The sequence below is a fragment of the Phyllobates terribilis genome, unplaced genomic scaffold (genome assembly GCF_046119375.1).
Source record: "Phyllobates terribilis strain yellow unplaced genomic scaffold, ASM4611937v1 Scaffold_3__8_contigs__length_932513732, whole genome shotgun sequence".
In the NCBI taxonomy this organism is placed as follows: Eukaryota; Metazoa; Chordata; class Amphibia; order Anura; family Dendrobatidae; genus Phyllobates; species Phyllobates terribilis.
In genome coordinates, this window is record NW_027362763.1 from 707,429,171 (window position 1) to 707,573,349 (window position 144,179).

Genomic DNA, 144,179 nt, shown 5'->3' on the forward strand with positions numbered 1-144,179 from the left:
TTGGATGTTTAGATCCCACTCCCATTCTTGGGCACCTTTAAGCCTTCTTCACAGCAAACGAACCTCTCTCTTTGAAGTTGTTGATGAAACAATAAATGATTTATTTAGTTGCAATTCTTTAAACGGCAATGTCCTTGTCTGTAAAGCCCTTCCGATTCAAAGCAATGATAACGGCTCTTGGAGGTAGCCGTGGTTAACAGAATAAGACAATGATTTCAAGCACAAGCCCACTTTGAAAGCACCCAATCTGCTCTTATAATTCGCTCACCATGACAGAGTGATATCAGCTGCCTTGTCCTGGTTAAAACTTTCTCGAGAGCTTACGAGAAGATCATGGAAATGGTGTAAGCAGGTCATTTTGTATCAGGGACGAAATTCAGTAGATTGTGATTAGGTTAATTTTCATAGCAAGGAATGATTTTGCAATTCTTCATAAAAACTGAAGCAGCAAACTTTGTGAACACAAATGGGTCAGTCTCAAAACTTTTGGACACGATTGTACATCACAGGTTAGCCAGTTTAGGTCTCTTTGTAACTCCTGGATTTTATCTATACCTGTGGCTCTAGAGGCGGGGGATGTCATTTCATTTGGTGTGGCCTCCCGCGGCCCTGTTTTGGCCACCTGTCCTTTAATTTTTCAGATGCATGCTCGAGCATACAAGGGCAGGATTACGTTTGGTGCAGGCAACAGCACTAAATAGAAGCACCTCCAGCCATCACATTAGGGAGAGCTAATTAAATGTTTGACCAAATATAGAATAATCATTGTTAAGATGGTAATTTTGTATGGCCCACAAATGTTATAATTATCTAAATGGCCCTTGACACAAAAAGGATTCCCCAGCCCTGCCCTAGAGGATAAGCTACAGGATTGCAAGTTTTAAACATTGTTGTTGCCTGATTGACTTTTGCAGCTGAAGACCCACAGCGACATGACAAATTCTGCAGCTGTAATAGATTACATACATTATATTCAGCTAATTGTTCAGGAAAATTAAGAGACATATATTCATTAATCATGGCTGCCAGCTTACAAGGAACTTGAGCAGCTTTTGTATATTAAAAAAAAATGTATTCTTAATTGTAAGGTTTCTAACAAACTTGTTACATACAGATGATCAAAAGTCAGATTTTGCTCTTAATTTAATTTCTACTGCTCCCCTGCGTATGCCAGATTTTTGTTTAAAATCCGCCATATGGTTCCAGAGATTGATGGTCTTTACAAGGGGGTGTGGCTCACAGGATCCTTTGGGGCGTGGCTGACAGGGTAATTATGCAGAGTAGCTGTCACGGGTGTGTCAGAGGTGACAGACAGTCGCCCTGAAGTGGGTTGCAGGAGATCTCCACGTTTGGCATTGCAGACAGCTGCTTAGATAGGAGGCTGTCTTTAGGACTGAGCGACTACCTCTCTCTTGCTAATTTACTCTCTGGCCTGGGTGTATATATACCTGGTGTGTCTGAGAGGGAGTAGCCGGTTATATTAATTTCTACTTGTGAAGCTTAACAGGAGCAGTACCTCATCCTCTCTGGAGCTTGAGGTCGTGTGCACATTTGGAGTTCATCTAAAGCTAAGCCATTTCACCTGTTTTGTCCACCCTTGTTGTCTTTAGAGTATTAGTGGAGGCTGACTAATGCTCATCTCCTTCCATCCCTAGCTGTAGCCTTACGCCAGGGAAAGTAGGGCAAGGCACGAGATCGGCGATAGCTGAGGAGGCAATATAAAGACGTTAGTTGAGACAGGGTGACACTAGACCAGACTAGGAGGTCTCCACTTCCCCCTTTCCCTAGTGTCTGGGCTCCTTCTCCCTTTTCCCTCTGTGTTACACTTACTCCTGCAGTGACATTATAACCAGCCGAGCACGTTTAGGAAAGAAAAAAATAAATAAAAAATTTACTGACATTTTTTTTTCTTTATGTATTTTTGGGCGTGCACCTTTTTTTCCTTTCTCCCTTGGTATGGGATCAGTTGCAGAGCTCGCAGAGCAGTTCCGCTGTCTGTCTCTGGAGGTGAATGACCTCCGCTGTGAGGTTCAGCAGCAGCATCAGCGGTTACATGCCACCAATATAGGGGTCTCTGCAAGTAGGCCTGTCCAGCCTGAACCCAAGGTTGCCCTCCCGGACAGGTTTTCAGGAGGTAGGGACAGTTTTTTTGTATTTAAGGAGGCATGCAAATTGTATTTCAAACTTCGTCCCTACTCCTCCGGTAATGAGGAGCAACGGGTTGGTATTGTGATATCTCTATTGCAGGGAGATCCTCAGTCGTGGGCGTTTTCATTACCACAGGACTCGGTTTGTCTCCAATCTGTGGAGGTTTTTTTTGAGCTCTGGCCCTCATCTATGATGACCCTGACCGAGTCACCTTGGCTGAGTCTAAGCTACGTCGCCTTCAGCAGGGGATTCGGTCAGTGGAAACATACAGTTCGGAATTCCGTTGATGGGCAACGGATTCCAAATGGAATCACTCAGCCCTTAAAAGTCAATTTTGTGAGGGTCTTACTGAAAGGTTGAAAGATGCCTTGGCTGTATATGAAACCCCTCAGTCCTTGGAGGCAGCCATGTCTTTGGCCATACGTCTGGATAGGCGCCTACGGGATAGACACCTTCTCCGGGGCCTTCTGGTCGGGGTTGTGTACCTTTGCCAGGGGAGCGGTCTGGGGGTGAACCAGTACTGGGGGAGATGGAGGAACCTATGTAGTTAGGGGGTGTCTCTACATCATACATCTCCCCGGAGATCCGCAAGAAAAATGTCGTATGTTTTTTTTGTGGGAAAAAGGGACACTTTGTTGGGACCTGTCCTTCAATTCCTAAACAAAGGAGACTCAATTAACTCTCGGTAGTCTGGAGTTGGATAAACAAGGGGTGCATTTGTAGCCAAACTGCAGTTCCTACTTTCTCCTGACAGCAGAGGTGGTGCTAGAGAGCAAAACCGAAAAAAAATTCTGTTTGTTGACAGTGGAGCCGGAGTCAGCATGGTTGATGCTGAGTTTGTGAAAACTCATGGTCTTACTTGCTGTGCTTTAGCTGAACCTATTCCCATCTTTGCCACTGACTCGGCGCCACTTGCACAGAAAGGATTTTTCTCAGATTGTTCATAATGTAAAACTGAGGGTTGGGTCAGTTCATTGTGAAATCATTCCTTGCTATGTTCTGGACAATCTTCCTACTCCGATTGTTTTGGGTGTCCCCTGGCTTGTTAAACATAATCCATTGGTAGATTGGCAAACCGGGGAGATTATTGAATGGGGAGATTACTGCCTTGAGAACTGTCTGGATGTTTCCATTGCTGCTGTCTCTACAGAAATATTACCTGCTTTTCTGTCTGGTTTTGAGGACTTTTTTTTCTGACTAGGGGTGTCAGGATTTGCCTCCTCATCGTGCTTATGACTGTCCTCTTAACCTGATCACCGGAGCTAAACTACCGAAGTCCAGACTGTATAATCTTTCTGGCCCTGAGAGACAAGCCATGAAGGATTTCATTGCGAAAAGTCTGGAGAAGGGACATATTAGACCCTCATCTTCGCCCGTTTCAGCAGGATTCTTCTTTGTGAAGAAAAAAGATGGAGGTCTACGTCCCTGTTTAGATTTCCGGGAATTAAATCAAATTACCATCCGTGATCCATACCCTCTTCCTTTGATTCCTGATTTGTTCAGCTAGTTGTGGGAGCTAAGGTATTCTCCAAGTTGGATTTAAGGGGAGCCTACAATCTGGTTAGAATCAGAGAGGGGACGAATAGAAGACAGCGTTCAATACCCCGGAAGGACATTTCAAGAGTCTGGTTATGCCTTTTGGTTTGACCAATGCACCTGCGGTATTCCATCATTTCATAAATTATATTTTTCATCATTTGGTGGGGAGGTTTATAGTGGTCTATCTGGACGATATTTTGCTTTATTCACCTGATTTTGAGACTCATCGGGGGCATGTTAAGCAGGTGCTCCAGATATTAAGGAATTAAGTCTCTACAACTTTTTCTGGACTTTACTAATTTTTACTTGAAATTCATCCAAAATTACTCTGTTATTGTGAAACCCCTTACTGACATGACTAAGAAAGGGTCTGATTTTTCCAAATGGTCGGATGCTTCCCTTCCGGCTTTTTCTTCCTTAAAGAATCATTTTGCCACTGCACCTATACTCAGTCAACCCGATGTTTCTCAACTCTTTATTGTGGAGGTCGATGCTTCGGATGTTGGGGTTGGGGCTGTGTTGTCTCAGGGTTTGTCCCCTGGTATATGGCATCCATGCACCTTCTTTTCTAAAAAATTGTCTTCGGCTGAGAGAAATTATGACGTGGGTAATAGGGAACTTTTGGCGATCAAATTGGCGTTCGAGGAATGCCGACACTGGTTGGAGGGGGCTGTCCATCCTATTACTGTTATTACTGACCATAAGAACCTGTCATATCTACAGTCAGCTAAACGTCTCAACTCTAGGCAAGCCAGATGGTCTCTGTTTTTTTTACTAGGTTCAATTTTGTTGTCATTTTTCATCCAGAGGTCAAAAATGTCAAGGCTGATGCTTTGTCCCGGAGCTTCCCTGGTGGTGGTGACCATGAGAACCCTTCCCCAATATTACAGAAAGGGGTAGTCATTTTGGCTCTTTATCCTGAACTGAAGGGTGAGGTGTTGGAGGCTCAGGGGGACGCACCTGCCTTCGCTTAAGGAAAGTTATTTGTACTATCTGATCTGACCCGCAAAGTAATCAAGGAACATCATAACTTTGTGCTTGATGGGCATCTAGGTGGTAAGGCAACCGCAGACCTCCTCTCTCGTCGTTTTTGGTGGCCGGGGTTGCATCAGTATGTAACTGAACATGTAGTTGCTTGTAGTATTTGCGCACGTTCTAAGGTTTTGCATACCGGTCCGTCTGGTACTCTTCTTCCGCTACCTATCCCTAGTAGGCCATGGACACACTTGTCCATGGATTTTATTACTGACCAACCGGTTTCTGCAGGCAAAATGGTGGTTTTGGTGGTAGTAGATAGGTTTAGTAGAATGGTTCACTTCGTCGCATTACCTGCAATTCCCAATGCCAAGACACTCGTACAGGTGTTCATAAATGAGATTGTGAAGCTTCAAAGGGTTCCCTCCGATGTGTCTGATCGGGGGACCCATTTTGTTTCCAAGTTCTGGAAGGCATTCTGTTCTCGACCTGGGGGTGCAGGTGTCCTTTTCCTCTGCCTTCCACCCTCAGTCGAATGGTCAGACCGAGCGTGTCAATCAGAACTTTCAGGTGTATCGTCTCTGAAAATCAGGAGGATTGGGCATCCTACTCACCTTTGGCAGAATTTGCCTTCAATAATCATCGACAAGAATCCACTGGCAGGTCACAGTTCTTTGGTGCATACGGTTATCACCCACAGTTTGGTACGTTCAGTGGGGGAGGAGCTTCAGGAGTTCCTGAGGAGGAACGGTTTGCTTTGTCGCTCTCCTCGGTATGGCAGGGTGTTCTGTGTAATATAAAGATCATGGGAGACAGGTATAAACGTATGGCTGACAGAAAACGCTTGCCAGGTCCGGACCTGAATATGAATGACTGTGTGGTTGTCTACCAGGAATATAAGATTGAAAGTTCCTTCTTGGAAGCTGGGACCTAGGTTTATTGGTCCATATAAAATAACCGCCGTCATTATCCCAGCAGCGTTTTGTCTTGAACTTTATTTTTGATTTTACACAAAATTTCCTGAACCACGAGTGCCATTTTGAAAAATGTGGCGCAAAAGACGTCAATGAATACCACAGGACAAAAAAAGAAAAGTGATCGCAAAGGATGAATGGGATCTAAAAACTACATTTCAGTTTATCTGAAATGGATTCTTCTGAAGTCTCCACAGATTATTCACATTGAGAATATGGACACTGCCACTATAATCAGATGTTATATTATCAAAAGAACAAAGGACATAAAGGCAAAAACAAAGGATGGTAGAGAGGAAACTCAGAACAAAATCCAAGTTGATGAGGCGTCAAAGAAGGAAAAAACACCTTCACCACCTTGCGATTTTCCGTCTTTGTTTTTTGCTCCCCTTCTTCCCAGAGCCATAACTTTTTTCATTTTTCAGCCAGTATGGCGGTATGAGGGCATTTTATTTGCGGGACAAGTTGTACTTTTCAACGACACCATCGATTTTAAAATATAATGTACTGCAAAATGAGGAAAAAAAATTCCAAGTGAGGTGCAAAAAAAGTGCAATTTCACAGTTGTTGTTTTTTTACCATGTTCACTAAATGCTAAAACTGATCTGGCAATATGATTCCCTGGGTCAGTGTGAGTACACAGATAACAGATATATAGGTTCTTTTTTAGTGTTGAAAGAAAATCCAAAGTTTGGAAGAAAAAAAAAGCGTCTCCATTTTTCGGGATCTGGGGCTGGGTGAGTGCTTATTTTTTGCACACTGTGCTGATGTTTTTATTGACATCATTTTGGGGTAGATACGATGTTTTGATCGCCCATTGTTGCATTTTATTGGAAAGTTGCAGCTACCAAAAAACTCTTAATTCCGGCGTTTTGATTTTTTTTTCTCATTACCGATCGGCTTAATTTACTTTATATTTTCATAGATCTGACATTTCTCAATGCAGAGATACCAAGCATTTTTTTTTTAGAAAATGTTCTTATGAGACTTGAAGCTACGATCATCCGATCGCTTGTGCTACACATAGCTGGGCTTCAGAAATCATCAGAGATCTGCAATGACAAACACAGGGGTCTTCTGCAGACCCCTGGCTGTCATGTCGACCCATCAGCGCCCCGGGATCATATGACAGGGGCGCCGATGGGCGAGTCTTATGACGCGCTTCTGGCGCACTCAAGTTAAATGTTGCTGTCACTGACTGACAGCGGCATTTAACATGTTAACAGCTGCGGGTGGATGGCAATTCCACCCGCGGCTGTTAGGGGCACATGACAGCTGATCAGATCAGCTGTCGTGCTGGGAAAGATGTGGGCTCAGAGGGGGGTACACAACCTTGAGGGGGGTAGACAACCTTGGTCGTACCTATATGTCCAAGGTCGTAAAGGGGTTTAGTCCTGCACAGATTGGTCTTCCCACTTGTACCTTGGGGGCATGTCTTTAGCTACTGTCATGCCTGGTGTAAGTGCAACACAGAGGGAAAAGGGAGCCCAGACACTAGGGAAAGGGGGAAGTGGAGACCTCCTAGTCTGGTCTAGCGTCACCCTGTCTCAACTAATGTCCCTATATAGCCTCCTCAGCTATCACCGGTCGCGTGCCTCGCAGTACTTTCCCTGGCGTAAGGTTACGGCTAGGGATGGAATGAGTTGAGCACTAGTCAACCTCCACTAAAACTTTAAAGATGTTCAAATACTGAATGGAGTCCCGAACTCCACAGTACTTTCTATCACATATTCTTCAGTATTATCAACCAGAATAGGAGGATCCTGGGTCACAATCGTAGTAACCACCTTCTTTAATAATGTCTTGTGAAAAACATTGGGGACCCGCATAAAGGAAGGCAGTCCTACTTGAAAAGCCACTTTATTTACAACCTCGATAATGGGAAATGGTCCTATAAACCTGGGTGTGAGCTTAGGAGATGGTACCTTAATCTTGAGATTCTTAGTGGACCTCCAAACTCTGTCCCCCACTCTGAGTTTGCAACCTTGCTGACGACGCTTATCGGCCTGCCTCTTCATACTCCCCCCTGCTTTCTTGAGATGGATACGGGCCTCACCCCAAACCTTCTGGACGTGGTGGATAGTAGCAGAGACATCCGGAAGGACATCGTCCTCTCCCTCAAAACAAAGGGACCTAGGATGGAATCCTAGATTACAAAAGAAGGGAGACATTCCCAAACCCTCATGGTGTCTGTTGTTTAGGGTGAACGTGGCCAAAGCTAAGTATGATCCCCAATCAGGCTGAGTATGGGAGCAAAAGCATCTTCAATAGGACTCAAGACACTGGTTGGTTCGCTCCGTTTGTCCATTAGTTTGAGGATGGTATGCAAATGAAAAAGAGGACTTGTCTCAAGTTCAGGCTCTTAGCATTCTCAAAGAAAACAAGAAGCTTATGCTTTGTAAGCACCATGAATGGGTGCTTAGTTCCCTCAAGGAGATACCACCACTCCTCCAGAGCTAACTTTATGGCAAGAAGTTCACAATTGCCGATGTCATAATTGAGCACTGGAGGAGAGAATTTCTGAGAAAAAAAATGCACAAGGCCTCAAATACGTTAGAGTGGTGGAACCCTGGGAGAGCACAGCTCCCACCCCTACCTCAGGCATCTACTTCCACCACAAAAGGCCTATTGACATCAGGCTGGACCAAAATTGGAGTGGGAAAAGGCCTTTTTAAGGGTATAAAAGGCCTAAATGGCCTCAGGTCCCCAATTAGACACACGAGGAACCGCATAAAAGACACTGACAACGATGGCATCTTTGCTGCCTTGACTACCGAGAGGTACCAACTCCACCAAGTTGCATGCGTTCTCCCTCAGCCTTAGGACCAGCAGAGGGTATGTATGAACTCCGCCCGAGGGACATTTTTTACTGACATCTCGTCTTCTCCAATCAAGTCGCACAGCTAAAGTCATGGCGGCCTCCAATGACCAGGGAGGAGAGTGGTGCACTAGCATATCTTTAATATGTTCATTAAGCCCAGACAAGACAAGAAAGTACTACGAAGAGCGGTATCAGTCTACCCAGTCTCTATGGCCGACCTATGAAACTAGGAACAGTAGTCCTCTGCAGTGAGGTCCCGCTGACACAATGCCTTAAGATGGGATTCAGCTAAAGCCACCTGGTCTAGTTCATCATAAATCTGCCCCATAGCCTTGAAAAATTCATCCACAGAGAAGAGTATGGGTGAATCTGAGGGTAATGAAAAAGCCCAAGACTGGGAATCTCCTCTAAGAAGGGAAATAACAAAACCCACCCGAGTACCTTCATACCCAGAGAAAATAGGGCGAAGTTGGAAAGATAATTTGCACCCCCTCCTTAAAATTATTAAACTGTTTCCGATCTCCCCCCAAAAAAATCAGGAAGGGCACCTTAGATTCTAAGGGAATGATCCCCGCTGTGGGACTGGGGTTAGAACTTGCCTGTATCAGGGGAACCCTCTATGCTAGTTCACAGTGCCCGCCAAATCCTGGGACATTTCCAAAAGACCCTGCATCTCGTCAGTAAGCTGCTTGATCGGATCCATTTTTTTTTATATAAATATATACATGGCTGTTTATTCTGTTATGCGCTTCAAAGAGGGACCTAACAAGACCGGCACCAAACAAGAAAAGGCTTTTCATGCAGCTCCCATTAAATTGAAGTGGGACTTTGGCAAATCTCTTCCCAGGCCCACTGTTTCCGGACATCTGGTGCCCAGTCTAGGACCAGGTGAGTACCTCTGCAGGAACCCCAGAAAGCGTAACCAAAATAGAAAACCCTGCTGTAATAGCAAAACCTAATCCTAACACCACAAACCACCAAGCATATAGGGAACTGCAATAAACAGCAAAGGACTGAGCAGGGAGCAGGATTATGTAGCCCGCCTATAGATCAGGTGCTGACTACCTCCCAATCATTCCGACAAAGCCACTCTCTGCTAGCTTCAACAGCAGGCTGGACAAAATGCGTCCTGCATTGCTTGGCAAACAGGGAAGGCAGCATCTCATCTTCCCTGGGCAGAGAAATCAGTGAGGGACACAGCGTCCCGTGTCCTCACACATCCCACAACACCAGAACTCGACGCTCCACAAGATTGGGACAATTTCCCTGAACGCGTAGTAACTCCGCCTCCAGGGTCAGGACAATGGCAGCGCTTGCGACCGGAGAATCACCGTACCAGACTAGCTGCATTACCTGGTGGGAGCGCAGAACCATAACTAATAACACAAAAATCTTTGATGCCAGAAGGTGATAAGTCAATGTAGCAAAAAACAGTCAGATGCTTAAAGGGGATTCTCAAGTTGTTTCTTGGGCAGCTCATAACTGTGAAGTCTCCTTACTTCTTTGTTGCTTGGGGGCGGGCACTCCTCCTTAAGTGACTGTTCTGGTCCAAGAGCTTTGTCCTGCTACTGCACATTAACAACGGTGTGTCAAGTGCCTGAAATCTATACTCTTATCACTATATTTTCATATAGAGATAACAGGATATTTGAACAAGCACACAGCTCAGGAAAGTGAGAGCCATGATTAGGAGAACTTCCAGTGCTGGGACCAGAGGACTGTGATTAAACAGGACTAATAAGAGCTGCTCATCAGGAGCTGAGCATATATCAGCTGTTTAGAAATCAATGCACTGGAGAGAGCTGTCAAGGATGTTAAGAGTTAACTCCTATCCTGGAACTACACTTGGCCATCCTGGCAGAGCTTCTTGGAAACCAGCTGCACACTATGAAAGATAAAAGCTCTCATTGCAGGAGAATGGCAACTGTACCCGGGTGGCCTTGAACCGACTCAGGAGCACTGTTCGGCCACATGCACACTTAATTTTTACAAGCAGAAACCACTCCAGGAAACCCTCTTTTGAGGAGTTTTTTTTTCTTTTCTTTCCTTGAGTGTTCTTTGCAGCCTTCTGATTGGACAGTATCTAGTTTGGAGAATGCTCCTTCAGAATACTCTTTAAAGTGACATGCACCAGGAAAAAAAAAAAAAAAAAAAAGCTAAAAAAAACTTCTCAGTCGAACAGCAAAGTGAATTGAAAAAGTTTTCCAAAGATTTTTGAGAAGGATCACGGTAACTCTTGTGTGAATGTAGTTTTATACAGCCTGCACCCAAAACTAACAGCAGTGATAGAGATAGCTCTGATTGCAGCAGTTCAATCTCTTAGATGCTGTTGTCAGTTGTGCAAGAAGCTGGAAATGATTGCAGTCATAGAATCTGGGGGGCTACTGAAAAGCTCCCATGTCGGCCATGTTTGGAGATGGTTAATATTATCGGATGCTGCGATATTACTACGTGTTTTACAAATGATCACAGGGTGAATAAAAAAAATGGAAAAATATATTTTTTTTAAAAAGTTTCTTTCTCTATATTTACAGAAATGTAAATAAAATCTAAAAAAAAATCATATTTGGCGCCATCCGATCTAATAAAATATAAGAATATTTATTCCCAAAAAGCGAAACAAAAAAAATACTCAATGTCGGAATCACAGTTTTATGGATAAAAAGAGATCGGAAAGTCGAAGGAAACTTCATCGCTTAAAAAAAAAAAAGCCCCCCCCCAAAAAAACTTATTGCTCTTGAAAAATGGAAAGGGAAGTGGGGGATCCATAAAAAGCTGGCTTGCCCTATAACCTGAGGAACAATGCTCAGCACCGGGCCCGTTAACTTAACCCCTGCGCCCCTGCGCCCCTGAACCCCCGCGTCCGCCGCCGCCTCCTCCTCCATCCCCTGTCGCCCGCTCTTCTCGTAAGCCGCCATTGCCCCGCCCTTCCTCCTCATGACGTCAGAGGCGTGGTTTCCGGCGCGTAAAGCGATTGGTCGATTCCCAGCTGCTTTCCTCCAATCAGCGACAAGGCCTGTGCTAGTGCGAATAGCGCTGGAGGGGGATCTCGGTCAGTCAGTCAGTCAGCGCTGCTGGGAGGAGGAGGAGGCGGTGGAGGAGGAGGAGGAAGGCTTCTCCCACCACCAGCTCCTCCAGCCGACACGGTCATACACCGGAATCCGGGGCCCCGCAGGTGAGTCGGGCAGGGGATGCTTGTGATTGGCGGTGAGGGCTGAGTCGGGATGTAGTCTAGTAGGAGCCGTTACATGGAGAGCGATGTGCGCAGGCGCAGTAGTGTCAGCAGCCCGTGTCCATCCATCCGTGTGTCTGTGTGTCCTGTCACTACAGTGTGTATCATGTGTCCTTGTGTCGTCCCTGTAATCTCCATGTAATCCTATATAATCTACACGGCTGTGTCTCGGGGCGAACACGGCTGCCCATCACGCCTGCCTCTGCCCCATCGCGGATCGTTACGTCCGTGGCGATCTGGTGTAATATGGCGAGCGATAATTCACGACATTTATTAATAGCCATCAATTTATTAATAGCCATCAATTGTGTGGCAAAACTACAACTCCCAGCGTGCATGGGCAGCCGTACGTGCACGGACAGCGCGCTGGGGCATGCTTGGAGTTGTAGTTGCGCCATAGGTCGTAGAGTATCGCCATCTCCGATTTAAGGGGTGCGTTGATATCGATGGACTAAAACGCCAGCACAGCGTCACGTAGGGCGGTCTGTAGGTAAGGGGGCGTCTTTTCTCAATATGGCGGATACTTATTCTTGTATCCCTGTAAATTGACCGTCCGGACCCCCTTCCCTCCTGCCCCCGGCTCTTCTTCTAAAAAAAAAAAAGTGATGGTAAGTGACGTCGTCCGTGAGGGGTCAGCGTGACGGCTGGAAACTACAACTCCCAGCATGACTTGACCGCCACAGGGCGGTTAGGTTGCTGTCTGGGCACGTTGGGAGTAGTAGTTTTACAACAGCTGGAATGCTGCTGGTTGGTGAACTGTGCCGGTGTCTAATTATAGGCTGCAGCGCTGTATAAAGGGGACCGTCAGCTGTTCAGCACCCCCCCCATATACACACGGATGCTCGACTCTGCACCCCCGATAATGAGATTGTGGGTGTCAGGCGTCCATTGTTTGTGCGGAGTGGTAGTTCTTATACTGGACCACCGCTCCGTTCAAATGGGGGTCTGTTTGGTCGGACCCCCACCAATCAGACCCTTGCCACCTAGTCCATGGATAGGTAATTACCACAGGGGTTCCCAGAGGCCGGTCCCCCATTGATCAGACCCTTGTTACCTATCCCATGGATATGTAATTCAAATGGGGGGGCCCCAGTGGCCGTACCCCCACTGATCAGACCCTTGCTACCTATCCAATGGATAGGTAATTCAATTGGGGGGTCCCGGTGGCCAGACCCCCACCGGTCAGACACTTGCCACATATCTCATGGATGGGTGATTCAAATGGGGGGGTCCCAGTGCCTGGGCCCCCATCGATCAGACACTTGCTGCCTATCCCATGGATGGGTAATTCAAATGGGAGGGGGGTCCCAGTGGCCGAGCCCCCACTGATCAGACATTTTCCACCTATCCCGTAAATTGGTAAGTGACACTTTTGCACCAATCCCTTTAAAGGGGTTGTCCCGTGAAAACAATTTGTCTCCTATCTAAGTGATAACTTAGTGATCGGAGGGGGTCTGACCGCTAGAATCCGCACCGATCTGCAGAACGGGGAGGTCTTATCCCTGTTAAAATGGACCACCGCTCCATTCATTCCCTATGGGGTTGCTGCTCTTGGCTTTTTCCGCCAGTCCTATAGAAAAGGAATGGAGCGACGGTGGGGGATGAAAGTGCCCCCTCTGTGTCAAAAATTCCCTGATCGGTTCAGGACGTAGTAGTCGGACCCCCACAATCAGTAATCAGGTAGGTGATAACTTGGTGTAACCAGACATCCCCCTTAAGATGACTTTATTTCCTCTTATTGCCGTTCAGGAGTCTTAAGGTCATAGATGCGTCCATTGCTCTCAGGACGTAGTCATTCTTGGTCCTCAGATTGAAAATGTCAGATAATTTTTTATTTTCTAGTTTTTGTCCCATTCCTCTGTTGTTCCTCCTGGAAATAATTAACAGTTGGGGGTGTCTCCTTGAGCACTTTGACAATGGTCAGTCGATGCTGCCTGCGTTGGGCTGAAAAAGGATGCGTGGGGGAAACGATGGTGTCAAATAGTTAGTGGATACTAACACCTCTGGCTGGTGATGTTTTATTTTTACTTAACTGCTTGTATTTTTGGGCTGAAAATAACTTTTTTAAGTTGGGCTTTGTTTTAAAAATATGCACCATTTGCCATTCTAGCTTCGTGTAGCACCGTCTATTTGCAGACTGAGTTAACTGAGAATCCGTCAGTGAGTTCGGTGAGTTTATAACTACGGTATTATCTGGCTCCTCTTGACTGAGTTATCACCACGAAAGTTCAGCTCAATTTTCAGTTAACTCGAGCTGCAGTCAACAAATAGACCGTGCAACAGTTGAAATGCAAATGTTTAATGAAACCAAATTGAATTTGTTGCCAAAAATATATGCATTTAAGAAAAAAAAAATCTGATCCTGAAGGTGCAAGTAGTTTTCTATTTATTACTGCATTTCCAGGAGGAGTAACAGAGGAACTGCGCAACACGAGAGAAGTTATTCCAAATTGTTATTTTATCGGTATGCCTAATGTGTGACGGGAGCTGGGCCAGAAAGTAAATGTGTCCCAAGCGCCCCTAATGCTGATGGAGCAGAAGGGTATTTCGGCCCCGGTATGCATCAGGGTAAGACATTGGTGGGGTCCGGGAATTGACCCAGGAATGTATGGGCCGTGGCCAGTCCAAGCCCGGATGGCTACTACAGAGCAAATGCATCTACAAAAAGTGGACCCGTCCTTAAAGTCGCTGGAGTGGAAGTTACGGGTTACGTCCCTGTGCCTTCACCGAGGTCAAGTGGAGCGGTTATTTGTTTTTAGAAGGCAACCATGTCTTTCTAATCCTGGACAACCCCTTTAAGATACAACATGTGATGTCATACCATGTTGGCCTTGTGCACAGTTAAAGGCATAGTCCCATTTCTTGCTCATTCTGCCCGTTCAGTAGCCACACTAGAGAATGAACCCGGCAAAACCATGTTCCTCGTGGTTCCACATAACCCATGCGAAAAGTTAGTCCTGAGGATACCGCCCCTTTTAAAGGTCCATTCGTGTTTCTCGTTGGATATCTTGATTTCGGCATCTCCTGCCAGAGCCTCCGACCGGCCACGTGACAGTGGACTGTGCTCTCGGCTTCAGCTATGGGAACGCGGTTTCCCATCCTAAAATCAAAGGCAAACGTGACGCAAAATTTGGGTAAAATTTTCACTTTTTTTTTCCACTTAGGTTGTGGGACTGGTCAGTACAATCTAAGCATGCATTGACCCTTTCCACAAATGTAATTTTTTTTTTTGCTCTCTGTTCACACAATCTGTTTTCCTGGGCAGCCTGACGGGCAGGGTTACCAACCACGTGGAAAGAGTTTTTCTGTCTCCATTGATGCGTCCCTGACCCCCTCGCTTGCAATGTGACCTTGTCGTCACGTCAGGAGCGGACCCAGGCAGTGTCGAGGTCGCAGTGAGTTTTTTTGCGGCAGTGAGGGGTGTGAGAAGATCGGTGTCACAACTTTGTGATAGTACGAGCCCGTCACTGTTGGCAAATAGGAAGTTTGTCCGCAGCACGAGGCTGTAAACACGCGGTAACTCTTATCTAGATCCACATGTCAGCACTACACTCAGATCTATGGCAGAGCCGCCGCCTAAAGGAAATAATCTGGATAAATGAAATGTATGGATTTCTGTAGGGTTCTTCTTTATATTCTCCCTTTTAATCATTCTCTTTTAACCCCTTCCAGGCACTGGTTCAGCTCTGCGTGGGCAAGATGGCCGTCAACCTGGAGTCGATCAAGAAGATGGGATCCGTTCTATTCATCGTGGTCACACGGTTCGCCTTCATGGTGGTCAACAACACGGTCGCCATTCCGTCCTACGTATTATATTTAATAGCTCTGCAGCCGCTCAGACTTATAGACAGTAAACTCTTCTGGTATATAGAGGGAGTCATGTTTAAATGGCTCTTGGCTATGGTGGCGTCCTGGGGCTGGACAGCGGGTTACACAGGTAAGGTCACAGGTGATCGCTCGCCGATGATATCTTTGGATGCGTGCTCCATAGGGGGCACTTATTTATTCATTTATCATTAGATTTCCTCTGCTACATATTTGTGTAAATCCGCGACTCTGATTACTGAAGATGGCGTCCGTGTGGTTCACCCTCCAGAGTTCGACACCAATATCATTTCATCCGCTATGGCTGGGTCTTAACTGAAGTTCTGGAATTCTGTTCATGCATGTGGAAGCTCTGGATGAGCAGTGCCAGGTACGACAGCGCTACTGTTGTCTGTACGGAGCAGCCGTCGAGCGCACCCGTATATTAGACTGATACAAAAAGCTAAGTGCAACGAAGGGGTCCTGGTGATCCTACATTTATCGCGCTGCATGTGGTTTTTGCTCTTGATTTACTGTGGTATTGCAAAGCGTTCCAGACGGGCATAACACTAGTGCAAATCTGCGCCCATATCACATCCCTGGTATTAGTTTGGGCCATCATACAACCCGGAGCTTGCATCTGCAATATGGGCACAGAATGGTGGCAGTTTTACACTAGTCTGCAACTGGCGAGAGGTATGTAAATGTCGCGGATGGGTAGCAAAAAGGCTCCGCACAACCTTGTATCATGTCAGTACACTTTGTAGACATGCTGACTGTTTTTACCTGCCATGAGATCACTAATCATTTTGATTCTGGAGGAAATGAAGGGTGTTGATCCCCTTTAAAGGAGACCTGTCACTTGCATAAATCTGCATTTTTTTAACTTGGTATAAATGCTGCTGTTCTCCTGAATCCGGCGATGTGTCTCTTTTTTTCCTGCACCTCTCCGTTCCTGAGATATGGCCTCCTCTTTACGCTATGTAAATATTTCCAAGTGGGCGTGTTCCTGTAGATGGGAGAACCACCCCCACTTGGAAATATTTAAGTAGCGGAAAGAGGAGGCCATATCTCAGGAACGGAAAGGTGTAGGTAAAAAAGAAAAACCTTGCCGGATTCGGGAGAACAGCGGCATCTACACCAGATAAAAAAAAAACATATTTAGGGCAAGTGACTGGGGGTCCGCTCTTTAGAGTTTATATACCGCTTGTAATATGTTCTGGTTATTAGATATGATTATTTATGATGGACGCTGTGTTATATTCCGGATGGGTGCAGTATTTCTCCGCCATGTTCTCTAATCCATATTCTTTCCCTCTCCAGCCATTTGTTTTCTCGTCCATTGATTTTTCCTGAAATCTGGTGCGACTGTGCAGCCCTGCGGTCAGAGCGGAGGCTGTAGTGACACAGTTGTTGTAAAGTGGTGCCATTTACTGAGTTGCTGGCACTGCCCGGGTGATGGCATGATGTATATATACTTCCTCCATTCACATCCAAAGCAACAGGAGAAATGGTCATGTAGAGTGTACTGTAAATATCGGGTTTTCCTAGAAGCGCGGCTGTATATACACGCACCCGGCTATACAGGTTCAGCTGTTTCTGGTTCCCGTCTTTTATATTTTAAGCACCGAGGATCTTGAGGCAATGGAGGATCGGGTTTCTGCATTGTTTCCAAGATGGTCAGCTGAGTTTGCTGTGACTGTGTGACTTTCCACCAGCCGTTCTCTGAAAAGAAAGCTTCACCCTTGGGAATGGCATTTTGCAGTCTTGCTATCACTGTTTGCTGTATCTCAGGCATTAATGTAACTCCCATAGACCTCAATGGATTGGGGAAACTTCTTTTAAATTAGTCTTTAATTTTCTACCATTTTGCTGCTGCAGAGTTTCTGTAGGTTATTTTTTCCGCCTGAGATGTGGTTGTATACAGATATCCACATCCTGGAGAGGGGAGAAAGTATCTCGGGGAGGGCAGAGAAAACTAGAGACAAGAGGAAAGCACTGAAAAGAAAATAAGCACAGGATAGAAGCTGTGCTATGTGAACAGTGAAGACAGCAGTGCCCAGGATACTTACGAAGCTCACATCCAGCCTATATTACTGGGAGAGACACTCACACAAGAGACTCTGAAACAGCAGAGGATCTCAGACTGGAACATTCTTAACAAGAGGCAACCAATAACCTATGTAAAAGTAAAGTGTCCATAGACTTTAAGTGTTTGATTTCCTTTTAAAGGAGTATTCCCATTTTTATAAAGTGTTGTCTTATAACTAGGATATGCGATCACTCACTGATTGCTTGAGGTCTGATCTCCTAGGACTCATCAATTCTCATCGTGGCCGCTGTGCAGGAAGAAGCTTCAGTGCTGCTTTCCCCTCTTTGACCCTGTTGAGGTCTTCACTTTGAGATGGAAATACCCCTTTAAGTTACAGAGGTAGCATTTAGTTGCATGGATGGGATGGTGTCTGTCTGAATGTACATTTTGCAGCCTGTCGATCAATAATGAATCTGCTCCTTTTAGCTGACCCATATTTTTTAGGGAATTTGTGCCATTTGGACTTTTCTGGAAAGCGGACCTGTGCGGTGTTGCACTTTTAAACATGGCGGTAGGGTCTTCTGACTGCTTTAACTCTTTTACATATGTGCTGCTAGGGGAAAATGGGAAAAAGTTGGAAAAGAGTGGAGAGACGCAAACTTAGGCCGAGTTCACATCACGTTCGGGCCACACATTAGTGGCTCCATCAGGGCTACCATTCAAATCCCTGAAAAACGGGATATGGAGGGAACCCCTCACTGTGTCATTCACTACCATAAGGCAGGCGTAGTTGTATTATCTGTGCTTCTTAGGTAAGCACAAACAGCATGGATTACCGTACGTATGAACGGCTTTGTCAGGAGGTACCATCTGAATTCCATTTTTTTTCTTTTCCATGGCTTTTGACAGATGCCGAGACTCTAACCCATGGCCCGTATGTAATTCAAACATTCTTGTAATTTTTTGCGTCAGCCATTCATACAAAGTGTAATACCGTATTTTTCCACTAGTGGCCCCTGCAGAGAAAGTGTATGGCCAGAACAAGCTTCATCTGGGGAGAAGATCTGATCGCTTGAGTTTCCAGTAGTGAGACCCACAGCAACGAGCAGAGCGCTTATGCCAAATTTTTAGAAGGGGCATAGTCTTTACTAGATAACTCCTATAATTTACCAGGTTTTCCCCAAAAAATTAATACTATTCCTTTTAAAAAATTAAATGGTTGTCATACCAACTTGCGAAACCTCAAGCACACGCCATGACCACACACATCACTGCTCCACATTGTACTTCTCTTCTGATCCTTTCTTACATGGTCCCTGTTGAAGTCTGTAATTCAAGACAAGTAGTAATTACAGACTATAGTAACCCCACAAACATCAGGCCTGTCCCTGGAGGCGCAGTGTAGTACCACCCGGGGCTTAGGAAAGCAATATGAAACGAATGCCTTCAAAACAGATCCTTAAATCATCGCGGTTCTGTCATGTTCTTTGGGTCAACGAGACCTTTAAAATCCCTCCCTGTGTTTTAGCGCTACACTAGTGTGCACCATGTGGCAAAAGGGGAATGTGGCACATGGGGTCTTATGTATCCTAGAAAACTGAACTTGTGGCTTGTTATTGAAATTGGCCAAAGTATCGCCTAGACGGGTGATAACTTGCTGATAATCTAGTGCGGCTGCCACTGACTCCAAAAATTGGGCACTGAAATGCCCTGTTAAAATGGAGCCATTGCATGTCTGTTGGACTGCTGGAGATCGCCGAGTACATCGCTTTCCCACCTGCAGTAGCTCCATAGACAATGATTGGCGTGGCGGCAGATATTTGTGGCCACTGCATTCTAACAGCACCTTGATCTCGAGGTTGGTGCGGGTCCCAGCGGTCAGGTCCCCAGCGATCAGCAAGTTATCCCCTATTTTCCACATAGGTGATAACTTTCCCAGTTAAGAACAAGCCTTTAATTAAGTACCGAATGTTATTTTATACTTTCAAAGTAGCCGTGAAACTTTTAATTTATTAAAATATATTTGGCACACACTGTATCGGGGTAAAATGAGGGAACTATATTTTAGATTTATTTCTTTTTATAAAAACAACCAAAAACTTGGTCTCTAAACTTTTTTTTTTTTAATATCCCTCTTAATCTAATCTTGGAAGCTGCAGGAAATTTTGACGGCACCCTTTGTTAAAAACAACAAAAAAATAGTTTGCTTCAGTGAAGGGCCCCAAGTCATGGCTCCATTGTCTCCACTTAATAAAGGAGGATGGAAATGCCATTCACAGCGGGGTCGCCCTTTACTCAGCCGCCAAAGCTCCTGACACATGAAACATACTTTGCATTTATTTATTTTTTCACTAGTCTTACTGGGAAAAATGTGACCCTACAATGTAAAACTTCATATTTATTCTCACATTTGACATACATTTTCAAACAAGTATAATATAATAGTATTTTATATATTTTTTATTGTGCACATATATATTTTTATATACCTTTTTCATGGTACATAATATATACTTTTTTATTTTATATACCATTTTTTTAAATAGTTTTATATACTGATATTTTTAAGATGTATTTTTGTACTTTTAATGTTCTATATCCTTTTCGTATTAGATTTTGTTTATATACTTTATTATACTTTTTTATACTAATATTTTTTTACTTTATTTTTTATACTATTTTATATACTTCTATATTAAAATAAGTGTGTATATAAATGTAAAATACAGAAAACAGTATAAAAATATATGAAATAATATGCAATAGCATATAAAAAAAGACTTCTCTTTTATATACATGATTTTTTTTTCTTATATACTCTTTAAAAATGAAACATTTTTAGTTATTTGTGTTTACTTTCTGTTAAGTCCTTGAAAAGAGAACGTGAACTTATATGCTTAGTTATAATGGGATTTAATCTCTGCACAAGTTTCGCTCATAGAAATATAACATAATATAAAAGTTAATATAATAAAGTTTTTTTTTTTGTTTTTTTTCAGCCCTTTTGTAAACAAACTAAAGTTTGTCAGGCTGATTTCAGCACCGGTGGTGTATGTGAGACCCGGTTGTATATATTTTTTTTTTGTTATTTCAGCCTAGTCTACACAAAGGTCACGTCTGTGGCAATCTCCGTGTCGCTGCATCTGTCACCTTGAGAAGATCACAGGCCCGTACATTACCCTTGTTATCCGATCCTGTATTTAATCATGGCGGGGAGCCTGACCGGCTTTTTAATAATAGAACAATTTCTTTATCGTTTTCAATACTTAAGCAGTTTTACTCCCTGCCAGGGTAGCGTTCATTTACAGAGCTCTGTGGGAACCTGGGTGACGGCATCTGTCTTAAAGGCCACTAAGATTGCACCTTATAAACATGACGGCCAATATCTTCTGTTTGTACAGACAGGTTCTTTTTTTTTTTTTTTTTGTGCAATCCCTCTGTTGTTCCTCCTGGAAATGTAGTAAATCGCTACAGAGCCTCACTTATTTTACTTGTTCCCCTTTGAGGGGGTGTGTCCATGGAGAATGGTACTGATTGGACAATGTCATAGAGTGCAGCGGCACGCCCCCTCAGCCAACCAATTACATCCAATTGACACTTTATTCCTAAATTTCTAGGAAGAATAACAGAGGAACCCGAGAGCAGAGCTCTATAGTTATTATTTGTGAACGAGTACAAGTATTAAGACGGACATGGCAGGAAAACTCATGGCTCCTCTTTGAAGTAAAGGTTTATTTTTATTTTTTTGGTTGGGGCGTGAGGGAGGTTGCAATACCAGTCACTGCCTACAGACAAGTGTGGTGCTGTTTTCTTTGGGGAAAAAAATATATTTTAGCACTGATCATGATTTTGAGAGTTTGGTTATGGAGGGACCCCCTATCCTGCCTTACAATGTGATTCTGAGGGGTCCAACCGATCCAGAGAACGGGGCTTGTGCGGCTGTACTCAACTCTCATAGAGAATTAATGGAGCAGAAATTGGCATTCAGACGGGGCTCCAAGGGATCCTGACCCCCATTTTTGGGATCGGCGGAGATCCCGGCGATTAGGAAGTTATCCCCTAACCTATAGCTTGGGGATATTTTGCATGCTTGGTACAGACCCTTTAATGCCAAATACCTGGGCAAATGATCACGATCTGTTCATAGGTGACTCAGATTTATTGTAGGTGTAAGATTTGCACCTCAGTCGTCCCAGTGCATGGCTCCTGCGAGGGTCTGAACGATCCGATAAGGATGACAGGAAGTGTTGTCATAGGCCCATATTTAAAGAAAAAGAAGCTATAACATTTTGTGTAACCATCCTGCAATCTGCATTGTCTTTGTGCCGCTTCTATCTGTTTTCTCATCTCGTCTGATTTTTTTTTTCCTTGGTACTGAAGCCCCTTGTGCATAAACATATGTGCATTAATTCCCCAGATAAGGAGCTTCCTCCGAGGCCGAATTAATTAGTGGAGCGCTGCCGTCAGATGGCTGCCAGTCTCCTGTGTATTACCCTGTATGATGACAGCGCTGTAATCTGGCCTCGCCATGCGGCTCATCGCCAGCGTGTTCTCTCATCACCTCTGTGTCCGTCACCAGCAAGCCCTGGATGATCAGAACCTGGGCAGTACCGGGGATCCGGATCCGGGCCACTCTGATGCCACTTGTTCAATAATTTTTAGATATTTTTTGCGATGTGTATTGTGCCTGTATACATGGCTGTGATCAGTACTGACTCCAGCCCAGCTGCATTGTTTGTTGGTGTGTAAGGAGGGCTTAATTTTTCACTCCTCTCTTGGAAGGTTCGGGGGACCTCATACACATCAGAGGGTCCGAATCCACAGAATCCTCTTAATTTGTTGTAACTCCCCCGGAGACGACGTCTCTCACCCATCTGGTTGGAGGATGACTTTGTTGAGTAGAAATAGCAGCGAGTATCTGGTGAGGCCGCGTGTAACGTCTCATGGCGGCAGCTGTTATCTCGTCATGTCTTCCAGACTCTCGGGGGCTCCAGCTTATATCCTGTCACATTAGGCGCACGAGTCTGCCTCTTATAAATTATGAAATGACCATTAAAACCGCACTACAGATCCACGTTTTCTGCTAAATCAATCGCTATAAAAGCCTCTTACTCGGACGCACTTTTTTTCTCTCCATTATATGACAATGTGATGAAATCGGCCTCCTCTAGACGATGCGATGCAGCGATTAGGATCGAATATTCCTACAGACACCATGTTACCCCCATGCAGCGGGCTCTGGAGTATAATACAGGATCAGTAATGTAATGCATGTACACAATGACTGCACCAGCAGAATAGTGAGTGCAGCTCTGGAGTATAATACAGGATCAGTAATGTAATGCATGTACACAATGACTGCACCAGCAGAATAGTGAGTGCAGCTCTGGAGTATAATACAGGATCAGTAATGTAATGCATGTACACAGTGACTGCACCAGCAGAATAGTGAGTGCAGCTCTGGAGTATAATACAGGATCAGTAATGTAATGTATGTACACAGTGACTGCACCAGCAGAATAGTGAGTGCAGCTCGGGAGTATAATACAGGATCAGTAATGTAATGCATGTACACAGTGACTGCACCAGCAGAATAGTGAGTGCAACTCTGGAGTATAATACAGGATCAGTAATGTAATGCATGTACACAGTTACTGCACCAGCAGAATAGTGAGTGCAGCTCTGGAGTATAATGCAGGATCAGTAATGTAATGTATGTACACAGTGACTGCACCAGCAGAATAGTGAGTGCAGCTCTGGAGTACAATACAGGTTGTAACTCGGGATCAGTACAGGATAAGTAATGTAATGTATGTACACAGTGACTGCACCAGCAGAATAGTGAGTGCAGCTCTGGAGTACAATACAGGATGTAACTCAGGATCAGTACAGGATAAGTAATGTAATGTATGTACACAGTGAGTGCAGCTCTGGAGTACAATGCAGGATGTAACTCAGCATCAGTACAGGATAAGTAATGTAATGTATGTACACAGTGAGTGCAGCTCTGGAGTACAATGCAGGAATGTAACTCAGGATCAGTACGGGATAAGCACAGCACTATATTTACTCCACACAATAATGAGTACACCCTGCTCTGCCCAGTGCAGGACATGATGGGGAGGTGCATGGCAGGTGGTTTATCAAAAAGAATTCCTATGTCATGCAGCGCCCCCGATGGCTTGTTCACAGCATAACATTGTGTGTAAACTGTCTGTATATAATCTTCCTTTATCATCTTTGCTGCCTCCTTGGAGATGGATTTATATTAGTTGCACTTGAGGGATAAACTCATATTTCAGATTGCATTAGAAAAAGCCTTCTTCATTCCCCACAAGGTACAGAAGAGAGGGCGCTTTGTAGAACTAGAGGGCTGCCGAGCCGAAATAGAAAATGTCAAACTCCTAGACATATTTTATTTTTATTTTTTTCAAGATGGCAAAATATGAATCAGCATAAAGGAATGTAATGAGCGGTGAGATAATCCGAGCGTCAGCGGAGGCATCGCACAGACCATGTTCTCACACTCGTGTCTCAGAGATGAGGGCTTCTAAGTCAGAAACGACTGAATGTTAGGAGAATGGATCATCTACCTGGTACAAACCGCGGAGCCTGAAGAAGGCAATAATTCTTCTAGGGGTCTGTGGGTGTTGTGTATCGATCACTTTTCAGCAGTCTCATTATCATCACAGACAGGATTACACCTCTATATCGGTAACACGGGGTCCAGCATTCATTATGGCTGATTTTAGTTGGACCGCTTCCTGTAGCGAGGGGCCCAGGCCCACCCCCCTGCTTCCTGTAGCAAGGGTCTCAGGCCCGCTTCCTGTGGTGTGAGGGCCCAGGCCCACCCCCTGCTTCCTGTAGCGAGGATCTCAGGCCTGCTTCCTGTAGTGCGGGGAGAGGGCTCAGGCTCGCCCCCTATTCCTGTAGCGAGGGGCCCAGGCCCACCCCCTGCTTCCTGTAGCGAAGGGCCCAGGCCCACCCCCTGCTTCCTGTAGCGAGGATCTCAGGCCTGCTTCCTGTAGTGCGGGGAGAGGGCTCAGGCTCGCCCCCTATTCCTGTAGCGAGGGGCCCAGGCCCACCCCCTGCTTCCTGTAGCGAAGGGCCCAGGCCCACCCCCTGCTTCCTGTAGCGAGGGGCCCAGGCCCGCTTCCTGTGGTGTGGGGGCTCAGGCCCGCCCCCTGCTTCGTGTAGCGAGGGTCTCAGGCCCGCTTCCTGTGGTGGTGGTGGGGGGGGGGGGGGGACTCAGGCTCACCCCCTGTTCCTGTAGCGAGGGTCTCAGGGCCGTTTCCTGTGGCGAGGGGCCCAGGCCAGCCCCCTGCTTCCCGTATCGAGATGTATCACATTATCTGACAAATGAGACCAATTAATTACTAATGATTAGAAAAATATTGAGAAAATGACTTTGTTTTTTTCCCTCATTATTGGTAGATAATGTCGTGTATATAGATTCGCCCTTCCTTATCACATGTGGTCCTTGTTGGTTGCCTCAGTCCAGTTATTGGTAGCCACATGTTATTTAGAGACATGGGTGCCACCAATACACATCTCTATTGTTTTGATACATAGCGTTCCAGTACTCAGATTAAAAAAAAAAAAAGTCAAAAATCTCCAAAATCTGCCAGCTGTTCCCAGCCCTACCCCTGTGGAGACCCTCCCTTTTTGTGTGGGAGGAAGAAAACTGCAAGTGACCCTTAGAATAGCTGAGAGCTGTGCCCGGATCATCGCCCCGCGCTGCTCCCAACATAAAGGGAAAGTTGGAGAAGTCAAACAATTCTGTTACTTCTCAATTTTCGGCTTGGGACGGGCGCGCGCTCGCTTTGTCATTGGCTTGGTTTATTATTACTTTTGATATTCTCATTTCCAGGGCGCGGCTCAGTTTATGTTGTTACAGTGAACAGTTAATAACTTTTTACACTGTTCCTCATTATGTGACTGTTTATTTGAACTTCTTTTTTTTGGGGGGGGTGGGACTGACGCTTTAGAGTGATGGATATCAGATGTTTCATGCGTTGCTGAGGTTTGTGACACTTTTTTATTTTTTTATAATTTTTTTTGTATCTTCTAAAAATTGATATGCTCAAACCAATATCATTTCTAAAAGTAGACATCTGGCACATGGCGAAAATGCCATCCTGCACTTTACGCTTGTTAGCGCTTTCATGCAATTTTGCCTTGAAGTTCACGTTTATGTCTGACAGGAAGAGATTTAGCTGTCTCTTGAAAATAGGCGCTTGGAGGGGTTTTCTCAGATTTAAAAAGTGGTTATAATTTTATAAAATGCTTTTAAAAATGGACTTTTACAATTTTTGCCTCTTACTAAATGTCCGCTCTGTTCTCAAGAATGGATAGCTTTTTTTTTTTTTTTAATTTTTCAAATTCAAGATTTATTAAAGAAGTTGTCCACTATTTTTACATTATCAATGTATGATTAGCCGGGGTCCCGCACGCGGCACCCCCGCCGATCAGCTGTTATCGGTGCTGGCAGCCGGAAGTGCTCACCTGCAGGGCTCCGCCGTCAAGTGATAGTGGCCGCCGTGGTGTACTGCAGGTCCGCCTCCCATTCAATTAGGGCATCAATGTAAAAGTAGTGGACAACCCCTTTAAATTTTTGGTATAGAACACAAACAGCAATACATAGAAATGCAATAACACCTAAATACAAATAATCAATCTTGAGAGAAACTCAAGATAAGATAATAAGAGCAAAAATACAATGACACAAAATCCACAAATATTTACAAATTTCAACTCGACGTGATACTTTGTGGAAGAATAATTCAAAAAATAGATGAAACAAGAAAGAGAAAGATGGGGGAAAGGAAGATAGATAGAGACCACGAGGACAAATCTGCAAAATAGAGAGCTATAAGGGCACGTTCACACGGTCAGTAAACGCTGCAGATTGGAAGCAGTGCACTTGCGCTGCGTGCGAACCTCAACGTTCTACATTACAAGCAAAGTGGATGGGATTTCAAGAAATCCGATGCCCACTATGCGTCTTCATGCACCTGCGGATCACCCGCAGACATGCAGCTCGTCTTTCCAGGCCACAGCATGTCAATTTGTCTTGCGGAGTCGCTAGTCTCCACAAGAGAAATTAGATCAGTACAATGTACTGATTGCGGTGAATCCACACCGTTCAATGAACACATGTGGATTCACCCTTGTGCAGCGCTTTGGACGCAGCATAAAGTATACTGCGTTCAAAGGACTGACAGTACAGATAGTGTGCACATGCCCTTAGCGTTACGAGAGAGAACATCTCTTCCACTGGATAGAAGAAAATCAGGGAATATAGAATGTAGGCGACGCATGTTAACTAAACCAAAGGACTTGCAATAGGTTTTCTTAATATACTTGGGTACATAAGAGAGTACAAGAAAGATTCCCAATGGAACCATTTAATTTTTTTTTTTTTATTTTAATTTTAATGTTGAGTGCTTGTTGCCTAAGTTACGAGCCATCGCTGTGGTTCGATCAGTGTTGGCTGGTTTACTTGGTAAGGAGCGCAGCACTTACAAGCTCTTTTTGAAGTGGTGCTCTAAAGCTGACCAGAGCACTTCTCGGATGCGGACTCTGCTTGCGGCATCAGACTGTGCCCAGTTCGGACCATGATGTGAACAATGCTGCAGGTCCGAGCTGTCAATCGGGAACGCAACGCTCCGCAGGAAGCCAGGAGAATTCTCCTGAAGCACACAACTCGTATATACCATCTGAGGAAAGTAATTACTTTCAGATTTTGACACAAACGAGGATTTTTTTTTTTTTTTTGAGGAAATTTCACTTCTTTAAATCCAAAAGTAACGGGGTTAAAGGGAGTCTCCTCCACTTTCCAGAATACACTTTCAGATATCAATTTGGGTGCTCAGTGCAACTTTTGCGTCACGGACCACCTGCGTGCATCGGTCTTCCCACTGTTATTTAAGGCCTCCTGCTCCATTATACTTCCAGGTTAACCTAGAGAGGCGAGAGGGCTGTACACACACAGCTCCAGACCTCTCGCACTGCATGGGTGTTCAAAATCCACAAATATTTACAAATTTCAACTCGACGTAGATACTTTGTGGAAGAATAATTAAAAAAATAGATGAAACAAGAAAGAGAAAGTTGAGTGGGGAGGAAGATGGATAGAGACCACGAGGACAAATCTGCAAAATAGAGAGCTATAAGGGCACGTGCAGTAAACGCTGCAGATTGGAAGCGTTAGCCTGCCCTCTTCCATACTCTGGTCCGTACAAATTTCGACTGAGGAAACGCCGTCTTGTATCAGAAGATGTTACCATACTGGCGTAGTACTTCTGGAAACCAGTGGCCGAAGGAGCACAAGCAGGAACAGTAAGCGGTAGTAGAAGTTCTTGGAGATGGCAAGGAGTTGTAGGAAACAATCCATAGATAAATTAGAACAGACTGGGTAAGAATGTTCAGGAGCTGGAGACTGATAACAGCTAGACACAATACTCAAGCAATGAGGTGAGAGATCCATGCGGCTTTAAGTAGGCCCAAACAGGAAACAAGATGGATTCCATAGATTCCGAATCTGCCATCTTGGAAATGGCAATTGTAGAACACAGCAGCAGCCTCCAGTGGTAAGGAGTGAAACTGCAGCACAATTAAAGTGAACAACTGCGGCCACTAGTGGTCAAACTGTAGAAGGCAACAGAATTCCTGACAGAAGAGGGGCTACTGGGACCCGAGCTTAACCATAAGTGTATAACCTCTCCATAGTGGTCGTGATGGTAGACGGTGCCTGGACTTGACTCTTCTGATAATCAATGAAGTCTCATGTGGTGGCCAGTAGGACCGTCCCAGGTGCTTGAGTCGTCTTCTCTATCAGATGGCCCTTACTGTGCCGCCGACTATTGACTGCCTCTTCCTTGAAGAAGATGCAACCTGCATACTGTTGGATGATCATTTTTCATATACATGCATTGCATCACGGTCCCAATATTCTGCACAGACCCCCCTGGTAACGCTGCATGTGTGCGTGTATATAGTCAAGATGAAGAATATATATTGTCTGCATTTTGTTACAGAACTACAGCGCGTTTCAGCCTTAAAATAACTTCTTTGTTCCAATGAAATATAACTCTCTGACTAGGAGTTGTTCCAGGGGCAGTCAGCCGTCTCGGCCGTATCAAAAGCCTTGTACCAACATAATTACATTAGCTAATGATCTGTATAATCTTCATTTAATAGTTTAGATGGGAGGGTCATCTCCATAGAGTGCAGTTTATAAACTTTCCCCTAATTTAAAGGGATTGTGTTAACAGCTTTCTGCTTCCCAACGTGAGGACAACATAAACTAGAGACAGGGACTCTGACCCCAGCGCTACGTCACCTAATGGGCTTGTTGCTGTAGTTTTGATAATATATACTAGATATTTGCTGCAGCTCTGCTAGTCCTCTCGGGGATTAGCTCTGTATAACCTCACCTGTGCTATGTGTAAGAGGTATGCTGTCAGTGTATTCATATAGTCACCATCTTTTACCGGAGGACACGGCAGTAGGCGAGTATATTAATACACTGCACTACATCAGATACACATATTTAGGGGGGGGGGGAGAGTTCCTGGGAGGTCTTCTTTAATTATAAATTACATTTTATATTACCTTTTGAAAAATCATTGCAAAGTGCCTGGCACTGGGTGACCACCACCTGCTGTCAAATGTTAATCTATCTCTAGCCGCATAGATGCTGAGACGGATTACAAGATGTGGTGGTTGGTCTTTGTTGACTTAGAGGGAGTGGGATGGGTCTTTTCTTGCGTTGCAGGGAGTGGGGTGGGTCTTTTCTTGCGTTGCAGGGAGTGGGGTGGGTCTTTTCTTGCGTTGCAGGGAGTGGGATGGGTCTTTTCTTGCGTTGCAGGGAGTGGGATGGGTCTTTTCTTGCGTTGCAGGGAGTGGGATGGGTCTTTTCTTGCGTTGCAGGGAGTGGGATGGGTCTTTTCTTGCGTTGCAGGGAGTGGGATGGGTCTTTTCTTGCGTTGCAGGGAGTGGGATGGGTCTTTTCTTGCGTTGCAGGGAGTGGGATGGGTCTTTTCTTGCGTTGCAGGGAGTGGGATGGGTCTTTTCTTGCGTTGCAGGGAGTGGGATGGGTCTTTTCTTGCGTTGCAGGGAGTGGGATGGGTCTTTTCTTGCGTTGCAGGGAGTGGGATGGGTCTTTTCTTGCGTTGCAGGGAGTGGGATGGGTCTTTTCTTGCGTTGCAGGGAGTGGGATGGGTCTTTTCTTGCGTTGCAGGGAGTGGGATGGGTCTTTTCTTGCGTTGCAGGGAGTGGGATGGGTCTTTTTTTTTTGTGCTGCGGAGAGTGAGGACGGGTCTTTGTCGCTTTACAGGAAGTGGGGTGAGGGTCTTTATCACGCTGCAGTAAGTGGGGGGAGGGTCTTTGCCGCTCTGCAGGGAGTGGGGGAAGGGTTTTTGTCTCTGCTTGTGAAACCCCTTTGTATCAAGCTGCATAGGGGTATAACAGAGATGGACTTTTAGTTAAGGGTTGGCAATTCATTAAATAATGGCAGGAGGAAAGGATGCTGGGCAGTGAGCGAAAGAAAGTCCTGCACCCATCGTGCTGGCAGAATGCCGATGAAGACTGGCTTCTCAAGAGTGGATGGTAGGTTTTAGGGCATGAGAATCAGCACAGTTCCTGTACATATTAGGCTGATATGCAGTTTTAATTTATTTTGTGGTGATGAGGGCAACAAGACTATTCCTTTCTAGAGGATAGGTATGCTTGAAGGTTGTATGGGTAATAGTTATGGACACTTTGTGAACGACCAGATCCTGTAATACCCATTTACGTGGGCACTAGAGATGAGCAAGAAAGATTTGAGCTTTTTCTAGCCCACCACCATGTCAGCCCGTGCGTAGCACCATGATGTCACGGGAGCCTGGTATGTGGCAAAGGCGGCCAGGGTGGTGGGCAGAGGAATGTAGGTTCAGAAGTGGATACATCCCTGGTCCTGCTGCCACAGAGGAACGTCCTGGACCACGGACTAAGGTAGTTAGAACCTTCTCTCTCCTCTCCAGTGCCCGTATAAATGGGTATTATGGGGTCTGGTGGTTCACAGTATTGTCTGGAAACCTTACAGTCCGAACACTTCAATCTTTTTGTTAATCATCATCAGCATTAGTGAAGGCATCTTGGGAGACGCAAGACTAAAAGGACAATACGATCATGAAAGTGCCAGCGTGGCTTTGGTTCAGCCATTGGTGGGGGCCCCGGGTTGTGGTCGCCCACTGATGTGATCTTCATGCTTCAGCTGTGGAGCGCTGTATCATAACTTAAATGTTTTTGTTCTTCCAGGAGATCACGCTTGGTGCTGATTGTCTCCCGCTCCTCAAAATGACACTTTTTGTTCTTGAAGTGCTGCGGATGACGTAGTGTATAAAGGCGCGCTCAACTCCGAACACGGGCCCTGCCGCGCTCTTGTTTCCAGGCTCCGTCATTTTCATGGAGGGCGGAATTCAGCTGCCACATTACTAATTATAACACATTGTAACAAAACATTCCTCATGTAAAGAGCTTACCGAAAAGCATCCGAACGTCAGATTACTGTTGGGTGCGCAGTGTTATTGGGGTCATATTAACCCTACCAGGAATGGAGCAGAAGGTTTCTCAACTATTGGAAGTTTGGACATTCACTAACACTATTTCTACTGTTCCAAAACCGCGCTGGCCACTAAGCTGGAGGTCCTGGCATGTCCAATCGATACCTAGTAGTTGGCATTCGGCCTTGTCGAAGTGGACAAACATTAAGTCTTTTTAAGTAATGTCTATCCTTGGCTTCCATCTTTTAGTTTGGTTCAACATTCTGTTGATTGATTTCTTAATACAGTGGTGTGAAAGGGTTTGCCCCTTACTGATTTCTTATTCTTTTCCATGTTTGTCACACTTAAATGTTTCAGATCACAAAATAAATAAAAATATTAGACAAAGATAACACAATTAATCACAAAATGCAGTTTTTTAATTAAGGCCTTTATTATTAAGGGAAAACGAAATCCAAACCTACAGGGCCCTGTGTGAAAAAGTGATCAACAACTGAGATCAAGCGTTTGTGATAACTGGAAATGAGTCTTTTACAACGCTCTGGATGAATTTTGGCCCATTCATCTTTGCAAAATTGTTGTATTCAGCCACGTTGGAGGGTCTCCGAGCATGAACCGCCTTTTTAAGGTCCTGCCACAGCATCTCAATAGAATTAAGGTCAGGACTTTGACTAGGCCACTCCAAAGTCTTAATTTTGTCTTTCTTAAGCCATTCAGAGATGGACTTACTGGTGTGGTTTGGACCATTGTCCTGCTGCATAACCCAAGTGCGCTTCAGCTTGAGGTCACAAACAGATGGTTGGACATTCTCCTTCAGGATTTTTTGGTAGACAGCAGAATTCATGGTTCCACTTATCACAGCAAGTCTTCCAGGTCCTGAAGCAGCAAAACAACCCCAGACCATCACACTACCACCACCATATTTTACTGTTGGTATGATGTTCCTTTTCTAAAATTCTGTGCTACGTCTACGTCAGATGTAATGGGACATACACCTTCCAAAATGTTCAACTTTTGTCTCGTCTGTCAACAGAGTATTCTCCCAAAAGTCTTGGCAATCATCAAGCTGTTTTCTGGCAAAACAGATCCTTTGTTCTTTTTGCTCAGCAGTGGTTTTCGTCTTGGAACTCTGCCTTGCATGCCATTTTTGCCCAGTCTTTCTTATGGTGGAGTCATGAATACTGACCTTAACTGAGGCAAGTGAGGCCTGCAGTTCTTTGGATGTTGTTGTGGGGTCTTTTGTGACCTCTTGGCTTAGTTGTCGCTGCACTGTTGGGATAATTTTGGTCGGCCAGCCACTCCTGGGAAAGTTCACCACTGTTCCATGTTTTCGCCATTTGTGGATAATGGCTCTCACGGTGGTTCCAAACCTTTCGAAATGGCTTTATAACCTTTTCCAGACTGATAGATCTCAATGACTTTTTCTTATTTGTTCCTGAATTTCTTTGGATCACAGCATGATGTCTAGCTTTTGAGGATCTTTTGGTCTACTTCACTTTAAGCAGGTCCTATTTAAGTGATTTCTTGATTGAGAACAGGTGTGGCAGTAATCAGGTGTGTGTGTGACTGGGGAAATTGAACTCCGCATCCCAACACAGTTAATTTATATTTTAGGAGGGGAAGTGGGGGGGGGGGCAATAACTTTTTCGTACAGGACCCTGTAGGTTTGGATTTCTTTTTCCCGTAATAATAAAGACCTTCACTTAGAAACTGCATTTGAAGCTTGTGTTTACTTGTTACCTTTGTCTAATATTTTAATTTGTTTTGTTTTCTGAAAAATTTAAGTGTAACAACAGACATGCAAAACAATAAGAAATCAAGAAGGGGGCAAACACTTTTTCACACCACTGTAACTTTATAGAAATCAGATGGTTTTTTTTTTGGTTTTTTTTTAATCTGTCTACCTACAGCCACCACTAAGGGGGTGCTTATTGCATACATTGAACTCAATAATGACATTTTATGCAGTAAGCTCCCTCTTTTGGTGGCTGCAGGAAGGCATAACTTTGCGGTTTGAAGTGTATGGTTTTTGCCAAGGATTTGGAGCTCTAGGCCAGAAAAATCTGAAAAATTGAGCTTTTACTGCAATAAAGATATGTTAAAGGATTATTCCATTTTTTTAGATGCTAATCGGTGGGGTTCTGACTGCTGGGATACCCACCAAGCCACTAGAACGAGGCTCTGAAAGCCCAGTATAACGCGGTGTGTTGGCTGAGCCTCTGATAGTTGAGGTTAGCACTTGACCTTTTCCGGCAGTCCCATGTAAACCTTTGATCGCTTTCCCCTTTATTTAGTATGCGCCCCTCTGCTCAGCACAGGCAGGAATTTCCAGCTCCTCATCAAAGGGGCTTGCTAAGGGGGCTGGCTGACTGCTCATTTCAATAGGTCTGTATTGAACAGTGATGGAGAACCTCTCACCGATGTCTAACACATGGCCAGTTGTGTAGATGTTGAACCTGGGACCACAGGGAGACCTGTAATAATAGAAGTGTATTGGTAAGTTGGATGTCTTACTAATTTATGCTTATTTTAATGGATTTTCCTGGAAATTATAATGTTTAGAAATTAGTTGTGAATATTAAGGTAAATAAATGATGAATATAGTTGTTCGGATGTCCCGATCCTCCACTGCGACAGCCGCTCCTTCCCAGGTACCAGCCGCTCGGCTTCTTGTCCTGTGGTCAAAACGGGACCGTGCTTCTGTTTCGGCCGGGGTCCAGAGCGGTGTGTGAGGGGGGCTGACTGACTGCTCATCTGAAGCCAGCCCCCCTCTCCAATGTGTAGACCGAGGAGGAGGATGACTTGGCTTCTGAAATAGCGATCCCCATCACATGGCTCTGGTCACAAAGTGGAGGAAGACCTGCTAGAATCCGGGATAGCGCTCATACCGAATACATCTATATTAATAAGTTATATACTCTGATAATTCCTTTAAAAATTTAGTTTAATTGGACAGCCACTTTAAACTCTTTTAAGGCTTCAGCAAACTTTTCATTTTTGCGGTTCCACTTTTTCCTTCCTTTTTTCTAATAGCCTTAACTTTATTTTTCCGTCAGACCACAGTGGCATCTAAAAGTTTGGGCACCCCTGGTCAAAATTACTGTTATTGTGAACAGTTAAGCAAGTTGAAGATGAAACGATCTCTAAAAGGCCTAAAGTTAAAGATGACACATTTCCTTTGTATTTTAGACAAAAAATATAAATTAAAAAATATATATTTTTACATTTTAAAGATTACAGAAAGGAAAATGAGCCGATGCAAAAGTTTAGCACCCTGCATGGTTAGTACCTATTAGTGCCCCCTTTTTGAAGATATCACAGCTTGTAAACGCTTTTTGTAGCCAGACAAGAGTCTTTCATTTCTTGTTTGAGGGATTTTCATCCATTCTTCCTTGGAGAATTCTTCCAGTAATGTGAGATTCCTGGGTCGTCTTGCATACGCTGATATTTGAGGTCTGGCCACAGATTTTCAATGATGTTCAGATCAGGGGACTGTGAGGGCCATTGTAAAACTTTCAGCTTGCGCCTTTTGAGGTTTTTCATTGTTTATTTTGATGTGTGTTTAGGATCATTATCCATTTATAGAAGCCATCCTCTATTCATCTTCAGCTTTTTTACAGATGGTGTTATGTCTGCATGAAGAATTTGTTGAAATTTCATTGAATCCATTCTTCCCTCTACCCATGAAATGTTCCCCGTGCCATTGGCTGCAACACAGCCCCAAAGCATGATTAATCCACCCCCATGTCAATAGTTGGTGAGATGTTCTTTTCCTGAAATTCTGTGCCCTTTTTTCTCCACAAATACCTGTAATCATTATGGCCAGAGAGTTATAATTTAACCTCATCGGTCCACAGGAAATGCATCGGGCTTGTTTAGATGTTCTTTTGCAGACTTCTGACGCTGAATTTTATGGTGAGGTTGCAGGAGAGGTTTTCTTCTGATGACTCTTCCACAAAGGCCATATTTGTGCAGGTGTCTCTGAACAGTAGAAGAATGTACCACAACTCCAGAGTCTGCTAAATCTTTATGAAGGTCTTTTGCAGTCAAGCGGAGGTTCTGAGTTGTATCTAGAGCAATCCTACGAGCAGCTCTCACTGAAATTTTGCTTGGTCTTCCAGACTTTATCTTGATCTCCACTGTTCCTGTTAACTGCCATTTCTTAATTTATGTTTCGAACTGGGGAAAGAGCAAAGCGTTTTCAAGTTGCCATGTTCTTATAGCCTTCTCCTGCTTTGTGTGCCTCCACTATTTTTATTTTCAGAGTGCCAGGCAGCTGCTTAGAAGAACCCATGGCTGCTGGGTTTTTTTGGCACAAAATTAGAGGAGGCTGGGTTTTTATAAAGCTGGGAAATTTTCATCACCTGACCTTTCCTAACGATGATAATGAACAAGCCATAACCCTAACGGGCTAATCAAGGTATGAAACCTTGGTCAAAGTTATCTGAACACACATCTCCAGGGGTGCCTAAACTTTTCCATTGGCCGATTATTCCTTTTTGTAAATTTCAAAATGTAAAAGTTGAAATAAAAAAAAAAATTGTGTGTGTGTGTCAAAAGTTTACACACACTAAGATTACTTTGCCTTTAAACAATTCTGGACTGCCCATATGATGATGTCATGTGTTTGAAAGCTTCTGATAGGTTGTTTGGTAACATCCGAGTTAGAGACACACCTGTGGATGTATTTTAATGCACACCTGAAACGCACTGCTTCTTTGTGTAGCATCATGGGAAAGTATAAACAAATCGACCAAGATAGCAGGAAGAGAATTGTGGACTTGCACAAGTCTGGCTCATCGTTGGGTACAATTTCAAGATACCTGAAGGTGCCTTCATGTCAGATATTGAGAAAAACTTGTCTTTTTATATAGTGTATGTAAATGTCTGGCTTCAACTGTGTGTGTGTATTTATGGTAATTAGGATTACCATAATTTTTAATATTTGTCAAATGCCAAAAAACGATGGGGTATTTGCAGAGTCCTGCAAAAGACAAGCTCTTATACAGTGGCATGTAAAAGTTTGGGCACCCCTGGTCAAAATTACTGTTATTGCGAAGAGTTAAGCTTAACTGTTCACAATAACAGTAATTTTGACCAGGGGTGCCCAAACTTTTACATGCCACTGTATAAGAGCTTGTCTTTTGCAGGACTCTGCAAATACCCCATCGTTTTTTGGGTCTTATTTTTATGGCATCAGCGCAGTAAAGACAAACATGGAAACCAGATTCTCTGTCAGTATAGACAAGTGATGCCAAAAATGTGCGCTCTATTCACTGTTTTAGAGGCTAAAAGAAAAAGATAAATAAAATTGGTTTGTGCCGCTCTTTTCCAAGGCACATAACTTTATTACTTCTGGTCAGTGGGGCTGTGTGGGGGCTTGTTTTTTCTTGTTTTGCGAGCCTGAGCTGACCTTTTTATTGATACCATTTTGGGGTAGATAAAATGTTTTTAGCACTTCTTATTGCTTTTTTTTTTTTTTTTTTTTTTTTGCTGGGTTGCAGTGATTTTTTTTAACTGGCGAAAAGGGAGTGTGTGTGTCCGTGTGCTTCATACAATTTTTTTGTTTGTTTGTTTCTAAACTTTTATTACTTTTTTTTTTTTAATTCTTTTTCAGTCCCCTTGGGGGACTAGAACCTGTGATCAGAACTCTGTACAGCAGTATGAACTTTCTGGACACTTTACAGACTGGTAGCATGTACAAGTTTTATTTTTATTTTTTAGTAAGTGCTCTGTCCTCTAGTTGTACATTGGATACGTTTTCGTCTCTTAGGTCTTTGATTTGCATCCTCCTATTTGATCCATGTGTATTTCATACAATTTCAATATCATCATGGTCTCTTCATTACAATTTAATTAGCCACTTCTCCTTTTATCTGTGCCCGTGCTGTTACACACAAGATCGGTGCTGTTCCTGTATAAGTGATGAGCTCCTGAATCAGATTTGATGAAAATGGACTGAATAAGTATGTGCGCCTCATAAATTAACACTTCACAGTGCCATCATGCTCCTCTTGCAGTGAGCAGACTGTCTCTAGTGCCACCTATAGGTAGCTTGCCTGTAAGCCCTCGTTCACATGGCAGATTTTTTCCACATCCGAGGTCCTTGTACATGAAAAAAAAAAAGTGTCCATCTTTTCTTATCAGTGAAGAAGTGAATGGAGTGGTGCTCGGGCATACACACTATTACTCTTAGGCCACGGCCCCACTATCAGTATTCGGTCAGTATTCGGTCAGTATTTTTTCTCAGGAGTGGGAACCAAAACCAGGTGAAGAACAATCAGAGAAAAGGTATAATAGAAGCAAGTCATCAATTCTGCATTTATCACCCACTCCTGGTTTTGGCTCCCACTCCTAAGAAAAAATACTGACCGAATACTGATGGTGGGGCCTTACAGATGCAAATGGAGTGGCGCACAAGCATGGACACTACTGCTACCATAAAACTGATTGGAGTAACGCTCAAGCATGCTCACTACTGCCCCCATAGAAGTGAATGGAGTAACGCTCAAGCATGCTCACTACTGCCCCCATAGAAGTGAATGGAGTAACGCTCAAGCATGCCCACTACTGCCCCCATAGAAGTGAATGGAGTAACGCGCATGCATGCCCACTACTGCCCCCATAGAAGTGACTAGAGTGGCGCTTGCACATGGACACTGTTACTGTATGCACATAGAGCTCACGGCACTCCCTTTTTTTTGTGATTTGGGGGTCCCAGCGGTCATATTTATCTCCTATCCTCCATGTGGTTGGTGGGATGACCCCTTCCTCACTGTCTGCTGCGGACCCTCTGTGTCTTCGCGGCGTAGTACACTGATGGCTGTACGGTCTCTGCGTTCAGGCGTCTTGTCTAGTTTGCACTTGTTTATCGCCTGGGGAGAATACAGGGAAGAGCTGATATGGCAGTGCTGTCACGGATGAAGGCCTAATTGTGTCCAATCGACTGACACACGTCCCATCCCGCCCTCCCACGGGACCCTTTATTATGTGATGTCTAGGAATGTCAGACACACACCACATCCAGTCCCTGCAGGTCTTAAAGGGAGATACCTGCATGCAGCGCTCTGCCACAGAAGATACGGGCAGGTTGGATGGCATAAGAATACGAGCTGGCGAGAAATGAGATGAAAGTCGTCCCGGGAGGGATGAAAGTTGCAGAAAATGTGATTTTCTCCTTCCGTCTTTTATGCAGTAATTGGAATATTTGATAGAATTGAATGGACAGAAATGGTTACAATCAGAGGGGCGAGCGCAGCTCCGGGGGATAACCATCTAAACGCATTAGATTTAGCTTCATGTTTGGTAATTAAATCAATTAGTAGCATCTCCGTCCGTACAAGGTGGGGTTCATGTATTGTGTATCTGCTCCTATGTTCTGCTAATACTTGTCATCACTCCGCATATTGTCCTCTAAGAAAAAGATGCCCTTGGAAGGATATTGACTGGAAATGTTGTGCCGTTCCTCTGTTATTCCTCCTGGAAATTTATGAATGTGCTAACTGGGGACGAAAGGTTAGGGGCATGTCCCTGTAGACTCACACGGTCAAACTGTTCAGAGACACGTGCCTTTTGATGGGAACGGCTGTTGTCAATAGATTCCTGATATTTCCAGGAGGAATAACAAGAGGGACAACACCAACGTAAATTCCAATGAAAGAGGCTCCAATATCAGTGTTTTATGGGGAATGTAAATATTTACTAAAACTAACAAGTTCGGAAAGCTTAAGGCTGAACTGGTGCAACTTTTATTGCGAAAACCGTGGCCAAAATGCAAATGTGTCCTAGATATTACAGCAAAACCATGCACTGTGCCGCAGTGTGTGACCCCGACCTTAGTTGTAGGGGGTCTGCATTGTTTGTCGGTTGGCATAGTTGGCACCATTGTGCGGAGCTGCCAGTCTATGGTGATTTCTGAGGCTTCAGAGCAGCGTTCAGTAGTATGTGCCCCCGGAGCAGCGATTGTGGGATCCGTGTTGTGCCCTGGAATAAAATCCCCCTGGTCATGCTGGCATCAATATACTGTGAGGACTGCCAACATAGATCATAACCCCTCCAGGAGCAGAACATTGGCTCACCCCACTCTGCTGAGAGTCTCCTGCCTCCATATTGTGGGCGCTCTGCCTCCTGCACCGTCCTGTTTGCTGTTTGGTTGGAGAGGATCAGTCACCTCCTCTGATGTGCTTTTTTTTTTTTTTTTTTTTTTAATCTGGTGTCTGTTTTTAGGAAAAGAAATGGGAGTATAATATAGGATGTAACTCAGGATCAGTAATATATGTACACAGTGACTGCACCAAGCAGAATAGTGAGTGCAGCTCTGGAGTATAATACAGGATATAACTCAGGATCAGTAATATACAGTGCCTTGTGAAAGTGTTTGCCACATTTCTGGCTTCAAACATAAAGATATAAAATTCTAATTTTTGGGGGAAGAATCAACAACAAGTGGGACACAATCATGAAGTGGAACGAAATTTATTGGATATTTTAAACTTTTTTTAACAAATTAAAAACTGAAAAGTGGGGCGTGCAATATTATTCGGCCCCTTTACTTTCAGTGCAGCAAACTCACTCCAGAAGTTCAGTGCGGATCTCTGAATGATCCAATGTTGTCCTAAATGACTGGTAATGATTAGTAGAATCCACCTGCGTGTAATCAAGTCTCCGTATAAATGCACCTGCTCTGTGATAGTCTCAGGGTTCTGTTTCAAGTGCAGAGAGCATCATGAAGACCAAGGAACACACCAGGCAGGTCCGAGATACTGTTGTGGCGAAGTTTAAAGCCGGATTTGGATACAAAAAGATTTCCCAAGTTTGAAACATCTCAAGGAGCACTGTGCAAGCGATCATATTGAAATGGAAGGAGTATCAGACCACTGCAAATCTACCAAGACCCGGCCGTCCCTCTAAACTTTCATCTCGAACAAGGAGAAGACTGATCAAAGATGCAGCCAAAAGGCCCATGATCACTCTGGATGAACTGCAGCTGAGGTGGGAGAGTCTGTCCATAGGACCACAATCAGTCGTACACTGCACAAATCTGGCCTTTATGGAAGAGTGGCAAGAAGAAAGCCATTTCTCAAAGATATCCATAAAAAGTCTCGTTTGAAGTTTGCCAAAAGCCACCTGGGAGACACACCAAACATGTGGAATAAGGTGCTCTGGTCAGATGAAACCAAAATCGAACTTTTTGGCCACAATGCAAAACGATATGTTTGGGGTAAAAGCAACACAGCTCATCTCCCTCAAAACACCATCCCCACTGTCAAACATGGTGGTGGCAGCATCATGGTTTGGGCCTGCTTTTCTTCAGCAGGGACAGGGAAGATGGTTAAAATTGATGGGAAGATGGACGGAGCCAAATACAGGACCATTCTGGAAGAAAACCTGTTGGAGTCTGCAAAAGACCTAAGACTGGACGGAGATTTATCTTCCAACAAGACAATGATCCCAAACATAAAGCAAAATATACAATGGAATGGTTCAAAAATAAACGTATCCAGGTGTTAGAATGGCCAAGTCAAAGTCCAGACCTGAATCCAATCGAGAATCTGTGGAAAGAGCTGAAAACTGCTGTTCACAAACGCTCTCCATCCAACCTCACTGAGCTCAAGCTGTTTTGCAAGGAAGAATGGGCAAGAATTTCAGCCTCTCGATGTGCAAAACTGATAGAGACATACCCCAAGCGACTCGCAGCTGTAATCGCAGCAAAAGGTGGCGCTACAAAGTATTAACTCAAGGGGGCCGAATAATATTGCACGCCCCACTTTTCAGTTTTTAATTTTTTTAAAAAGTTTAAAATATCCAATAAATTTCGTTCCACTTCACGATTCTGTCCCACTTGTTGCGGATTCTTCCCAAAAAATAGAATTTTATATCTTCATGTTTGAAGCCAGAAATGTGGCAAAAGGTAGAAAAGTTCAAGGGGGCCAAATACTTTCACATGGCTCTGTATGTACACAGTGACTGCACCAGCAGAATAGTGAGTGCAGCTCTGCAGTATAATACAGGATGTAACTCAGGATCAGTAATGTAATGTATGTACACAGTGACTGCACCAGCAGAATAGTGAGTGCAGCTCTGGAGTATAATACAGGATGTAACTCAGGATCAGTAATGTAATGTATGTACACAGTGACTGCACCAGCAGAATAGTGAGTGCAGCTCTGCAGTATAATACAGGATGTAACTCAGGATCATTAATGTAATGTATGTACACAGTGACTGCACCAGCAGAATAGTGAGTGCAGCTCTGGAGTATAATACAGGATGTAACTCAGGATCAGTAGAGGATCAGTAATGTAATATATGTACACAGTGACTGCACCAGCAGAATAGTGAGTGCAGCTCTGGAGTATAATACAGGATGTAACTCAGGATCAGTAATGTAATGTATGTACAAAGTGACTGCACCAGCAGAATAGTGAGTGCAGCTCTGGAGTATAATACAAGATGTAACTCAGGATCAGTACAGGATCAGTAATGTATGTACACAGTGACTCGATGTTTATATAGATTTGAGATTGCTCTCAGTGGGAAAAACAAGATAATCTTGTAGTTATGATACATTTTAATGGCTAACAAAAATAAAATAAATGATGTTACAAGGCAAGCTTTCGGGACAACTTGGGTCCCTTCCTCAGTCATGGTATGGTATCATAACTACAAGATTATCTTGTTTTTCCCACTGAGAGCAATCTTTTTTTCATCTGGCTAACACTGTACCAAAACACTTTTTTTTCTTCTAACTATATAGATTTGGTCGCATTATAACTGCACACTGGTGTTTCGGACGTTCCCTCTCCTCCTCTCCTTTCTGCTCTTCCGCCCACTTCTCTGGAGCTGCTGTGTGTGTCGCCCCTCCGTTTATTTTCCTGCAGCCAGTGCTTCCTGTGACCTCTTTAGCGCACGTTGCCACGTGTTGTGACATTTTGGTTACACAGATAAGTGCAGCGCTGGCTTCACGTCCCGAATTACCAGTTTCCTCCATACACTATTATTCCATCATGTCTATATACAATGAGTGCAGGGAGCTGTATACATCAATCCGCTCCTTATGGGGTATGGATAATAGAGTTGTGGGGGGGGGGGCAGGGGTTACCCCGGGGTAACCCCTGACCACCCTCTTCTGTTACACACAAGGCGGTGGTCTGAAGTAGCACCACCATATAGATGATAAATGACCATGGAGACCTGATTATTGGTGATCGGACCTGGCTGCTACCGACCCCCTAATCAATAAAACCAATTAACTTTTCTTTTTTTTTTTTGTAGCTTATTATTTGTTATTTTGGCCTGGACATCACTGTAGCATTCATTATATGAGCTTCGCCATGGTATCTGGTGCCCTTCATGTCATTACATCGGCAGATGCGGCCTAGGACAAAGTCCACATGTCTGCGGGGACGTGGCGGAGCTATAGGTACTAATTCACTGTTGGTTTTGTGCACCGCAGCGGAGATCAGAAGCGATTTATACTGTTCTCATACGGGGCCACAATAGTGTAAAATCAGAAGACGAGTATTAATTTTATTCTAATAATTCTAGTTATTTTGCAGTTAAAAATTGGCAGAAAATACTGCTTTTCACACTGTTGTGCTGTAGTATGTATAATAAATAAATAATTTATAGTGTGAAAAATTGTGTTTTTTGCCATTTTTACCTATATCATGGCGTCAAAATTAATAGAAATGTGCTCCACATTGGATCAAAGAAGGAAGAAACAAAAAAGCCTACCCCGACCACTTTGTAGTAGGATGAGACTGGCTCAGGGTTTGTGCCTGCGCTGTCAGCAGTCGCTATCCGCTGTGGCTTGCAGCTATTTAACCCTTTAGTTGCAATGGTTATTAGCGACTCCAGTACCTAAACAGTCGGAAGAGCTGTACACTCCCTGCTCTTTCCTTACATTATTGATGGTTTGCCATGGCTGCAAAGACCTCACAAAGGCCCCCAGTCTTTGTGTCTTTACAGCTGAACCCTATCTTTAGCTGTCTTGTGCTGTTGTGGCCAGTGATCGGCTGCAGCGGTCATATGGATGAACGGCTTGATTGGAGCAGTTCCCCCTTTACAGACAGCCTCTGCAGCAGCCCGCTATCTAATTTTGTCCTGATTGCAGATGTCGGGGGAATAAAGGGTCAGGCATGTTTGATTTCAACATGCCCGATCCTTAACTTCTCACAGAAGGTGTCTGACAGTGACTTACTGCCCTCTCCTTGTATGTCATTACCTGCTGGGCACAGTCCTGTGGTATATGTTGTCACTATATAGAATAAAAGATCCTTAGTCCAGTAGAGTTCAGTATAAATGTCATTAATGCTGTAATTCCCCGTGGGCAGCGTCTCCTGTCAGTGTAACGTCTCCTGTGCATCGGCCTCTTTGCAGCGTGTGTCATTTACTGTAGCAGCACATGACAGCTGTTGAAGGAGCAGGATCGGCTCTGCGATTCGGTGCAGGTATCGTCTTACTTAACTTTACGTGTCATCACTGGGCGGCCGATGAGCGGGACAGCTGCTGCTTCACCGGACACAAAATCTGGCACCGGACTCAGGAGAGAACGGATTTCATGGTTTTAGTCAAAATCTCTAAAATCGTCCCCGATATCGTCATTCATTATTCATTTTGGCTGATTTTTGAGCCTATTTGAGTGCCGATACCTGATATAAGGGATTGGCCAATGTGAAATGTACGGGGGATGAACAGTTCTTGATACGATCTCTGCCCCCATACAGTATGTGTATCGTGCCCCCCCCCCATACAGTATGTGTATCGTGCCCCCCCATACAGTATCTGTATCGTGCCCCCCCATACTGTATGTGTATCGCCCTCCCCCCATACAGTGTGTATCGTTCCCCCCCCATACAGTATGTGTAATGTGCCCCCCATACAGTATGTATCGTCCCCCCCTCCTCTCCCCATACAGTGTGTACCGTCCCCCCTCCTCGTCCCATAGTGTGTACCATCCCCCTCCTCGTCCCATAGTGTGTACCCCCCCTCCTCGCCCCATACAGTGTGTATCGTCCCCCCTCCTCGTCCCATAGTGTGTGTGCCGTCCCCCCTCCTCGTCCCATAGTGTGTGTGTACCGTCCCCCCTCCTCGTCCCATAGTGTGTGTGTGTGTGTGTGTGTACCGTCCCCCCTCCTCGCCCCATACAGTGTGTGTGTACCGTCCCCCCTCCTCGCCCCATACAGTGTGTGTGTACCGTCCCCCCTCCTCGTCCCATAGTGTGTGTGTACCGTCCCCCCTCCTCGCCCCATACAGTGTGTGTGTGTACCGTCCCCCCTCCTCGTCCCATAGTGTGTGTGTACCGTCCCCCCTCCTCGTCCCATAGTGTGTGTGTGTGTGTGTGTGTGTGTGTGTGTGTGTGTGTGTGTGTACCGTCCCCCCTCCTCGCCCCATACAGTGTGTGTGTGTGTACCGTCCCCCCTCCTCGCCCCATACAGTGTGTGTGTGTCGTCACCCACTCCTCGTCCCATACAGTGTGTGTGTGTGTGTGTGTGTGTGTGTGTGTCGTCCCCCCTCCTCGTCCCATACAGTGTGTGTGTGTGTGTGTGTGTGTGTGTGTGTGTGTCGTCCCCCCTCCTCGCCCCATACAGTGTGTGTACCGTCCCCCCTCCTCGTCCCATACAGTGTGTGTGTGTGTGTGTGTGTGTCGTCCCCCCTCCTCGCCCCATACAGTGTGTGTGTGTGTACCGTCCCCCCTCCTCGCCCCATACAGTGTGTGTGTGTCGTCACCCACTCCTCGTCCCATACAGTGTGTGTGTGTGTGTGTGTGTCGTCCCCCCTCCTCGTCCCATACAGTGTGTGTACCGTCCCCCCTCCTCGTCCCATACAGTGTGTGTATCGTCCCCCCTCCTCGCCCCATACAGTGTGTATCGTCCCCCCTCCTCGTCCCATACAGTGTGTATCGTCCCCCCTCCTCGTCCCATACAGTGTGTGTATCGTCGCCCCTCCTCGTCCCATACAGTGTGTGTATCGTCCCCCCTCCTCGTCCCATACAGTGTGTACCGTCCCCCCCTCCTCGTCCCATACAGTGTGTGTGTGTCGTCACCCACTCCTCGTCCCATACAGTGTGTGTGTGTGTGTGTGTGTGTGTGTGTGTGTGTGTGTGTGTGTGTGTCGTCCCCCCTCCTCGTCCCATACAGTGTGTGTGTGTGTGTATCGTCCCCCCTCCTCGCCCCATACAGTGTGCGTACCGTCCCCCCTCCTCGTCCCATACAGTGTGTGTATCGTCCCCCCTCCTCGCCCCATACAGTGTGTATCGTCCCCCCTCCTCGTCCCATACAGTGTGTATCGTCCCCCCTCCTCGTCCCATACAGTGTGTGTATCGTCGCCCCTCCTCGTCCCATACAGTGTGTGTATCGTCCCCCTCCTCGTCCCATACAGTGTGTACCGTCCCCCCCTCCTCGTCCCATACAGTGTGTGTGTGTCGTCACCCACTCCTCGTCCCATACAGTGTGTGTGTGTGTGTCGTCCCCCCTCCTCGTCCCATACAGTGTGTGTGTATCGTCCCCCCTCCTCGTCCCATACAGTGTGTGTGTATCGTCCCCCCTCCTCGCCCCATACAGTGTGTGTACCGTCCCCCCTCCTCGTCCCATACAGTGTGTGTATCGTCCCCCCTCCTCGCCCCATACAGTGTGTATCGTCCCCCCTCCTCGCCCCATACAGTGTGTATCGTCCCCCCTCCTCGTCCCATACAGTGTGTATCGTCCCCCCTCCTCGTCCCATACAGTGTGTGTATCGTCGCCCCTCCTCGTCCCATACAGTGTGTGTATCGTCGCCCCTCCTCGTCCCATACAGTGTGTGTATCGTCGCCCCTCCTCGTCCCATACAGTGTGTACCGTCCCCCCTCCTCGTCCCATACAGTGTGTGTACCGTCCCCCCTCCTCGTCCCATACAGTGTGTGTATCGTCCCCCCTCCTCGCCCCATACAGTTTGTGTACCGTCCCCCCTCCTCGTCCCATACCGTGTCTGTATCGTCCCCCCTCCTCGTCCCATACAGTGTGTACCGTCCCCCCTCCTCGTCCCATACCGTGTCTGTATCGTCCCCCCTCCTCGTCCCATACAGTGTGTATCGTCCCCCCTCCTCATCCCATACAGTGTCTGTATCGTCCCCCCTCCTCGTCCCATACAGTGTGTGTGTATCGTCCCCCCTCCTCGTCCCATACAGTGTGTGTGTATCGTCCCCCCTCCTCGTCCCATACAGTGTGTGTGTATCGTCCCCCCTCCTCGTCCCATATAGTGTGTGTATCCTCGCCCCATACAGTGTGTGTACCGTCCCCCCTCCTCGTCCCATACAGTGTGTGTGTATCGTCCCCCCTCCTCGTCCCATACAGTGTGTGTGTATCGTCCCCCCTCCTCGTCCCATATAGTGTGTGTATCCTCGCCCCATACAGTTTGTGTACCGTAGGCACATGTCGCCTATTTACACAATGATTAGAAAAATGATAATTTAAACAGTGTAAAGAGAGAACGAAAATTGAAATGCCAGAATTCCTGTTTTTTTGGGGCTGGCAGGAGGTGCGGTGCAGGCTTCAAAAAAAGCTATTAAATGTTGTTCCTGAAGATGCCATTAGTAAAAGAACAGGCCTTAATACAGGTCTATCAGCTGAAACATTAAAAACAACTACTGGTATAGCTATTGGTGACACCAGCCCAGTTTATTTATTTTCATTATACAGCTAGGATTTTTTTTTTTTTTTTTGGGTGGTTTAAAAAAAAAAAAAACTGCTATAGAAATGTGTTATCGGCATCATTGTACTGACCTTGGGGAATTATATTACCGCTCAATGAATGAATGCCATAAAAAAATGGTGGAATCACATTTTATTTCACTGAACTTGGAATTTTTTTCCCCCCAATTTCCAGTACATTATATGGAACATAAGTGAATGTTGTCATTCTAAACTACAACTCGTCCCAGGAAAAAATAAATAAATAAAAGCCTCATACAGGCTAAGTGAACAAAACCATAAAAAGACAATAATGGCGGCGTCTTTACTGTGTTAAAAGATCTGCTCAGCTGCTCGCTGCCATTATTGCACAGACCAATGATTGACACACACCGTGCCTCTTATTTTTTGTCTCTTCGTTTGGGGCCCCTCCTCCAAGTTGGGGGTAGGATGGATTTGCAATTTATGAAGGAGAATCCAAAATGGCATACTTACATGTGTATGTAGAGGTATGTATCCATGGTAACAGACTACAAACAAACCCTGTGTAGTCGGATCCTCCAGTCATTTACTTCCATCCAGCTGCCTTTTGTCGTCTTGTTTTACTATTAAATGTCGGTTCTTAAGAAATGGGGGACAGGCGGAGGGAACTATTACAGCAAGATCTGGCTACACGAGGTTTGTTTGTAGTCTGTCGCCATGGAGACAATTTAAAGAACGTGTAATGATTAGAGCTTTTGTATTACAGATGTGTCCCCCACAGGAGTGCTATATGAAGACTAACGCTGGGATTTTTGTCATTGCAGTTATTGAATGGGGTGACGACGTTCACACGATCACAGAAGACGAAGCGGTAATGCTTGTGAATCATCAAGCGACGGGGGACGTCTGCACGTTAATGATGTGCTTACAGGACAAAGGCTTGGTATGATTTCTCTGTATTTGGGGCAGAGCTGGGGGGTAACACAAAGCTCCTGTTCTCCGACACTGCGCACTCTGCACACACTCTGATCTAAAAGACATAATTTCAATTGCTGACTAAAGGGTATAGTTTCTCCTCATGGAAACTGACAGTGTAAGGAGACTTGTAGGCCTATAACTCTCCTTACACTGATGTATCACTCCCCACAAGGAGAGACGTTACCCTTTAGACACCAGTTAGAGTCCTCACATACAGCCAAATCCATGGTGATTGGGGCAGAGAATGGTCATGGAAGGTTCTGCCTGATCATGAGGCAACCATGCAACTGTTGGACAGAAAGTCATCAGAAAGTCTCCTATTAGATCATTTATTTTATGATTTTGTTTGGTAATTTTATTTTTTTATAATTTTGCTCATTAGTGTTTGTATTAAAAAAAACAATCCTTAAATCTTGATGTTTTCACCCTCATATTAGACTCCCAACTCTTGTTCTTCTAGACAGGACTACAATGATAGGTCAGAGATATACATACATACATACACGTGTGTGTGTGTGTGTGTGTGTGTGTGTGTGTGTGTGTGTGTGTGTATTGCTAGATATACTCTACACAAACACATACATATGTATACATACCTACACACACATTGTAATTTATATACACATGTATACACACTGGATCCATTATTCTCTAAATGTGGTTGATTGCAGTTTGGGCACAATGGCCGCCCTCATGTGCAGAAAATAGAATAGAAAAAAAAAGACCCCCCCCCCCCCCTCCCTTCTCTCCAGAAAATAAAACCTGCTGCACCTGTCAGCCTTTGCATCTCTTCGGTATAACCTATGGTCCTACTTGCCAGATCACATTTCTTGAATTAACCCCAGACTACAGGACGGAAATTGTTGTCATGCCAGGAGGCCCAGGAATCCCGTGGGTAGCCCCGAGTGCGGCTGGCACTTACAGTATGACTGATTCTCCGTTTTGCTGCCCTCAGTCCATACAGCCTGTGGCTTCTTGGTCTCCGGGGTCTCAGGACTTTGTAGCCCTTGACACTGATATTTTATAGGATCAATACAGCTGAACAATGGGATTATTATAACTTTGACCCCTTCCTGCACCTGAAGGGCCTGAAGTAATATGGCACCTCAGCATCCGGTGGCATAATGGTGACCCCGATGGCGCTGATGGCCAAGCACATCTGTGTTGCTCACCCCCCATCCTACCGCAACTACTAAGGTTTCTGGTCCCAGCAGGTGAAGGGGATTTTCTGAGCAATCGACATTTATTATCCATCCTCTGAATAATTGTCTTTTCACCATTCACCCCCTTATGATCATAAGGATGGGGGTCCCGAGCTCCCCACTCCTCCTCAGTGCACTATCGTAGAGCTCAAATGAAGCAGCGATCCCACCTGCGGCACGACGCTCTATCCAAAGTGTATGGGTCTGACACATGACGGCGCTACGGATCTGTCAGCCCCAAAGACGATGACTAGATCGTCATGAGGCATGTATGATCACTGCACTCCTCCTCGCTGCATCCAGGGCTCGAGACCCTCACTCTAATGCTCGATGGGGGGGTCACAGCTGCGAATGGGTGATATGACAATGCCTCTCACAATAGAAGGAAGGGGGTGGTCTCCATGATCGCTGGGGCTGGAGTCCCCAGACAGTCGCGGTCCTGACAATGATCAATCTGTCAAAGATCAGGAGCGCACACTCTCTGGGCAAGCAGGAGGCAGGGGAGCGGTGCGCTCCTGAAGCACAAGGCTGAGAAAAATCCTTAGTGCCATCAAACAATAGCTTTGTTTTAAAGGGAGTTTTCACTTGTAGAAGTAGCGCCTCCTCTGTACACAAGTTGTGGCTGGTATTGCAGGAAACTAAATGACTCTGAGAACATGCTCGATGTACGCCGCGGAATGGTCCAGATCGTGCATGTGAGATACCTTGTGACCTGTATATTCTGACCGGTCTGTAATCCTATAAAACGAGCATGAGAAACTGTGCATCACGGAGGACGAGGTTCGGGCTCGGAGGCCCACGCGTCTATTTTAGCCTTTCTTATAAATGAGTAATGGTTCTCTCATGGCGAGACTCCCACTGCCAATCACCAGCCGCTCGGTGAATTATTGAGCAATATCTAATGCACGGGACCAGCTGATATTTAGTGTACAAGGACGGGTCATCTGTGCCGAGCCGGGCGGCCTGTCTGCCGTCTGAGTACATTCTCCAACACATGACCCTTGTATCGTCCTAATGGGCGATAAACTGGGCTCAGGGGTGTGGAGGTCAGGGGTGGCTGAAAACTACGTTCACTGCTTCTATCTGCACCGTACAGCCATGCGTTACTGCAGATGGGGCATTTTGTAGACCATAAGGTGCCCATGCACATTGAATGCCACCCGGATATCGGGGGGGCAGAGCAGGATTTGTCATGCTACATTTCTACACCATGAAAGATGAGCGGCAGCCAGAGATGTCTGACAGCAGCCAATTCCCCTCACCCAGTAGTACATGTACACTTAGATGAGCCGAGCGTGCATGTACAGGGGTTTGCTTAGAAGTAGCTGGCCAAGCATCATAAGGACAGCCCTCCAGGTTGTATGGCCACCTTAAAGGGGTTGTCTATCTTTTTTGTCTTTCTCCTTTTTTTTTTTTTTCTCTTGAATCAGTCCATAATTGTCTTGAAATAAAAAAATAAAAAAAATTACAAATATTCATCCATACAGGATTCCCTCGCTGTTCCTTACTGCTCATGACGCCCGCATGTCTCTTAACTTCAACCTCCATTGGAGACTTATTGTGACCACTGCGATTAATCATCCTGTATTATACTCCAGAGCTGCACTCACTATTCTGCTGGTGCAGTCACTGTGTACATACATTACAGTACTGATCCTGAGTTACATCCTGTATTATACTCCAGAGCTGCACTCACTACTCTGCTGGTGCAGTCACTGTGTACATACATTACAGTACTGATCCTGAGTTACATCCTGTATTATACTCCAGAGCTGCACTCACTACTCTGCTGGTGCAGTCACTGTGTACATACATTACTGATCCTGAGTTACATCCTGTTTTATACCCCAGAGCTGCACTCACTATTCTGCTGGTGCAGTCACTGTGTACATATATTACATTACTGATCCCGAGTTACATCCTGTATTATACCCCAGAGCTGCACTCACTATTCTGCTGGTGCAGTCACTGTGTGCATACATTACTGATCCTGAATTACATCCTGTATTATACCCCAGAGCTGCACTCACTATTCTGCTGGTGCAGTCACTGTGTACATACATTACTGATCCGGAGTTACTTCCTGTATTATACCCCAGAGCTGCACTCACTATTCTGCTGGATATTTTTGAATACCTGACAGACACACCCCCTAACATCCGTAGCTGAGCTGCAGTTGGTTAGTTAGTTTTTTTTTCCACCAAGCACGCGGCGTCCTGATTCTTCCCCTTCTTGTTGTTTGCAGTAAGGTGACCGCTGGCTGCTTTGGGAAACGTGACTCCTTTTCTTGCCGTTGGTCTTTTCATGAATGCTCCCGATTATCTTCCTGACCTGCATGATGATCTGACGGCTGTAATAAATATCCGTGTATAGTCGACAGCTTAGATCAGCTGTGCACTGCGGGACGGCTGTGGAGGCTGCAGTGACATTTTCTGGGTTCAGTGTTAGGCCAGGTTCACACACACCGCTCTCCACTGAGCCGCCATGGCTGAAAGACGAAGGAGACCAGACAGCGACTCCATCAGCTTCATTGAAGTAAATGGCTCCATCAGGGATTAGACAGAAATCCCTGATGTAGTGCTCAGTGGAGAGCCCTGTATAAGTGTGAACCTAGTCCTACAGCTCGGAGTTAGGTGATTTGTGTTTTAATTATTATTATTATTATATATATTTATTTATTTTTGTAGGTTGTCCGGCAAATGATGTGGCTAATGGACCATATTTTCAAGTACACCAATTTCGGGGTGGTGTCTCTTGTGCACGGAGATTTTTTCATCCGACAGGTAAGACTCATCTGTAATGTAGATCGTGTACCAATATTTATTTGATCTCTGCTGTATGTGAAAAAGGAAACATTCTTAAAGGGAACGTGTTATCAGAAAATGGCCTATTGTTTCATTTAGGTTTTTATGCAAAATTTTTTTTTTTTATAACCATTTTGATCATGTCTTTTAGTTTTATTATCCTTATTCTATACACAAAAAAACTGAAATTTATGAATTTTTACACTTACAACCAGGCCTAATAATATACTCACAATTCTAGACAAATGACTTTTTAATAGTCTCGCTATCATCAAACAGCATAACAATGAGGTAACACCTCTGTATACAGTAGTTAATACAGGATCCACCATTCACAATAGGCGATATCACAGATCACTTCCTCCTCCTCCTGTACAATGACTGATAACACACATATATACAGTAGATAACACAGGATCCACCATACACAATAGGTGATGTCACAGCTCACCTCCTCCCCCTCCTGTACAATGACTGATAACACTTCTATATACAGTAGATAACACAGGATCCACCATACACAATAGGTGATGTCACAGCTCAACTCCTCCTCCTGTACAATGACTGATAACATCTCTATATACAGTAGATAACACCGGATCCACCATACACAATAGGTGATGTGACAGATTTCTATTTGTATTAAAGTTCCTGGCGTACATGATGGTAAATCAGTTGGGCCACAGTTGACCTCGCCCCATCGCCCCACACTTTAAGGCCCACCACCCCCTTTTTTTCTTAGAAGTGAGGCCTGCAGGAAGGAGAATGTGTCTTTTTTGTAAGTCTGAAAACTGTAATGAAACCTTTTGGTAAGTTTCTGAGCCCGTTGCAGCCCTTTATCACCCGCACTGCTGGAGAGCGTCTCGGGGAGTATTTCGTCCTTTGATGTTTCCTCTGCCGCTCTCCAGGCCGGGGATGAGGGGGCAGCGGAGATGTAACGTCTGCTGGGAACATTCCTTCATACTCTTGTGTATGTTCCCTTTAGTCCATGTTCTGCTATTACCAAATGAGGACAACTCTGGATATCAGAGATCAAGCCGGGAACAGCCGCGCTGCGTTCAGGACTCCGAGACCTTAGTAAAGGAAATGTATCACATCCATCTCTCAATTCATTACATTTAAGGGGCAACAACACTGATTTTGTTTTATTTTTTATTAATGTGTCCAGAATGTAAAGTTGTGAAAGTTTGTAATTTACTTCCATTGAGCCTTTCACTCACAATATACATATATATATTTTTTTTTTAGTGCAGGAAAAAAAAAGTGTCTTACGGTACCAGCAAAGTAAAATCCGATTTCAAAAATCTCATTCACACATGCTGCTTTTTTTTTCCCCGTGGTTTTTTTTTTTTTTTTTAAAGCCGCTGTTTCATTATTTTTAAATTTGCAACGTATCAATTCTGTGAGCGGTTTTCTGTTTTTTTTTAGGTATTTTTTTTTCTCCCATCTCAAATGAATGGGAAAAAAAAACAAAAGGCAAAACGTACGTAGTCGTACTGTATGCAGTGTTTTTTTTTCCTGCCAACACTGCAGAAAAATCTGCAGCAAAAATGCTGCATGTGAATATGCCTTTACATTACTTTACAGCGCCCCCCCATCCCCACAGTGATGGAAGAGGGGGATTAAACATTACGCAATGCTTATTAAAAACGGACAGGACCTCCAGAGAGGGAGATTCTCTTTATAACCACTCTCGGCTTCAGCCAAGTCATATGAGGGTCCTGTTATTTTTTTTTGCTATTTAATACCCTTGTCCAAATTATTGTCAATCCCTGGAAAGTTCCCCTCAAACTAAAACCGAGCTTCACCTTGATTACTAGCTCCAGGCTCCAGGGCGACGTACATTATTTTCCTATTGAATTGTTTAGATTAATGATAGATATTATATTATTATATATATATATATATATATATATATTATAATTATTTTATATTTTTTTACTCTTATTTTGATTTATTTTGTGCATTCACAGGGCAAAGCTTATCGTGACCAGCAGCTGGTCCTCCTGAAGGTCCACCTAGAAAAATACTACCGAAGTCGGGATCGAAAGTGGATTATCTTATTCCCAGAGGGCGGCTTTCTCAGGAAAAGAAGGGAAACAAGCCAGTTATATGCCAAAAAAAACAACCTGCCATTTCTTACTCACGTCACCCTGCCAAGATTGGGGGCTACACAAGTCATCCTCAACACATTGCTGGCACAACAGGAGAACGGCACTCCGGCAGGTGGACACACACCTCATGGGGGTAAGGATGGCACCGCAGGCTCCTGAGTCTTCATTTTGACAATTTAATCAAATTGTGTGAGCCCACCTGCAATAGGTATGCGATTTCACTCTGCCAGCCCCCTATATTACGCAGCATATTTGTACAATCAAAGAATTTCCGCTCATTTTTGGGCCTTGGCCTACAAAATGAATATGGATAGGTAGAATTAGTTAAATAAAACAACCGGGTGGGGGGTGAAATTTGATCAAAATTTGCACCAACAACCTGATATGTAAAATACGTTCTTATATTCTATCTAATTAATGATCACCATAGAGTCCTATTTCCTCGGAGCCTCGTCTGTGAAGGACGCACAGGTCATATAGGGAGCGCGCTAGAATACCTGAAGTGTGCACACAGCACGTCTTCATAAGATTACCACATGAGTACAAACAGCTGCTTAGGCTCGGCCAGGAATTTAGATTTTAATGCCATTGCCTCGGTAATAGGTTGTGTTGCATTAGCACAATGTTTCCTTAATCTATCCGAGGAACAGCGTCACCATCCGAAAGTTATACGCAATTTTAATTCTTACTGAAGCTTTTTTTTAATATATTTTGGGATGGAGCACTATGTGCATCTGGGACCAGCTCCACTGCAAATATTTGGTTACTGATTATTTGTGGAGTACAACACTTGCTGTATGTTTTCAAGAGTTTAACTACTATAATACTGCTCCTATGTACAAGAATATAACTACTATAATACTGCCCCCTATGTACAAGAATATAACTACTATAATACTGCCCCCTATGTACAAGAATATACCTACTATAATACTGCCCCCTATGTACAAGAATATACCTACTATAATACTGTCCCCTATATACAAGAATATACCTACTATAATACTGTCCCCTATATACAAGAATATACCTACTATAATACTGTCCCCTATATACAAGAATATAACTACTATAATACTGCTCCTATATACAAGAATATAACTACTATAATACTGCCCCTATGTACAAGAATATAACTACTATAATACTGCCCCTATGTACAAGAATATAACTACTATAATACTGCCCCTATATACAAGAATATAACTACTATAATACTGCCCCCTATGTACAAGAATATAACTACTATAATACTGCCCCCTATGTACAAGAATATAACTACTATAATACTGCTCCCTATGTACAAGAATATAACTACTATAATACTGCCCCCTGTGTACAAGAATATTACTACTATAATACTGCCCCCTGTGTACAAGAATATAACTACTATAATACTGCCCCCTGTGTACAAGAATATAACTACTATAATGCTGCCCCCTGTGTATAAGAATATAACTACTGTAATACTGCCCCTATGTACAAGAATATAACTACTGTAATACTGCCCCTATGTACAAGAATATAACTACTGTAATACTGCCCCTATGTACAAGAATATACTGTAATACTGCCCCTATGTACAAGAATATAACTACTATAATACTGCCCCCTATGTATAAGAATATAACTACTATAATACTGCCCCTATGTACAAGAATATAACTACTATAATACTGCCCCTATGTACAAGAATATAACTACTATAATACTGCCCCTATGTACAAGAATATAACTACTATAATACTGCCCCTATGTACAAGAATATAACTACTATAATACTGCCCCTATGTACAAGAATATAACTACTATAATACTGCCCCTATGTTCAAGAATATAACTACTATAATACTGCCCCTATGTACAAGAATATAACTACTATAATACTACCCCTATGTACAAGAATATAACTACTATAATACTGCCCCTATGTACAAGAATATAACTACTATAATACTGCTCCTATGTACAAGAATATAACTACTATAATACTGCTCCCTATGTACAAGAATATAACTACTATAATACTGCTCCTATGTACAAGAATATAACTACTATAATACTGCTCCCTATGTACAAGAATATAACTACTATAATACTGCTCCTATGTACAAGAATATAACTACTGTAATACTGCCCCCTATGTATAAGAATATAACTACTGTAATACTGCCCCCTATGTATAAGAATATAACTACTATAATACTGCTCCTATATACAAGAATATAACTACTATAATACTGCTCCTATGTACAAGAATATAACTACTATAATACTGCCTCCTATATACAAGAATATAACTACTATAATACTGCTCCTATGTACAAGAATATAACTACTGTAATACTGCCCCCTATGTATAAGAATATAACTACTGTAATACTGCCCCCTATGTATAAGAATATAACTACTATAATACTGCTCCTATATACAAGAATATAACTACTATAATACTGCTCCTATGTACAAGAATATAACTACTATAATACTGCCTCCTATATACAAGAATATAACTACTATAATACTGCCCCCTATATACAAGAATATAACTACTATAATACTGCCTCTGTATAAGAATATAACTACTATAATACTGCTCCTATGTACAAGAATATAACTACTATAATACTGCCCCTATGTACAAGAATATAACTACTATAATACTGCTCCTATGCACAAGAATATATCTACTATAATACTGCTCCTATGTACAAGAATATAACTACTATAATACTGCTCCTATGTACAAGAATATAACTACTATAATACTGCCTCCTATATACAAGAATATAACTACTATAATACTGCTCCTATGCACAAGAATATATCTACTATAATACTGCCCCTATGTACAAGAATATAACTACTATAATACTGCTCCTATGTACAAGAATATAACTACTATAATACTGCCTCCTATATACAAGAATATAACTACTATAATACTGCCCCCTATATACAAGAATATAACTACTATAATACTGCCTCTGTATAAGAATATAACTACTATAATACTGTCCCTATGTACAAGAATATAACTACTATAATACTGCCCCTATGTACAAGAATATAACTACTATAATACTGCCCTGCCCCCTGCAGTGGGTACAGAAAGTTTTCAGACCCCTTTAAATTTTTCACTCTTTGTTTCATTGCAGCCATTTGGTAAATTCTAAAAAGTTCATTTTTTTCTCATTAAAGTACACTCTGCACCCCATCTTGACTGAAAAAAAACAGAAATGTAGAGATTTTTGCAAATTTATTAAAAAAGAAAAACTGAAATATCACATGGTCATAAGTCTTCAGACCCTTTGCTCAGTATTGAGTAGAAGCCCCCTTTTGAGCTAGTACAGCCATGAGTCTTCTTGGGAATGATGCAACAAGTTTTTCACACCTGGATTTGGGGATCTTCTGCCATTATTCCTTGTAGATCCTCTCCAGTTCTGTCAGGTTGGATGGTGAACGTTGGTGGACAGACATTTTCAGGTCTCCCCAGAGACCTGGTTGCAATTGAAGGAAACATGAATGCGGCCAAGTACAGAGATATCCTGGATGAAAACCTCATCCAGAGTGCTCTGGACCTCAGACTTGGCCGAATGTTCACCTTCCAACAAGACAATGACCCTAAGCACACAGCTAAAATAACAAAGGAGTGGCTTCAGAACAACTCTGTGACCATTCTTGACTGGCCCAGCCAGAGCCCTGACCTAAACCCAATTGAGCATCTCTGGAGAGACCTGAAAATGGCTGTCCACCAACATTCACCATCCAACCTGACGGAACTGGAGAGGATCTACAAGGAAGAATGGCAGAGGATCCCCAAATCCAGGTGTGAAAAACTTGTTGCATCATTCCCAAGAAGACTCATGGCTGTACTAGCTCAAAAGGAGCTTCTTCTCAATACTGAGCAAAGGGTCTGAATACTTATGACCATGTGATATTTCAGTTTTTCTTTTTTAATAAATTTGCAAAAATTTCTACATTTCTGTTTTTTTCAGTCAAGATGGGGTGCAGAGTGTACTTTAATGAGAAAAAAATGAACTTTTTAGAATTTACCAAATGGCTGCAATGAAACAAAGAGTGAAAAATTTAAAGCGGTCTCAATACTTTCCGTACCCACTGTAACTACTATAATACTGTCCCCTATGTACAAGAATATAACTACTATAATACTGCCCTTATATAAACCTGAGAATTACTGCCATGATGCTGGCCCTTTGGACAATTATAGACATAAGACTTGTATGTGACTGGACTAGCGCTTTTGTATAATGGTATGCTATACTCTACACAGTGTAACACTTTTGGCTCCGATCTCCTGCACTAGGCACTGCTGAGGTTACAGCGTCTCTAATGACAGCACACTGCTGATACCTTGTGAATATTGATGAGCTACAAGACTCGGAGTAACTGATATCCTCCTGATTGTAAACAATTAAGAAATCGATAAATTGCATTAATGAAAGCTCAAAGGTAGTGAACTGTATCCTGTGAATCACACAGATTTATAGTCACCGCTCTGCTCACTTTCACCATGAATATATGGGCATAATGGGCTCGATCGCTTGTGTGTTTTCCACCCTGCCTACACGCACAGTAATGAGAATATAAAGGTTATGCCTAAATATAGAAGTAACTATCATATATTTACATATATTTGTGAGCTTCCCTGATGGCCTGTAATAATGGTAATATAATCAGTATGTGGCTACTCTTTGCATATGTTTGCGCATTGCTGGTGATCCCACTTTTTATAATACTTTGTGCACAAGATAAGACATTGTGGCTAGTGTTGAGCATTCCGATACTGTAATATCGGGTATTGACCGATATTCTCGGTATCGGATTTCCGATACTTTTAGAATATCGGATACCGGAATCGGAAGTTCCCATAATGCCTGCGCTCTGCAGTGTCTCTGAAGGATGACAAGCTGGATGGCAGCGCTCAGCTGCTATCCAGCCTGTCATCAGAATGCCATCCCAGCGTGAGAGAATTCTCCTGATTGTTTAAAAGCCGGCGGGCGGTAAAAAGCCGCCGACTTTTAAACAATCACACAGCCCCATACTGCTTCCCCGCAGCCTCCCATCCAGATCCTCCGCTCCCCCCGCCACCTCCCATCCCGATCCTAAGTTAGGACCGGGCGGGGAGCGCAGCACCATGGAGTGCGGAGCGAAGGACCCGGGCAGGGAAGCCGGCAGTGAAAAGACTTCACCGCCGGCTTTCCCGTTCTGTGCTGCGCTCCCCGCTTCCTGATGTACGCTCCCCACTCCTTGGTGCTTCGCTCCCCACCCGGTCCTAACTTTGGTTCGGGATGGGAGGTGGCGGGGGGAGCGGAGGATCGGGATGGGAGGCGGCGGGGGAGCGCACATCAGGGAGCGGGTAGTGCACATCAGGGAGCGGGTAGCGCAGCACAGAACTGGAAAGCCGGCGGTGAAGTCTTTTCACTGCCGGCTTTCCCGCCGGTTATTTCAAATGAACAGCTGAGGTATCAGCTGATGCTGATCAGCTGTTCATTTGAAGTAGCCGCGGTGACCTCAGAGGGTTCATGTGAGTTCATGCTTGACTGCATGAACTCGCATGAACTTTCCTACGGCCGCACAGGTCAGCCACACCTCCCAGACCATCCCATCAATCCAGGAAGACGAGAATCCCATACCATTCCCATCTTCCTGGATCATGACTGAGCACCTGGGGTGGTACAAGAGGATGGAGCTGAATGTCCCTGTCATGATTGGTGTGTGCGCAGTGTCTGCGGGTGTCTGCTGGTGTTTGCGCGATGTCTGCGGGTGTTTGCGTGCAGGCAGACATAGGCCGATGTGACACTACTACTCCCATCGGCCTATGTCTGTCCCCCGTCCACTCGTGCCAGCAGGATCAGCTCGATGGGAGCAGTAGTTCCCATCAGCCTGATCCTGCTATTTAAACTGCCCCATATGTTATTTTTGCCCCTATACATGTTTTATTTTTTTAGGCCCCCATATTTTTTTATTTATTTTTTTTGATCCCCAATAAATTTTAAATACATTTCATTGGTGGCCAGTGGTTACCTAAAATAAATTAGTTTATACATTACCTGTCCCCGTCGATCGCCACCTAAAATAAAGTAAAAAATAAAAAACTGCACCTATACTCACCTAGACACCTAATTCCCCGAAGCCATCGATCTCCTGTAATAAAATATAAATTAATAAACCACAACCTTATCCTTACCCCTCCGTAGTAGTCCAAATCGAGTGTCCCACGAAGATCTCCAGTTTAGAGCAGCCACATAAAATGTGACCGCTCTAAACTGCTGCCGCCGCTATAATGACAGGGCCGTAAAGCAGCCCCGTCATTGCATAAGCTGGTTCGCCGGAGTTCAGGCAGCGCTGCTCCTGACCGTGAGAAATTCCCACGGTACAGCAGGGCCGTAAAGGAGGTCTCCGGAGCTGCGCTGACTGAATGCACTCCGGTGACCTCAGTCAGTGGCTCCCGCTGCCGGGAGCGGACGTGTTCCCGGCAGTGTGAGCTTACAGCAGCCATGCACAGCTGTCACCTTCTCCAGATGTGACAGCTGTGCATGGGAGATCAGCGCAGGAACGTGGACAGGTAACTATTTTTTTATTTTTTTAAGTAAACTAAGAATTAAATAAAATGGTGTGTTTGATTTCAAATAAATTATTTTTTTCTGGGTGTAGTGTGTTTTTTCTTTCTAACACTTTGTAGGTTAGTAATGAGGGGTGTCTTATAGACGCCCATCATTACTAACCTGGGCTTCATGGCAGCTGGCGCTGACATGAACCCCACCACTATTACCTCCTGCCACCACACCAGGGCTGCGTGGAAGAGCGAGGCTAAGCGCCAGATTTGGCGCACAAATAGGATGTGCCAAATCAGGGGTGGCTGAGGGCTGATATTATAGCCTTGGAGAGGGCCTATAACCATGGCCCCTTTCTAGGCTATTAATATCAGGTCGCAGCTGTCCGCCTAGCCTTTGCTGGCTCCAATTTATAGGGGGACCCTTTTTTTTTCTGCTTAATTTCTGCATCGTGGGCACATAGCCTAATATTGGCGTGACCCCATGAATTTTGGGCTTAGGGCCAGCGGATAATACAAAGCTGGCCCTAACCCCTTTATTACCCAGTGAGCCACCGCACCAGGGCCCTGGATGAGCTGGATACAGCGCTAGAAGATGGCGCTTCTATGAACGCGACATTTTCTGGGGTGGCTGCGGACTGCAGTTCGCAGCAGGGGGTGCCCACAAAGCTTGGGCCTCCCTGCGCTGCGGATTCCAGCCCCCAGCTGCTTAGTTGTACCTGGCTGGTCACAAAAATAGGGCGAAGTCCCACGTTTTTTTTTTTTTTTTTTTTTAAATTATTTCTTGAAATTCATGAAATAATAATAATAATAAAAAAAAAATGGCTTCCCTATATTGTTGTGTCCGGCCAAGTACAAATAAGCAGCTGGGCGTTGGGGGCAGCCCGTTCCTGGATGCTGTACCTGGCTGGCATACAAAAATATGGCGAAGCCCATGTCAAAATTTTTGAGAAAAATTAATTAAAAAATAAATAATTTAGGGACTGCATCTTTATTAACCCCTCAAGTGTCATTTAGTGTTAAAATAAAGGATTTATTAAAAAAAAAAAATTGGCGTGGGATCCCCCATAATTTTAGTCTCTAGCGGAAGTTAAGCAGACAGCTGGGGCAGATGTTTGAAGCCTGGGAAGGGGGTAATACCCACGGAGCTTCCCAGGCTACTAATATCAGCCCCCAGCTGAATACCTAGCCTTTACTAGCTATTAAAATGGGGGACCCTAAAAAAAAATGATGTGGGGTCCCCTTATTTTAATAGCTAGCAAAGGCTAGGCAGACAGCTTGGGGCTGATATTAATAGCCCAGGAAGGGTGCCATGAATACTGGCCCCCTCCCAGGCTAGAAACAGCAGCCCTCAGCCGCCCCAGATTTGGCACATCCTATTTGTGCGCTAAATCTGGCACTTAGCCTCGCTCTTCCACGCTGCCCTGGTGCGGTGGCAGGGGGTAATAGTGGTGGGGTTCATGTCAGCGCCAGCTGCCATGAAGCCCAGGTTAGTAATGATGGGCATCTAGAAGACACCCCCATTACTAACCTACAAAGTGTTAAAAAGAAAACACACACTACACCCAGAAAAAAATAATTTATTTGAAATAAAACACACAATTTTATTTAATTCTTAGCTTACTAAAAAAAAAATAGTTACCTGTCCACGTTCCTGCGCTGATCTCCCATGCACAGCTGTCACATCTGGAGATGTGACAGCTGTCATTGCTGCTGTAAGCTCACGCTGCCGGTAACACGTCCGCTCCCGGCAGCGGGAGCCCCTGACTGAGGTCACCGGAGTGCATTCAGTCAGCGCAGCTCCGGAGACCTCCTTTACAGCCCTGCTGTACTGTGGGAATTTCTCACGATACAGCAGGGCCGTAAAGGAGCTAACCGGAGCAGCGCTGCCTGAACTCCGGCGAACCCGCTTATGCAATGACGGGGCTGCTTTACGGCCCCGTCATTATAGCGGCGGCAGCGGTGTAGAGTTATCTTCGTGGGACACTCTATTTGGACTACTACGGAGGGGTAAGGATAAAATTGTGGTTTATTATTTTATATTTTATTACAGGAGATCGATGGCTTCGGGGAATTAGGTGTCTAGGTGAGTATAGATGTAGATTTTTTTTTTTTTTACTTTATTTTAGGTGGCGATCGGCGGGGACAGGTAATGTATAAACTAATTTATTTTAGGTAACCACTGGCCATCAATGAAATGTATTTAAAATTTATTGTGGACCAAAATAAAAAAAAAAAAAATATGGGGGCCTAAAAAAATTAAAACATGTATAGGGCCAAAAATAACATATGGGGCAGTTTAAATAGCAGGATCAGGCTGATGGGAACTACTGCTCCCATCGAGATGATCCTAAGGCACGAGTGGACGGGGGACAAATATATATATTAATGTGTGTGTATGTATCTTCAACTCCTACTCCTTTTCACCCCAATAAGAGATGCGAAAAAAAATAAAAAAAATACACATTTGATATTGCTGCGTTTTACATACACAATTATAACTGATGGTGATTCTAGTGACATATTCATGTAGTGATGATGATTCTGGTTATATATTCATCACTAGAACCATCAACAATAAATGAATACGTCACCAGAACCACAATCAGTACATGAATGCATCACTAGATCCACCATCAATACATGAATACATAAACAGACCCCACCATCAGTACTTGACTACGTCACCAGAACCATCACCAGTAAATTAATACATCACCAGAACCACCATAAGTACACGAATACATGACCAGAAGCAAAAGTACTTGAATTCAAGAACTAAGCTTAGTACAACAATCAATTGTAATATCAATTTAGCCCCATAAATAATTGTATGGCATTAACCTACAACTCCCAGTATGTCCTTAACAATGGTAAGGTGATACTGGGAATTGTTATTAACAGCCATCATCAGAATACAGACCATGCAAGAATCACTGCACAGATGAGACACAGGCAGTATCACAAATAACATTTACATCCAGGTATGTTATAGATGACATCTTCTCTGTAGTCGTCTGTTGTCTAGATGACATGGTGACTTTTCACATTCACATCTCGTCTGTGCAGACCTCCCTCTTCTCTATTTTTTTGCAGCAGATCCCCATACGGTACCCTTAAAAACAGGAGTGCTATTAAATCGCCTTCTGCAAAATAATATCTGTTCATATTATAACCTTAATAAGCCTCCTATGGTATATGGCCTCTGCACTGTCCACCATTATCAGCTATAACCTCCCGCTCTTATGAACCACGTCCTATACCATGGCTGTCCCCTCTCTAATTTTCTATTACACTTTCTCTGTCTCCACACTGTCCCCTTCCCCCATGCTAACCCCTCTCCATATAGTTCCTCCATTTATCGCTGTCCCCTCTCCATATCCATTCTGTGCCCCCTCTCCACACTATGCCCTCATATTACCCGCCCCGCTGCCCTCTTCAAACGGTAGTCACTCCTCCGTCTCCCTACACACTATGATGGTCACCACAGCCTCCAATACGGTATTATATCCACAACAAGCCGCCAATATATGGTATTGTCACCAACACAGACCCCATATATAGTATGATGTCTACTGTCCCCCTGCACAGCCCCTCATTTCATGCCCCTTTGCACCGCCCCTCATTTTATTTCCCCAATCTGCACAGCCCCTCAGTTTATTAACCATCCATCAGCGTATCCCCCCCCCCCCCCATCAGTACAGGCCCCCCCATCAGTGTATCTCCATCAGCACAGGCCCCCAGTGTATCCCCCACCCCCCATCAGCACAGGCCCCCTCCTCATAGTAATGTGAGAATTAAAAAATAAAAAAAAGCTCATACTCACATGACCTGATTCAGGCTTCAGTCCGCGTCTCCTCTCTTCTCTGAAGTGCATCAGTGGACGCTGCATAACGCGATGTCACGTCCCCTGCATGCTTAGGCCGGCGCCTTGCAGGAGATCCGGCGGTGAGTGTGTGAATATGCGTCCAAAGCGCTGCTACGTCCGAATTGTGAGCACAGAGCCTAAAATAAAAAAAAAAAAAAGAAGGCATTGGCTCCCGCCTCATTTTTATAACCAGCAAGGGAAAGCCGACCTATGGGAGCTGATAGTAGTAGCCGGGGAAGGGGCCATTGGCCAAGAATGTTCTTTGGCTAGTAATATTAGCCCACAGCTGTTTGTTTAGCCTTTACTAGCTAGAGTACAGAGGAACCCCATAAAAAATGTATGTAGGGGCCCCCTTATAAAATCTAACCAGAAAAGGCTAAACAGACAGCTGCGGGCTGATATTAATAGCAAGGGAAAAGGCCATGAACACTAGCCCCCTCCGCCTCGATTAATATCACCCCTCAGCAGTCCCAGAAATGGTGCATCCATAAGATGTGCCAAACCTGGCGCTTAGCCTCCGCTCTTCCCACTGCCCTGTAGCGGTGGCGAGTGGGGTAATGGGGTTGGGGTTCATGTCAGCCTTGTATTGGCAGCTGACGTGAAGCCCAGGTTAGTAATAGAGGGCGTCTACTAGCCGCGTAGTAAAGTGGTCGCAGCTTTTTCAATAAAAGACACGGCCCGAATAAAGTATTTTAATTAAATAAACACATGGTTCTAAAAAAAATTTTCATTATACTCTGTCCCCAAATCCCTCATCTCCTGAAAAAAAAGTAAATTAAAAAACAACCATATCCCTCACCTGTCCGCCGTAGTCCACGATTACCACCATCACGATTGTCCCTCGGCGATCCAGGTCACTTCAACAGCAGTGACATCAGCAACACTGAGGCCACTGCTGTAGAAGGCAGCAATGTATACTGACAGGGGTGTATAATCACTCCTGTCAGTGTGCATTGCTGCTGCAGGAGTGAGTTCACTGGGGTTCATCAGCTGATCAGCCCCGGTGACCTCAGCACCTGTACTGGTGGGAACAGTCTTGAGAATGTTCCCACGCAGCACTGGTGCCGTAAAGTGAGGGGTCACGTGAGCTCTCAGCTGATCGGCAGTGTACCGCCGGGAGGATAACATTGCCGGGGGACATCGTCGGACAGGTGAGAATTAGGTTTTTTTACTTTTTTGTTTTACCCTGCGGTTATCAGCGGGAGCGGCTGTCGGATGAGAGGAGTAGTAGTCCTCTGCCGACCCGGATACCACTCACAGCGTTTTTGCAACTTTTCCGCAGCCCATTGGTTTTAATTGAAACCCAGCAAATCCAAAGGTATAAATCTTATACCTGCGGATTTGCTGCTGTTCAATTAAAGTCAGTGGCTGGGAAACGCTTCATGACATGCTGCGTTTTTTTCCGCAATGGCAATCCTGAGCGTAAATTTCCGCATCATGTGCACAGCACATCAGGTTTGCCATTGCAATAGCTGGCAGACCGATTACGAAAGGTTTTTCGCCGCGAAAAACGCAGGGGATTTTTCAATAGTGGACAGCTCCTTTAATGGAAGTGCCTGGCTTCAATTCCCTGCACAGCCTGATGGCCGAGATCGCTGGAGAAAACTGATCAAGTGATGCAACCTCTTCTTCATCTAGGGATAAGTGGGGGTCCTAGAGGTCGGACTCAATGACTCCAGGGATGACGTATCCTAGCAGTCTAGCTCTACATACCCCCTCGTATTTTTTCTCTAAGAATGGGGAAAGCATCATTGCAGCCTCTTCTTCCACAGTATATACGGAGGACCCGGACGTCAGACACCTCACGATCTTAGTGATCCATTATTTCACAAGTTCCAAATTCCACTCACAATTAATCTCTCATTTGGATATATCATATATTCTGACCCTAATTGTAAAAACATGACACCGTTTGACTGCTTTATTGTGAAAAATAAAAAATATATCGTTTGATAAAAAGAATAAATAAATAATAATAAAAAAAAAAATTATATATATATATATATAATATATATATATATGTGTGCTGTCTGCAGCCTGGGCTCAGTGTGGTGCAATTCTGTTGCGTGGCAGAGGCTCAGCGCAGCCCGCGCCACTCTCCAAGAAGCCTCAGAAATTCGGATCCAGCATTAAATATTTAGGCTGCTGGGAATCGCCCGACTCCCGGGAATTCCCTCCACCGACATATTAAATAAACCTGAGCGCATGAGAAATTTATGGTCGTAAATTCTAAATTAAACAGACAATTGAAACTGTAGAATATTGCGGAGAATTCCAAGGTTTATAGACTTTTCTGTTCATTCTGCACCAGAACAAAGCGACTTGACCCAGTTTATAAAACCTGTAGCTGAGGCGATGGGTGCGGAGCGCCACAGGACGGTGTAATAACTGCTGAACTCCGTGTTGTTCGGCACACCATGAAAAATTTCAATAGAACTTGGGCACTAGGACACTTGCGATGCGTTCTACAGTGTGCCAGTGTTGTTGTTTTTTTTTCCACCCACTGCCAATTGGCATATGCCACCACTTGCGGATCATTCGGATGGTCACAGACCTCACCCTAACAAAGGTCTATGGTGCGTGGCCGACTGTCCTCTGACATCTGCCATATGTACCAGAAGGGAATTACCCCTTTAAAGGGTTTTTATAGTCTTCCATATTCATGTGTTCTCCGGTCCCTGCTTCCTGCTTATCAGGGGGCGGTGCGCTCCTCATGATTGACCGTTCAGACCAGTGGCATAGTCCAAAATGTGATCTCTCCAATGCATTGCAGGGACACTGAAGCTCCCCAGATCCAGAGATCCAGCTAGCTTCCAAACAATTACAAGTATTGCAAAGAAGAGCAAGTAAGCGCTGCACTTCTTGCCTAGGAGACCGGCCACCGCTGACAGACTGCAGAGGTGGCCGGTAAGCTAGGCGATGAGCTGTAAACTAGAAGATAAAAATCCCTCCTTTCTTGAGAACAGAGAGGATTTTAAATAAGGGGGTGAATTGCAAAGATTAATATATACGGTAATATTTTTTTTTTCTTACACATAAAGGAAAGAAAAGTGAGTTGGCGTTGATGAGGTTAATCCAGGCGGTAAGTGCAGTTTATTGCAATGCACTTTGGAGTAGAACCTACTCCTTCCTCAGGCATAAACTTGGGTTATATCTGATGAAGGAGTCGATTTTACTCCGAAACGCGTTGCAATATATTGTACGTTTTTTTTAGTTACTGCCTGGATTATACTTTGTCAGCGGCAGCACCCGGGACCCACCGCACTCCTCTCTCCTTTTGTTATGTCCTGTATCCATTTGGTGTGAGTACAACGGCCATGATTGGATTATAAAGAATTTATAATAATAAATAAATATGCGATTAAATATAATTTATTTAATCGTAGTTGTGCCGCAATTTTATTAATTTCATAAGTTGAGAAACCCCTTTTAAATGCTGCAGAAGAGGAGCGATTCACCAGGCGAAATGCAAGAAAACTGTGGCGTAAAATAAGTTGGCTAAGAGTGGACTTCTATGAAGATGAGCCAAATCTATCTCTGTTGTAATTTTATTCTACCTTTAGGAAAGTATTAATAAATCTTCCCCTGTGTATTCCTCAGACTGCAAAAAAAAAAAAAAAGCAAATCTTAATCTTCCCACTTTTTATGTCTTTTTCTTGCTGTATCCTCAAGCTATGTTTTCTTTCCTCTGCATGCCTATCATGCTTGTTAGGGGCCGTCGTCTCCTGACATGTCAGCGATGATAAATACTTGGATTCCGCATAATATAACCATTCTGGAGAGTCTTTTCTTCATGCCATTCCTGGAAATTTACAAAAGAATAATTGACAACTGGGTGTGACCATTCCCATTATCTAAGGGGCGTGTACCTACAGTTTTGGTACAGTCCGTACCAATTGGATAATGAGATATTGTGCAGGGACACACCCCCTCTAACTGGTAACACCCAGTTGTCCATGGATCCATAAGATTCTTGAAGACCTAACAGGAACGCCCGAATGTAGAGTGATAAGAAAAAGATGTAGTGGACCCGTAGGAAGACAAGTATTGGATGCTTTAAATGTTCGAGTTTCATTGTTAATTTACTAAAGAAATTCGAGCCAGGACTACAACCCCCATCCAGCTGTTCCTCCTCTGTGAAATATTAATTATCCGAGGGGAATCTTTTTAGATTTAGGTTACTTGTTCAATATTGAAGGAGCTGGAAAAAAAAAACAGCCTGGAAGTGACTCCAAGCACCGCGGCCGGGGAGGTTTCTGGCCGACTCGCCGGCTTTACTTGGCACATAGTGAATAAATCATGGCATAGAATAATTTAGTAGACGATGGCCACCGATGTGCGAGGAGCATTACCAGTCCCTCGAAACATCTTCTGTGTATTTATCTGTATCTGACCCCCAGACATGTGGTGAGCGTCGCACATTCATCATATTTGTAGATGCTTTTTAATCTTTTTCATGATTATTCCATTTTTATAACATAAGGGCTGGCACTGCGGCAATCATTGTCCAATAAGGGAGGGACACCACCGGATTGGAATCCAAGCTTAGATTTTATCTGTTCATTCCTATTGTAAAGCCACTCTGCTGATCATATCTTCAGGCTTTTGGCTATGTGCACGTGACACTTTTTCAGGCCAATATCGCTGCAGACCCTGCCTGAAAAACCTACCCGAAACAGCTCAGAAAAAATTAACCTATGCAATTCTATATAGAAACGACTCGTGCATATGTTCAGTCTTCTGATCGTCTTCTGATCGTCTTCTGATCGTCTTCTGATCGTCTTCTGATCGTCTTCTGATCGTCTTCTGATCGTCTTCTGATCGTCTTCTGATCGTCTTCTGATCGTCTTCTGATCGTCTTCTGATCGTCTTCTGATAGTCTTCTGATAGTCTTCTGGTAGTCTTCTGGTAGTCTTCTGGTAGTCTTCTGGTAGTCTTCTGATCGTCTTCTGATCGTCTTCTGGTAGTCTTCTGGTAGTCTTTTAACCACTTCAGGTTTCTAAAAGTGCCAAGCAGTTAAACAAAGTGACCGGTCCATTCTTCTGGCGGTTTTCACTCACTACTTCACAATGCAAGTCAGTGGGAAAGCTCAAGACGCCCAGATGTTTTTTGAAGCTTTTTGCCATAATTTTTGCTTTAAAAAAATAAAAAAACTAGTGGATCCATCATTATTCTAAGGAGTGGAAAAAAAAAAGACTGGGGAAAAAAACCTCTGGCGGTCAAAACTGTCCGGGAAATGCTCAGGATAAAACACAAAAGACTCTTCAGAAAAAAAAACTCGAGTTTCTTCAGGTGTTTTCTGCTTGAAAAACTCATCGTGTGTACATAGCCTTTCAATGTTTTTTTTTCTTCTGCTTCAGGGTTTCAAAATTGCCTAGAGTGCACTTCACTTCTTCAACTAACTTTTTTAACAGTTAACATGTACTGTAGACAAATCGCATGTTATCAGCACACAAAAAAAATGCAGCAAATAGGGCAAAATGTATTGCGATCAGTTTAATAATGGGAAGACCTGATAACAGGAGAATTGGAATTTTTAGTGAGGGCGGTTGTATCCCAGGGGGTGGGGACAGTGGCGTAACTAGAGTCTGATGAACCCTGGTGCAAAATTTGGGCCTGTGTTTCCCCTGCATGTTGATCAGATTTCTGGGCCCTTGTAGCGTCCTAGAACTTATAAAAACGTGCATATTTGCCCGCTATGCGATAATGTCCTCCATCATGGCCCCTTCCTGTAATAATGTCCCTGGTGCTGGCCCCTTTAAATAATAATGTCCCCCTTTAGGCCCCTTTCTGAATTAATGTCCCCTGTCCTGGCCCCCTCCTGGTAATAATGCTCCCCCTTCCCCTCATCCTATAACAATTATTGGATATCCTGGGCTTCTCCAAGTAATAATGGTCTCCATCCTGGGCCCCTTCCTGATATAATGTCCTCCATCCTGGGCCCCTTCCAGTAATAATGTCCCCCATCCTGAGCCTCTTCCAGTAATAATGCTCCTTCCATCCTGGGCCCCATCTTATAAAAATGTTCCTTATTCTTGTTCCCTTCCAGTAGTAATGTCTCCCATCCTGGGCCTCTTTTAGTAATAATGCCTCCTCTAGCCCCATCCTATAACTGTCCCTTATCTTGGGCCCCTTCCTGGTATAATGTTCCCCATCCTGGTTCCCTTCCAGGTATAATGTTCCCCATCCTGGTTCCCTTCCAGGTATAATGTTCCCCATCCTGGTTCCCTTCCAGTAATAATGTCCCTCGTTCTTCTATATCACATTTTAAATAGAACCAAACCATTATTCTCACCTTCTCCCGCTCCTGCGACGTGCGACCTGCTCTTCTATAGCTGGTACAGAAGCTGGTATTTAACTTCAGCATGCCGGAACGGACAGCGCGTAACGTCACTGCCATGTAGCGCCCGTGATGGGCAAGCGGACGGCACCTTCCAGCCTCTGATTGGCCGGCGGCGTGTATTGCAGTGCAAGGACCCTTACATATACGGAGCGCCGCAATACATTTCAGCTCTGACACGCATCCTGGTGAAGGCGCTCGGGCCAGTCGCAGTTGCACCCTCTACGCTCCTGGGTGGGGATAAAATAGTATGTACACCCCTGGGGACCAGCACTAGGGTCTATAAATCCATAGAAATGTAGTGTGGGACAGAGGAGGGTAAAGGGGCAAGGACGACTGTCTCAATAGTATGTAAAGGGCGACATTCTGGGAGGATCGAGCAAACAGAGGGCCAAGTGTAGAATGGGGTTTATCTATCTTATCTTGTTGCAGCACATTCCTATCTATACACATGACAGTACCAGACATGGCAGATGGGCAAAAACTCGACTTTTATGTTATAATCTCCTTTTTATAACTAATAAATTGATCCAGTTACTTTTCACTTCAATTTGTTCATTTTATTAAAATAATCAGTTAATTATATTTCAATCTATTTTCAATATATTAACTTTTTTTTTTCTTTTTTTTTTCCTTCTCTTTAGATTGGAAACCTAAAGGCCTACAGTGGGTAATAGACACCACGATTGGATACCCCGATGCAAATCCTATGGACATTCAAACCTGGATTCTGGGCTACCGGCCACCTACGATCACACACGTGTACTACAGGTAGGGCTTCATCTGCTCATTCGCAGGTATTGTTACAGTATTGTCAGACACCAAAATTTTGAAGGAGTATTCCCATCTCCAAGATCCTATCCCAAAATGTAGTAGGTGTAATAATAGTAGTGTTAGCAAATGCCTACAATTAGATATGTAGTATAGTTCTTCTGATTCACTATGTCGCTTAACCCATGTGCAGGGCATTGCAGTAGCTTAGGTATCCATGGTTTCAACCATCATACAGTGACAGTTGGTGGTCTTAACCATGGATACCCAAGCTACTGCAATGCCCTGCACATGGGTAAGTGATATAGAGAATCAGAAAAACTATACTAAATTATGAGACCTCAGGTCAGACAAAAAAAATAAAAATTGAGACCCCAATATACCACCTACCAGTCTCTTTGGTTTTCTTAATGGCTTCTTCACTAGAACTCCTGACTTTAGCCCATGCAGGTATATGTTTTTTTCATCCTTTCTGAAAGACTGAGAAGGTTTATAAAATTTAGGATAATTACACCCCCGGGAGGTGGTCCCCACTTTCCGTACTTTTGTCCATCTCTCTATACCCCACCTCTGGTTTATTCCACCGTTCCATCTCTCTGATAACGACATCCCATTTCTCCTTCTGAACAGAATTTATCCCATCAAAGATGTTCCCATGGAAACAGAAGCGCTCACAGATTGGTTATATCAGCGATTTGTTGAAAAAGAAGAGCTTTTGTCACATTTTTATAAAACAGGTACGGTATAAGTGACATTGTGAAATTTAGGAGTCTCCCGGTACATATAGTGCCGGATATGTGACACCATAGGTAAACACTGATGTACATAATGTCTGGTAATTTTTCCATGGGTATTTATTGTCCACTAACTTGATTGTACTGATTTGTGTCATGGTATGCTCCAGTTACTTCCCGAGCTGAATTCATAAATCTGCTGGTTACTCAGCACCCTGAACTTCATATACATAGCAATGAATGTGGCCGGCTGCAATTCCTGCACTGCTGGGTGGCCGGGATTCTCCATTAAATCACCAGATTAATCCCACACTGCCCCAGCATCGATGCTCCAGCATTCCCAACCAGTCTATGCTTATTTTCTTGCTGCTGATAAATTGCCGGCCACCCTCCTGATCGCTGCAGTCTTGGGCTGTACATACTGGCATCACTACTGGCAGGAGAGGGCGATGATTGGCTGCAGCAATCACTTGGGTGAATGGCTGTAGGAAAATATAAAGTACAGACCAAAAGTTTGGACACACCTCATTTAAAGATTTTTCTGTATTTTCATGACTATGAAAATTGTACATTCACACTGAAGGCATCAAAACTATGAATTAACACATGTGGAATTATATACTTAACAAAAAAGTGTGAAACAACTGAAAATATGTCTTATATTCTAGGTTCTTCAAAGTAGCCACCTTTTGCTTTGATGACTGCTTTGCACACTCTTGGCATTCTCTTACTATCTCTTATCAGCTTGCATTGCTCCTGCCATTGTCTAATGGTTTGCCTGTCTGCATCTCTTTTATTTCTGTATGCAGTTTTGACAGACAGACAGACGAGCACGAATATATATACGGAGACCAGCTTCCTGTAAAGAGAATAAAAACCACCCCTACTTCCTGTAAAGAAAGTAAAAACAAAACCTGCGTCCTGTAAAGAGAGTAAAAAACCGCCTCCTGCAAAGAGTAGTGGTCGAGCGTGCTCTTTTAACCCTTTAACCGAGCATGCTCGGGTGCTTGCCGAGTATCTTTGGCGTGCTCGTATATTATGTTCAAGTCCCTGTATCTGCATGCTTTACGGCTCTAAGACAGCCTCAACACGTGAGGATTCCCTAACAAACAGGCAATCCCTGCACTTGTTGAGGCTGTCCAACAGCAGTAAATCATTCAGACGCAGGGACTCGAACGTACTGTTCGAGCACACCGGAGGTACTCGGTAAGCACCCTAGCATGCTCGGTTAAAGGGTTAAACGAGCATGCTTGCTCATCCCTAGTAAAGAGAGTAAAAACCCACTTCCTGTAGAGATACTAGAAACCACACCCACTTCCTGTAGAGATACTAGAAACCACACCCACTTCCTGTAGAGAGACTAGAAACCACACCCACTTCCTGTAGAGAGACTAGAAACCACACCCACTTCCTGTAGAGAGACTAGAAACCACACCCACTTCCTGTAGAGAGACTAGAAACCACACCCACTTCCTGTAGAGAGACTAGAAACCACACCCACTTCCTGTAGAGAGACTAGAAACCACACCCACTTCCTGTAGAGAGACTAGAAACCACACCCACTTCCTGTAGAGAGACTAGAAACCACACCCACTTCCTGTAGAGACTAGAAACCACACCCACTTCCTGTAGAGAGACTAGAAACCACACCCACTTCCTCTTTTTGTCTCTTTGCTGCTGTTGGCATTGATTACCCCTGACACCAGGCAGTGGTCAGCAAGTTATACAGAACGGAGACCCCCTAGTAGCGATTTTTTTTTTTTTTTTTTTTTTTTTTTTTTTTCTTTCTGAAGACTTTATTTGGGATAAGTGCAGCACTTTGCCATCTGTTAGTTATTCCATTGGTCATCAGATCGCCAAATTACTATAACGACAGTGCGAATAAAGTTGATACAGACTCTCGCCAGCTCTGACTATTGTTTCTCCAAAATGTCTTTTGTCTTCTCTTCTTTTCCAGGTGCTTTTCCTCCCCTGCCGGGACAGAAGAAAGCTTTGCCGAGAGAGATGACCCTAAACAACATCTGGCTCTTCCTTGTACAGTCGCTGGCGTTTTTGTCAGGGTACATGTGGTACTGCGTTCTTCACTATTTTTATCAATGCCTATTTTAAAATCTCATTGGGACCTGAAGACTTTAAATGTAGGAAATCTCAAGCTCTTACGTGAGAGCATCATGTTATCTGTGTGAATGTGAATAACACCACAGTCAAGAAAATAGCCGACTTCTTCTTTTTTTTTTTTTTTTTTTTTTCTTTTTTATAATTTTCTTTTTTTTTTTTTTTCTTTTTTTTCCGCTCCTCGGGGGCTGTTTTAAACTCATGAGTTCCTGGATCCGTCGTCGGTGACCTGCTAATGCAAACGGACAAGAGTTTGTTGTCGGTCTTTCAGTGAGGAAAGGTTTATCGTGACCGGATGCATCCAAAAAAAAAAAAGGACACGCGAGAGCTGGTGGTGCTTGGTCTTCGAACGCCAAGTCTGTGGGTGAAACTCATCCCCTTATCTTCTTACCCCCCAATCCCCAAAGAAAAAAACAAAGACTGTGAAATGCACTGTCACATTTTTGTGTTTGGCCCCATCACCCAAGGACCATGTCATGACTGCAGTCTCCATAAACTTGGCCGCGCTCACGTCCCGTTCTCCATGACATTACACGTATCCAAAACCGAAGCGGCCGTTCTACATTTACCGCAAGGCACCCGGATTACTCGACCCTTTCGGAGAATTTGTCCATTCACCTGTAAAGTTGATGATTTCATTTTTTTTTTTCTTCTTCGTATGCACCATTTTTATATGTGGATTTTATCAATGTAGTATTTTTTTTTTCTTCCTTGATTGCACTTTTTACGACACGGTTACACTTCTGTAGACTGTTCCTTTTTTTTGTCTTTTTTTTTGTTCCCGATAAGTGCTGAATTTTTTGTTTGGTTTAGATACACATCTGATCATTTGTCGAGTCTGTCAGCCGAAATGTCTCATTTCATTAGCGTCCTTGTTGTGTTTCCATGGTGCGGCCTATATATCTGACATGCAGGGAGGAAGGCGGCCCGGAGAAGTGTATTGTATTTGCCAATCCAGGGGTGACTCTGACCATAGGTGACCAATATTCTTTCCTTCAGTCCCCTGAAACGCGTCGGCTCAATTTCTATTGATTTCGGGCAGTGTCTTGGCACAGATGTTGCCTATTTTACACCATAGTCAGTTCTTTGTATTGAAGGTTGAACAATGCCACACTTAAGCCCGAAAAGCTGAATTTTCCAAGGCGGCTCTTACGACTGAGCATGGTAATGCCCAAGTGTTGTGGTCAAGCCCATCTTTGGAGTGCACTCACATGGGAGACACCAATCATTTTTTTATTTTTATAAGTCCGTCATTATCGACGGTCGCTCCGGAGGCCGGCACCCAACAAACTTTGCAGAATATGGTTCTTCCAGATTGCTTAGGGTAGCTGGCCTATGATGAATGACCGGCGGTGACGATGGGCACATGGGCTTTTCAGTAGGACTTCAGTGGAGGATAATGGTCTTCTAAGTTTTTAGTGTTGGCCATATCACCGCTGAGGTCAAGGGTAGAGGTCAAGCCATACTATGGTAATTTTTTGTCTAAAGCTACAAGAATGTCCTCCAGTGTTGCGAAGCTACAAGCCTCAGCATGCCATGGCAACCTGCTGCCTTTAGGGCATGCCGGGAATTGTCGTTTCCCAACAGGACCGTTGATAATACAGTATGCCATAAAGGGAAGTATTGGGGTCCTAGCTGCACTTTAGCTCGTCCTCTACGATGTGGTCATCCCTTTTTGTACTTCGTCATCATAATGTCGTCAGTAAAAAAAAAAAAAAAAAAAAAAAATAGATAGCCGAGATGCATTTCACGCAAACTCCAATTATAGCTGACTACTAAACGGGACGACACAAGTCGTTGCTCCCTGTTATCTGCCCATATGAGGGTTTTTATTGTAACCCCGCACATCAGGAATTGTTTTGTACATCAATACGAAAACCTTACACGTCGAGAGGAGCGACAAACGCGTTAGTTGACTAGACCCAGATAGAATTCCCGTTTTGCTGGTTAAAAGATTTGAATTCATTGAATAGCCGGAAAAAGATAGCTTTTTTTTTTTTTTAACACAATTCTATTGCAAATCTGTGATTTCATGTGACTGTCCGTTCTCTGCAGTATTTGTGACGCCGCCACACATTATTGCGCTTGGTTCAGCAATATTTTTGGTCCGGTTAGCAGAATGGCGGGTGTTCGCCCATACGTGGCTCAAGTATTACCTAGTGGGAATGGAGGGCAATGATCTGCCTCTCGATTTATAAAAGATGTGATTTATTATTGTGGCTGGTTTTATATAGTTTCGGGGTTTTTCTTTATGAACTTTTAAAGGGTTTGTCCATGTTTTCCCAGTTTTTTTTTTTTTTTTTTTTTTTTTTTTTGATAGGAAGGTTGTCTTGATGCTGGGACCCCTAGTGATTAGCGGTACTGGTTGGTAGACTCCAACAGCAAGCGATTTAATTTTTCTGTAGTGCCATCACAGGGGAAGCAGAGCATTACATGATGCCTATTGAAATCAGGGGGGTGCTCATGTTACACAGTTCTCCAGAGAGAGGGAGACTTTGTGGTTAATTGTTAGAATCCGCTCCATGATTGAAAATGGCTTTTCTAAATCGGGCAACCCCTTTAAAAAAAAAATAATAGAAAAAAAAAAGTAAAAGGACACTTCCAAGGACATGACTCCCAAGAAGTTCTTGACAGGTCCTCTATCTTGATTTATTGTATAGTTCAAGATCATCCTGGAGAAGGGCTGACTGTAATATTACGTGCGAGATCCTTCAGAGAGGGAAAGAGAAATGTTCTGCAGCCGGCTAACTAGTGGATGTCTAAAAGGGGTTCTCCAAAACAAGTTATCACTTATCCACAGTATAGGTAATGACTGGCGGATCGCGGTTGTTCCCAGCATCAAAAGTTATATCCCGCCGGGGTAGAGCCATAACTGCGCATGTTCACCACCGCTCCTTTCATTGACTATGGGACTTTCAGAGATACCGGAATACTGCACTCAGCGTTTTCTGGTAGTCCTATAGAGAATGAATGGATGCTTGATGAATGTGAAGCCACTGATCTATTCCAATAGGGCATTTTAGAGCTTTGTTCTCGTTAACGGCCCCAGAAGTCAAAACGCGACCGATCAGAAAGATCACATATGTTGTCGATAGATGATCAGTAATTTTTGAAACAAAGGAGGGGGATGTCACAGCTCACCTCCTCCCTTTCCTGTACAATGAAAGATAACACCTCTATATACAGTAGATAACACAGGATACACCAGTCACAATAGGTGATGTCACAGCTCACCTCCTCCTCCTCCTGTATAATGGCCTTTGCCCAGATTAGAGCATGCTCAGATAACTGTTCTATCCATACAAATAAGGTCTGAGTTAGTTTATTGCTGCTAATGAAAAAAAAAAAAAAATTCTAATTTTTTTTTTTTAAAATACATAAATACATAAAACATAGAAATCTTTTTAAACCAAAGGTCATTTTCTGATATGCCTGCCCCTTTAAGTGGGACTGAGAAGGGTTGATAATATCGGGTGGAGTCTGACACTCCCACTGATTAGCGAATACCTGGTAATGGGGTAGTCCAGCTACAAATAATTTTGCCCTCCCTACTGGATAGGTAACAAATGTTATGTTGGTGACTGCTCGAACGCCCCTTCCCAGTAATCATTAGAAAGGGTCTCTTTATACACAGTTTGAATGATGCAATGCTCCATTGAAAGGGAAACGCTATTTACCTGCAGATAAGGGGTTAATCTGCAGGTGCTTGGCATTTATACCATGTCTGGCAGGCAAACTGGAGCAGCAGCTACAGGGAGAAAATTAAGTACTATCCTCCCTGCAGCCACTTTCTTCCTGTCATCAGGGCGGTAACGGTCACCGCCCATTATACTGTGAGCGCAGGTGTAATCAGGCCCCTGGCACATTGATTGCCCCCTTTGTGTGCAGAGCAGGCTGTCAAAGTGTGGTGACTGTTACCGCCCACTGCCCTGCCCCGATGACTGGAAACGAGCAGCTGAAGGAAGGCTATTAGTTCATTTTCTCCCTTTAGCCGCTGCTTTATTAAGGCACCCCCGACATGATTTAAACGCTACTTATCTGCCAATCACAGGTTTATCCGTCGGTAAATAGTGTTTTTTTTAGGTGACTACAGTTTCCCTTTAAACACCATCGGAGCAATGGAAATAGTTGTCACTTCTCTCCCTGTACATGGGTGGAGAGGGAAGGGATGCAATAATGTGACATCCCTTTATAAATAGTATTTGCATAGTATTCTTCCTCTAATCCCTGGATCTGAGCTACGTATTTTATCGGAAAGTCCTCAATCCTGGCGCCGCGCCGGCTTTCCGCTTCCCTCATTCCGTCACGTTGCCGCAAGTGTAATTTCAGGAGAAGCTTTTCTAGATAAATCCATTGATTTGTGTTGACTGCGGGTTTGTAGACATCAGTCAGATATCCTGATCCGAACGCTGTTTACACAGAGAGTCCCTGTAAACTGTATCCCAAATATACGGTAAACGTTACTGCGACGCGGTATAATACGTAATCTGATAGAAGGTAATGGGGACGTTTTTGCTTTTATTAATTTTGTCTGATTTTTATATTTTGTATAACTGCGGTTTATATATATTAAAATCCAGCACTAATGGCGTATACGCAAAGCGAAAAAAAAAAAAATCCCGAAAGCCTCCGTTTATTTCGGCCTCTCAAAAGGAGTAAAGAATTTACAGTTTTTTAATTAACTGTTAATATAGCCGCCTGACTAAGCTGGGATAATTAAATGAGAGGAATAAGAAATCTGAGAAGTCGTACTGTTCCTTTAAAAAAGAGTGTGTCCAGGCCTTGTATAACGATAACCTATCCTGTCAATACCACAGCGCCATACGCTGTGTAGTGGCTATAAGTGGGTACTGCAGCTCATCTGCTGTTGAAGTGAAAGCTGTGCTGTTTGGCTCTCCCTGTGCAGATCCGCTCACATCAGGATAACAACTAATGTTTAGGGGTGCCAGGTGTTGGACCCCCAACAATCTGATATTGATGACCTATTTTAATGATCTGCCATCAATGTCCAAGTTTTGAACAAGTCCTTTTAAAGGGAATTTGTCATCAGAAAATTACATATAGTTTAAAGGGAACTTATCTCCTTGGAAAATGCGATTTACCTGAAGATCTAGGGGTAATCTGCAATGTTGCCCGGCCTCCTTACTTAGTGGGGCTACTGGGAGAAAAAGAACTCCTCTCCTGCCAGGAGCCGCCGGCTTTCAGTCATGGCAGCGTTCACAGACAGCTCCGGTCATCGCTTCCTATACTCTGAACGACGACTGCAAGCACACCAGCACTTTAACTGCACACTTTGCGCAGATGTGCTGCAGAGTTGGCTATCAATCATACTGCCTGGTTATGCTTACAGCCACCGCTCACAGTAAAGAAAGCGATGACTGTAGCCATCCATGGACCCCCCCCATGACTGAAAGCCAGCGGCTCCTTTCAGTATTAACAGTATTAGATTCTACAATGACCGTACTGTAAGATATATCCAACTTCCTGATCTTTCAGGAAATGCACATGCACATTAGCTGCAATTGACCGACTCATACTCTCTTATATATTGAAGCATCTAATGAGCGTCTGCAAAGGTCATTGTGAAGAGAGGTGAGCTCTGTGAATAGGTGTTTTTCACTGTAATTCTGCCTCTGCTGATAAGGAGCCTGCTGAAAACTATCTTAGAAAGGACAGGAAGTAGAGATCTGAAAGCCTCAATGGTTAATATGAAAAATCCAAGATTACAATTTTTTTTTTCTTAATAAAGATTGTGATATGAGGGAAGACCCATCCCACCCCAAAAAAGTCAAATTTAAGCAGACATTAAACACAAGACCCTGACTTAAAAAAAAAAAAATAGGACATTTTTCTTAAAGGGGTTGTTCGTGATGGCCTATCCTTAGGATAGATCATCAATGTCTGATCGGCATCCGGTACCCTCGCTGATCAGTGTCAGTGGCGGCCGGAACTGCACAGCGTGGCTCCGTTGACAGTATAGCGGCCAGGTACCGCAAATTCGCCCCCTATTGATTTGAATATGTGGCAGATTTGCAGTACCCGGCCGAGACCACTATACAGTTTCTAAGGATAGGGAGACTTGACTGTCTAATTGTCACATGGAGAATCCTGCCCATCTACTCTTAGGGTTGCATTGAGGCAAAAGTCTTATTATTGTCTCCAGGCAAGTGTCGCTCCAAAAGTGGAGGTCCACCTATGATCACTATAAATAAGCCCAGAAGTCTGTACTGAATAAATGCAGAATATGTGATTATTCACTATGGGCTAGCTCCAGATCCCTCATAGATATAGATTTTAAGTGGGTCTGTTGCCCCTTCATGACTTACAATATTTGTATTCCCCAAGAAGTGACAATTCTGCAGCTGTATTTTTTACGGCTCTGCGTGGGCCGTCCCTATGGAGTCCGCCACTGCTCTAATTGGACAATGTCCGAGTCTAGGGCCACACCCCCAACTGCTAACAACACATTTTCACACACAGTTCAGTATGGCTTCTAAACTTAAAAAATTAGTGACTTTTATTTTCTGTTTATTTTTATTTTTTTTACTATATTTTTGAAACCAGATTAATGTTACTAGAATTTTTACTTTGGACTGGATGGTGTTAAAAGGTGGACAATCCCTTTAAATCATCATATATTAATCATAAAACTAGCTGTCTTTATAAGGGGCTAGAATACTTTTATAGGATTGACATATTTATCACATTTTGGATTATTATATTTTTTTGTGTCTCGGTAAGCCCCGCCCTAGAGGATCCCGGGGATTCCACTGATTTGTCAGTCATGAGCATGGAATGTCTGTGCTGCTTAGCAACGGGTCAATATTTACAGAACTGTTTACACTTCTCTTTCCAAGTGGTCCATCGAACATTTCAGCAAAACACAATGCTCAATTTTGGAAGAAAAAGAAAGAAAAATGTCAATTTCTCTGTGCCCCCCCCCCCCTCCAAATAATCCGTTCTGCTCATTGAAGAGAGAGGTAAATACCGTACGCTTGTTTATATATGGACTTGTGCACTGAATGAGTGTAAACGTCATGGCCATCATGATTTTTTTTTTTTTGTCTAATATATATATATTTTTTTTATAATTCTTTTACAAAAAAAAATAGAGAGAACTTTTTTTTTTTGGTTTTAATTTCTTTGCCATGCTTTGTTTGCACTGATTAGGATTAATATAGGAATATCTAATTTTCTTCCAGATTTCGAAAACCGAGCTTATTTATTGCTATTTTTTTATGATTTCTTGTTGATGTTTTGCTTCTATAAATAAAGCGCTGTCGGTGTAAAACATGAAACACGTGGGACCAAAGCCGCATTAGTCAGTTTGTAAATTGCAAAGAAAAAAACTTGCTCACTGTTGCAAATAATGTGTTATGAGCCAGTTTAAAGGGACACTTAAAAGGGGGTTCATGAAATTATTATTTTTTTTCTCTAGGTTTTTTTTTTTTTTTTTTTTTTTTTTTTTTTACTTTTTTAGTCTCGGTGTCCCCTTTAAATTGTCAACACAAATCTTTTTTTTTTCTGTTTTACCGTTCATCTACACACAGTGGAGGCCATTTTTTTGGGGTGAAACCTACGTACATTGGAGCTCTGACATGGCTAAGGTACTTTTTGAAGGGAAAACAGTGGAAGTTTCCATGTTGTTTTGTCTCACAAGGTGTCTGCATCTATGTTGCCGATGATTTCTCCGGTGTATAGGAAATAAAAATCTGTACTCTTAAAAGCTAATATAATGTCTGCCACTGTTTAAAGTGAAGCTCCCCCGTTTTAAGATCACTGGCTGAATAGTCAGCAATTAAAAAATGTTAAAAAAAAAAGTTTGATTTTACTCTAGCTGCTTTTTACGAATCTTATTTTTATATTTTTTTATTCATTTTGAGCTACAGACGGGTTGTGTTATTTTTGGGGGACCCTTTTAGCAAAAAATGGGGTTGATCTCAAGCAAAAGAAGCTGAACTTTTTTTTTTTTTTCTGGAGCCCATTATGATCCGCTGTAATCTGCAGTGGAATTTAGAATCAAGTGTTGGGTTTCCCTACAGCGCCTCCACAGGGGAAATGAAGCATTACATGGTGAATACTAAAAATCAATGCTCATGTAATCCACAGGGTCTGCCAGAGCCTAAAGAGCCTGAGACGAACAGATCGGTGGCGGAGCCGAGGGTTTGACCCACGACCAATTTAGCTGCTTTCTGTACACTTTTTGCATCCTGCTACCACCACAGCAGAGTTGAAACGGTGTGACACTTAGGGAAGAGTCAGACGGCCGTATAAGTCAGACGAGGATCGCAACGCAAAGCTCAAACTGGTCGGTGGCTCTACCTACCCGAGCATGACAGCATCTATTATTATGTAGCTGTCAGAAGAGCCGCCGGCCAGTCTGTGCACCGCTTTGCGATCCTCGTCCAAGTTATACGGCCAACTGACTCTTCTCCTTAGGATATTCTTTTTTACATCAGATAATTAAGGTTTAAAGGGATTTTCCAGTTTGGTAAAATTTCATCCCTCCGCCCTCCCCTTCCTCGGCTGAATAGTTAGTTTATTTGTTTTTGAAAAAACTGCAAGCCCAGCGCTGAGTCTCCGCCACCGCTCCCAGTGTCTTATTATCTGCAGCTCTGACAGCACATCGACAGCGCTGCAGCCAATCGCTGAGATCAGCAGCTCTGCCCAAATTGACGGCACAAGCAGCTCACAGCTGCTGAGCTCACTGATTGGCTGCAGCGCTGTCGATGTGACGACCCACACAACTTTTATTACTGTATCAAACAAGAATTCACTTGTATAGTATCCGTCAGCAGTAACTCGAATGCTTGTTGTCCGTCTCCAGGCTGCAACAGAATGTGTCACCCTGTTCAAAGTAGTGAAAGCGAGCGGGAAAAAAACCTAAATTCAAACAGTATAAAATGTATTGAAGATATTTGATAAAACCAAAAAAAAATGCCAAAAATCTCCCATGTTACTGACTATTCAGCCAGGCGCAGAGCTTCACTTTCAGCAGCTATTGCATTTCAGGTTGCAATCTGCCAAATGAAAAGCCTGCCAAATATTTGTAATTTTCTCCAAACCTCCCCCAATACTATTTCTATCATTAAAAGTCTATAAACAACGACCCTGGCTTTATTTGTGTGTGTTTTTTTGTTTTCTGCCTTAGGATATGATACACATATTGTGTGCGCGTAACAAGAATAAGAGATGAAAAGATTTAAAGTATCATTTTTATAAAATCCCATCATTAGGTTTCTTTAGAAAGTATTGTTAATATGTAATTCTGGTTTTATAAAACTGTGATGTCATCAAGCACCTGTGATGTCATCAAGCACCTGTGATGTCATCGTGTTAACTTTTTTTTTTTCTGTTTTTACATTTGATTTTATTGCATTTGTGGCTGAAATCTATACAATGACGTGACTAGAATGACGCTGTACAGGGCTGCCGACAACTGGTTTCACGTTGTACATTGTGACAGAAAATACAAGTAGTTTTATATAAAACAAAAACTAAACTCCAAAGTCATGGTTATTCTTTGTTTTTTTTTTTGTTTTTTTTTGCCTGGTAGATGAAAGGAAAGAATATTTCACACCTATCCAATACCCCTTTTTGTAAAAAAAAAAAAAAATTTAATAAATTAATATATATATATATATATATATATTTTTTTTATTTATTTATTTGCGTATGATAAAATTATTGTATGTATATATTGTGTATATATAATATTTTTTTATAAAAATATATGTTTTAATAAAAGTATTACAAATTAATGATATATAAAATTATTAATATATACACAATATTAATTGTATCATATTTAATTTATATATGATATTAATATTTTTATTGTGTGTGTGTGTGTGTGTGTGTGTGTATATATATATATATATATATATATATATATATATATATTTTTTTTTTTATTTTTTTTTTTACAGAAAGGGGTATTGGCTCTATATTTGCTTTGATTCTCCATATGTCCATGTGCCATCTTCATGTTCCTCCTATTACGTCTTCAGTCTTACATTACACAATGCCCCCCCCAGTTATTGCACTTGGCTGACTCCATCTGCAGGCGAAGACTTAAATAAAAGAAAGTGAAGTTTCCAGCAAAAGAAAAACTCCCAAAACTTTTTCTCCACTTGTGAATCTACTTTTCTGTAACATAGACTCCCCAGTTCCTGGGCATTTATTCATCAGCTGCCGCCTTAGTGATTAGGAATTTTGTGTATCAGAGACCTAGTGTCAGTATACAGAATAAATACTATACGGACCGTCGCATCATGCCCCTTCACTTTCCACCTGCAGGAGCTTTACTGAACTCCTATTCTACATCGATAGACATTAATATGCAGATGTGACGGCTCCCGCTCTTCTGGGAAAGATTTCTATAACAGTTTGGAGTGTGAACTTTTGCTCATTCATCTAATAGAGCATTTGTGTGGTCAGACCCTGATGTAGGGGTCAAAATCTCCATTCTAGTTTATCCCCAAGGTGTTGGATGGGGCTGAGGTCCGAGCTCTGTGCATCCGGTCATTTTCTTCCTCTCCATGACTTTATGCACTGGGCACCATCATGGGGAATAAAAAAAGGTCTTCCCCAAACTGTTCCCACGAAGCTGAAGCTACAATTGTCCACAATGTCTTGTGCTGAAGAATTAAGATTTCCTTTCACTTAAACTAAGAGGCCGAGGCCGACCCCTGATAACAGCCCATAGCATTATCCTCCACCATCTGTACAGCGCACAATGCACTAAGTGGGTAACGTTCTCCTGGAATCACCAGACCCAGACTCCTCCATCAGACGCCAGATAGAGAAGTGCGATCCGTCACTACACAGAACACGTCTCCTCCAGAGTCCAGTGGTGGCGTCTTTACACCACTCCATCCAATGCTCGGCATTGTGCTTGGTGATGTACGGCTGCATGCAGCTGCTCGGCCATGAAGCCCCCGGCGGAGGCGCAGTGTATGTGCTGATGTTATACCAGAGGAGGTCTGGACTCTGCAGTTATGGGGTCAGCAGAGCGTTTGTGACTTTTCTGCCCTCTGCTCCTCCGCACTCGGCCTCCCGCTCTGTAACGTTACGGGGTCTCCACTTCATGGCTGAGTTGCTCCCGTTCCTTCCACTTCTCAGTAATATCACTCACAGGTGATGGGGAAGATTTAGAAGGAAGAAATGCCATGAACGGACTTGTTACCATGGTGGTTATTACACGGATGTTATACACCGGGGGGAGTGAGGGGGACGGATATTATACACCGCGGGGTGAGGGGGCCTAATGTTATACACCGGGGGGCGAGGAAGCTGGACGTTATACATCGGGAGGTGAGGGGGCCGAATGTCGTACACGGGGGGGAGTGAGGGGGCTGAACGTTATACATTGGGGGGTGAGGGCGCTGGACGTTATACACCGGGGAATGAAGGGCCGGACGTTATGCACTGGTGGGTGAGGGGGCCGGATGCTTTACACTGGGGGTGAGGGGCCTGGACGTTACCTAAGTCCCTTTGCCCATTTTGGCACCATTACTGCGGTTTGTCCATTATTATTTATTTTTATAGCGCCATTTATTCCATGGCACTTTACATGTAAAAAGGGGGGTATGCATACAAGAACAATTACAATAATCTTGAACACAATGTGACAGCGACTGGTACAGGAGGAGAGAGGACCCTGCCCGCGAGGGCTCACAGTCTACAAGGGATAGGTGAGGATACAGTAGGTGAGGGCAGAGCTGGTCGTGCAGCGGTATGGTGGAGCGGTGGTTACTGCAGGTTGTACTCTTGTCGGAAGAGGTGGGTCTTCAGGTTCCTTTTGAAGGTTTCCACGGTCTGATATGTTGGGGTAGAGAGTTCCAGAGTAGGGGGGATGCACGGGAGAAATCTTGTATGCGATTGTGGGAGGAGGAGATCTTGTGAGGATCGGAGGTTGTGTGCAGGTATGTAACGGGAGACTAGGTCAGAGATATATGGAGGAGACAGGTTGTGAATGGCTTTGTATGCCATGGTTAGGGTTTTGAACTGGAGTCTCTGGGTAATGGGGAGCCAGTGAAGAGATTGACAGAGAGGAGAGGCCGGGGAATAGCGGGAGGACAGGTGGATTAGTCGGGCAGCAGAGTTTAGGATAGATTGGAGGGGTGCGAGAGTGTTGGAAGAGAGGCCACAGAGCAGGAGGTTGCAGTAGTCAAGGCGGGAGATGATGAGGGCATGCACTAGTGTTTTTGCAGATTCGTGGTTGAGGAATGTGCGGATCCGGGAGATGTTTTTGAGTTGGAGTTGGCAGGAAGTGGAAAGGGCTTGGATATGTGGTTTGAAGAAGAGTTCAGAGTCCAGGGTTATCCCAAGGCAGCGAGCTTGTGGGACTGGGGAGAGTGGACATATACAATAGTGCTACTACTAGACTCCTCAATATACTTTAAACCTAAATGATCCACTTGAAATACCTTTGTAGTAACAGCGGTCTCTTCTCATTTACTGTCTTTTTTAGCTCGTGGTGAGGACTACGATAATGTGAGACGAGCCGGTTGCCCACGTCTGGACAGATGGTTCCTGATCCCAATGTTTCTGCTCTACGTTCCATTTTGAATGAATCACAGAGCGACGTCCTATTATCGTTTCTAGGGAAAAAAAAACTCATCTTTCCACGTTCCTGTCCAAAGTTCTCCAGGATGCTGGACAGTAATTATTAACCTGAAGATGACATTGGCCATATGGACTTTGCATTCATATTGAGCGGACAGCTCCTTGGCCGGGAGCCGGCATGGGGAATGGTCCTCGTTTATGATTTTAGTTTTTTTCCCGTATGTACCCAATGAGACTTCACTGCTTTTAGTGCTGTTTTCTGCAGTTTTCCAATTTTAGCAAAATGCTGAGCAATGCACCCATTTATCATCCTGATGTATCAGAGGGGATCTTGGTGTTACATCTGTGGTACGGATCACAAACCACTAACCATGGGATCTATATGCTGGTATGAATGAGAGCGTAAAGTAATTTTCCACCCTCGAAATATAAATAAAACTGCAGAGATGAGCGAGTCGATACGTAGGAATCTTGCACAGCTGCCACGTAAGTGGTCCGTGGCTGCCGGACGGGAGCGGATGGGATCCCGACTCCTTTTTGGATTAACCAGTCTATTGTGACGTCATGTTTGTCACCTCACGACGATGGCCTACAGATCAGGAGAGGCAATGGGGAGTCTGGCAGGTAGGAGGCCGCTCTCAGGGCTCCAGTCCAGGTGCCACCAACAACCAGGGTTCAATTTTCTCATCTCTAGAGGTGATACTTAGATACCATATCAAATGTCCAGACTGGTGCAGCTACTGTTACCAATTCTCTATAAAGTGATTGTGTCCTGGGGTATAAAGACCACCCTACACGGACAGAAATGGGCCCCTATGCAAGAACAGTATATGGGCCCTTTGCAGTGCAACAGTTCTGTTTGGAGGTGGATGCGGCCCCCTTATGTCTTGGGCCCAGGTTGCACCCCTGGACACACAGCATGTGTTCTGCATTAGTCTTGTCACCGTGAAGGGTTGGGGGATATGACCGACGCCTCTTGGGTTAAAAAAGGGGAAGGATTTTTTTGTCCACTATTTAAGCTTTGTTTAACCTAAAGGCGAGGTCGGACATATGCCTGAGCCGATGTCTGCCGAACTGGGACATCTGTCTGTCTGTGCAGCCCCTTATGTGATCATTTACGGGACACTACTGCCATCTACAGGATACTTTGAGTAACTGCAATGAACCAGTTTAAAGTTGTCAAGCTCCATAAAATAAAATATTAGGCCCCAGTCACACATCCGGATTCTGCACGCGTGTTATAGCCGAACACGTCCTGTTACAGCACATGGCTCCATTCAGACATATAGATTTTTTTTTTGGATAGATTGTGAACAAAACAACTTTTATTGTCATATGTAAATTATCTTGATCTAGTACGACAGGATGTCACTTCCATAGAACAACCCTGCCTCGTACTCTGTAACCCGGCCTCCTGCGCTTGATTGACAGTCTCCATATTGCTCACGATCGAAATCTTCCTCCCTGTGCAGGCGTAGTAAAGTCGTTGGGTCTCAACTGGTGAAGTGAATCCTCCAAGCCTTTGATCTAAAAGAACAGTTGTGACGCATCATGGACAGATAACGGCACAGCTGGGTTTGTCACAATTCCAAGACAGAACTGTCCAGTAGTATAGCAGAGTACCCAGTGATGTAGCAGAGCTACGTTTGCCACAATTCCAATGCAGAACTGTCCAGTAGTATAGCAGAGTACCCAGTTATGTAGCAGAGCTGAGTTTGTCACAAGTCCAAGGCACAACTGGCCAGCGGTATAGTACAATAACCACAGATGTAGCAGAGCTGGGTTTATTGAAAGTCCAGTACAGATCTGGCCAGCAGTATAGCAGAATACCCAGCGATGCAGAGCTGGATTTGTCAAATGAATCGAGGAATCCAGGAATGAAAAAGTGTTCAACGGTAGAGGCGTGAACGTCCATTGCATAAATTCTCAGCCGGAAGTCTACAACTTTAGCTGAACTATGTGGCTCGAGAGGTTGACATCACTGAGACGTACCAGGTTGCCTTGGCAAACTGATGTTCAGAGAGATGGAGAGAGCCATTAGCTACAGGAGGTAAACGTGGCACACAACGGTGGATCCGGGAGAGGTCACAGGTACATTGAGATGCTCAGGAAAGGAAAGCGACACCATATCTCACTCATCCAACAGCAAAGATGAGGAGAAATCAAGTGCATGAGTGAGAGATGACGTGAGCAATACAGAAAATGTGAATCACACCCTGGGGTGTGCGATCACAGGATCACACCAGTTCCTATGTTTTCCTGCACAGTTGTGTCACTTGACCTTGTTTCCATGTGGAAGGTCTGGGATTTTGGCCCCAATTCTTCCATGAAAACCACTTCTGGCCAGACTTCTCCGAACAGTTGGTAGCTGGAGCGGGTCCCACTGGTGGCTGTCCGTTCTGAGCTGATGGCACTGCTGGACATCTTCATATTCCAAAGGGAAATAACATGATTCATCTTTCAGCTGCTGCACTAATTTTTCTAAATGGGATTAGTCAGTAACGCAGACAAAACCCTTAAATATCGTTACTTCAAATGAATGGTAGTGATCAGTGCCAGACACAGTGTCTCTTCATGTCCCAGCTCTGCCACATTTGCCCAGTATACACATTGGCATTTGGCTATTAACTTGATTTGGCCATTATACTGCTTGTCAAGTTGGTATTATACCTACCTGGTTATCTTACTGATAAGTTACCAGACTAGTAGTCCTTCTGGCAATGGCGGCATCCAAAAACCAGCACATCTTGTGCCGGCCACTGGCTGCAGGTTAAACCTGTAAAACCTTGTGGAACATTGACCCCTAAAGTCATTCAGATCCCAAACCTTTAAATTTCTTCAAATCTCATAATAGACACCTAAAGTCATTAAGACCCCATAGTCATGCAGATCTCAGGCAAGAACCCTTTAAAGTCATTGAGACCCCAGAATAGGCATCTAGTCCCTAAGACCCGAAACCAAAGTCATTCAGATCCCAGGCCAGAAACCTAAGAAATCATGCAGACCCCAGACTCGTAAAATTTTATTTTTATACCCTAAAATTATTCAGTTACAGACAGATAAAATGAGTATCTGTAACAACAGTCTAGACACAGACAAACAGAACTGCTCCGTATTTGCAAGGCAAAGGCAACAAAGGAGCCGAATGCAAATACATGTAATGTAACAACCTGAACAGAGTCCTAAAGAAGGTCAGATACACAGATTTTCTTTGCTCCCCTTTGGCTCATTCTTTGATCATCATTGTTAATAAAACCAACATATTAATACACGACAACGTCAGGAGCAATGAAAACGGCCAAACCATGTATGTACTAATGGACGCCAGGAGATGAAGGGGTGAGGGAGGCATTCTGCTCCATTCACACTAAGGAACACCGGACTGATGTGCTGTTATAGCAGTGAGGGGCCTAACAATGGCCTTTGGGTCTGCCAAATACGGAAGCCCATTAGGGTCTGCCAGAGACGGGTATAATGCACCACACTACTAGAGTACTGCAGTGTATTGTACAAGTGATTAAATATTGTAAAATATATATATATATATATATATATATATATATGTGTGTGTGTGGGGGTATATGGAGATCATTTTGTCATCAAAACATGTTTTATAATTTAAAAGGAAATAACTAAAACTATATTTGTAATGGGCCGGTCCATAATGACCTTAATTATACAAATGTCAAATTTTTCTATCCTCTGTAGTAACCAGCATAAAAAATATATATGAAAAACAGTGCTCAAAATGCTGGTTTTCTGCATTCCGCTTCCCAAAAAAAAGAGTATAAAAAGTGACCCAAAAAGTTTTGCTTCTCTGAAAAAAATAACAAAAGCATGTTATTTTGAGTTATTTTTTTTATTTTGTAAATGCAATAAAACAAAATTCTATAAATTGGTTGTAACGGTAATCATACCGGGTCACAGAATGAAGTGAACGTGTTTGTTCAGCTGCTCAGTGATTAACACAAATGGCAATTCTGGAATTTTTTTTAAACAAAACAAAATATGAGATCGCAGGTTGCCATGGAAGCCTGGAGCGTACTATAGGCCCCTGTCATTGCCATCTTGGTCCTCCGATGAAGCCCCACAGTCAGCTACTCTATATACTGATCATGGTTCCAGTCTCTTAAGGGAACTAAAAACTAAAGTGTAAATGAATTTAAAAATAATAATAATAATAATAATAAAAAAAAAGTGAATTAAAAATAAAGAAAATAAAAAAATAAACATATGATATCCAATGTATGGAAATAAATTTACCAAACCATGTAAACAATAAATTGAAAAGACAAAATTGCAGTTTTTCTTGCAAAAAATAATCAATAGCGATTAAAATGTCAAATGTACCCTAAAATATTATCTATTAAAACGTCAGCTCTGCACACAAGAAATGATAAAGGGTATCAGAAGAAAATGGTGACACAAATTTATTTAACATTAAAATATGATAATTAATCATTTTTATTTCTATAGCACAAAAAAACATTCACAACGCTTTATAATTGAGCGGGGACATGTATAGACAATAAAGACAATACAAAGTAACACATAGTTCAATAGTTATATGAGGAATGAGGGTCCTGCTTACAAATTTACAATCTATAAGGAAATGGAGGGGGGCGGGGCGACATCAATAGGTAAAAAGTGCTTGTTATGTAAGGTCCAGCCATCATGATAATAAACATGGGATATGATATAAAGCTGCATGAGCCGGTATCTGACTAAATGCACAGACAGCCGTACAACAAAGACGACGATCGCATCGCAATGCTCGGACTGGCCGGCGGCTATTCTGACCTCAGCATGACAGCTGCATGTATTTCTACTGGCCAGCCAGTCCGTGCACTGCAATTTGATCGTTGTCCATGTTTTACGGCCGTCTGACTGCACCCTAAGTGCAGTCACCAAGTGCTATTGGGTGCATTGAGGATGTGGAAACTGATGAATTGGAGGGACCAGATTCTGACGAAAATTTAGAAAGTGGGAACAGGGAACAGTTAAATTGGTGAAGTGAGGTGATAAGCCTGGTGTTACACGCACGCCGCTAGGTTCAGATAGGGGCGAGACAGGTTACATGAATTCTTTGGAATCCTGGGGGAACCGTTACTCAGGGAGACCATAGACCATGTGCTGCAGCTTCTCTCAGGCACACAGGGGTATTGACCCCCAGGCACAGACACGTAGATTGTTTCACTTGCTAACCAGACACACTTGACAAGAGTCCTCATAAACGGTAGAACAGTAGCATTTAATATGAAGTCGCACAGCCAGTGCAAGTTAAGTCTTATGAGCAACAGGCTCCAGTGACAAAACAGTACAGTTTCCTTAGCAGCACAGCAGTTCACAGTCTTCCCAGTAGTACAGGACAGCACAGTTCTAATGCAAAGGCACATTAATGAACACAGCATTCTTTACCGCACAGTGAGATGGAGGAGGGGGAAGAGTTTGCTGAGGGAGATGATCCCTGTGATACCATTTCTTCCTTCCTTATCTTTCTGCTTGACAATACTCTGCACTGCTATTTCAGGACCTCTTCCTGACCTGTGCTTAGCTTCACTTCTGACTTGAATCCTTTTCACTTGCAGGGGCGCTTCTGTGAGATACAGAACACACACACCACCTTTCTCTTCAGCTCTAGACAGACAGTAAACAACTTCCCCACAATCCCCCTGGGGCTCTGCTAAAACACTCCCCTTCTCCTGTGACTGTGTTAACCCCTCTAGTTGCTGGATGCTTCTGGAGCACAACACTTCCTGTCTCATGTGCTTGTGTTACTTCTAATAGTTGCTAAATGCTTTTAAGGCTATGTGCCCACGATGCAGAAATGCTGCATATTTTTTCCGCTTCTCCCTAGCAGGAAAATTGCATGCGGTTTTTACATGCGTTTTTCCCGCCAGGTAGAAGCGTTTGTCAAGCGTTTTTGCATGCATTTCTGCATGCGGGTTATCAAGCACTTTTCCAAGCAATTTTAGCATCACTTGGAAAAGTGCTTGACAACTTGTTCACGCTATATAAATCCATGCAGCCGGCATGGGATCCACCCGATCATGGTATAAGCAACCGAGTCCAGCATAGGTGTACATAAACACAAAAAACTCAGTGGCTGGACATTTAACTTGTCGAACCACATCCTTGGGGTGGAGATATGATGAGTGGCTGTCCCGTCCATCTCTTACAGCCACTCACAAGAAAGCCAAACCCTGTCATGGCCGATTAACCCCTCTCAGCACTTAACAAGCTGGAGAAAAACTTTTGGGTTTTCGCATCACGGAAGATGGCAATCTTTGTGATACATACAGTTATATGAAAAAGTTTGGGCACCCCTATTAATCTTAAGTTTAATGTTTTCTTAAAATTGGTGTTTTTGCAACAGCTATTTCAGTTTGATATATGTAATAACTGTTGGGCACAGTAATGTTTCTGCCTTGAAATGAGGTTTATTGTACTAACAGAAAATGTGCAATCTGCATTCAAACAAAATTTGACAGGTACATAAGTATGGGCACCTCACCAGAAAAGTGACATTAATATTTAGTAGATCCTCCTTTTTCAAAAATAACAGCCTCTAGTCGCTTCCTGTAGCTTTTAATGAGTTCCTGGATCCTGGATGAAGGTATTTTTGACCATTTCTCTTTACAAAACAATTCCAGTTCAGTTAAGTTTGATGGTCGCCGAGCATGGACAGCCCTCCTCAAATGATCCCACAGATGTTCAATGATATTCAGGTCTGGGGACTGGGATGGCCATTCCAGAACATTGTAATTGTTCCTCTGCATGAATGCCTGAGTAGATTTGGAGCGGTGTTTTGGATCATTGTCTTGCTGAAAGATCCATCCCCTGCGTAACTTCAACTTTATCACTGACTCTTGAACATTATTGTCAAGAATCTGCTGATACTGAGTGGAATCCATGCGTCCCTCAACTTTAACAAGATTCCCGGTACCGGCATTGGCCATACAGCCCCAAAGCATGATGGAACCTCCACCAAATTTTACTGTGGGTAGCAAGTGTTTTTCTTGGAATGCTGTGTTTTTTTGACGCCATGCATAACGCCTTTTTGTATGACCAAACAACTCAATCTTGGTTTCATCAGTCCACAGGACCTTCTTCCAAAAAGAAATTGGCTTCTCCAAATGTGCTTTTGCATACCTCAGCCGACTCTGTTTGTGGCATGCTTGCAGAAACGGCTTCTTTCACATCACTCTCCCATACAGCTTCTCCTTGTGCAAAGTGCATTGTATAGTTGACCGATGCACAGTGACACCATCTGCAGCAAGTTGATGCTGCTGCTCTCTGGAAGTGGTCTGAGGATTGTCCTTGACTGATCTCACCATTCTTCTTCTCTGTCTTTCTGATGTTTTTCTTTGCCTGCTTTCCTGGCCTTAACAAGAACTGTCCCTGTGTTCTTCCATTTCCTTACCATGTTCCTCACAGTGGAAACTGACAGGTTAAATTTCTGAGACAGCTTTTTGTATCCTTCCCCTGAACAACTATGTTGAATAATCTTTGTTTTCAGATCATTTGACAGTTGCTTTGAGGAGCCCATGGTGCCACTCTTCAAAGGAGATTCAAACAGGAGAACAACTTGCAAGTGGCTACATTAAGTAGCTTTTCTCATGATTGCATACACCTGGCTATGAAGTTCAAAGCTCAATGAGGTTACAAAACCAAAAAAAGTGCTTTAGTAAGTCAGTAAAAAGTAGGTAGGAGTATTTAAAACAAGAAAATGATAAGGGTGCCCATACTTATGCACCTGTCAAATTTTGTTTGAATGCAGATTGCACATTTTCTGTTAGTACAATAAACCTCATTTCAAGGCAGAAACATTACTGTGTCCAACAGTTATTACATATATCAAACTGAAATAGCTGTTGCAAAAACACCAATTTTAAGAAAACATTAACCTTAAGATTAATAGGGGTGCCCAAACTTTTTCATATAACTGTATCTCCCCTCACTTACATTGTCAGTGACCAGTCACATACCTTGTATCCCCCCCCCCCCTCTGGCCAAAGCCGGGGGTTTTGACACCTTCAGTCACCAAACAGGGAATTCTGGAGAGGGCATTGCAACTTCCCGGGTCTATGTGCTACTTGGAAACTAGAGTCCTCGAGACCTAAGAACCACTTAGTCACCTGGGCATTCTTACCCTTCTTTTCCCTTAACCATCTCCGAGGTACATGGTCTGACACTAGTTTAAACCTATGACCTAGCAGGTAGTACTTCAGTGTATCCACAGCCCATTTGATGGCTAAGCACTCTTTTTTGACAATGGAATAGTTTTTTTGCAGGAAGAGAGCTTCCGGCTCAGAAACAGAAACAGGATGGGATGTTCTTCACCATTTATCTCTTGAGACAGCACGGCTCCCAATCTGACTTCTGAAGCATCCTTCTGAAACCACAAATTTTTTGCTCAAGTCCGGTGCGACCCGGACTGGCTGTTTACATAGGGCCAGCTTCAGCTCTTGGAATGCCATCTCTGTCTCAGCAGTCCATTTGGCCATTGTCGTTTTGGTGCCTTTAAGGAGATCCGTCAGTGGTGCTGCAGTCATGGCGAAATTTGAGATTATCCGCCGGTAATATCCCACAATTCCAATAAACACCCTCACATGCTTCTTTGAAAGTGGTTGCGGCGACTTCTGGATTGTCTAGACCTTGTCTACTTGTGCCTTGATTTTGCCTCTCCCGACGATGTAGCCTAAGTACTTGGCCTCTTCCTTCCCCATGGCACATCATTTTGGATTTATGGTAAACCCCGCCTTTCTCAGAGCATTCAGAATCGCCTGTACCTTTGGAAGATGACTACTGCAGTCTGGGCTGAAGACCACAATGTCATCAAGATAGGCTGTGGCATACTTCTTATGTGGAGCTAGGATCCGATCTACGGCCCTCTGGATGGTGGCCGGGGCATCCTGTAGTCCGAAAGGCATTCTGCTATAATGAAAATACCCATTAGGTGTCGAGAAAGCCGTCTTCTCCTTGGTACTCTGGGACATGGGGATCTGCCAGTAGCCCTTCTTCAGGTAATGTACTTCGTAGGTCCAAGCCTCTCAATGAGTTCATAGGAGCGGGGCATCGGGTTTGTGTCAAATTTGGACACTTCATTCAGCCTGCGATAGTCATTGCAAAACTGCCACTCCCCATCGGGCTTTGGCATGAGGACGATGGGACTTGACTATCTGATTTTTGACTCATCTATCATGCCGAGGTCTAGCATTCTCTTCGCCTCATTTGAGATTACCTCACAGCTTGCTTTGGAAATCCTATATAGCTTAAGGTTCACCCTTATATGTGGCTCTGTCAGAACGTCATGTTCCACCACTTGCTTTAGTAAGTTCACATGGTATACTTGGGGAGGTTTCCTTCGCCCTGGCTGGTGGACCTTGTAATTAACCTCGCCCAGTTTTTTCACCACCTCATATGGCCTTACCACTTGGCCAGGAACTTGCTCTCGACCGTGGAGATAAGCATCAGTACGAGGTCCCCAGGCTGGAACTGTCTCAGCCTCGCTGATCCAACATGGTTGAGGGGGGACATAATAAATGTGTACAAATATGTTAGGGGACAGTATAGAGACCTTGCCCGGGATTTGTTCAAAAGGAGGGATATTACGGTAACAAGAGGGCACTCACTAAGACTGGAAGAGAAAAGGTTTCAGCACCAGCATAGGAAGGGGTTCTTTATGGTAAGAGCAGTGAGAATATGGAATTCACTGAGTGAGGAGACGGTAATGTCGGATTCACTACACCAGTTCAAGCGGGGACTGGATGCATTTCTAGATACCAGGCAGATTTCTGCATATACTTAAAAATAGAATAAAATAGTAGGTTGATACAGGGATTTATTCTGACTGCTGGTTTCAGAGTCGGGAGGGAATTTTTCCTCAGGTGAAGATTGGCTAAATCATTTGGGGTTTTTGCCCTCCTCTGGATCAACTTTAGCAACTACAGAACTTACAGGTCGAACTTGATGGACGCAAGTCTTTATTCGGCTTTACAAACTATGATACTATGAACTATGATACTATGATCAGTTATACACCCTTGCCTGTGCCTGGAGGATATGCGCCTTCATGATAGGCATCATTTTCGCCATTCTCCCCTGTATCTGGGCGACGTGCTCCATTGTGCTCCGGTGGGGTGTGACCTCAGCTTCCCAGGTTTCCTTAGCGATACCCAGGAGCCCTCGCGGATGTCGACCATACAGGAGCTTGAATGGAGAGATGTGTCACCCTGGCCTGGATGCCACAAAATGTAATAAAGCTGTGTCTGAGAGCAAGGGGGAGGTTCTCTAGTCAGGGGAACATTAGCATGCAGTACCTCCTGTCTCAGGCCAGTAGGGGGAGCAGGCTGCCCCTATAAAAACTGGTGCTGGGGGCAGGGTTAGTGAGAACTGGATGGCCTGTCTCAGCACTGAGACGTGTCCCAGAGAAGAGCAGGGACAGAAAGTTGTATTGCACCTAAGAGGAAGTGTGGCAGTAGGAGTGCCACAAGCCAGAGACAAGAGGCGAAATGAGCCTGTCTTGGCAGATAAAGGACTTACTTTACCAGACTTTGGTGTCTGAGGCTGGAAGGATTTCACATTCTCCACAGATAACCAGTCCGCAGGGAACTGTATATTCCTTGTCCTAAGAAGCCTGAAGGCCCTGCCACAACAGAAGGGACCAGCAAAGCCGTACAAGGCTGGGAGCAGAAAGGAACCCACGTCGCAGGTCATACAGGCGAGAATACACGGAGAGCTCGGAAGCGTGGGCTGTTATCCTATAAGGAGGAGATAGTCAGAAGGAGCGCAGAAAGCACGGTAGGCCTACACCCTCACCCTGACCAGGGCCAATCTCCCAATTGCTTTCAGACATCCAGGTCCCCTCCTAGCCGGGACTGTTTATGGGTCAGTTTACCTGTTTTAGTAAAGACCCTGGACTGCAACCTGTTGTCTGTGTGCTCCTTCGCGCCTCCAGCACTACCTGTACTGGGACTCTCACCACCATCACTCCCACCATCCATTATACTGCCCTGGGGCCTCACTCTTCCCGTGGGGAGTCATACTACCCTAGCTGCACACCTCATCAGCCCCAGCGGTCTGCATGCAGCGGCGGTTCCTAATAACCGCAATCCACGGGTGGCGTAGTCGGACATAATCAACAGCACATAACGGACTACCACTGGCCTGACCACCCTGAGCCATGGAACCGGGTTGCCACTACTACTCCCATCGTTCCCCTACTGCCCGGATCCGAGTGCCCCACGGCCCAGGGGGCGAGTCAGAGAAACCAGTGGAGGCTTGAGAAACTTCTCTGACAGAGAAGAGCAGGAATGGAAGCCGATAGTCCCAGTCTCAACCATCGTTCTCAATGACCATCTTGAGCATCGCCTTTAAAGGGGTATTCCCATCTCCAAGATCCTATCCCAATATGTAGTAGTTATAATAATAATATTAGCAAATACCTTCAATTAGAAATGTAGTATAGTATTTTTGATTCGCTATGCCACTTACCTCATGTGCAGGCAATACAGGACCTTAGGTATCCACGGTTACGACCACTAGCAGCTAGCTAGCTTACTGTCACTTTATCAGTGGACGTAACCATGGATACCTAAGGTCCTGTATTGCCTGTGTAGCACCCCGAGGGCTCGGCTGCTACAGGGGTATTGCACCTCGAACCAGAGGTGTGGTATTCCACCCCCGGGTAAGGATGGAGTGTGGACTAGAACTCAGTTAGCTGCATGCACCACACACACCCCATTTCCGAGGAACAGACCGACGGTACTCCCACTAGAAAGATGTGCAGGTACGACAGCTTCTGTTCCTGGCTGGAGTGGGGAGGGGGGGGAGGAATATCCCAGTGGTGTAGGAGCAGATGGGAGTGGGTTTCTGGGCATAGGAAGGAGCCCATTGGTTGCTAGTCACCTGGGCTCGGGTGTCAGAGGGAGTATAAAAGGTGGGCACCATCTTAGGAGTGAGTTCAGTCAGATAGAAGAAGAGTGAGAAGAGGAGTGACAGGGAGCAGCAGCCCTGTCTGGGTGCTGCCCCTGGAGGGAGCAAGAGTGAAGAAGAAAGGAACAAGAAGCAAGGAAAGAATGAAACATAAGGAAAGGCCCAGAGACATGAAGCAAGAAGGAACCCGAACACGCTAGGAGTCAGCGGGTGAAGGGTTGGCAGATCAGGGTACCGGATCCCAAACTGGTGGAGGCCACTTATCCTCAGCCAGGAACCGGAGGTCGTGGCCACGTCTTGGTGCGACCACTCACTACACCCACCACGAAGGCACGCCACATAGGGTCAGGGAGACCGGAGAAAGGTTTCGCCACCAGAAGGCCCGAGGAAGCTGGACATGGGTGGGTCCCTAGTGGGGACGGCCAGAGAAAGGAACGGGGAAAGGAGTTCAAGGTCACACTCTGGAACTGCCTGGGGGTTGGTCGAGCCCCGTACCTGGTGGACGCAGCATGGCTCGGGTCGTCATCACCTGCAGTACTGACGTTAATAACAACTGTGAGTAAAGCATTGAAAACTGCAATCAGTCTCTGTGTTCCATCGCACCACCAGCACCATAGGTACCGGGACGCTCTTACTATCACTCCCTTCACCCGCACCGGCTGCCCTGAGGCTATACCTCTCCCGTTGGGGGTTATACCACCATAGCTGCACATATATACCATCGGCCTCAGCGGACTGTTTTGCAGTGGCGGCCTTGCGACCGCAAATCAACGGGTGGCGTAGTCGGACACTAATACCATCATACCAATAACTGCCACTTAGTTTGACCACCCTGAGCGCGGACCGGGTCACCGCCACACGAAGACTACTACCCCCATCGGATCCGGCTCTGGGTATCCCCGCATGCGCAACGCAGCACAACATGGCCCAGGGGGTGAGTCAACTTTGGCGTAGTCGGCAGGATTTCGTGCCCGCAACCACCGGGTACTGCGTGCCTGAAAAAAGAGACTTTTATACTTACCTGTGGTGAAGTTTCCCGCCGTCCGGAGTCGTTTCCCGCCATCTGGAGCCGATTCCCGCCATCCGACGCCATCTTCTGCCTTCTTCCCGCCATCCGAGGAGCTTTCCCGCCATTGGACGCCATCTTGAGGACGCCGCGCGGGAAGAAGAGGGGCGTGGACTCCGAAAGCCCGCGAGAATTGAAGCCCCGCCTCACGTCCGGACGTTGCGTCGGGTCCTGGAGGGAGCCCAGCGACGCCGACGTCACAGGAGCGCGACGGAAGGTCCTCGACCCTGACGATCCACTGCGGAGCCGCGGCCTACGGAAGAGGATCATCGCAAGGTAGGCCACGGTCCACCAGGGGGGAGGAGGATGTCGGATACGGAGGAGAGCTTCACTGCCGCAGCCACCATCCAGCACCGCGTCCATCCCGAGAGGCAGCAGAAGCGGATCGGAGGCCGAGGACGACGCCGCGGGGGAGGCCGCAACGACAAGTAAGGGGGACGCCGTTACTCCGGGCCCTGAGGCCGCGGACCTGCCCCTACCTCCCGCCGTGGAACCCGAAGCTCTGGGTGCCGCGCCACCCGCCGTGCCTCCATCACCAGCAGTCAGCCCTCCAGCAGCAAGCTCTGCAGCGGAGCCTCGCCCTGGACCGTGCTCCCCAACATCGGGCACGATCAGAAAGTCACCGGCCAGGTTAAAAGGCCGAGTGCCTGCGGGCGCTGCACCCCAGCCGGGGCCCGCCAGGACCCCCCATACAGCTCACGGTCCCCGAGTCACCGGGACTGTTGTTAAGTTTCTCATGGCATGTGGCTGGGGCATCATCTAAGACCCGAAGACCATGAGCCAGGTGTTTGTAAACAGAAGCGATGTAGAGTCCCACCTACCGGAGGGGCACAGTGGACGGGACCTGGTGCCTGGAGATACCGTCACCTATACCAGGCATAAGGGAGTGAAGGGATGGTACGCCCTTCATGTCCACCGGGTCAAGGAGGAGGAGGAGTTATCGTACCAGGAGGAGAAGAAAGAGGGCCCGGACGGGTCTGAACCTGAGGAAGAGAAAGGAGCGTGTGGAGGACACCGTAAATCGTAAACGGTAAAAGAGGAGATGTAAATAGTTACCCGATCGGGTATAAGGACTGTTGTGGGACTGTTTCCACAAAGAGTGTGGTCCCCGTTGGGACAGAAAGAGAACTGTTGCCTGTTTTGCCCTAATCCCTAACCTGACCGAGGACTGAGAGCGGTCATCCTTTCCCTCTACCTGGCTGAGGACTGAGAGCGGCCGACCCTGTACTTAGTTGCGCTTCCTAAAGCGCCCCCTATTGGTTTTGTAAGAACCCTTCCCAATCTCAAGAAACAGTGACTGTTGCACTTTATCAGGTCGTGAGTTGCACAGCGGCCAGATCCCAAGAAGTCAAGAATGTTGAAAATGTTTTATATGAAAAATGTCTAAATGTGAAAGTTTTATAATGCTGCTAACAGTAACGATGCTGAAGTTTTGTATATCGTGTTTTCTACAAAAGAGTTCCCGTGGCATTAGCAAAAGCGTTGATATCCGTAACGTTAAGAGAAAGAAGAAAAGAGTACCTCCCATAAAGGGATGAGTTTTTGGTTAACGTCTTATATATGAGTGCACTTTAAAATTTTTGTAAGTTAGTAATTGTTTTGCTCTGTTTCAGCCCGAGGACGTGCTGTGGTTTACCAGGGGGGAATGTAGCACCCCGAGGGCTCGGCTGCTACAGGGGTATTGCACCTCGAACCAGAGGTGTGGTATTCCACCCCCGGGTAAGGATGGAGTGTGGACTAGAACTCAGTTAGCTGCATGCACCACACACACCCCATTTCCGAGGAACAGACCGACGGTACTCCCACTAGAAAGATGTGCAGGTACGACAGCTTCTGTTCCTGGCTGGAGTGGGGAGGGGGGGGAGGAATATCCCAGTGGTGTAGGAGCAGATGGGAGTGGGTTTCTGGGCATAGGAAGGAGCCCATTGGTTGCTAGTCACCTGGGCTCGGGTGTCAGAGGGAGTATAAAAGGTGGGCACCATCTTAGGAGTGAGTTCAGTCAGATAGAAGAAGAGTGAGAAGAGGAGTGACAGGGAGCAGCAGCCCTGTCTGGGTGCTGCCCCTGGAGGGAGCAAGAGTGAAGAAGAAAGGAACAAGAAGCAAGGAAAGAATGAAACATAAGGAAAGGCCCAGAGACATGAAGCAAGAAGGAACCCGAACACGCTAGGAGTCAGCGGGTGAAGGGTTGGCAGATCAGGGTACCGGATCCCAAACTGGTGGAGGCCACTTATCCTCAGCCAGGAACCGGAGGTCGTGGCCACGTCTTGGTGCGACCACTCACTACACCCACCACGAAGGCACGCCACATAGGGTCAGGGAGACCGGAGAAAGGTTTCGCCACCAGAAGGCCCGAGGAAGCTGGACATGGGTGGGTCCCTAGTGGGGACGGCCAGAGAAAGGAACGGGGAAAGGAGTTCAAGGTCACACTCTGGAACTGCCTGGGGGTTGGTCGAGCCCCGTACCTGGTGGACGCAGCATGGCTCGGGTCGTCATCACCTGCAGGACTGACGTTAATAACAACTGTGAGTAAAGCATTGAAAACTGCAATCAGTCTCTGTGTTCCATCGCACCACCAGCACCATAGGTACCGGGACGCTCTTACTATCACTCCCTTCACCCGCACCGGCTGCCCTGAGGCTATACCTCTCCCGTTGGGGGTTATACCACCATAGCTGCACATATATACCATCGGCCTCAGCGGACTGTTTTGCAGTGGCGGCCTTGCGACCGCAAATCAACGGGTGGCGTAGTCGGACACTAATACCATCATACCAATAACTGCCACTTAGTTTGACCACCCTGGGCGCGGACCGGGTCACCGCCACACAAAGACTACTACCCCCATCGGATCCGGCTCCGGGTATCCCCGCATGCGCAACGCAGCACAACATGGCCCAGGGGGTGAGTCACCTGCACATGAGGTAAGTGGCATAGCGAATCAAAAATACTATACTACATTTCTAATTGAAGGTATTTGCTAATATTATTATTATTACAACTACTACATATTGGGATAGGATCTTGGAGATGGGAATACCCCTTTAAGGTCTTATTGAAGCGCTCGACTAGGCCGTCCGTCTGTGGATGGTAGACGGATGTTCGCAGCTGGGCAATCTGGAGGACACAGCTCCTTCATCACATTTCTCATGAAGGGTGTCCCTTGGTCCATCAAGATCTCCTTTGTAAGGCACGTGCTAGAAAAAATATGTACAAGCTCTCGGGCTACACTCTTGGCAGATGAGTTCCTTAGTGGTACAGCCTCGGGGTAACGAGTCGCATAGTCCATGACCACCCGGGGGAACTACTATGTCCATGGCTATTCTCTCACATGGGAGCTCTATAACAGGTAATGGTACTAGGGGACTTCGGAAGTGAGAAAAGGGAGCAGTTATCTGGCAGGCGAGGCAGGACCTACAATAATTTAGGATCTCCCGGTAACATCCAGGCCAATAGAACCTCCACATTATCCTCTCCTGAGTTTTTTCTACACCCAGATGTCCCCCAGAACATGTGAATGGGCCATGCCTAAAACTCTCCGCCAATAGGGACCTGGAACCAACAGCTGTTCCACGATTTCTCCTCCCCTCAGTTTAGTCACCCGATACAATATGCAATATCTCCCCAATAATTGCAAAGTTGGACCCTAACCGACATAGTCACTCCCAGGCGTGCCAAGATTTAGGCCTTTAACTTGGTATATTCCTTGGCGTCCTGCAATGCTAAGTCATAATACGCCTTTTGGGTTTCGCCTGTCAAATATGGCGCCAGCACCTTCGCCCACTGCTCTGGTGGAAGTCTCTGCCGTCCGCCACCCTCTTGAAAGCCATGAGAAAAGCGTCCACACCATCCCTTTGGGTCATCTTCCGCATGGCCTGTCTTGCCACCTTCCTAGTACTGAGCCCTGAGGACCCCCGACAGTAAGAGGAGGGGGCCTAGGACGGAATCCTGAGGACCCCCGACAGTAAGAGGAGGGGGCCTAGTACTGAACCCCGAGGACCCCCGACAGTAAGAGGAGGGGGCCTAGCACTGAGCCCTGAGGACCCCCAACAGTAAGAAGAGGGGGTCTAGTACTGAGCCCCGAGGACCCCAGACAGTAAGAGGAGGGGGCCTAGTGCTGAGGCCCGAGGACCCCCGACAGTAAGAGGAGGGGGCCTAGTACTGAACCCCGAGGACCCCCGACACTAAGAGGAGGAGGCCTAGTACTGAGCCCTGAGGACCCCCAACAGTAAGAGGAGGGGGCCTAGTACTGAGCCCTGAGGACCCCCAATAGTAAGAGGAGGGGGCCTAGTACTGAGCCCTGAGGACCCCCGACAGTAAGAGGAGGGGGCCTAGGACAGAACCCTGAGGACCCCCGACAGTAAGAGGGGGCCTAGTACTGAACCCCGAGGACCCCCAACAGTAAGAGGAGGGGGTCTAGTACTGAGCCCCGAGGACCCCAGACAGTAAGAGGGGGCCTAGTACTGAGCCCCGAGGACCCCCGACAGTAAGAGGAGGGGGCCTAGTACTGAACCCCGAGGACCCCCGACACTAAGAGGAGGAGGCCTAGCACTGAGCCCTGAGGACCCCCAACAGTAAGAGGGAACCTAGTACTGAGCCCTGAGGACCCCCAATAGTAAGAGGAGGGGGCCTAGTACTGAGCCCCGAGGACCCCCGACAGTAAGAGGAGGCCTAGTACTGAGCCCTGAGGACCCCCGACAGTAAGAGGAGGCCTAGAACTGAGCCCCGAGGACCCCCGACAGTAAGAGGAGGAGGCCTAGAACTGAGCCCCGAGGACCCCCGACAGTAAGAGGAGGAGGCCTAGAACTGGGCCCCGAGGACCCCCGACAGTAAGAGGATATATATGTATATAAGTCTATGGTTGACCAGGAGATGTAAAAATTAAACTTAAAAAATGGCGCAATCGTTTTTTGTTACATTTGTATATTTTCCTGTTTTCAGCACATTTTATAGTAAAGTGAACAATGTAATTCAAAACTACAACTCGTCGCCTAAAAAAACAAGTTTTTCTACAGCTATGTCAAATGAGGAATATTAAAGTCAGGGCTCTTAGAGGAGGGGAAGGAAAAATACAAAGGAAAAACGAAAAATCGCTTAATTCTGCTCATGACTGGTGATTTTCTCTGTAGTTTTCCAGCCTGCTGTGCTCCTGCTGAGCTGCAGGTGGCGCTGTGACGGTACAGCTCAGCTCCTGTTACGCTACAGCAGCAGGTCACGTGACCTAAGGCCATCTTTTCAGTGCCCGCTCTGGATTCGCGCCGCGTCCGTCTCTAGGCAACCAGCCCTATAAGCCCCGCCCATTCCTTCCAACCACAACCTGGGCGGTCCCAATTCTGTGTTGATCGCAGCGACCAATCAGCAAGTGAGATGTCAAGAGCCGTTAGCCAATCAAGCTTAAGTCTGCGACTAATGGACGCGCAGGACGCTGGGAAGGCACGACGTTTAAACCGTTTCTAGTGTTCTGTGTGTGTGGAGTCGGCTGCGTCTCCGGAGCCTGAGCAGTGGGAGGGAGTGTACGGCGAGCCGGAGGGGGACATCAGCATGCCGTCCAGGGTGGAGGACTACGAGGTGCTGTACACGATCGGCTCCGGCTCCTATGGGAAGTGTCAGAAGATCCGCAGGAAAGCCGATGGCAAGGTAGAGCGGATCGGGGGACTGCTGCAGCCACAAGGGGGCGCTGGAGCGATGTGTGACCACCTGCACATCCTGAGTGACGGTCGCTCCCGTACAGTCAGTGCTGGAGGCTGTGAGTGACACCAGAGATTGGTTAGTTACCAATAACGACCCACCTGGTGCCTGCTCCCACTCCTTAACCCCTTCCAACCTGGGAGGCTTTTAATTTTTCTGCTTTCTATAATTAAAATCCATCTGTCTGTCAGTGGCCTCTAAATGGTTAAACAGCAGTGATTGGGGCCGGCTGCATTCCTTGTTAGTCGCGGTTACTGGCCAATAGGGTGACTGGTACCTGCCCTGGGGCCACATATGTGTGCTCTGACAGCAATGTACATGTCAGGGGGTCTCTGATCGCCTGCATTGTGTCTGACGGGGGCTGGAGTCTCCGCTGCACAATGTGACCGGTGTCTACAGCGCTGCAAAGCCTTCATCAGTGTTCAGATTACTATTCCGGAGCTCTGACCCCAATCTAATGCCTCCTAATGTGACCCTCCTCTCCTCCCCTGGGCGGCACAGGCTGCACAATGCCCTGACCCCTGCAATACTGAGGTCTTGTTGGCCAATACAATGCACCATGGCGCTCACCTGGAGATCTGCGGATCTGCTACAGTCCGGCACGTGTCGTACAATTCCTCCCCCTCTCTCAAAGAATGACAATTACTGCAATGCAAATAATCGTAGCATTTCTTCAATGCTGCAGATCTTGTTTCCACAGTGGATGAGTCTGTATACCCTCAACACTTCTTACAAGGGGGGGGGGGACCCAAACCCCCGGGTGTGTAACATGCACTATTGTGATATCTACACGTGACACTTATAGGAGCTTTTCACATCTTCTTCTAATTCTGTCCTTTTTGCCCAGAAGAGGATTTGTGATGTCAGACTCTGACTTGGTGGGGGCTGGGGTCACAGTCTCCAGTATAGGTGTTGGATGAGGTTGGGGTCCGGGCTCTGTGCAGCTGCTCATGTTCTTCCACCAAACTGACTCGGCCAGTAATGTCTGTGGAGTTAATGGCGCTATATGAGAATAAATAAACTATGTCTGTTTGGAGCTTGGGTGCTGTGCACAGTCATGGGGAACAGAAAGAGGTCTTCTCCAAACTGTCACCACAAAGCTGAAAGCTACAATTGTCCAAAATGCCTTGTGCTGAAGAATTAAGAGTTCCCTTCACGGGAACTAAGAGGCCGAAACCAACTCCTGATAACAGCCCATAGCATTATCTTCCTCCACCATCTGTACAGTGGGCACAATGCAGTCAGGGGGTAACATTCTCCTGACCTTCACCAAACCCAGACTGGTCCATCAGACGCCAGATAGAGGAGTGCGATCCGTCACTGCACAGAACACATCTCCTCCAGAGTCCAGTGGTGGCGGCTTTACACCACTCCATCCGCCACTCGGCATTGTGCTTGGTGATGTACGGCTGCATGCAGCTGCTCGGCCATGAAGCTCCCGGTGGGCGCACAGTGTTTGTGCTGACGTTGGTGCCAGCTGAGGATTGGGGCTGGATGTTGTATATCTGGCAATGGGACTGAGGAAAAACAAAACAAACTCAGTATAAATTGAGATGAGACATTTGAAGACACAGTAAACTTCTCACAGCAGCTCCTGTCTGATCGCTTTGTGTCTTGGCATCGGTGGCTCGGACTTTCCTTCAGAACAGGACACACAAGTCTTGTGTCAGCTGCTGCAGACCCCACACCCCATAGTGCTGGCAGACCCCATGCCGATCCTCCAGTGTCTGCCCGGCCTAACTATTGTGGTGTTGCAGCACAGCCCCTCTACGTGATCTCCTGCAGTTAGGGAAATCTCGCTTTATTATAGACTCTCATTTATAACAATACTAATATACAGAAAAAAGGGCTTTAACACTCTTACCCTCCAGCGACTTCAGTCCGTCCAGGAACACGCAATCAAGCGTTCTGCCAGCACTAGGATACAGAGGTATAGGAGAAATAGATCCTGCTCACCAAAATTTTAATCTTTTTTTTTTTTTTTTTTTTTTTTTTTTTTAAAATCCATCTTGATTGTTTACACTATCAAAAATCCATATCTGGAATTATGGAAACATGGGATACAATGCTGATTTATCATACGCGTTTCAAACAGCACTTGTTCTTAAACTATAAACATTGGTAACCCCTGTTTCCCAAATTCTAGATATGGATTTTTGATAGTGTAAACAATCAAGATGGATTTTTTTGAATTTTAATTTTTGGACGTTTGGTGAGCTGGATCTATTTCTCCTTTAACAATACTAATCCATATCCGTCTTGCAGGTGCTTGTGTGGAAAGAGCTGGACTACGGCACCATGAGCGAGTCCGAGAAGCAGATGCTGGTGTCCGAAGTGAACTTGTTACGGGAACTGAAACACCCCAATATTGTGCGCTACTATGACCGTATAATAGACCGCAGCAATACTACCCTGTACATCGTGATGGAGTACTGCGAGGGGGGAGACCTGGCCAGCCTGATCGCCAAGTGCACCAAGGACAGGTAAGCGCCGGTCTCCGTACTACGGGCAGGTGCTGGATCCCGTATTGTACCTATATACTAATGGATCCCGGCGTCTGATCTGCAGGCAGCAGTTATAGATCAGGAGGGGACTGGTCTCAGCCTGTCCTGCCCTGTAACATGAGATTGGACGCCATTTTCCTCCCTTTTATGTATGCTCCTGTCCACGTCATGCCTGCATTTAGTGACGTTCTTGCCTTCGTATCTCTTGCTCCCCTCAGGCAATACTTAGAAGAAGACTTCATACTGCGAGTATTCGCCCAGGTTGCGTTGGCCCTAAAAGACTGTCACAAGCGGAGCGATGGCGGCCATACTGTTCTCCACCGGGACCTGAAACCTGCCAATATATTCCTCGATGCCAAGAAGAACGTCAAACTTGGCGACTTTGGTTTGGCCAGGATATTGCACCATGATACCAGTTTTGCAAAAACCTTTGTTGGCACGCCGTATTACATGTCTCCTGTAAGTACTATATATATCTGTATCATCGGATGCGTGCTGGTCATTGACCCAATCAGTCGTGTGATTAATCTTACCAGACAGTCCATGAGTTCTGGAGCAGAATCCAGCACACGGCTGGTTGATATCTTACAAATCTGCTCCACGTGCTGGGAACATCATGCGGAAAATTTAACTTATGGACTTTTAAATCCGTTTCTGTGCAGATTTCAGCATCGTACACAATGGGAGGTCGCATTCATGGTGAATTTTGCACATTTTCTTGTTTTTCTAAAGTTGTTAATATCAGATTATTGGGGGGATCACACTTGATCAGCTGATAGAAGCCTTGAATGGAGCCAAACAGTACAGCGCCACATAGTGTCATGGCTGTTACTGCAACTTGGTTCCTATTGAAGTGAATGGGACCTGAGCTTCAGAATCCAGGAAAAGCTGCTACACTGTGTACAGAGCTGTTCAGTCTTCAAGGTTGTGGATATTGGAGCCCCATGATCTGATATTGGGCTAATCTTATAGTAAGACTGGAAAACCCCTCTAAATCTGGTCATGGTACACCACAATCAACAAGTCCTGCTCTATAAATCAGTTTCTCTCTCTTCTCATTATAACTGAGCAGTAGGAACCATTTCTTGGTGCCGGCATTGACTTTGGTTCCTTGACCTTGTGTCGTCTAGGAGCAGATGAACAGAATGTCCTACAATGAGAAGTCTGACATCTGGTCGCTGGGCTGCCTGCTGTATGAGCTGTGCGCTCTGTCGTAAGTATCGCCTCCTCTTACTTCAAGAGCAACCTAATTTTTAAGTGTTTTTTTTATATAATTTGCACTTCATTAAAGGGGCTGTCCAGAGAATGTCCCCTTATTACGGGGAAAAAAGGAAAAGGGCGTCTCTGCTGGTCGTGGTGGTGACTTTACTGTGTTTGGAGGGGCTATAAAGCACATAATGTCCTAACTGGTCTTCAGGAGACCACCACTTTCTAACCATAGCTAATTGTACTATACCAATATGGAATCTTATTGTTTTTTTTTTTCTTAAGGCCTCCATTTACTGCCTTTAACCAAAAAGAGTTGGCAGAAAAAATAAGAATAGGGAAATTTCGGAGAATCCCCTATCGATATTCGGAAGAACTGAACCAAGCTCTTACGAAAATGCTAAATCTCAAGGTATATTTCTGTATAGTTGTAGTTAAATAATAATGACCTTTTTGCAGAAGCGGGGTGGATGCAGCTGCCTGTGATGAACTGTATACCAACACCCAGGGCTCCATTATACACAGGCCTAATTTAAAGCCCAGAGAACCTCTTCCAGTGGTAGAAAGTGCTGTGGTCCCCAAGCTTCTATGCAGGCCTCAGTAACATTGAGCAAGAAGATGCCACCTGCTGGCCATATTATATAAAGGGATCTTCCGATCTCGAGGGATACGGTCACATAAACTTATTTTTGGTCCCAGCGCCATCCACGTATAATCTACTTACTTGCCAATTCTTCGGGTCCACTATGGAGTCGTTGCTGCTGCTCCCAGTGTCCGATATAGAGCAGATGTCGCCTCAACAGCACAGGGCATCCTGTTTACACGGACATTAGCTGCTGAGCTCCCTGGTTGGCTGTTGTGATACATATGGTGAGTAATGTGCAGTTTGTTTTATAACTGTGCCTGGGGACTAATGTCTTCTGAAAAGGGACAACCTATTTCAAGGGGTATTTTGATCTTAAATTGCTTTATTTAAACAGCATGAAAATAAGCAAGTTTGCGATTGACTTGCTCTTTCGATCTACTCTCATTTTCCTGCAATGAAAGCTTTTATCTGTTATGGTGTACAGCTAGTTTCCATCGACCCTGGCTGAAAGTGCACAGTAGTTAACGCCTGATGGGGGGTTAACTCCTGACATCCCAGCCACTTCTGCGCAGCAGTTATCTGCTCAATCCACCCTCTTGGCTCCTGACAAGCTTCTATTGTAAAATCACCAGCCCCTACCATGGGCATCTTTAAGAGCAGTTCTCCTAATCACGGCTGAGCCATGTACTTGTTCATATGCCCTGTTATCTCTGTGTAAATCCAGCGATAACAATGTCGACCCAGAACATATTGCTGATGGCTGAATGTGTTACAGCAGAACTTGTGCTGAGTTTTATAGTTCCACTACTCACCAGAAATGTCACTCAGAGGAGAGCCCACCCACCAGGAAGTGAAGAGACTGCAGAGCTCTGGGCAGCTCAAGAGGCGACATGAGCATAATCTTCTTATATGACCTGGTCTAACTGCAGATTTCAGCACAGCCGGGTGGCCAGGGAGTGCTGCTGATTTGATTTCGACACCCCCCCCCCCCCCTTCATTTTCAGGATTAGTGGGGGGGAGGGGGGGGGGCAGGAATATCAAATTCTCAAAGTGGTGGCAATTATCTTCTAAAATTAATTTTTCAGTGGTAGATCTGGGCCAGAGTACAATGAGGGAGGTTGTGGCTGAGCTATGTAGTTAGCTGCGACATTAAATGTCACGAGGGTCCCTTGATGGAGCACTACATAGGCTGCCCACCAGGCTCACCTTGCAGGTTTGCGTTCTGTGGATTGATTGCTTTTTCTTCTAGGATTACTTGAGACCTTCCATTGAGGAGATATTGCAGCATTCGCTACTTTCAGAGTGGATTGCAGAAGAACAAGACAGAATATCTGAGAAACGTATTCGTCGATCTGCTGAAAAAGAACGACTTCTGCAGCCGGATCCGGTCCCCGGTGAGGTACGGTTAAAGGAACAGCAGCTGCTGGCACGAGAGAAGGCGCTAAAGGAGCGAGAAGAACGGCTAGAGCGTAAGCGGGCTCTAATATTTGCTGGTTTGTAATGCAGATTCCTCCCACTGCTGAATGATTGACTGCGATATCAATCCACAAAGTCCACAGTTGATCATCCACTCGGCGATGTCAACTTCCGTTAATGCCTTTGGTCCGGTGTGGGGAGCAGGATCTTGGGGACTATGGTCGTGATCAGTAGGGGTCTGCACTAGACTCTCCAGTGACCCAACACTTAACAGTCTTTCCCTACCCTAAGGATTTGAGTTGTGGTAACGCTCATAGGCCAGTGTTTATCGGTATAATTTTCGTCACCTATGCAGTGGTGCATACTGGATACTTTCCCATAATGTTCCTACCCATAACATTATACCCAATGTAATGGATAACTGGTGTATGTGGGGATTACGATCTGGAGTTCTGTCTATTCTAGTACCGAGAGATTTGGTCATATGAATTTATAGCATGATATTTATAGCAGTATCTTATTTTCTAGAACGAGAAAGAGAACTGTGTGTCCGGGAGAGACTCGCAGAAGATAAACTATCAAGGTAAATCAATAGCTCTTTAGAAGGTCGGTCACTTGAAATCCCTTTAAACTAAGGTACTGAAAAATGTAGTCTCAAAAAATACAGAAAACCTTTCTTGTATAGTCTCAACATGTACTGCCACGCTGTACCGATATTGTGGCTTCCTCCATCCAGTCTTTGTCCCTAAATAGGGCTCGTAATTGTGCCTCCCAGATTCAGAGGGATGGACGCAGACTTGGAGCTGTTCTGAGAGGTTCTCTCTCAACTATATCTGTGTCTCAAGCTATTATGATACTGGCGTAGTACTACTGGAAACCAGTTGCCGAACGAGCGCAAGCAGGAACAGCAAGCGATAGAAGTTCTTGCAGTTTGGGGGGGAGGAGGAGGAGAGAAGAGTGTTAGCTCACACCTGTCTACGGATTGTTTCCTATCTAGCTAGACACAATACTCAAGCAATGAGTGAGAGATCCATGTGGCTTTAAGTAGGCCCAAACAGGAACAAAGATGGATCCCGTAGGTTCAGAATCTGCCATCTTAGTAATTGCAGAACACAACAGCAGCCTCCAGTGGTAAGGAGTAGGATTGCAGAACAATAGCAGCCACTAGTAGTCAAACTGTAGAAGGACAACTGGAATCCTGGCACAAGCACACAATGCTCCCTCGTTCATCGCTGCTGACTGAGGCTCGGCACAGAAGGTGCAATATGCCACGGAGGGAGCAACTGCCCTGTGCGCTGAGTAAATGTGCATGCAATGCATCTGTCTGGTGCATATAAAGTGGAGAAATTCACCAATTTACATAGAACATCATAAGCAAATCTCATCTAGAGTATGGTGTAGGGACGTCCGGTCAGCAGATTTTGACCTGCTGCTTCTTTTCCTTTTTTCAGGGCAGAGAACTTGATGAAGAACTTCAACCCCCTCAAGGAGCCGCGGCTTTATGGTGCTGATCTGGACAGTGGTCTAGGTATGAAAGCCAACCGGAAACCTCTAGAAGCTTTTTATTGATTGGCAGAACTATCCAGTGTAGTCGCCTTTCTTTTTTTTTTAATCTTTCATATCAGGACCTGAGCCTTGTCTGATTCATCGTGTTCTTAGGTTTAATAAATTATTTTTGCAGAATGTCTGTTCTTCTTGGCAATTGTGCCTATTACACTTAGCTTTCTACACATCGTATGGTGCAAGTAGAAGAAAAATGCAGCTGCAAAATTTTACATTCTGTGCCCCTAATCATGGGTTTTAGAGACCGGTACCGCCCAGTGTCTAGCAATTTACCATCTTCTGTAATAGGCAAAAATATCTGCTGGTGTTACCATAATCTCAGGCAGCAGAGAACAAAACCCTAACCTACTCATTTACAGCAGGGATTAGCTTATATATTCCCGCATAGGACTAACTTGCTACAGATCTTCCAAGGGCGATTATAAATTATATTTTATAATCTGGGCCACATATGCTACACTAACCCGGCTGGATGTAAACCAAAGAAAAATTACTTTCACTGTAAGACATGGTGAAGAATTAGTTGCAGAATTATTCTTTATACTGTGATTAGTAACGTTCCACTTCCATCCTAAAAGGATGGTTTAATGACCTCAGAAATGAAGGTGTCGGTGTTGTAGGAGTTGGTCCAGTACATCCCTCTTCGTACTTGTGCCGTATGCTGCCATTAAAAGTGGTGGAATTACAGATTTTATTTGAGATCTTTGGCTTTTTTTTTTTTTAATCTTTTGCTGCAGTTAATGTTCTAAATAACACTAGAAAAGAAACCCAAACCTCTACTAATACATGTAGATAGATGTGTTTTGTAGTTGAGATCGATATATTCTCAATAACAGAATTGCTCATGTTTTGCCTCTTATCCTTTGCAGATCCTTCCTTGGAGTCATCGTCTTCTATATGCAATAGACAGATCGTCCGCTTTGGTACCGAAAGTAAAGAGAACCGTGCTGGGAGCAAACATCCGCACACCCAAGAAAAGTGCACGGAGCTAAAACAGCGGCTACAGGCGGCCAACGTGCGAGCGCAGGCTCTGTGTGAGCTGGAAAAGAACTTTCAGCTGAAAAGCCGCCAGCTGCTGGGAATGCGCTGATGGTGTCGCTGCCAGCTGCTGGGAATGCGCTGATGGTGTCGCTGCCAGCTGCTGGGAATGCGCTGATGGTGTCGCCGCCAGTTGGAGCAAATGGCTTGTTGCCTCTTTATTCTGCACAGATGAGGAGTCTGTGTGCTACCTAACTTATTTTTATAGATTTAATATATACAGTAGCTGGTTGTTACTGTAGTTTGCATGGCGTCAGGTATATGGTCTGTATGTGAGTTGTTTGTAGCTGACACAGAATATTTTTTTTGTTTAAGTCAAATCATTATGTTCAAGCTGTAACGCTCATTTCTTTAGTGGCCGCTACCACATTTGGTAATGTTTCCAGATTTTTTGCATCCTGGATATTCTCTTAAACGGTCTGCCGTACAAGTACGGTTTTGGGCATTTCCCTTTTAGGCTATTGTTTCACCAGAGTTTCTCCTTCCACTGTACAAGGACAAAATTAACCCCTTTTTCATTGTAAGTCAATGTTTTTTTTTTTTTAGATCGCACATGGCCACCTTCTCTCAACTGGTGTTAAAAGGAGCAGCTTCTTAAGGCCCCCCATGCACATTAAACTAATGTTGGCCAAACCTGTCTATCGATGGGTACGGTAGACAGTCTAATGTGTATGGGGGTGCTGACCACCCCATGGCCAGGGGAGATGTTGATCATGCATGGCTGATTTTGGCCTGCCTAGTGCATTGTAATCCCAGTGATAAATTGCCGGCGACCACGTTGGCTTTCTCCTAGAGAATTGAGCGCTCCTGTGTATGGGAGAGGCGGCTGAGATTGCTGTCAGCCAAAGCATCCAATGTGTAGGGCCAACCTTGGGACAAGGGTTGTCGATCCAGAAGTGAGCAGGGCCGGGCAACTCCTTTAACTACACATCCCTCTTGTCTCAGCCCCGATCATAGGGTGTAGTAAAATTTAGGCCTCCCCAACGATCACTTGTGGGCCAAACGTCACCGTAGGGCACATAATGAACCATTTCTGTTCATTAATGGAGGCCGAGCTCATATGACACTGATAGGCACTGGTCTTATGTAGGGCTGTGTCTTACCTGAGAGAGATAATAGATATATATATATCTATTTCACAGTGTGTGGCTTCCTAGAAATTGTTCCTCTGCACTAAATGGCCACATTTTATTACTCATGCGCTAATGACATTTATAGATCGTGTCACTTCCCTGATATCAGTATGAGCCGGTGCTCATAAACCTCCGGAATAATTTCATTAATGAAGTCATTTATGGCTTATAAGTTAGGAACATATCTAATCTCTGTTCATATCGCCGATGGTGCAGGGTCATTGAGGGAATGAGCGCTAATCTGTGAGCCTCAGCAGGTCTCCTTTATTTCTATGGCTGCAGGAAGGCCATAATAATTCCTTGTATCATATACAATGCAACCTGCTGACCCCAGAAACAGCTCAGAGGGGCAACAAGATCATCTTTACATGTCTATCCAGAGAGATCCTGTGGGTTTTTCTGTAGTATCCTGTGCGTAATGGATTTTTTTGATCTTTTTTTTTTTCTCTTGTACTTGTTGCTGGTTATTTTATTTTTTTTCCAAATTCTTCACAATGTCACATGTGGGTTGATGAATTTTGTGCAAAATCAAAACCTTCACCAGTGTCCAGCACATGCCCAGGCGCAGGCCCGGGAAAGCGGAGTGTCCAGCACATGCCCAGGCGCAGGCCCGGGAAAGCGGAGTGTCCAGCACATGCCCAGGCGCAGGCCCGGGAAAGCGGAGTGTCCAGCACATGCCCAGGTGCAGGCCTGGGAAAGCGGAGTGTCCTGCACACATGCCCAGGTGCACGCCCGGGGAGGCAGGGCGTCCCGCGCAGGCCCGGGAAAGCGGAGTGTCCAGCACATGCCCAGGCGCAGGCCCGGGAAAGCGGAGTGTCCAGCACATGCCCAGGTGCAGGCCTGGGAAAGCGGAGTGTCCTGCACACATGCCCAGGTGCACGCCCGGGGAGGCAGGGCGTCCCGCGCAGGCCCGGGAAAGCGGAGTGTCCCGCACATGCCCAGGCGCAGGCCCGGGAAAGCGGTGTGTCCAGCACATGCCCAGGCGCAGGCCCGGGAAAGCGGTGTGTCCAGCACATGCCCAGGCGCAGGCCCGGGAAAGCGGAGTGTCCTGCACACATGCCCAGGTGCACGCCCGGGGAGGCAGGGCGTCCCGTGCAGGCCCGGGAAAGCGGAGTGTCCCGCACAGGCCCGGGAAAGCGGAGTGTCCCGCACATGCCCAGGCGCAGGCCCGGGAAAGCGGAGTGTCCAGCACATGCCCAGGCGCAGGCCTGGGAAAGCGGAGTGTCCTGCACACATGCCCAGGTGCACGCCCGGGGAGGCAGGGCGTCCCGCGCAGGCCCGGGAAAGCGGAGTGTCCCGCACATGCCCAGGCGCAGGCCCGGGAAAGCGGAGTGTCCCGCACATGCCCGGGAAAGCGGAGTGTCCCGCGCAGGCCTGGGGAGGTGGGGTGTCTTGCGCACGCCCCATATTTGCAAGGTTTACGTGATGGGAGGCAGGACTAGTCCAGGGAAATTAACGCCCCGCTGGACTAGTCCTGAGCCATTTCCATAATGTAAACGCAGAATAAAACTTAATTCAAGAGTAGAGGGAGATTGTAAAGTCACAAGAAGGAAATAGAATACGGACATAGTGTGGAGCACAGACGGTGCTGGTCTCCCATGTGCCAGGGCAGCTGACATTCGAGGAGAACTTGCAGCAGAATGACTGTCTCTGCCTCTCGCTCCTCCTCTCCCTTCATAGAACTTCATGATCACCAACTGTCATCTCCATCATAGAAAAGTCTGAATTCACTGAAGACCCATTTTACCCCTGAATTGAGAGTGAGAGATCAGTCCCGGAGGAGAGAGAAGCAGATTTCTCTGATAAGCTATATTATGAAGGTTCTTATTTTCATGTGTGCTATTAATTTGGGAAATAAAAATTGAAGCGACGGTTACGCTTTAAGCGAACAGAGGATAATCGTCTTGATTTCCTAAGTAAATTGTCTTGTAAGTTATGACATGTCTCGAGGAGGACTCAAGTTTTGGCTTAGGCCTATGTTCACACATTCAGTATTTCTAACACATCAACTTCAAGAACTGATTGTTTACTTGGTACCTGATCTATTCCACCGCTAACAGGAGCCATTGTCCCCTGATGGTCAAAGTTCTCTGATTTCAATGGGATCAGCCAACCATTTAATATATACTCTATAGCTGGGCACCCGAGGTTGTCATCTTCAGCCCATGGGGAACCAGAATTCCAAGACATCCTCGGGACAGCAGAAAGCAGGAGGAGTGCACCAGCACCCCTTAATGACATCATGTCGGGGCTCCTTATTTAGGCGTTGAGGCGGCTCTTTCCCGCGCTGCTGGATTGCTGGATGTAGGTGAATATGAAGGATGATTTCCCCTCCTGCTATTGACCATACGTGCCATAGATGGTTATTTGATGGAAGGGGGCGCGCTCTTTAAGTCTATCGGTACCCTGTGATTCTGGTACCTGTCATGGCCACCCGAGGCAAAGTGTCAGATCTAATATCTGTGGGATATTAAATTAGCGATCAGGCAAATAAAAATTAAAGTCCCATATAAGGACTAAGTAAAAATGAAAAAAAAAAAAAGGTAAAAATTCAAAATAAAGTTTGAAGAAAAAATATTTCACGGCTAAAAGTGCCGGTTTATGTAAATATGAATGTAAAAAAAAAAGTACACGTTTGGTATCGCAACAACTGAAGCTACAAAACGACTATAACCCAGATATAATGAACACTAAAAAAAAATGACAAAAATTGAGCTTTTTTATTCTACTGACACACAAAACAAATGGAATAAAAAGTTGTATAAAAAAAAAAAAAAAATCACAGAAAATGTCATCTCATCCCACAAAGAATGCGGCTTATCAGCGTCAATTGTTTTCTATGTGCGGCCCATTTACCCGGTGGAGTTTGAAACCCCCGGGCGGAGGGCTCTAAAGTGCGCCTTTACCAGGTCATCATCATACTGTAGTGAATTGTCAACATTATTATTAGATTATCTTCTGAATACATCATAAAGAACAACTAATGAAACAATACCGGAACCAGTGCGGATTTTAGGGAGATCCCATTACTAGTGAATTAAATAAGTTTGCATTTGACTCGCAGAGACGTCTCCATAGGGGTCTGCCAAACGCCAGGACGGTGGCATAACCCCGTGTCAACCAGAAACTATCAGGAGTGTCGTCTCAGATTTCCAGCTTGTGTCTTCATTTTATTTTATCAAGCAGTTTTTACTCTTACTGTGCGCTATAGGGCAGGTCTATGGCTGACCCCAGTGTAGGACGTGTTTGCTGACTGGTGACATTTCCAGGGCACGCTGACTGCTTATCTTTAGTGCCTGAAGGAACATTGATCAGTAAATCCTGGATCGCACCACGCAAGGTTGGAGGCCTGATACTGAGATTAGATAGAACATTCATAAAACTTCAACTTCATATGAAATAGCGGGGAGGAAAATGATACCGCTATAGAGTCATTAATCTAAGCAGTGCTGTGTAGTGAACAGAATCGAGCTCTGACCTGTCATCCATGTGCTCAGTGTCAGGATGGTTTGGGAAAGGCCCACCAGTAACGTTGACTCTGGGAGCCCACTGTTCAGCTGCCTGCAAAAATGATCTGACCCTAGTACACAAATGTACTTGTGTTTCTATGTAATATTAAATTGGTTAGCTTGTTTACTGAATGATTAGACTGCACTTGATTCACTATTGACAGATAAACTATCATCGGTTCATCAGCACTCCTTCAGAGGGGCCCACCGGAGGACTCTCCTGTCCCACAGTGGGCCAGTCCGAGCCTGCATGTGCTTCACAAGTGCATCTGCAGCTATGGATGACAAATACAAATCTCTTGTGCCAGGGAGCATGCTGGAGCACCTTTTCTTAGAATGCAGTTTTGTGTTGTACCTCGGTTATTCCTCTTGGAAATGTGACTTGAGGATTTGGGCTAGAACATTTTTTTTTCCTGATCGTTGATCTGTGTAACATGGAAGTCATTGGCTGACGAACAAAAATAAAAAATACTAGTTTTATGCCCTCGTCAATGAAGCATGTTCCTTCTAATTTCACACAATCAATGCTGAAACGTCCTATCGACCAGGGGAATGATGATGCTCAGTTGTCACTATACATACAATTCCAGGAAGAATAACAAAGGAACATTGCAATGCACAAGTTCTTGAAAAAGATGCTTCAGCATAATTTAACATTGATAAATCTTTCAATATTTCCTGCTTTACATGTTTCCTTGTGGAGCTGTACATTTGGCAAGAATAATGATGGATTGTCATGAATCAATGCCTTGTAGTCCGGAAGTGTTTGTAAGTAGGCAGACCGGCACTTTTGGCGTCCAAAGATCCATACACTATATTCAACCAGTCGGTGTAGTACAGGAGTTTCCCTGTCTGAGAAGATATGAAGGAATCAGAGAGGCTCAGACAGGGAAAGTCCCGTACACCAATTGGTTGAATATAGTGTATGGATCTTTGCTGAGCAGCAGGTGAAAGCAGCTTCGAAAAAAGCATGAACTGAGCATGTAAAACAGCACTGCAGCATAATGTATTGGAGACAGGGAAGTAAAATAAAGGCAATGAAATTACTAAAAATCACACCTAAGCAATAACTGGACCATAAATAAAAAAAATATAGATTAGTTACTCTTTAAGGGGGCAGCCCATTATTAGAAAAAGGGGTCTGGAAAAGAAATAGATGATCTTTCCTGATCCTGGATCAGCCTGGTCATTCCATATTTTATTGCCAACTAGGAAGATGTAAACAGTCGGCCTTGGATTTATCAGTTTCAACATGACACATGCTGATAAAAACAGAGATATTCTTTGTGCACAGAACAATCGTGATAACGATCGTTCTGTGTACATCGAAAAGCAGTCGGCCTGGCTAAACAGGTGGTCGTTTAACAGCTGCGATCGACCTTTCAAAAATCCAGCTGAACCTCCATACCTGTCAGCCCAAAGCCTCTCACAACCTTAATTTTTCAGCAATAATAGGGCATGGCTGGCACCACCACCCTAAACCTGCCAGGGCCGCTATCTGCTCTGTGTCTATTGTTTAATCCGCCAGGATTATGAAATTATAAAATGAAGGCTTGGAAGATTTACAGAATCTTTCATGGGTATTAAACATGTCGGCTATAGCACCAGCTGGTCGTGTAATGCCGTTAGAATGAAATTGCCATTTTACAGAATACACACAAAACACCGAAATACAAAATAATTACTCCTGGGTCCTTCCAAGATGATAGAGGTGGGGCCGCCAGGGAAATATATACGGAGGAATGATCCATTTTTGTCAATTAAAGAACGATATTTATAAGTGGGCAGTCCTAGAGATGCCCAACTTTTCCAGAGAGGCCCCCCTAATACTTACCCATCCACAGGTGTAAAAATACCAAAATGAACTGTGCTCACCCACTACAGGTCCAGTGCAGACAATCAGAGGGGGCAAAACGTGGGCAGGCAATCAGAGGGGGGCACCACATGTGTGCAGGTAATCAGAGGGGGCACCACATGTGAGTAGGCAATCAGAGGGGGGCACCACATGTGAGCAGGTAATTAGAGGGGGCACCACATGTGAGCAGGTAATCAGAGGGGGCACCACATGTGAGTAGGTAATCAGAGGGGGCACCACATGTGAGCAGGTAATCAAAGGGGGCATGTGGCACCCCGGAGGGTCTGGTTGCCACAGTGGTAGTAATGCCATGTCTGGGAGCAAAACAGGAGTTTCCTGGTCAGGAACACATTACATGCAACACCTCCTGTCCCAGACCAAAAAGGGGAGGATCCTGCCCTTTATAACGATCTGGAGGCGGGGTTAGGCAGTCTAAGTCTCAGTCAGTGTGAGGAGTCAAGTAGGACACGAAGGAGCAAGGAGCCGAGGACTGGAGCTGGCAGAGCTCGTCCTGGTCGGAGTAAATACAGAGAACTGGACACCGGAGTCCGAGGCTGTGGGGATTGCATACCCAGCAGCAGAAACCGCACAGCAGGAGATTGTAGGTCTCCTGGCCCCATCAGAAGCCCGGAGGCTCAGCCACACGAGAGGATCAGTGCCGCCACAGAGGAGCGAGGAATACACGGGATCCGAGTCGCCAGCCATACGGGTGAGCACAGCACGTTACACTCAGGGACGTGGGCTACAACACGACTATAAGTGGGATAGCCAAAGAGTACAGTCAGAACGGCAGGCCTACAACTCCACCTGGCCAGGAGGATTCTAGGATTGCTCCCAGACTGACCAGGCCCTCATCCCTAGCAAGTACTCCCGTTGGGGCCTATATAATTGCCACCAGTAAAAACCCTAGGACTGCACTGCAATGACTCCGTGTTGTCATTACTGATCCCGGCACTATCACCACCATCATCCATACACGCTGCCCTGAAGCTCCACTCTTCCTGTAGGGAGTTACATCACCTTGCTGCACATACCACCAGCTTCAGCGGACTGCTCCGCAGCGGCGGTTCCCAATAACCGCATGCCACAGGTGGCGTAGTCGGACTATACATAACAGATATACATAAACTACCCTTAGATTGACCACCTGGGTCACGGACCGGGTTACCGCCACGGCGACTACAGCCCCCAGCATCTACAGGCCAGGCTCCGGGTACCCCACGGCCCAGGGGGCGCGTTAACTTTGGCGTAGTCGGCAGGATTTTGTGCCCACGACCACCGGGTACTGCGCGCCTTCACAGACTGTGTCGCATACCGTGGTGAAGATTTCCCGCCATCTGCTGCCGTTTTCCCGCCATTGTCTGCTATTTTCGGGTCGCCGCACGGGAAGAAGAGGGGCGTGATCGCTGAAAACGCGCGAAGTTCAAAGCTCCGCCCCACACACGGACGCAGCGCCAGGTCCTGGAAGGAGCCACAGCGAACGCTGACGTCAGACGCGTGCGACGCCAGGTCCTCGACAGAGACCATCGCCTGCGGAACTGCGGCCTACAGAAGGAAGGAGAAGGAAGGTAGGCCACGGTTCACTAGGGGGGAGGAAGACACCCGATATGGAGGGAACTTCAACCACCGGCGCGGCCGCTGCCGCGGTAATGCCATTCTCCATTGCCCAAGTACTCAGGAGAGTCACACACCCTGAGTGACTTCAAGGAGAGACTAAGCAGTTTATTTAAAGTATACCCCCTGTCCGAGGAACAGAAAGTGAGCATTCTCATAGGCCAGTTGATTGGTGCAGCCCAGAGAGAAGTAAAGTCCTGGTCAACCAGGGAAAAAGGGACTGTAAAAGAGATACTGGCCCGCCTAAAGGACACTTTTGACACCCGTACTACGGCAGAGATAAAGATGAAGTTTTATGGGTGCAAACAACGGGCACAGGACAGTGTACGGGACTATGCTTTAAACCTGCAGGAGGCACTGAGGGCCATCAAACAGGTAGACCCTGACAATGTGCGTGATGAAAACAGGCTGTTAACTGAGCAATTTATTGAGGGTTTACTGTCCAGCGCCCACCGAACCCAGCTGCGCATAATGGCTCTGCAAAATCCTGACTTGGACTTTGCTCAATTTAAGGACAGGGCCATCCGGGTGCTACAGGAACCAGCACCAGGTGGAGCTACAGCTCACCGGCGCCCAGCTATCACCTACCACCAGGAGGTGGCACCCTTTTCCCCGGAGCCTGTAGGAGCTGATGCACAGACTCTGGACAATGCCCCGTCTACAGACCTGCACCATCAGGTCCAAGAGTTAACTAAAAGTGTAGCTGCGCTAACCAAAACTGAGCAGTCCTTGCAGGTGTCTCCCAAAGGAAAGATCCAGCTGGCTTCCAGTCCGGAGGACGTCCTGTGGCGCCGACAGAAGAGGATACCACAATCCAGAGGGAGGAACAGCGACCGCTACGACCAGGACGGACAACCCATCTGCCGCCGCTGCAACCAGCCAGGACATTATGCAAGGTACTGTCATTTAAATGAGCAAAACCTGGGGCAGAGGGCCAACCTCCAGGCATAAGACCACCAGGCCCATCAAGCTGGCGAGACAAATATGTGGGAGGACGACCGGTCCTACCTGTCGTGCTGGACGGCTTTCCAATGAGCGCGTTGCTGGACACTGGATCCCAGGTGACCACCATCCCCTACATTCTTTTCAAACGGTACTGGACTGACTCTGATATTACCCGCCGTCCTGATGAACATTTGAGCATTTATGCCAGCAATGGTCAGCCCGTACCTCAGGTGGGGTTCAAAGAAGTGACCATAAAGGTTGGCAAAGTCGAACTGCCAGCACAAGGACTGATTATTGTCGACATTGATCGCCGAGAAAGTCATCCTATGATAACTTTAGGCACTAATGTCATTGAAAATTGTCTTGCAGAAATAATTGTCTTATTACAGCAGGTTGCGGAGACCACCAGTTCCAGCCAGCAGCGGGTTCTACAAAGGGAGATCAAAGCCCTGATGAAAAGACAACAGGTAGAACTGTCCGGTGGTGAAATTGGCAGTGTCAGGATGAGTGACCCATTCCCTTTTGCCATGCCCCCAAGAAGTTAAATTGCTGATATGGTGCCGGGCAGCAATCGGTCTCAGGGGTAGAGATTACCAGGCCCTGCTAGAGCCCGTCTACTCTGACAGTAGGCCCACCATTTTGACAGCCAGGGGGGTGGTTGATGTCCGCCATGGGAGAGTGCCAGTCCGCATCCTGAACATTGGGGAAAAAGAAGTCCATTTGCCCCGGTATGCCACCCTAGCCAAGCTATTCACCTTCAATCAAAATTCTATAAAGGCAGTGAAACCCTTATCTCCATCCAAACTGGCGGAGGATAATGGCTCCAAGTGTCAGAAGCTGCATGTGGACACTGACTCCACCCCTCCACATCAAAAACAAGGAGTATACAGGGTGGTCCAGGAGTATGAAAGGGTCTTCAGTAAACACCCACTCGACTTCGGGCAGGTAAAGGGGGTTCAACACCATATCCCCACGGGAGACCATCCACCCATTAAAGAAAGGTATCGGCCTGTACCGCCAGCACACTACCAAAATTCTAAAGGGATGTTGCGAGAGATGAAGGAGGCTGGGGTAATAAGAGACAGTTGTAGACCCTGGGCAGCTCCATTAGTTCTTGTAAAGAAAAAGGATGGCACAATGAGAATGTGTGTAGACTACAGGCAAATTAAACCGCATAACACATAAAGATGCATACCCGCTACCCAGGATAGAGGAGTCACTAGCTGCGTTAAAATCTGCTAATTATTTCTCTACTTTGGATCTTACTAGTGGGTATTGGCAGGTTCCTGTAGCAGAGGCGGATAAGGAAAAGGCCGCATTCACCACCCCGATGGGCCTCAGCAAGTTCAACTGCATGCCATTTGGGCTCTCGAACGCCCCAGGAACCTTCCAGCGGTTGATGGAGTGCTGTCTAGGGCATAAGAATTTCGAGACAGTCCTGCTGTACCTGGATGACGTCATAGTATACTCCAAGACATATGAGGATCATCTGAAGCACCTGGCGGAAGAGTTTGAATCCCTGGCTGGCTTTGGCCTGAAGGTGAAGCCGTCTAAGTGCCACCTTCTGAAGCCCAAAGTACAGTACTTAGGACATGTGGTAAGCGCTGACGGTGTAGCACCAGACCCCGATAAGATCAGCGTAATCAAGGACTGGCCGAGACCTTCCACCATCAAAGAAGTGCGGCAGTTCCTCGGGTTGGTAGGCTGCTACCGAAGGTTTATACCAGGCTTCACCAAGATGGCGGCACCCATGCAGGTCCTCCTAATAGGCCAGTACAGGAAGGCCAAGAACCAGAAACCACCATTCAAATAGGACAAGCTGGAAGATGAGTCCTTCACCAGGCTGAAGATGACCCTAACGGGAGACGAGGTCCTGGCCTACCCTGATTATGGCCAACCCTTCATCCTTCACACGGACGCGAGCAACGTGGGACTAGGAGTGGTGCTGTCCCAGATCCAGCAAGGCAGAGAAAGGGTGATAGCCTACGACAGCAGGAAGCTCCTGCCCACAGAAAGAAACCCAGAAAACTACAGCTCATTCAAGTTGGAGTTCCTTGCCATCGTCTGGGCTGTGACTGAGCGCTTCAAACATTATCTCGCCTCGTCCAAATTCACTGTGTACACGGATAATAACCCGCTGACACACCTGGAGACACTGCAAAACTTGGTGCCCTCGAACAAAGATGGATCGCCCGACTCTCTAATTACGAATTCACCATCAAGTACCGGGCTGGGCACAAGAATGCAAACGCAGATGCGCTGTCCAGAATGCCTAACTTGCCAGACGGGGGAGAAGACCCAGAGGAGCTGGAAGAGATAGAGATCCCCGCTTTCCACCGCCATGGGATAAAGCAGTGCTCCCATTGTGTGAAGAACAGGTGCTCTGCCAACAGAGAAGCCACATTTAATCCATTGCCCCACCATGGATGGGCAGAAACACAAGACAGTGACCCGGCTGTTCGCCTAGTCAAAGAGTTGCTGACACAAGCTGACTCATACCCTGATTCAGATGCTCCAGAAGAGACCAAACAGCTGTGGAAAGAAAAGAGCAAGCTGTTCATCTATGAAGGAAAGCTGTGTCGAAGAACTGTCAACTCCTGGACACATGAGCTGGTCTGGCAGGTGGTAGTCCCGAGGCGAGATGCGTCTATGGTCCTGGAAGCGTACCACAATGGAGCGGGACATTTTGGATGGAAGAAGCTGGAAGTTCTGCTACTTGAACGGATCTATTGGGTTGGCATGAGGAAAGCTGTCAAGAGGTGGTGTCGAGAATGTGGACCGTGCAACCTGAGAAGAAAAGACCGTGACAGCCAGAGGGCTCCCCTGCAGCCCATCATCACCAAGCAGCCACTCGAACTGGTCGCCCTGGACCATGTGAAGCTATCCCCGAGCAGGTCAGGCTATGTCTACACTCTCACCATCGTAGACCACTACTCCCGGTTCCTGGTAGTAGTGCGAGTCAAGGACCAAACGGCTCAGACAGCAGCCAGAGCTTTCCAACAGCACTTTTGCCGCCTGCATGGTTACCCAGAACGTGTGCTAACTGACCGGCCTTCGAAACAGAAGTATTCCAGGAATTCTGCAATCTGTACGGCTGCAAGAAGATCAGGACAACGCCTTATCACCCCCAGACCAACGGGATGTGTGAAAAGATGAACCAGGTGGTGATAGACCTACTGAAGACGTTGCCCCTGGAGGAACGCAGCCTGTGGCCAGAAAAGTTGCCAGACCTGGTGGATCTCTACAACCACATCCCAGTGAATTCCACCAACAGCTTACCTGATGAGAGCAAGACCTGGTAAGCTGCCCATCGATCTGGATATGGGAGTTCTGACACCAGAGGACGCCTCACCGGATGCGGATTGGGACACTGAGCGGCAACAGCAATACCGTAAGGTACAAGAAAGTGTTGAGAGAAGTCTGTCCCAAGCAAGAGAAAGGCAAGAGAGGACTTACAATCAACATGCACCTGCTGCCCCCTTGTCACCGGGAGAGCAAGTCCTAAAGAGAAAAAGGCGGCTCCATAAATTGGATGACCAGTGGGAAACAGAGCCGTACACCATTCTACCATCAAGTCATGATAACACCAAGGTGTACCTCATAAGTAAGGATGGAGGAGAAACGACAGCAACAGTTTCCAGAGACCACCTGAAGAAATGTCCCGAGCAGCTACAGCATGCTGAAGAAGGCCAAGATATCCCTCAACCCACAGGGAAGTGGACGAAATGGTCAGCACAGTACTCGGAGAATTTCCCCGGTCATGGACGCAAGTGAATAATGCCATTGTTGTGCCAGTCCTTACATTTCTCCAACCAGCCCCTCAGGAAGTTGCAGAAGTCCCGGAATAGTTGGAAGAACTGATGGCCCCGGAGGCAGAAGTTTCATCAACAGCAGACCAGGAGAATCAACCCTCTGCTAATAGTGGACGTGTCGTACCCACGGTAAGCCAAAGAATCCGTAGGAAGTTGCCCAACCTACTATTACTACCTCAAAATACTAGTGATGCAGTTCACACTGAACCCACCACACCAGGGGTAGACACAAGGGACCAGGGTAGAGCACTGACAGATAGTGTACTCCGTAGATCCACCAGAAGTACAAAAGGTCAGCCCCCTGCTCGTTCGAGAATTTAAAAATGTAAAGTTTAAAGTATAGAAAAATTTTGAAATGTTTTATATGAGTGTATTAAATATGTTTTCCAGTTACCCGACAGGGTCCAAAAAGACTTTCAGGTTATGGACAATGGATAACCAAAAAGTTTGCTGTAAAATAGTTGCACCTGTAAAGTGCCCCCCTTTGTGCCAGACCACAGAACAAAAACCCGTGGAGGTGGCCGAAGACGTGGTCCAACATCCGGATCAACAATGCCCTGCAGCCACCCCACGGTCTCCGTGGAGGGTTTGGGACGGGTCCCTCAAACTACATCTTCAGTGGAATGGACACCTGGTTACGGATGATACCGTGACCTAAAAAGACAGTAATGCCTGTAAATATGTTCATGTATTGTTATTGCTATGGTTTATTGTTGTCTGTTATATTTTTGGAAAATATGCTCAGTCCCGGAGTACTGAAATTTACTAGGGGGGAATGTGGCACCCCAGAGGGTCTGGTTGCCACAGTGGTAGTAATACCATGTCTGGGAGCAAAACAGGAGTTTCCTGGTCAGGAACACATTACATGCAACACCTCCTGCCCCAGACCAGAAAGGGGAGGATCCTGCCCTTTATAACTGGAACTGGATCTGGAGGCTGGGTTAGGCAGTCTAATTCTAAGTCTCAGTCAGTGTGAGGAGTCAAGTAGGACACGAAGGAGCAAGGAGCCGAGGACTGGAGCTGGCAGAGCTCGTCCTGGCTGGAGTACATACAGAGAACCGGACACCGGAGTCCGAGGCTGTGGGGATTGCATACCCAGCAGCAGAAACCGCACAGCAGGAGATTGTAGGTCTCCTGGCCCCAACAGAAGCCCGGAGGCTCAGCCACACGAGAGGATCAGTGCCGCCACAGAGAAGCGAGGAATACACGGGATCCGAGTCGCCAGCCATACGGGTGAGCACAGCACGTTACACTCAGGGACGTGGGCTACAACACGACTATAAGCGGGATAGCCAAAGAGTACAGTCAGAACGGCAGGCCTACAACTCCACCTTGCCAGGAGGATTCTAGGATTGCTCCCAGACTGACCAGGCCCTCATCCCTAGCAAGTACTCCCATTGGGGCCTATATAATTGCCACCAGTAAAAACCCTAGGACTGCACTGCAACGACTCCATGTTGTCATTACTGATCCCGGCACTATCACCACCATCATCCATACACGCTGCCCTGAAGCTCCACTCTTTCTGTGAGGAGTTACATCACCTTGCTGCACATACCACCAGCTTCAGCGGACTGCTCCGCAGCGGCGGTTCCCAATAATCGCATTCCACAGGTGGCGTAGTCGGACTATACATAACAGATATACATAAACTACCCTTAGATTGACCACCTGGGTCACGGACAGGGTCACCGCCATGGCGACTACAACCCCCAGCATCTACAGGCCCGGCTCCGGGTATCCCACGGCCCAGATGGCGCGTCAGGCACCACATGTGAGCAGGCAATCAGAGGGGGCACCACATGTGAGCAGGCAATCAGAGGGGGCACCACATGTGAGCAGACAATCAGAGGGGGGCACCACATGTGAGCAGGTAATCAGAGGGGGCACCACATATGAGCAGACAATCAGAGGGGGGCACCACATATGAGCAGGTAATTAGAGGGGGTACCACATGTGAGCAGGCAATCAGAGGGGGGCACCACATGTGAGCAGACAATCAGAGAGGGGCACCACATGTGTGCAGGTAATCAGAGGGGGGCACCACATGTGGGCAGGTAATCAGAGGGGGGCACCACATGTGTGCAGGTAATCAGAGGGGGGCACCACATGTGTGCAGGCAATCAGAGGGGCATCACATGTGAGCAGACAATTAGAGGGGGGCACCACATGAAACTAGCTGACAGAACTCCAGGCCTGAACAGAGGAATATACTTCTATCACCAACGATTCTCTGGAGAGACTGGGTGTTATTTAAAGATCCAGCAAGGGTGTGTTAATTAGCAGCAGAAAGTGGAGCTCACCACTGGGTCCTAGAGAGGGAAGGATGGTGAGAGGATCAAGAAGGTGTCTGCAAGGCCAAGCGCAGTGACCTTCAACAGCCGCATCCAGAATGACTGTCACACCCGACACACCCGTGACAGTACACCCCCCTTCTACGAGTGGCCTCTGGACACTCAGGACCGTGTTTCTCTGGATAAGAGGCACGGTAAGAACGAACCAGCCTGGGGGCATTCACCTCTGATGCTGAAACCCACCTCCTTTTCTCTGGACCATAGCCCTTCCAGTGCACCAAGTACTGAAGGGAACGACGTTGAAGACAAGAATGCACTATCTTAGAAATTTGGAACTCCAAATTATCATCAACCATGATCGGGGGCAGCGGCAGGGGGAAGAACTCAAGAGGTACTACATACTTCTTGAGCAGAGACCTGTGACAGACATTGTGGATCTTAAGAGCCTGAGGAAGCTCAAGACGAAACGCTGCTGGGTTAATGACGGCGGTTATTTTATAGGGACCACATGTGAGCAGGTAATCAGAAGGGGGCACCACATGTGAGCAGTCAATCAGAGGGGGGCACCACATGTGAGCAGGCAATCAGAGGGGGGCACCACATGTGAGCAGGCAATCAGAGGGGGGAACCACATGTGAGCAGGTAATCAGAGGGGGGCACCACATGTGTGCAGGTAATCAGAGGGGGGCACCACATGTGAGCAAACAATCAGAGGGGGGGGCATCACATGTGAGCAGACAATCAGAGGGGCACCACATGTGTGCAGGCAATCAGAGGGGGGAAACACATGTGTGCAGGCAATCAGAGGGGCATCACATGTGAGCAGACAATCAGAGGGGGGCACCACATGTGAGCAGGCAATCAGAGGAACATCACATGTGAGCAGACAATCAGAGGGGTGCACCGCATGTGAGCAGACAATCAGAGGGGCATCACATGTGAGCAATCAGAGGGGGGCACCACATGTGAGCAGGCAATCAGAGGGGCATTACATGTAAGCAGACAATCAGAGGGGGGCACCACATGTGAGCAGACAATCAAAGGGGGGCACCACATGTGAGTAGACAATCAGAGAGGGGCATCACATGTGAGCAGACAATCAGAGGGGCATTACATGTGAGTAGGCAATCAGAGGGGGGCATCACATGTGAGCAGACAATCAGAGGGGCATCACATGTGTGCAGGCAATCAGAGGGGGGCACCACATGTGTGCAGGCAATCAGAGGGGCATCACATGTGAGCAGACAATCAGAGGGGCATCACATGTGTGCAGGCAATCAGAGGGGGGCATCACATGTGAGCAGACAATCAGAGGGGCATTACATGTGAGTAGGCAATCAGAGGGGGGCATCACATGTGAGCAGACAATCAGAGGGGCATCACATGTGTGCAGGCAATCAGAGGGGGGCACCTCATGTGTGCAGGCAATCAGAGGGGCATCACATGTGAGCAGACAATCAGAGGGGCATCACATGTGTGCAGGCAATCAGAGGGGGGCATCACATGTGAGCAGACAATCAGAGGGGCATCACATGTGTGTAGGCAATTAGAGGGGGGCACCACATGTGTGCAGGCAATCAGAGGGGCATCACATGTGAGCAGACAATCAGAGGGGCATCACATGTGAGCAGACAATCAGAGGGGGGCATCACATGTGAGCAGACAATCAGGGGGGCATCACATGTGTGCAGGCAATCGGAGGGGGGCACCACATGTGAGCAGGCAATCAGAGGGGCATCACATGTGAGCAATCAGAGGGGGGCACCACATGTGAGCAGACAATCAGAGAGGGGCATCACATGTGAGCAGGAAATCAGAGGGGGGCACAACATGTGAGCAGGTAATCAGAGGGGGGCACCACATGTGTGCAGGTAATCAGAGGGGGGCACCACATGTGTGCAGGCAATCAGAGGGCGGCACCACATGTGTGCAGGTAATCAGAGAGGGGCACCACATGTGGGCAAGCATTCAGAGGGGGGCAAGACATTTGAGCAGGCAATCAGAGGGGGGCACCACATGTGTGCAGGTAATCAGAGGGGGCACCACATATGAGCAGGTAATCAGAGGGGGCACCACATGTGGGCAGGCAATCAGAAAGGGGCACCACATGTGTGCAGGTAATCAGAAAGGGGCATCACATGTGAGCAGGCAATCAGAAAGGGGCACCACATGTGTGCAGACAATCAGAGGGGGCGCCACATGTGTGCTGGTAATCAGAGGTGGGCACCACATGTGTGTAGGCAATCAGAAAGGGGCACCGAATGTGTACAGGCATTCAGAGAGGGGCACCACATGTGTGCAGGCAATCAGAGAGGGGCACCACATGCGTACAGGTAATCAGCCGTGGGCACCACATGTGGGCAAGCATTCAGAGGTGGGCACCACATGTGAGCAGGTAATCAGAGGGGGACACCACATGTGTGCAGGTAATCAGAGGGGGGCACCACATGTGTGCAGGTAATCAGAGGGGGGCACCACATGTGGGCAAGCAATTAGAGGGAGCACCACATGTGAGCAGACTATCAGATGGGGGCACAGGTGGAGGAAGTCAGCACTGCCCGAAGTGATTTAGTATATTACATTTTTGGAATAGTGTTACATCCCAGGACAGTCGGGCATTATTGGCTGCTGGGAAGAGATGAGGAAATTAATTTTGATGCGGATTCATTTCTTGTCAAACTTTTTATGTGCTTGGGTGAATTTGAACAATTTGCAATTCAATATCTGTGAATCTCCAAAAATGCCCACCTCTATTTTACACAACGCAGGAGATTGCACCATCCAGAGAAGGCTTACATGACCTTGGGTGCAACCATGCGGGTTTCCCCCATTAATGCCTTGCAGCTCATAGTATTGCACAGCCTATCATAGCCTGTATAAAAGCCAAAGCAGGGAATGCAGCACAGCAACCATTTTGGGATGAATCTGGATAGTAGGGGGACATCACAGCTTGGCAACAGGATGGGGAGTAAAAGCCAAAAAACCCTGAATACACTGAATATACTGTACCGTGTGACAAATCAGCAGCGAAGATCGCTTACCATCCATTTACCCAGAGTCATGTATATGGAGGTCACTTGGACATTGCTGTGTCTGCGTTTAAAGAGCTTAGAAAAGGTTGGATACAATCCTAGCAGACCTCAGAGCGGCATATATGTCCTTTCAGGGCAATTGAAGTATCTGCTATTTTAATTTTTGGGGAAAAATTTGTCAAAGATGGCAAATTTAAATTTCAAAAGATTTGATCACTTCTATTGCTCAGTCTACAACTTTCTATAGTATGGAGCCCTGTATCATGTCAACATGGATGCAGTGGGGGCTGAGCACGCGCTGCTTTCTCCATTCACTTATATGGGAGAATCTAACATTTCTGAGCACGCTCACTTCCTGTGGAAGTGAATGGAGTGAGCTGGGCATGTTCGACCACCTCTCCAATGTATGCAGCTCCATTATCCAGGTAGTCACAAGTCCCAGAGGTGGAATCTGGGATTTATTGAAATCCTTGGTGTTTGTTTGCACATGAGTCCAGTGGGCGGACTTACAGGGAGTAGGACCGCCCACTGGACTCCAGGATACAAACATCAGGGGTGTCAATGAGAAGAATACAAGTTTTACTGAAACTTTTCCTACAAAAATATATATCATTCTGCTCAGCTCCTTCTGCCCTGTAACATCTTGTTGGCAGATCAGACACCATTTTTAAAATGTTATCTGAGATCTGACTATGGAATACCCCTTTAATTGTGTATATTTTAGAAATTCTGATTAGTATCGTTAGTGTAGGCCACATATATCCTTCCCTAGTATCGTTAGTGTAGGCCACATATATCCTTCCCTTCAGAATCGTTATAAGATATCAAAGTTTTTCTATTATTTATATATTTAGAATTGCAGATTTAATTTTTACTTGCTGCAAATAGAGGTAGACACAGGAACACTGTCTTTTTAAATCTTCCACTTGTTTATTAAAGGTACTGCACAAGCCAGTGCAGAGTTAGCAAAACAAACCTTAGGCCCTTTCTGGCCTAATGGGAAAACAAAAACATAACGTATGGCACAGTCCATGCCGCTGCGGGGATCATCTCGCTCAGGAACCGACATATAAAGGTTTGGCTTTCCTTAACACAAACATCCAGCTCTTGAGCTTCTCATCTCCATACACACCCAACACTGAATGAGCCAGACGGCTGTGTATTTATCCTCTGGACTCCACCCTGGGGTGGAGATATGGTGAATAGCCTCCCACCCACTCTACAGCTGTTCACTAAACCTAGCCCTTAGCATGGTCGATTAACCCCTCTCAGCACTTAGTGTGCTGGAGCATTTTCCTAGGTTCAAATCACTGAAGCTAATAACCTCAGTGATACATTTCTCCCTCTAGTACTTTACCAGTGACTTTGTCACATGGCTTACTTATTGAGGGGGGCGAGCAGGTGCGTCACTTTATGTAGTAATAACTCTGGAATGCTTCATCATATCCCATTGATTTTAAGACTGTTTTTGTGACACATGATACTTTATAATAATGGTAAATTTAGGTTAATATGTTTTGCGTTTATTTATAAAAATATCAGAAATTTGAAAAAATGTTTTAAAAATTGCAATTTTCAAACTTTGAATGACTATCCCTTTAATCCTAACAGTCATACCACGCAAAAACATTAATAAATAACATTTCCCTCATGTCTGCTTTACATCAGCACCATTTGTAAAGCATTGTTTTATTTTTGTTACCATTTTAGAAGGTTTAAAAATGTAGCAGTAATTTTTCATTTTTTCAAGGAAATTTACAAAACTTATTTTTATAGGGACCTGTTCAGTTTTGAAGTGACTTTGGGGGCCCTATATGTTGGAAAATGGAAACCAAACAAAAGTCACACCATTTTAAAAACCGCACCCCTCAACGTTTTTGAAATTGCTGTCAGATAGTTCATTAACCCTTCTGGTTCTTTTCAGGAAGTAATGGAAAGTGTCATGACAAGAATGAAAAAGATTATTTTTACCACCCAAATTTTGATAACTTCTGAACAGGCAGCTATATCCGGCAGACTCTAAGGCCATTATTTGGCCGCTACCTGCCAAGGCAAACATCAGGACCACACAATCAAGATCTCAGGGTGCCGATGAAGTTAAAGAGGGGGCCCCCACACTCTGTTAACTATTTAGATTCTGTAATCACTATTTACAGCAGAATCTAAGGGGTTAAACGTCCATGGTCGGTTTCAGCACTGATCGTGGCTGATGCAGCAAGTTGTCAGCTATAGTGTACAGGTGACAGCTACAGGATAATCACCTGTTGGGGAACGCTAGTTTCTTATATCGCAGGTCAGTAAAAAGACATCTATTGGTCACTAAGGGGTTAAAAAAAGTATCGAATTGAAATCTTAAAATAAATAGAACACTTGGATTTCAGATGTGGATGTTTCTTGAAAACCATGTTTCATTTCTCCACCTAAAAAAAAAAAAAAAAATCCATATGAATATACACTTAAAGGGATTTTCCATAAAAATGTTTTTACCTTTTTAAATAGGCAAAACTTGTTTTTATTACTGATCCAGTCATTCTGTATCTGGTTACATGATTGCTTTGTCCTGATGAAGAAGTCTGTGAACTTTGAAACGTGTCGACTATTAAAATCCGCAATAATCTACATATCGCCTGCTGAAGTCTTTCCGTACTCATATCGATGTCCTCGGTAGTATAGAAAAAATCCATCCTCCACTTCCATTCCTAGCTAGATCAAGTGGCGCACCTCCGACTTATGATCTATCTTGGTCTTAAGGGGGGCTGTCTACTACTCCTTCCAAACCGACACGAGTCGGCAATGCGACCCCTCGCTTATCTGCTAGGGGGCATCACGTGAATGCTGCCACCAATCAGCAGCAGCATAGCAGCACATGGAGAGTCTACAGGTCCATAACCCAGACTAAGGCCTCATTCAGACATCATTTTCTTTCTTTTCATTAGAATCTGAATTTTTGTCACCATATTTATACATGACATTATACGTGACGATATTTATAATACCTGGACCCCATAAACCGAGTCATCATAATTTATTAGAATAAGAAGACAAAAAAGAAGAACAGAGTTAACATTTGATTCATATTATTCTCTATTAATATATTACAAGAGATAATACAATATATGGGAAAAATGGACATAAAGTACTAGTATCTATTCTAGTTCATTTTTCATTGACATCACATTTGCTGCCACTAGGTGGCACTGTGAGATATAGCTTATTACAATGAGTGGGTCAGTGGGTTCATTCATGTGCAGATTGCCAGCTGCTGCCATGAAGAGAAACATAAGAGATTTTCCGGTTTTAGGGAAAAAAATAACAATAAAAAAACCTATTCTTGGTTTAATAAAAAAAAACAACCCATAAAATATAACGTAAAATCTCTGGAGCACTGAGGGTCTGGATTTAATTTTTGTATATCCCATTACTTGCAGCGCAGTGATCTGTCCGTGCCCAATCACTGTCCAATTTCCCTATACAGTACAGACCAAAAGTTTGGACACATCTTCTCATTTAAAGATTTTTCTGTATTTTCATGACTATGAAAATTGTACATTCACACTGAAGGCATCAAAGCTATGAATTAACACATGTGGAATTATATACTTAACAAAAAAGTGTGAAACAACTGAAAATATGTCTTATATTCTAGATTCTTCAAAGTAGCCACCTTTTGCCTTGATGACTGCTTTGCACACTCTTGGCATTCTCTTGATGAGCTTCAAGAGGTAGTCACCAGAAATGGTCTTCCAACAATCTTGAAGGAGTTCCCAGAGATGCTTAGCACTTGTTGGCCCTTTTGCCTTCACTCTGCGGTCCAGCTCACCCCAAACCATCTCGATTGGGTTCAGGTCTGGTGACTGTGGAGGCCAGGTCATCTGGCGTAGCACCCCATCACTCTATTTCTTGGTCAAATAGCCCTTACACAGCCTGGAGGTGTGTTTGGGGTCATTGTCCTGTTGAAAAATAAATGATGGTCCAACTAAACGCAAACCGGATGGAATAGCATGCCGCTGCAAGATGCTGTGGTAGCCATGCTGGTTCAGTATGCCTTCAATTTTGAATAAATCCCCAACAGTGTCACCAGCAAAGCACCCCCACACCATCACACCTCCTCCTCCATGCTTCACGGTGGGAACCAGGCATGTAGAGTCCATCCGTTCACCTTTTCTGCGTCGCACAAAGACACTGTGGTTGGAACCAAAGATCTCAAATTTGGACTCATCAGACCACTGGTCTAATGTCCATTCATTGTGTTCTTTAGCCCAAACAAGTCTCTTCTGCTTGTTGCCTGTCCTTAGCAGTGGTTTCCTAGCAGCTATTTTACCATGAAGGCCTGCTGCACAAAGTCTCCTCTTAACAGTTGTTGTAGAGATGTGTCTGCTGCTAGAACTCTCTGTAGCATTGACCTGTTCTCTAATCTGAGCTGCTGTTAACCTGCGATTTCTGAGGCTGGTGACTCGGATAAACTTATCCTCAGAAGCAGAGGTGACTCTTGGTCTTCCTTTCCTGGGGCGGTCCTCATGTGAGCCAGATTCTTTGTAGTGCTTGATGGTTTTTGTAACTGCACTTGGGGACACTTTCAAAGTTTTCCCAATTTTTCGCACTGACTGACCTTCATTTCTTAAAGTAATGATGGCCACTCGTTTTTCTTTACTTAGCTGCTTTATTCTTGCCATTATACAAATTCTAACAGTCTATTCAGAAGGACTATCAGCTGTGTATCCACCTGACTTCTGCACGACACAACTGATGGTCCCAACCCCATTTATAAGGCAAGAAATCCCACTTATTAAACCTGACAGGGCACACTTGTGAAGTGAAAACCATTTCCGGTGACTACCTCTTGAAGCTCATCAAGAGAATGCCAAGAGTGTGCAAAGCAGTCATCAAAGCAAAAGGTGGCAACTTTGAAGAACCTAGAATATAAGACATATTTTCAGTTGTTTCACACTTTTTTGTTAAGTATATAATTCCACATGTGTTAATTCATAGTTTTGATGCCTTCAGTGTGAATGTACAATTTTCATAGTCATGAAAATACAGAAAAATCTTTAAATGAGAAGGTGTGTCCAAACTTTTGGTCTGTACTGTATATCTTAAAGGAGTATTTTGGTTACAAAAATTATCACCTAAACACTAGATAGGTAATAACTGGTAGATCGATGGGGGGTCGGAGTGCTGAGCCCCCCACCGATCGCCAGAGCGGGGTACTCTATTTCTTCCACCAGAATGGAGCAGTAGGGCTCATGCTCACCTACCGCTCCATTAATTCTCTCTGGGATTGCCGGAGAAAGCCGCTTCATTCTGTTGAGGGACGAAAGTGTCCCATTCTGGCAATTGGAGGGGTCCGACCCCCAGAGACCCCCACCAATCTAGAAGTTATCACCTATGTGGATAGAGTGCCCTTTGCAGTCCAATAGTTTATCATAAAGCACAATTCCCCCTACTTTGGAGGTGGATGTGGCCCCCTGACCTATTGGGCCCCTGTGCGGCCACATAAGTTGCACCAATGATGTGTCTGTCTGCCCCAGACTTTTCGCACCTTTCTCTCCATGTGTACAAGACCCTAGCGATCCTCAGCCACTGTGTGTTTTTACTATAGGAAAGCGCCGTCTCTCTACCTTGGTGGGTTACTTTTTCCTTTTTTCCATCAATACAAATTTTGCCTTGTTTTGCCTTTTGCCTTTAGCTTGACAAAAGCTTTACCTGGCTACATTATACCTGAGGATGCTGATGGCTGTGCGCAAGATTTTTCCTTTGACCATGTCCCCTATTTCAGTCCATGCCCCTCCACGGATCAGTTCTTTTGCTGTTCATTCATTCCTAGGTGTAACAGTCATAACTTTTTTATTTTTACATAAGCTTCACTATAAGAGGTTGTGATGACACCTTGTTTATTCTTAATTATGCAAGACATATTATTCAGCATGCCAAGGGACATGAGCTATTGTTCATATGAGCCTGAATGTTGACTCTTGTTGTAGGTCGAATTGATGTTTATTGATTTGTTCAATGGCTGCTGATTACCTGTTGTATCAGTCTCTACAGCTTATTGTTCTGCTATCCTTGAGGGACAAAGGCGCAGGTTAATTGAACAATCGACGTTTGTTAATTTGGTGAATGCCTGCTGAATACCTATTGTATCAGTCCATGCAGCATGTTGTTCTGCAAACATTGAAGCACAAAATATGCAGGTTAATTGAACACTCAAACAATGAGAGATTACCTCCTCCCACCTTCCCCCAAACCTGTGGATAATGCAGCTGTGGGTATAAAAGGGAGCTCTCTCCTTCTACAGAGAGACTCTATAGTATAGCAGCCAAGGCACCATGGCTTCAACCAGAGGAATACAGATTTGATCCACTGCACATCACTGAACCCATGGAGATGTTTGGAGAAGCCAGGTTGGGACAATCAGGTCACCTGGCTCACATACCTCAATGGACTGTGTCAGCTTCCTAAGCTTGCTGCTACCTCATCTCTGTGGGTGCCTGCCAAAAGCTGGGTGGTACTGGTTGGGGTAGTTGGCCCTGGAAGTCTCGAAATTGCAGATGTTCTAATTCCCGGCGAGCCAGCGGAAGGGTGAGAAAATTATGTGCCCCCAATTTGCACCATATTGTGTACTTGCTGGGACTGTACTATATGTTGTTGACTGTTGGTGATCCAATAAATTAATACCGTAGGGTGTTACCTGCACCCTGTGTTGTCTGAGTAGTATTATGCCCATGGGGAAGGAGTGTGGGCGTTCAGTGGGATGAGCCCTGGTCCATGTGGTCTTTCTAAAGACTTTTATTTTAAAGGGGTTGTCCAGGACTTTAACACTGATGGCCTGTCCTGAGGATAGGTCACTAATGTCTGATCGGTAGACCAATCAGCTGTTTCCGGTTTGGCGGTTTCCGGAACTGCTCAGTTGCGGAGTGGTGCAGCACAGCTGTCGACAGAATAGTGTCTGTGGCCGGGTACAGCACATCTGCCCCCTATTTATTTGAAAAGGGGGTGGATGTGCAATACCCGGCCACGGCCGCTATACAGTCAGTGGAGCTTTGCTGTACCACTCCACAACTGAGCAGTTCGGCTGCTACTGACACCAGGAAAAGCTGATCGGTCCACCGATCATGCTTTAATGACCTATCCTAAGGATAGGCCATCAGTGTTAAAATTAAAGACAACCCCTTTAACCATAATATACAGGTATATAGAGATGCATCTCAATGTACCAGTACAATATCGCTGTAAATAAGAGTACTATTTAGATCTTTTGGCAGAGAAAATTCTCCAATACTTAGCAGCCAGTGGCTCACTGCTAAAGTTTCTGCTTACTATCCAAGAGGTTCTGAGTTTGAATCCTGGGAAAGGTTACTCTTCAAGAAAAGCAAATAATTAACTAACTATTAAGGCATTTACTGAGCACAGACCGATTCCTGGGGTCGCTGTCAGTGGGGAGAATCTACAGAGGGAGAAAACAGAGTTGCACTCATGAGTGTCCTGAGTGAGAAACATGCAGTGTGACCAGCACAAGTATTGCCACAATTCTTACTTGCAAAGCCCCTATGCAGCTGCACAGGTCATATGTCCCCCTTTTTCCAAGACCCTCCCAGACATTCCAAAAAGAGTTGGTAAATATGAGTTACACCCAAGAATTAGCAGGATACTTTCTAAAATCCCCCATACACATTAGACTAAAGTTGGAGGGAAAGAAGTGTCTGGCCTGCTGAATTTCAGAGGCGATGGTGAGTTAACCCGCTGCAAGATTATTCTGCCATTGTCTCATAGAGAACAGTTTAGCCGAGCGTTCCTGTATTTGGGGGTGTTGGGAGAGATCGCTGTTGGCCAAATAATTATTTGGCAGACAGATATTTACTATGTACTATGCGTCAAAGACGTTGTTCACCTTTGTGGTCTAATTTTTTTTATTACTTGACTGCATGTATTTGGGGCCAAAAAACTTTTTTGCAGTTCATTGATACATTTGAAACATTTTGCACCATTTGGCTTTTACAGGTTCTTTGTTTCCCTGCACATTCAACTGTGGTCTATGGTCATAAATCAGCTGAGAGGAGCTGAAAAAAGACAAATAAAAGAGTTACAAACTCTCCAGTTGGATCATTAGAATGAGACATTAGAATGAGCTCACTGATGGATTCTCAGTTAACTCATTCTGCAGCCAGAGGCTATAGAAAGCAAATGGTGAACATTTTTTAATGAAGCCCAATTGCAAAAATTATTTTTATCCAAAAATACATGTATCTGAGTAAAATAAAATAAAGAAAATTGTCCCCAACGGGGGACAACACCTCTTATTTCATAATGACACCTATATGGCCCTGACCGTGCCTTGAACTAATCACATGGGGCAAGTATTTGTGATTTCTGACCCTTTCCCCCTCTAATCCCTTCATACATTTCTCTGTTGGTCAATCTATTGATTTTACTATTTTAGCTTTCACTTATACAAATTTTAAAAAAAAGCTACAAACCGACATAAAGAAAGTGTGAAGTAACATACAGATAAGGGGCTACACCCAAATACTTCTCTTCCAGGATCCCCTGATAAGGAGCAGAGCTGCAATCTCTCAATAACCGGCCGGCGATAAGGATAAAAAAGAGAAATATCTCCTGAAACACAGAATGATGGCGACATATTTTACACTTCTTGCTCACAGTTGTCCGTCTCGGGCTCTGTTCACATTGCATTGTTGGAATTTTTTTTTACACCCATGATTCTGTATGGGCAAATGGGGGCACATGTCGCCCGGTGACCTGATTGCAAAAATAATGTATATCGCTTAGTATATGTTATTTTATTGTGTCCCTTCATATTGGAAAGACAGAAGACTAAATATTGAATATTAAGGATCCAATTCAAGATTTGTTCCCTAAATTGGCTTCTGTATGTGAAATCCTTATCGCTTCTCGCCCTGTGGTTTATACCTTTACCAGAAGGTTCCCCTCCCCTCCTATCTATCATCTTCTAGTGACACATCCCCCTCCTCTTATCCTCTTTTTTTCCTTAGTCCTTGAAGACTAACTGCTCATCCTCCATCTATCATGCTGCAGTCAATCCTTTTCCTTACAGGGAGATGGCAGGTCCCTTATTCTCTATTGATCTCTTTACTTTTGCCTCCATTTTCCTTATTTATTTCACATTACATTATGGGTTTGTTCACATGTTGCCTTTTTTTTTCTCCCACGCGTTTTTACCCCAGAAAAAAAAAAATGCAGCGTTTTATGGTACCAGCAAAGGGAATGAGATTTCTAAAATATTGTGCACACGCTGCTTATTTTTTTCCTTGCACATTTGAACCATCAAACCATTTTTTTGTTTTTTATTTCAAATTTACAGCGTCAATTTTTTCAGCGTGTTCGCTAAATTTTTCACTCATTCAAATGAATGGGGAAAAAATGCATCAAAAACGCACATAAAAATATATAAAAAATGCTTACTATAGACTTGTTTGGTCCTACTTATTTAACCCCTTCGCGTATATAAATGTAACTGTAGGTCTGAGCTGGGTGGAGCACGTGTGGACACGTGGCAGATACCGACTATATGAAATACCCGGCATCTGTCTGAGCTCCCGCCGTGGCAGTGAACCAATTAGATGCCACTGTCAGGCTCTGACAACAGTATTTAAGCTACGTCAGACCTAGTGTGAGCGCTGACGTCTCCCATCTGCCACCTCCAATACGATCACGGGGTGCTGATGGATTACCATGGCTGTTGGGGTCCTTCTGAAAGGACCCTGTCACTGCTATCTTGTTCCTCCCAAAGAAGACCAACATGGATTGCTTTAAAGTCTCCTCACTCTGACATGCCAAGCTTGACATGTCACTCTCTACAAGGAGAAACGTTACCCCTTAGACCCCTGACTGAGGCCTCTCATCTAGCCAAATCAGATCTCATACTTTGCACAGATGAGGGGCAACACCCCGAAAATTCGTGTTTGCAAACTGACATTCGTTCTTGGCTTTTATCCTAAGTTATGTGACAAGGCTCATTAAAGAGTCGATATTGACTTTTAGGATTGCTACTTCCAATAGGTGGCGCTAGAGTTCTCTGAAGAGGCAATTTGCATATTTAAATTTTCCAGAGGTGCATGCATGGCCTATAGGTCTCCTCACTCTCGCATGCCAAGCCTGACATGTCACTCTCCACAAGGAGAGATGTTACCCCTTAAACCCCACTATACACAACAAAACAGTATATAATATAGGCAATCAGATGATCGCAGATTTAAGTCCCCCTATTAAAAAAATGAAAAAAATAAATAAAATATAAAAAAAAAAATGACAAAAATATAAAAATTAAAATCATTCCAGGTTTTTGTGGTCGAAAGAGTCTCAGTGGGCCCCTTTAACACATACCACGATTCATGATGCACAGATACTGCAGAGAAATACATATATATAGTACAATGCAAAGATTTCACTTCTTACATTACATAGTGATATCTAATGTAAATTCTACAAAAGCTCAGAAACCGGCAAATCCTCTCAACGCACAATGCAGACTGGACAGTATAGTCCTCCATACAGTATTATGGGCACCATATATTGCTCCATACAGAATACTGGCCCTCATATAACGCTCCATACAGAATACTGGCCCTCATATAACGCTCAATACAGGATACTGGCCCCCATATAACGCTCCATCCAGGATACTGGTCCCTTATAACGCTCTATACAGGATACTGTCCCCATATAATGCCCCATGCATGCTGTGCCCCCCCACACACACATAATGCCCCAGGTAGAATGTCACTTTCCCCCCTCCATGTAATGCCCCATACAGGATGTCACTCCCCCACCCCCCCTCATGTAATGTCCCATGCAGGATGTCATCACCCCCCCCATATGATGCCCCATGAAGAATGTCATCACCCCCCCATCATATAATGCCCCATGCAGGATGTCACTTCCCCCCCATATAATGCCCCATGCAGGATGTCATCACCCCCCATCATATAATGCCCCATGCAGGATGTCATCACCCCCCCATATAATGCCCCATGCAGAATGTCATCACCCCCCCATCATATAATGCCCCATGCAGGATGTCATCACCCCCCCATATAATGCCCCATGCAGGATGTCATCACCCCCCCATATAATGCCCCATGCAGGATGTCACTCCCCCCATCATATAATGCCCCATGCAGGATGTCACCCCCCCCATATAATGCCCCATGCAGGATGTCACCCCCCCATATAATGTCCCATGCAGGATGTCACCTCTCCCCCCCATATAATGCCCCATGCAGGATGTCACCCCCCCATATAATGCCCCATGCAGGATGTCACCTATCCCCCCCATATAATGCCCAATGCAGGATGTCATCACCCCCCCCATATAACGCCCCATGCAGAATGTCATCACCCCCCATCATATAATGCCCCATGCAGGATGTCATCACCCCCCCATATAATGCCCCATGCAGAATGTCATCACCCCCCCATCATATAATGCACCATGCAGGATGTCACCTCTCCCCCCATATAATGCCCCATGCAGGATGTCACCTCCCCCCATATAATGCCCCATGCAGGATGTCACCTCCCCCCATATAATGCCCCATGCAGGATGTCACCTCTGCCCCCCATATAATGCCCCATGCAGGATGGCACCCCCCCATATAAGGCCCCGTGCAGGATGTCACCCCCCCCTCATAAAATGGCCCATGCAGGATGTCACTTCCCCCCCATATATTGCCCCATGCAGGATGTCACTCCCCCCCATATATTGCCCCAGGCCTCCATACATAAAGAAAAATAAATCAAATACTCACCTGACTTCTCACCTGCTGCCGCTACTCCAGACCCCTCACCCGAGCCGGCGTCTTCCCGCTCTGTGCTGTGATGGCTCAGGAGAGAGCGTGGTGTAAAGACGTGACCGCACCCTCTGACCTGAGACGTCACAGTGCAGCAGCCGCGGAAGAGACCGGAGCTGCTGCGGAGGCTCGGGGAGAGGTAAGTATTGTGCCGGCTGCCGGGACCCTGAGTAAGCGGGGGGCACCACACCGCTCACGGGTCCCATAGTGCGCCGGGGTGCCCGACGGTGAGTGGGCCTCCCCCGCCTGCTCAGGGCCCCAGCATTTGCCAGGGTGCGCCGAGTGCTGATGCCGGGCCTGAAATCACCCCCGTTTTCCCCCATTAAAAATAAACATATTTGGCATCGCCGAATCTGTA

General features: G+C 45.4%; 2 protein-coding genes across 2 annotated transcripts; both read left to right on the forward strand.

Annotated features, from left to right (window-relative positions):
- Positions 1-11,471: 11,471 nt before the first annotated feature.
- LPGAT1 (lysophosphatidylglycerol acyltransferase 1) lies at positions 11,472-77,604 on the forward strand. Its single transcript, XM_073671985.1, has 8 exons — positions 11,472-11,632; positions 15,362-15,626; positions 47,550-47,668; positions 51,593-51,688; positions 53,683-53,956; positions 71,253-71,379; positions 72,010-72,116; positions 74,071-77,604. The coding sequence occupies exons 2-8, from the start codon at positions 15,389-15,391 to the stop codon at positions 74,220-74,222; spliced, it is 1,113 nt and encodes a 370-aa protein (XP_073528086.1). The 5' UTR covers positions 11,472-11,632; positions 15,362-15,388; the 3' UTR covers positions 74,223-77,604.
- A 27,563-nt stretch (positions 77,605-105,167) lies between these two features.
- On the forward strand, positions 105,168-118,784 carry NEK2 (NIMA related kinase 2). Its single transcript, XM_073671986.1, has 9 exons — positions 105,168-105,435; positions 107,752-107,969; positions 108,209-108,449; positions 109,121-109,203; positions 109,482-109,608; positions 111,032-111,251; positions 111,727-111,781; positions 112,650-112,726; positions 113,631-118,784. Exons 1-9 carry the CDS (start codon positions 105,340-105,342, stop codon positions 113,849-113,851), a joined length of 1,338 nt encoding a protein of 445 aa, XP_073528087.1. The 5' UTR covers positions 105,168-105,339; the 3' UTR covers positions 113,852-118,784.
- Positions 118,785-144,179: the final 25,395 nt, after the last annotated feature.

Excerpts from the sequence above, each read along its gene's own strand:
- NEK2 (XM_073671986.1), top strand. The coding sequence starts at position 105,340 with ATGCCGTCCAGGGTGGAGGACTACGAGGTGCTGTACACGATCGGCTCC. Across the intron at positions 107,970-108,208 it reads GCCAAGTGCACCAAGGACAG|GCAATACTTAGAAGAAGACT; the intron begins GTAAGCGCCGGT and ends TGCTCCCCTCAG. Across the intron at positions 112,727-113,630 it reads TGATCTGGACAGTGGTCTAG|ATCCTTCCTTGGAGTCATCG; the intron begins GTATGAAAGCCA and ends TATCCTTTGCAG.
- LPGAT1 (XM_073671985.1), top strand. The coding sequence starts at position 15,389 with ATGGCCGTCAACCTGGAGTCGATCAAGAAGATGGGATCCGTTCTATTC. Across the intron at positions 15,627-47,549 it reads CTGGACAGCGGGTTACACAG|TTATTGAATGGGGTGACGAC; the intron begins GTAAGGTCACAG and ends TTGTCATTGCAG. Across the intron at positions 71,380-72,009 it reads ATCACACACGTGTACTACAG|AATTTATCCCATCAAAGATG; the intron begins GTAGGGCTTCAT and ends CCTTCTGAACAG.